At 43.0% G+C, this 144,179-nt stretch overlaps 2 protein-coding genes across 9 annotated transcripts in view; one reads left to right on the top strand and one right to left on the bottom strand.

The window, feature by feature from the left end:
• Positions 1–12,704: 12,704 nt before the first annotated feature.
• RBPJ (recombination signal binding protein for immunoglobulin kappa J region) lies at positions 12,705–104,462 on the top strand. Of its 8 annotated transcripts, XM_083630587.1 has the most exons (13): positions 12,705–13,028; positions 14,511–14,682; positions 51,528–51,678; positions 83,134–83,172; positions 85,931–86,026; positions 88,854–89,019; positions 90,146–90,320; positions 93,261–93,398; positions 93,505–93,617; positions 94,673–94,813; positions 96,289–96,444; positions 96,905–97,008; positions 98,674–104,462. In XM_083630587.1, exons 3-13 carry the CDS (start codon positions 51,674–51,676, stop codon positions 98,987–98,989), a joined length of 1,449 nt encoding a protein of 482 aa, XP_083486713.1. In that variant the 5' UTR covers positions 12,705–13,028; positions 14,511–14,682; positions 51,528–51,673; the 3' UTR covers positions 98,990–104,462. The 8 variants fall into 8 exon arrangements, 7 of the variants coding, with proteins under 7 accessions (XP_083486713.1, XP_083486716.1, XP_083486717.1 ...); XM_083630590.1 differs by lacking the exon at positions 51,528–51,678; XR_014551987.1 differs by lacking the exons at positions 12,705–13,028; positions 14,511–14,682; positions 51,528–51,678 and adding an exon at positions 63,972–64,088 and having other exon boundaries at positions 98,674–102,056; positions 102,180–104,462.
• Positions 104,463–131,374: 26,912 nt separating this feature from the next.
• The window catches only part of CCKAR (cholecystokinin A receptor), a 25,156-nt gene continuing 12,351 nt past the window's right edge, over positions 131,375–144,179 (bottom strand). Inside the window, exons 3-5 of the mRNA XM_083630656.1 lie at positions 141,076–141,337; positions 136,805–136,932; positions 131,375–132,018 (exon numbers count right to left, since the gene is read on the bottom strand). Coding sequence (XP_083486782.1) covers positions 131,492–132,018; positions 136,805–136,932; positions 141,076–141,337 — 917 coding nt within the window. The 3' untranslated portion in view covers positions 131,375–131,491. The remainder of the gene's footprint in view (positions 132,019–136,804; positions 136,933–141,075; positions 141,338–144,179) is intronic.

Raw genomic sequence — 144,179 nt, forward strand, 5'->3', positions numbered from 1 at the left:
ATCGCCAAACCTTTCAGGGGAACATTTTGAACCGATTGGCACCATTTCTGAGTGAATTGTAGAAGGTCAGATTTTTGCGGAAATTGTGACCCCGGGGTTTAGGGATTGTTTCAAAAAAATCTTTTTCCGCAGGTCCAGTTGTGGAGGGCTGTTTCCTTGTACTATGGTAAAAGGCCTTCTGTTTCGACTGCCAAACCTTTCAGGGTAGCATTTGCAAACGATTGGCACCATTTTTGAGTGAATTGTAGAACGTCATACTTTTTCTGAAATTTTGACCCCGGGGCTTAGGGATTTTTTTAAAAAAATCTTTTTCCGCAGGTCAAGTTGTGGAGGGCTGATTTCTTCTCCTGTGATAAAAAGCCTTCTGTTTCGACCCCAAACCTTTCAGGAGAGAATCTGCAACCGATTGGCACCATTTTTGAGTGAATTGTGGAACGTCATACTTTTTCTGAAATTGTGACCCCGGGGCTTAGGGATATTTTCAAAAAAATATTTTTTCCGCAGGTCAAGTTGTGGAGGGATGATTTCTTCTCCTGTGATAAAAAGCCTTCTGTTTCCAACGCCAAACCTTTCACGGGAACATTTTCAACCGATTGGCACCATTTTTGAGTGAATTGTAGAACGTCAGATTTTTGCGGAAATTGTGACCCCGGGGCTTAGTGATTTTTTCAAAAAGTCTTTTTCCGCAGGTCCAGTTGTGGAGGGCTGTTTCCTTGTACTATGGTAAAAGGCCTTCTGTTTCGACTGCCAAACCTTTCAGGGTAGCATTTGCAACAGATTGTCACCATTTTTGAGTGAATTGTAGAAATTGAGATTTTAGCGGAAATTGTGACCCCGGGGCTTAGGGATTTCTTCAATAAAATCTTTTCCGCAGGTCAAGTTGTGGAGGCCTGATTTCTTCTCCTGTGATAAAAAGCCTTCTGTTTCGACCGCCACACCTTTCAGGGGAACATTTGCTACTGTTCGGCACCATTTTAGAGTGAATTCGAGAAATTGAAATTTTTGCTGAAATTGTGACCCCGGGGCTTAGGGATTTTTTCAAAAAAAATCTTTTTCCGCAGATCAAGTTGTGGAGGGCTAATTTCTTCTCCTATGATAATAAGCCTTCTGTTTCCACTGCCAAACATTTCAGGGGAACATTTGCGACCGATTGGCATCATTTTTGAGTGAATTGTAGAACGTCAGATTTTTGCGGAAATTGTGACCCCGGGGCTTAGGGATTTTTTCAAAAAATCTTGTTCCGCAGGTCAAGTTGTGGAGGGCTGATTTCTTGTCCTGTGATAAAAAGCCTTCTGTTTTGACCGCCAAACCTTTCAGGAAAGCATTTGCAACCGATTGGCACCATTTTTGAGTAAATTGTAGAAATTGAGATTTTTGCGGAAATTGTGACCCCGGGGCTTAGGGATTTTTTCAGAACAATATTTTTCCGCAGGGGCCCTTTCTCAGAGTTTGGCATTCCAGGCAGAAGTGCAAGCCCTATCCTGGCTATCATGCAGGGAATGTCTCACTCTGAGAAAGGACCCTTGTGGTCCTTCTTCCAATTAAGGCATGGAGGAAGAGATGAAGGGGACACTGGGTTTTGTATTATTATTTACAATTCTCCCCATAGATTCATTCCACACTATCAGTGCCGGATTAACGTATAAGCTAAACAAGCTATAGCTTAGGGTCCCCTCTCTTGGGGGCTCCAAAAAAAATTAAAGGGGAAAAAAACTGGGTGTACATTTCCTAAATATAAGATAAAATTAAATAAAATAAAACCTACATACAACAACAGTGTTTTGTGTTGTGTAGGCTCCTATGATGTAAGTAATGGTCCCCGCCTGCTAGCCTGCTCCCTAAAATATCACTGGTTTGCTCATTTCTATATCAATTACTTTGATAAAATACATATTTTGTTATGTGCAAATGGCTTTTGATACCCATTACAGTGGTACCTCGGGTTAAGAACTTAATTCATTCTGGAAGTCCGTTCTTAACCTGAAACTGTTCTTAACCTGAAGCACCACTTTAGCTAATGGGGTCTCCCGCTGCCACCGCACGATTTCTGTTCTCATCCTGAAGCAAAGTTCTTAACCCGAGGTACTATTTCTGGGTTAGCGGAGTCTGTAACCGGAAGCGTCTGTAACCTGAAGCGTCTGTAACCTGAGGTACCACTGTAGGTCCATAAATTACCATATAGCATACATTCAACACAAGAAAACAGCGACAATTTGTTGTGGACAAAGGACAGCTGGACATATAAAGGGCCCCATTACCTTCAGTAGCTTAGAGCCTCATCAGACTTAAATCTGGCCCTACGCACTCTGCACAATTTCATTCACATCTGTCCCCCACACCTTTTTTTTGGAAAACCCCCAAAGTTGTATCCTTTCCTAATAGGAGAGGTTGTTCCAGTCCTGCAATTATTTGGTCGCCCTTAAGGAAGGTGGTTGGGTTCGGACATAACACCAAACCTTAGCTGAGATGAGCCATGGTTTGTAAGCCAATGACAAATCATGGCTTCGCATCGTGATTTGCTAGCAGAAAACAAACCAGGGTTAACGTGCTGGGTTAGATTTTCACAGATTAGCAGGAAGGTTACCAATGTGGTGCCCGCAGGTGGAAACCTTGAGGAATTCCCTTGTGCCACAGACACCTTCATCCCACTTGTTGTCCCCTTCATCATGAGATGAGTGTGTCTTTCCTTCCCCCTCTTGGAAAATACATAGAGCTGGAGCTGGAGGTCAATGCTGAAAACGTTGGTTCAGTTACAAGGATCTGCCCTACGACTGCCCCAGTGAAGCAGCTTTTCTGCAGTCCCCTTCTTCCCCTTTAGCAAACCTTTCACTACTTTGTCACCAAATGGTTTCCTGTTTCTGATGTACTTAAATAATGCTTTACCCTTGCTCTTAAATGATTTGAGCAATATGTTCCTCAAAATCCATTTCTCCCCTCCCTTACTGTCGGCTTGCATTTCTTTTGTGCAAAGTTCTTCTCTCATGCTCTAGTTATCTCCCGCTTGGACTACTGCAATGCACTCTACGTGGGGCTACCTTTGAAGGTGACCCCGAAACTACAACTAATCCAGAATTCTGCAGCTAGACTGATGACTGTTGGCGGCGGTTGGAGGATGGATGGCGGCTAACAGATTGAGATTGAATCCTGACAAGACAGAAGTACTGTTTTGGGGGGAGAGGAGGCGGGCAGGTGTGGAGGATTCCCTGGTCCTGAATGGGGTAACTGTGCCCCTGAAGGACCAGGTGCGCAGCCTGGAAGTCATTTTGGACTCACAGCTGTCCATGGAGGCACAGGTCAAATCCGTGTCCAGGGCAGCTGTTTACCAGCTCCATCTGGTACGCAGGCTGAGACCCTATCTGCCTGCGGACTGCCTCGCCAGAGTGGTGCATGCTCTGGTTATCTCTCGCTTGGACTACTGCAATGCACTCTATGTGGGGCTACCTTTGAAGGTGACCCAGAAACTACAACTAATCCAGAATGCGGCAGCTAGACTGGTGACTGGGAGTGGCCGCTGAAACCACATAACATCCTGAAAGACTTACAGTACGTTTGGCTCCCAGTACGTTTCCGAGCACAATTCAAAGTGTTGGTGCTGACTTTTAAAGCCCTAAATAGCCTCAACCCAGTATACCTGAAGGAGTGTCTCCACCCCCATCGTTCAGCCTGGACACTGAGGTCCAGCTCTGAGGGCCTTCTGGGGGTTCCCTCCCTGCAAGAAGTGAGGTTACAGGGAACCAGACAGTGGGCCTTCTCTGTAGTGGCGCCTGCCCTGTGGAACGCCCTCCGATCAGATGTCAAGGAAATAAGCAACTTCCTGACTTTTAGAAGACATCTGAAGGCAGCCCTGTCTAGGGAAGTTTTTAATGGTTGATTTTTTAATACTTTGTTGGAAGCTGCCCAGAGTGGCTGGGGAAACCCAGCCAGATAGGCGGGTATAAATTAATTAATATTAATTAATTATAATTATTATTCTGTATTTGAGGAAGACCTCAATACCCACATTAATATTTCAGAATCCTGGTGTCAGGGACTGACAGGATGCTGGCAAGTAGGAGAAGGGGAGCTGAAGTCTGACTCGATAGAGGGGTTCAGTGATTCGTGGGGAACTGTACCAGCCAGGAAGCAATAGTCAGAGGCAGAAGAAGCTTCAGAGCTGGAGGGTGGAGCACAGGATGGATCGGAAGGAGAGGAGGAAGTGGCAGGTTAGGCAAGCGAAGGGCTTGCACCACTGCAAGCACCACTGCATCGGTGTCTCCCAGTACCAGGAGGGGATTGAAAAGGGATGAGCAGAGGACGTTTCCACGCAGGCACAGTCTCAGGTTGTATGCATGCAGCCTGTCAGGGGAAGGTACATAAACTGGTGAAGGGGGAATGTTGCTGCAACTGCTCTGTAGAGCGTAGACCTGGGAATAGCCACCTGGATGCTAGATCGGTGTGCATAGGCATCCACACCTGTGACTGTGTTATCTTTGACAATAAAGGTATAAGGTAAATGGTAAAGGACCCCTGGACGGTTAAGTCCAGTCAAAGGTGACTATGGGGTTGCGTCACTCATCTTGCTTTCAGGCTGAGGGAGCCGGTGTTTGTCCACAGACAGCTTTCCGGGTCATGTGGCCAGCATGACTAAACTGCTTCTGGCGCAACGGAACACCGTGACGGAAACCAGAGCGCATGGAAACGCCGTTTGCCTTCCCACCACAGAGGTACCTATTTATCTACTTGCACTGGCGTGGTTTTGAACTGCTAGGTTGGCAGGAGCTGGGACAGAGCAACGGGAGCTCACCGCGTTGCAGGGATTCGAACCGCTGACTTTCCAATCGGCAAGCCCAAGAGGCTCAGTGGTTTAGACTACAGTGCCACCCGCGTCCCTTTGACAATAAAGAGTTTACTATCTGCCATGTGCATTCCTTTGACTGGGAAATGCCCTTGAAGTCAGACAAAAGCCCCGGGATGCCTGCCTCACACCTGCAAAGAGGTAGCTATCCATGTTGGCTGAGACTGCATTCGTTGGTATTTACATGAGTGTAAATGATACAATGGACTTTCTGAACCAGTCGGTTCCTGGTAAAATATTGACGGATCATTTAAGGGTAAAGGTAAAGGACCCCTGACAGTTAAGTCCAGACGTGAACGACTTTGGGGTTGCAGTGCTCATCTCACTTTACTGGCCGAGGGAGCCGACGTTTGTCCACAGACAGTTTTTCCGGGTCATGTGGCCAGCATGACTAAGCCGCTTCTGGCGAAACCAGAGCAGCGCATGGAAACTCCGTTTACCTTTCCCACCAGAGCGGTACCTATTTATATACTTGCACTTGATGTGCTTTCGAACTACTAAGTTGGCAGGAGCTGGAACCGAGCAACGAGACCTCACCCCATTGCGGGGATTTGAACCGCCAACCTTTCTATCGGCAAGCCCTAGGCTCAGTGGTTTAGACCACAGCGCCACCCGCGCCCCTCATTTAAGGGTAATTGTAGTTAATTATGATTTAACTGTGAATTGCTTTGGCAACTAGAAACCATCTCTGCCTTCAACAGAGGGAGATTTTGCTTCCCAGACACTCTTCCTAGGTTGTGATCCTTACATTTGGGGTTTAAAAAGAGTAGACATCCTTTTAAAAAATAAAATAAAATACATTCTTGTTTTTTTTTCTAGAGACAAAGGGACTCACAAGTTTACTTGCAAGGTGGCATGATATGTTGGCATTTCCTGTGACTCTGCTAACTTTCAGGTTATTCATTCCAATTTAAAACTTTTCAGTAAGAAATGAGTCACGCTTTAGATGTGAAACACAGATATGAAAACGTCTGAATTTAAATGGCAAATGCATGTGCAGTTGCTTACATTGCTGTGTGTGTGTGTAAACTGCCAGGTCTCCCTGGAATAAGTCCTGGTGACCAATCGTGCAGTCCTATGCACGACTCCTTGAAAGTAAGTCCTAATGAGTTCAGTGAGACTTACTCCCAGATAAGCGTAGACTAAACAGATTCATCCTATGCATGTTTTTTTTTAGAGGTAACCTTAAATGTGGTCAGTGGAGTCTGCTTCTGCATTAGACTGCAGTCTGATACTTGGGAGTAAGTCTCACCAAGCTCAGTAGGAGCCATGCATATGATGGCTTGTGTTGTGCACCAGGAAGTCAATGGCTACCAGTCATGATGGCTATACAGTGGTACCTCAGGTTAAGTACTTAATTCGTTCCGGAGGTCCGTACTTAACCTGAAACTGTACTTAACCTGAGAAACCACTTTAGCTAATGGGGCCTCCTGCTGCCGCCGCAAAGCCGGAGCACGATTTCTGTTCTTATCCTGAAGCAAAGTTCTTAACCTGAAGCACTATTTCTGGGTTAGCAGAGTCTGTAACCTGAAGCGTATGTAACCTGAAGCGTATGTAACCCGAGGTACCACTGTACGTTAATTCAATTAATTGCTTGCTACATGTTCTAAGGTGTATTTACTTTCTCCCATAATTAGCATTTAAAGCCTTTTCCTGTCTCACAGGCCCTCAAAGCAAGTTGTTGTACAATAAAATCATGAAAGCACGAAGACAAAAAACACAAGCAGTAGCTCATTCCACAGTAAAACGAGCAGTTATCAGGAAGCATTGCTGAATAAAAAAACACCCAGACCTCCTAGAGATTGCAGTAGAGCTGGTCTCATGAATTTCAGAGGAGAATAAATTCAACAGTGCAGACAAGCACTGTAGGCAGTAGCATGGCGATTTTGAGAGACACCATTAGCATCCAATAGAGACCCACGCACTCTTGTTGACTAGTTTGCAGATTTGACAGTAACTGGTGTGTAAGCAGAAAACGGGAGGTTAGTGAACTTCTATACCATATCTTTCCAAACTGTGTTGTGACACATTAGTGTCGGCTGCAGTGGTGTGTCGCGTGAATGCTCCCAGCGCTCCTCCCGGGGCTGGAAAGGGGTTAGTTTATCATTTCTGGGAAATGATATATAATGAATTGAAAAGGGTGTTTAAAATAACGTTTGTAAAAACAAAAAAACCCAGAAGCTTTTCTTTGGGGAATTATAGGGACAGAACTACCTAAACTGTATAGAAGATTATTCATGTATGCTACTACAGCAGAAAGAAGCAGAAGTCCCAGCAAAGGAAGAATGGATACAAAAACTGATGGAATATGCAGAAATGGTGAAACTTACCGGAAGATTAAGAAATCAAGATAAAAAACTTTTAAAATAAAAGAATGGAAATGGTTTATTGAATATTTACAGATAAATTGTAAACAGATAAGAACATTGGCAGGATTACTGTAATAACCTGTAGTTTTATAAAAGTATATATTTAAAGTAGATGAATAAATAAGCAAATTAAGTTAATTAGGATATGCAGAATATATTTTTAAAAAAGGAACCACAGAAAGAGGGGAAGGAAGTCAAGTTTTGAAATGTTAAAATGATTGTAAAATTAGTGAAGTGTATAAACCTGAAAAGCATATGTTTGTGTGTGTGTGTGTGTGTGTGTGTGTGTGTGTGTGTGGATGGAAAGGGGTTAGTTTAACCTCTGGTTTGCTGGTAAAACTGAATTACTGTGTCGCGAAATGATGCACATCTTAAAAAAAGTGTGTCACCAACATGAATAGTTTGGAAAGCTCTGTTCTGTGCTGTAGTCTTAGAGGACCAGAGTGTGTGGAGGAAGAAGTCTTCGTTCTCCAGACAGTGGGTTGGGACTGCGAGCTTTCAGCTTCACAATGAATCATTTGGCATTATCTGTAATGTCACTTCAGTAATTTGGAGCGGTAGTGGAGCCTGTGAGCTCAGCCATGGCATTACTCTGCCCCCTGCCAACATGGTGTTGGCACCAGCAGCATCTCCCCAGCATCTCCCATTTGTTGGCTAGCTTGTTTGTATGTTGTAAGTGTGCTTGCATGTGCGTATGTTTTACACTGACAGCTTTTTGAGGGGTGGTTCCCTGGTTCTTGTTTTTGTCTGCTTTCGATTGTGCCCAGGTGTTGTGCCTCTTCTGGGGTGTGTTTTCTGAGTGTCTCCAGTTATCTTCTGTGAAATGGGTGTTTTGTGGTACCCACAACAGCTCCTTAGATTTCCAAACATGCCTCAGGGACCCATCGCATGGCATATAAATGTGTGTTGTTTCATACAGACAAAAGTAACATTAACTTGTGGAACTGGTTTGCAGGCCCTGATCTAACTTAAGGAAGTAAAAAGGTAAAGGTAAAGGGACCCCTGACCATTAGGTCCAGTCATGACCGACTCTGGGGTTGCGGTGCTCATCTCGCTTTACTGGCCAAGGGAGCCAGCGTACAGCTACCGGGTCATGTGGCCAGCATGACGAAGCCGCTTCTGGCAAACCAGAGCAGTGCACGGAAACGCCGTTTGCCTTCCTGCCGGAGCAGTACCTATTTATCTATTTGCACTTTGATGTGCTTTCGAACTGCTAAGTTGGCAGGAGCAGGGACCAAGCAACGGGAGCTCACCCTGTCGCGGGGATTCGAACCGCCGACCTTCCGTTCAACAAGTCCTAGGCTCTGTGGTTTAACCCACAGCGCCACCTGCATTCCAAGGGAGTACGAAGAAGAAGAAGAAGAAGAAGAAGAAGAAGAAGAAGAAGAAGAAGAAGAAGAAGAAGAAAAGTAGTAGTAGTAGTAGTAGTAGTAGTAGTAGTAGTAGTAGTAGTAGTTTGGATCTGATATCCTGCTTTATCACTACCCTAAGGAGTCTCAAAGCGGCTAACAATCTCCAGTGAGTTGGGTGAGGCTGAGAGACTTCAAAGAAGTGTGACTAGCCCAAGGTCACCCAGCAGCTGCATGTGGAGAAGGGAAGCAAACCTGGTTCACCAGATTACGAGTCCACTGCTCTTAACCACTACACCACACAGAGACATCACTTTTAAATTAAGATCTTAGAACAACCAGTTAAGTCCTGAACAAAGTCCTTTTTTTACTGGAGCGTTACCTTGGCAAAAGGGGATGAACACTGCGAGATTTGTGGTGATAAATACCATCTGTAAAATTGTTCCCAGTTTTCCTTGGAAAGCCATTTTCAGTAACAAGGGTTACAGAGTTTACACTGAAGCCCTTGTTAGGGAGCAACTGTTTTATTAGTTTCCAGATGATGGAGTACTATCACAACTCATACAATGATTTTGTCCTTTTCACTAAAACACATCACAGGACTTTGCTCAGGGGTCCCATGACAATTCTGTGATTGTCCCACCTCCTAACTATTGTGTACCGATTGGCATTGCATTTAAATCAAGGAATAAGCAGTATTGAGAGCATGATAAAGTCAACGGGTAGCATTTTTCATTTCAAAGTTATGTTCCAAATGGAAATACCAGAACTATAGCACATGATCCAAATATCCTTACCAGCTGTGGAAAATCTGAACCCACCCTTTTATCCAATGACAGTTCACATTTTTTTCTGCCTTTATTGGAATTCCACCCAACTGCATTTTGGAGAAGGCTCAACCGAAATCCAAACTGTGTTTCAAGGATCAAATACTCTCCCATTAGTATCAACAGCCTAAAATATTTCCTATTTCCAGGGGGCCAAACCACGCCACCCCTCTTTAGGAAGCTAAGTAAATAAGAATTTAGACAAACAGATTCCAAGTCATGCGCAACAGAATTAATTGGTGGAATAAATTTGTTTAGAGTGATGCATTATTATTTTTGGAATAACAACTAATAGATTAATAGCCTTTACATCCAATTGCACATTTAAAGGGGCCTATGCAGTGCTCACTGGAGAATATACCCATTTGGAAATAATTTGCATTTCTATTTCTTCCTCTGATGACTAAAAGTATTATAAATGACAGGAAGGAATAGCCTATTTTTATGAGTTGATTTTAGTCTTCCTTCCAGCTTGGCTCGTGTTCATACATCATGACTAATAAGGGAGGCTGCTTACTTGGAAAGCCAGAGGGAAAATCCCATATAAAACAGGTACACAGCTTGGAAGTCTGTCGTTTTGAAAGAAGAGTTCATGGCAGCCCCGTAAGGATTTCTTACAACCCACCCTTCCTTCAGGGAGTTCAGGACAGCATAGCACAGGAGTGTTCCTTGTTGTATCTTCCCATCAACCTATTGAGGTACATTAAGCTGAGAGATAATGAACTTTCTAACCCGGTATTATAGGTAGACTCACATCTTCCTGGATCCAGTCCAATTCAGCATTCACTATACCACACAAGCTTATTTAGATAGCTAAGTGTTTACTGATGTATGGAAGTGAGAGCTGGACCATAAAGAAGGCTGATCGCCAAAGAATTGATGCTTTTGAATTATGGTGCTGGAGGAGACTCTTGAGAGTCCCATGGACTGCAAGAAGATCAAACCTATACATTCTGAAGGAAATCAGCCCTGAGTGCTCACTGGAAGGACAGATCGTGAAGCTGAGGCTCCAGTACTTTGGCCCCCTCATGAGAAGAGAAGACTCCCTGGAAAAGACCCTGATGTTGGGAAAGATGGAGGGCACAAGGAGAAGGGGACGACAGAGGACAAGATGGTTGGACAGTGTTGTCAAAGCTACCAGCATGACCAAACTGCATGACCAAACTGCAGGAGGCAGTGGAAGACAGGAGTGCCTGGCGTGCTCTGGTTCATGGAGTCACGAAGAGTCGGACACGACTAAACGACTAAACAACAACAACAAAGTGTTTACTTTTCAGCTACATTCCCACTAATTTGAATGCAATGGGAGAATTCATGTGCACATCCCTCATGCATTGATGGAGTGGTTTTGCATCCCTCTGCTGTTGATAACACACACACAACCCACCAGCTGCATGCAAAGCAGCCCTGTGTGTGTGCTGGCCTACTGTCAGGGACTGGACCGAGGAAGAATGGGGTGGCGGCTTCCCCCTCCTCCTGAACCCTCCCGAAAACAGGAGGGCAGTTGAAATATACTTGGAATCGTGTAGTGGTTTCATGCTCTTTATTGCAGCTCGTAAACAGTGGATGATGTTCCCCCTAAACCTCAGGCTTTATATACATTATTTACACAATGGGTCCCGTCTGATTGGCTGATTCTACTTCCCTCCTGGAGCCTGATTGGGCTGCTACTGCAGGCCAGTCATTTGTTGCAATCTAGGATCCTCCCGGCCTAATAGGCTGATTAACTTCCTCCTGGGGCCTGATTGGGCTGCTCCTGCAAGCCAATCAGGTTGTTGCATTCTAGGATCCTACCTGCCTATTGTTCTAGGATCCAAACTTAGTACATAACAGATTTAGAACAATGGTTTGCAGAAGGCCATAGCTCAGTGTTATGTACTGAGTTGAATAGGATCCAAAATGCAGCAGTCTGGTTGGTCCTAGAACAATAGGATTCAGAATGCAGCAGTCTGATTGGTCCTAGAACTGAGGATCCAGAATGCAGCAGTCTGATTGGTCTACAGGAGCCACCCAATCCAGCTACAAGTGGAAGTGAATCCGCAACCTGATTGGCCTACAGGAGAATTCCGGAATTAGCCAATCACATGGGGCCCATTGTGTAAATAATGTATATAAAGCAGACATTCTGGGGGAACTTCCATTCCTCCTCACCGCTATGAGCTGAATAAAGAGCATGAAATCCACTCTCGACTCTGAGTATATTTTACTCAGAGACTGCAGAGGGCAGAAGCTGGGAAATATTGGGAGAGGAACAGCAGGAAGAAGCAGCACCAGGGGAGAGACAGCTGACAGACTCAGTGTCTTTGGGTGGCATGCCAGACCCGGTCCCGACAAGCATTGAGAGTAGGAGAACAGAAAGCTCAGAGGCAGAAATCACAGTTCAGCTGGCGTAGGGATGACTTATGATAGGAGAGACGGAGGGGGTGGGACTTTACTTGGAGCAATGCCATTATTTGAGACGTGGCATCATCTGTCTCTCTCTGTAAATATTGAATAAGATACTATGGTAAGAACTTCTTGTTTTCCCATTTCTGACTGCCAGCCATGAGGGAGAGGGATCGGATTCTCTGAAGCCTGACACCTACACACTGTGCACATGGGGGAATTCTCACAGGTCCAGAGTATCCCTAGGGTGGAGGTGCTCTTTGGGCATTGGCCAGTACGTGCATGTGGTGTGGAGCCACTGAGGAGCCAGTGTGGTGTAGTGGTAAAGAGCAGTGGACTCGTAATCTGGTGAACCGGGTTCGATTCCCCGCTCCTCCACATGCAGCTGCTGGGTGACCTTGGGCTAGTCACACTTCTCTGAAGTCTCTCAGCCCCACTCACCTCACAGAGTGTTTGTTGTGGGGGAGGAAAGGGAAAGGAGAATGTTAGCTGCTTTGAGACTCCTATCTTACCTCAGAGGGTTATTGCGAGGATAATTTGGACAGGGAAAGCGCACCATATATACCACTTTGAGTTCTTTGGAGGAAAGGTGGGGTTTCAAGTGAAAACAAAGCACCAAGTAAAAACCCCTGAAAGTACAAATGTGTTTTTTGAAAGCTGCCTAGAGGTGGTAAGTCAGCCAGGTAGAAAGAGAAGGTGTAGCCCACACACTAAAATGAAAAGGCAAAAACTTTCAAACCACTGGAACTGATAATACACAATGACTAAATGAAGAACAGCCAGCCACCCAACAACCTGGGAAGGCAGGTGAATTTTCATGAGGTGTTGGAAACTGCATCACAATAGGGGCCAACCTTATTCCCTTTGATTCCCATAGGGATGTGAGGCAGGGAGTGGGAAGCCAAGATCCAGCTGCTCTGGACCTCCTGGTGAGGGTAAAATTAAGGGGCAGGCCAGGTGCTTGGAAGCTGGATGAAGATACCAAGTGTTGACATGGGCCTGAGATGGAGAGAGAGAGCCCACAGTCCATTGGGTGAGGCCTTGGCCAAGATCTGACTTCACAATGGGCTGTGGAATGTTTTGTTTCCCAGGAAACCAGGTGAGTTGTTTGAAAAGATCCTGAGATCAGTTAACAGCTCCTTCAGCTGTCTCCCTTCAGATCGGTTGACACTGAAGACAACTGTCTCCTTCTGACAACTATCTTTGGCTCAGTTGAAAGCCCAGAGAATGGTCTTCTGCTTCCCCTGCTGCCACAGAAGATAAGGTAAGAGGGGAGACATTCTGAAGCCTTGTTCTTCCCTCCACCCCTTGGGCAGTTTTTAAAGATGCTCCTTGGTTGTTTGACCTTCATAAATCCCATGTTCTAGCTAATTTTGTGATTATTTCATTTTTTTCTCCATCCCAATGTCAGGATAATTACCATCTCCTCCCGCCACCTCAAAATCCCAAGAAAACCTCAATAACTCCATCCCTAAGAAAGCTCAACAATTTTGGGGTAAAATCATTAAAAAAGCTCAACAACTTCAATCCTAAAAAAAAAGGTTAACAACTTTGGTGGGTCCCTTGGTCAGCCCTCGTGACCCTTCACTTCATCAAATCTGGCCCTCTTTGAAAAACGTTTGGACACCACTGTGCTAGAGAGATTGAGACTCTTAAGTTCCTTTTATGCTTTTATCCAATTTTTGTTTTTGTTTTAGGTTACTTTTTCCAGATTTTTTTTTTTTACGTTTCCGTTTAATGTTTGTTAAACAAGGGGCAATATTTCCTTTTCAAGGGGGATTCAGCATCATCAGTTTGTGTTGTAGTTTATCTGGGTCTGAGGTAACTTCTGTTTCTGCTTGTCTTTCATATTGTTTAGGGATGTTTTTAATGTTTGATGTTTTATTGTGTTTTTAATATTCTGTTGGGAGCCACCCCGAGTAGCTGGGAAAACCCAGCCAGATGGGCGGGGGATAAGTAATAATAATAATAATAATAATAATAATAATAATAATGCCGCATCTGTGCTAAACATTTAAAGTTCTGGGATACCATTTTGAATAATGGGGATGGGGCTCTCTCGGGGTGAACCCCCACCCTCCAGCTCTCACCCCCCCCATCCCGAGGTGTGGGGGGCATCATTCAAAGCCACCATAGCCTCATACTACTTCTAGTATTGGAGGCAGCCTAGCTTACCTCAGAGGGTTATTGCGAGGATAATATGGACAGAGAAAGCACACCATGTATACCACCTTGAGTTCCTTGAAGGAAAGGTGGGAGTTTTCAAGTGAAAATAAAGCACCAAACTCCCTGAGAGTACAATATTTTTTTATATTTTTTTTAAAGCTGCCTAGAGGTGGCAAGTAACCAGGCGGAGAGAGAAGGTGTAGCCCACACACTAAAATGAAAAGGCAAGAATTTTTAAACCACAGGAACCAGTAATACACAATGACTTAATGAGGAACAGCCAGCCAGCCAACACCCTGGGAAGGCAGGTGAGTTTTCACAGTCATGGTCCATCTTATTTCCGTCGATTCCCATAGGGATGCGAGGCAGGGAGTGGGATACTGTAAGGGAAGCCCAGATCCAGATGCCCTGGCCCTCCTAGTGAGGAGTAAATAAAGGGGGCAGGCAGGTTTGGAAGCTGGGTGTAGATACCAAGTGTTGACATGGGCCTGGGATGGAGAGAGAGAGCCCACAGTCCATTGGGTGAGGCCTTGGCCAAGATCTGACTTCACAATGGGCTGCAGAATGTTTTGTTTCCCAGGAAACCAGGTGAGTTGTTTGAAAGGATCCTGAGATCAGTTAACAGCTCCTTCAGCTGTCTCCCTTCAGATCGGTTGACACCGCAGAACCTGTCTCCTTCTGACAACTATCTTTGGCTCAGTTGAAAGCCCAGAGAATGGTCTTCTGCTTTCCCTGCTGCCACAGAAGATAAGGTAAGAGGGGAAGAGGGGAGACATTCTGAAGCCTTGTTCGTCCCTCCATCCCTTGGGCAGTTTTTAAAGATGCTCCTTGGTTATTTGACCTTCATAAATCCCATGCTCCTAGGGAGTGTTCTAGCTAATTTTCTGATTATTTCGTTTGTCTCCATCCAAATGTCAGGAGAATTACCATCTCCCCCCACCTCAAAAAAATCAGTATATTGCTCCCCCCCCCCGCCCCTATTTCACTACCCACATCGGAAATTCTGGGATCTCATTTTTCACTCAGCGAAACAATTGCAATCTATAAAACACTGTTAACAGAGCAACAACTAAAAAATAAGCCAAACATCGCAACTGAAGCAAAAGTCATATTACATGATTAACAAATCAATACAGAATATATAATCAACAAGCGATATTAACAACATTAACAGAATAGCAGCCAAAAATAAATTAAGCATCTTCATAAAGGTGGCTTTCCTCACTGAGGGGTGCTGAGAAGAGTCACATCAGCTTCCCTCAGAGGGCAGTGCGAGGGTAAAGGCAGCTCAACATACCGTATTTTTTGCTCTATAAGACTCACTTTTTCCCTCCTAAAAAGTAAGGGGAAATGTGTGTGCGTCTTATGGAGCGAATGCAGGCTGCGCAGCTATCACAGAAGCTAGAACAGCAAGAGGGATTGCTGCTTTCACTGCCCAGCGGATGATCCCTCTTGCTGTTCTGGCTTTAAAAAGGCTCCTTCGCGGGTCGGGGGGCGCAAATGGTGCCCGCCGAGTCACCAGGTCCACAGGCTTCAGCGCCTGTGGTTTCTGAGGGTCCCCGCGTCGCCGCCGCGGCAGGACCCGTCCCCTACTGAGCCAATTCCCTCCGGAACTCGGAGGGAATCCGCCATTAGGCGATGGCGCTAACCCGGAAGTCCCCAGAACATTTTTTTTTTCTTTTCTTGTTTTCCTCCTCCAAAAACTAGATGCGTCTTGTGGTCTGATGCGTCTTATAGAGTGAAAAATACGTAACTCTCTCATATTTCCAAGCCTAGTAAATGTGGCAAAGCAATGCTATGTTCTCCTTCTTAGGTGCAGACACCTATTTAAGAGCCAGTGCAAAGGCTCATGCAGACAATAAATATTCAAATTTACTCTTGGCTTGTGCTTTTCTCTCTGCATTTTTAAAATTACTTATTCAAGGAGTTATATCTTGATTTTCAAGGCAAAAGTCTTCACCAAGTGGCTTGGACTCTAGCACAAATAAAACCAGTCAATGGACTCTCGTGACCAGCAGTGTGATTTTATTCCCTCAGTTCTGTTTTCCTGCAAGCGTAAACAAGCTGCAGCATTCTGGATGTCATTCAATTTCACGGTCATTTTTCTTGGAATTCCCTCTCAGCTTTTACGTGAGTCATATGTCTGACATATTATGCCCGCATTTAGTGCATCAGACATGTTGTTTTCTTTAAAAGGGAATTCAAATTAAGAGAATCAAAGTTTATTAGCATCCTATATACAGCGGGTGGCGCTGTGGGTTAAACCACAGAGCCTAGGACTTGCCGATCAGAAGGTTGGCGGTTCGAATCCCCACCACGGGGTGAGCTCCCGTTGCTCGGTCCCTGCTCCTGCCAATGTGCAAGTAGATAAATAGGTACTGCTCCGGCGGGAAGGTAAATGGCATTTCCGTGCGCTGCTCTGGTTCGCCAGAAGTGGCTTAGTCATGCTGGCCACATGACCCGAAAGCTGTACACCGGCTCCCTCAGCCAGTAAAGCGAGATGAGCGCCGCAACCCCAGAGTCGGCCATGACTGGACCTAATGGTCAGGGGTCCCTTTACCTTTACCTATATCCTTTTAAATGTGTTTGTGGAAGGGGACATTATTGTTTTGTTTTGTCTTGTTTTTATGTATTTTGTGTTTTTATCTTACATTTTTATGCTGTGCAGTATGCAAATTTAATAAATAGTAATAAAGGTAATAATAATATTAGCGTTTTTCACATCAATCTGCCCCCAAAGGTGGGAAATTGCAGAGCTAGCCTCCTTGCTAGGAGAGAGCCCTGGAGATGTGTGGTTCAGATAAGCAGCTCATTTGCAAATACAGAATTTGAACAAATGGAAAACAAGTACTCATGCCATCGGTACCAGGTCTCAGGCTGCATCAGCTCAAGTATTCCAGCATCCCAGAAGTTGCTTTTGATAGCAAGAAATCTCTTTGCACTAGCATTATTTTCCCCATAGCCTCCAAAACCAGACGGTTTATTTCTTCTGCCAGTATTCAAAATGCAAAAATTGTAAGATGTATAAGACTGAATCGGATAAGTTCTGGAGATGCAAAGAGGTGGAGGGAACATTTTTTCATATGTGGTAGACATGTAAAAGGGTAAAATGGAAAACAAGCAAGGTCCCAACCAAAGAAGAACAGCAACTTAGGTTGACAGAATATGCACAACTTGCCAGCTTAACATATAGAATAAGAGAACAAGAAGAATGTATGTTTAGAGAAGATTAGAAAATGTTTATTGAATATATGGGAAATATCTGTGTACAGCTGAAAATGCTGGCAGCATTAAGATAAATTCAACAGTGTAAACAAGTTTTGATGGATGTAATAATGGAATACTGAATGCTATAGTTTTTGTAACATATGCAGGGATTTATCATATGTAAAATGAACCATGGAAAGAGAAGGGAAGTCATTGATATCTTAAGGATGTAAAATAAAAAAAATCCTTCCAGTAGCACCTTAGAGACCAACTAAGTTCGTTATTGATATGAGCTTTTGTCTGCATGCACACTTCTTCAGATAAGGATGTAAAATGAGTATTTTAAATTGTAAAACAGAAAATTTAATAAAAAATCATGTATCTGTGTGTGTGTGTGTGTGTGTGTGTGTGTGTGTGTGTGTGTATCTGTGGCATTTGCCCTCCTATGTGTGTGACATCATACTGGGTTCATAGGGAAAGGGTTAACTAATTGTAAAATGACTAACCAATGGGAACCCAAGGGGCAGAGTTAACTGTGTATAAGGTTTAAGCACAGGCAGAATTTGTTAAGAAGAGTTAGAGTGGTTGAGAAGACAGTCTGGAGTTAGATGAGAGAGGGAAGATAAGTCTGTGGGTTGGGCTAGTCTGGTGTGAGAGAGTGAGAGAATTTGTTAAGAGGAGTCAGTCAAACAGTTGGGATAATCAGTCAGAAGGTATTAGGAAGGTATAGGCCGGTAAAGAAACTAAAGTTAAAATACTGACAGGAATATTATCTGAGAAACCATAAGCTTGCCAATGTTTGTAAAATAAACTTGTTTTTTTGGTTCACTATTAACAGCTGACTGGACTCAGTGTTTTACCAGAGAGTAACTGGTTGGTGGCAGTGGGGAAGCAACCACAGTGGTGGCACAATCGTTCATGGATCACTACCTTGTCATGGCAAAGGGGCTTGGATAACTCAGAAGCTCTGAGCTATGTCGTGCAGGGCCACCCAAGACAGACAGATCATAGTGGAGAGTTTTGACTAAACATGGTCTTCTTCTTCTTCTTCTTTTATAAGCAGGTGCATGGCGCTTTCCCCCTTACCGCTGATCAACTGCAGCTAATGTGAGTCTTAAGCCTGACTCTTCAGCATTAAAAAGCAGACACAGTCCTGAACCTGGGTGTCTTCTTTTTAATGCAGACACACAGACACACAAAACCCCCTTTGCCACTTTGTAGATGATACAGGATGAGGACTGAGGAAGTGGAAGGGCTAAGCAATTCCTTTGCAGCCTCTTTTGCATGCATTCACTGGAGAAGATCTCAAATGCAGAAAGACATGAGAGAGGCAAAGTAGGTCTTGTATATCCTTGTTTATCTTGTCTATCCTGTGGCGCTGTGGTCTAAACCACTGAGCCTCTTGGGCTTGCCGATCAGAAGGTTGGTGGTTCGAATCCCCGTGTCAGAGTGAGCTTCTGTTGCTCTGTCCCAGCTTCTCCCAACCTTGCAGTTCGAAAGCACGCCAGTGCAAGTAGATAAATAGGTACCACTGCAGCGGGAAGGTAAACGGCATTTCCATGCGCTCTGGTTTCCATCACAGTGTCCCGTTGTGCCAGAAGCAGTTTAGTCATGCCTGCCATATGACCCAGAAAGGTGTCTGTGGACAAACACTGGCTCCCTTGGCCTGAAAGCGAGATGAGCGCCGCAACCCCATAGTCGCCTTTGACTGGACTTAACCGTCCAGGGGTCCTTTACCTTTACCTATATCCTAGAGGGCTAGGAGAACCTGAAAACTCAGACTTGACAACCCTATGATGCCAGCACTTAACTTCAAATGTTGACATGAAAGCCTAGAAGAAATGAACTTTGAGAGAGCCATGAGAACTACCGAATAAGGCAGTTAGAAAAGTCTATTTCCAGAGACCTTAGCATGCTGTATGGCAGAATAGACGATGTTACTGGAAGCAAGATCTGCCAAGCAACGAGGAGATGACATTGCAGAGCACCTGAGTCAAATGTCTTCTTCAGTATTCACACGAGAATGACATGGCTAACATGACACTGCTATGTTCCCTTTGGATAAAACTGCAAAGGTTTGTCATGGAACGAGCCACAGTTAGGCAATTACCAGGTTAGTTTCTCTGTTTACATTTAGGCAAACAAATAAGGATGATGAACTCAGGGTCTGAGTAGATTCATATGGAGAGAGGCAATCTTTGAGATATTGTGGTCCTGAGCAATAGAATCGGTTGGGAACCATTTTATTTTTGAAACAGAATAAGTCTGAAGCCAGAACGAAATGCCGGGAATCCTTTTCAAAAATAAAAAATAAAATCAACTGACCTTGACATTCATAACAAGGAATTCTTCCACTGTAAAGCTCTGTAAAATATATCACATGTGGCCTATGCTTGCATAACTGTGGCTTGCAAGTGCATTGTGATGAAATATTTGGCTGCATTTATTTCAACAAAGGCTTTTCCCCATTTGTTGAGTGATTGCATATTAGTCAGAATCACTGCTAATGCCAATCTACAAAAGAAGACGACTGTGGTTTGTCATCGTAACGCTCTCAGTCTTTAAAGATTTTCACACCACAATCCCCTAAACATGTTTCTATACAGCACCAGGTGTGTGTAATTGGAATTACAGTGGTACCGCGGTTGTTGAACGTCTCGGAAGCCACATGTTTCGAAAACCGAAAATCCTGAAGTAAATGCTTCCGTTTTTGAACATGCCTGGGAAGTGGAACGGCTTTCGCTGAGTCCCCCCCCCCCCCATTTTCTCCATTGAATTTGCAGGCTGCCCTTTGCGGCTTGGTTTTTGAACGTTTCGGAAGTCGAAAGATCTTCCGCAACGGATTGCGTTCGACAACCGAGGTACCACTGTATTAGGCCACACCAAGTTATGTCCACCTGAAAATAAGTTGTCCCGCTGCACCCCAATGTTATTGCTTTGCCTGAGAATCAGATTATTTTTAAACCAAAAAATCCCAAAAAATATATAAAATTTAATGTTCTAGGGCAGGGGTCAGCAAACTTTTTCAGCAGGGGGCTAGTCCACTGTCCCCCAGACCTTGTGAGCGGCCAGACTATATATATTGGGGGAGGGGTTATGAACGAATCCCTATGCCCCACAAATAACCCAGAGATGCATTTTAAATAAAAGGACATGTTCTACTTATGATTTAGAAGGCGATTGGGCTGGATCCGGCCCCCGGGCCTTAGTTTGCCTACCCATGTTCTAGGGTGACATTAAACCAAAGATCTGGCTTTGCATAGAAAACTTTATAAAAGGAAACTAGAAAGATAAAAGGAAGTGACAAGGAAAATAGTAGTGACCCCACTGCTGACAGTGCCAAGGCATCCCTACATCCAGGAGCTCAAATCCCAGTACAGGAGAGCAAGAGAGCCAATACAGCACTGCACCTGCGTAACTCAGTGGGCAGGATGCCTGGAGAAAGCTCACAAAGTCATCCTGTTCAAGACCCACCCAGGGAGGGAAAGTTTATTTTGCTAGGCAACCAGACGACTGGAGACTATCTAGGTATGGATCTTGAAAGACCCGATTCCCTGCTTCTCTGTCTGGCTTATATTCACCTGCCTTGGGAAGGCGAGATCCTGACAGACCTCAACCACAAAGGAGGCTTTTGCGACACCTAATGATCTGCTTCTCAACACAACACAATGCAGTTCAATCCTCATATAGCAGCAATTTATGGGGTACGACATTGGTCCAGATGCATTTAGTGGTGTTCATGTTCCAGTTGTAGTTAGGTTTCTGAAGTACTGCTGCTGCTTCTCACTGTTAAGTGAATCCACCTGTTCTCCATTGTTGGAGTTACCTTCTTCACTGAGCTTCTACCCCCCCATGTTTATTTATTTGTTTTTTCAGATCAAAACCTTATAGTCACATATCGAACATACTGACTTGGCCCCAGACACACTGATCAGATGTTTGGAAGCTGTGGCTGGATGGTTACATGGGAGCCGGTTGAAGTTAAATCCTTCGAAGACAGAGGTCCTTTGGCTGGGTCAGGACGATATGGGATTGGGGGGGCAACTCCCAAATCCCATCTCTTGCGGGGGCGCAATTAGTGCCAGCACCGTCCGTTAAGTGTTTGGGTGTAATATTCAACACCTCCCTTTCCATGGAGGCGCAGATTGCAGCTATAACAAAGGCAGCATTTTTTCATCTCTGGCAAGCTAAGCAGTTGGCTCCTTACCTCTCTCGCCCTGACCTAGCCACTGTGATCCACGCGACGGTCACCTCCAGACTGGATTGTAACTTCCTCTACGTGGGGCTGCCCTTGAGACTGACCTAGAAACTCCAGCGGGTGAAGAATGCCGCAGTGAGACTCCTTATGGGGTCCTTGCTGCGGGATCACATTCACCCAGTGCTATACCAGCTGCACTGGCTCCCGGTGGAGTACAGGATCAGGTTTAAGGTGCTGGTTTTAACCTTTAAAACCCTATACGGCATAGGACCCTCGTACCTATGGGACCGCCTCTCCTGGTATGTCCCACAGAGGACCTTACGGTCTTCAGACAAAAACAACTTGGAGGTCCCGGGCCACAGAGAGGTTAGGCTGGCCTCAACCAGAGCCAGAGCTTTTTCGGCTGTGGCTCCAATGTGGTGGAACGCTCTGTCACAAGAGACTAGGGCCCTGCGGGACTTGACATCTTTCCGCAGGGCCTACAAGACAGAGCTGTTCCACCAGGCCTTTGGCCAGGGCACAGCCTTTGGCAATCTTCACAGAACCCTAGCCCAATGGTTGCCACTAATCTGATTTGAACTGATTTTATAATGAACTGATTTTAGAATGTTGTATCATTTTACTCTTGTTAGCAGCTCTGAGCTCGGCTTCGGCTGGGAAGGGTGGGATATACATCAAATGTTATTATTATTATTATTATTATACAACATAGAAACAAGATTCCAAAGAATCTCTAGGACTTCCTTCCTCCCCTTTGTGTGTCCTATGGTTAGTCCTTTTCTCCTGCATCTTGTATGATCATCCACATCTTTTACATCTCCCTTGTGTCCAGAATTCACTACAAGGGATATCCCAATCCTACTAATGATTTTAACTGTTTACAATGGTTTTTAAGATAGGTTATAAATGTTCCCCATTCCTTATTAAAATTTTGGTCTTCCTGATTTCTGATTCTTCCGGTCATTTGAGCCATTTCGGCATAATCCGTCATTCAGCATAATCCGCCAACTTGATCTGCCAACTTGATCTGCCAATAAAAGGATGGGGACAAGAGGCGTGGCTGTCCTGTCATAACTCTGCTTCACATCTTGATGGGTTTTTATTTTTATTTTGCAGCCAAGCAGTATATAAATTGTATGAAACTGACTAACCAAATAAATGTCCTCGAGTGCTGGGAATTACTGGGAATGACCGCTCCCCGCTTAAAACGGGGGGCGCCCTTTGCATGGACGCGTGCAGCCCCTAGATCTGGAGCGGCTCCAACAGCATAGGCTTGGCTTTGCCTTCCCTCAGGTGGGATACCTGGAGGTCTCCGCCTACCTCAGTCAGTTGTCCAATCCCACCTGGGGGAAGCGTTGCCAAGGAGACCAGGCCAGGTAGGGGAGGGATTACCTGCCCACACAATAGAGGGAGGATCTTACCTGGGAATCCTGGAATCGGTGGCTTTGGTTAGCAGAGACATTGGAGTGCATCACATATGTGGGAATAGAAGTAGCTGCAAATTACTCCAGCAAAAGCAAGGGAAGGAACAGCAGCGAGTTATGGGAAAATTCGCTGGGGAAATGCTGCTTTGACATCTATTGTGAGGTAATCCCCTCCCCCCAAATATATAGGCATTTAGCAGTACAGTACAAATTATGCAAGAATATGTGTATAGCCAGGGGAAAAGAATGATATTTCACACACACCCCTTCCATCTTTGCACTTTGTTTATTAAATGTGACTAATTTTTTGGCGCTTTTCTGTGCAAGATCTGTTAGGACACGATAAAATGGGTGTGATCATAGCAGTTAAAAGGTCTTGTTTCTTCCCCTGAGAATTATGTGCTGTTATTTTACTTCAAAAAATCCATGCTAGTCAAAGTTACGTTGGATAGCAAACCCTAACTGCATGCTAATACGTTGCAAGTCTTCCACACAGGTTAATAAAAATAATCAAAACAATCAAAACAATAATACTAATGTATACATAATAATAAACAATGCACACGTAACAAATGCCCCTAAGCAATACTCCAGCACACAAGTACAAAAATTAACCTATAACATTTAACAATTTAAAACAGCCCCACCCTCCAAACAAAACAGCACCCACCCAAGTTGAAAACCCCATCCCCGTTAATTTGTTTTACACCCAATGAAATGTGGATGTCTTTAAGGTTGAGTGTTCAGCAGAGGAGATTCTGAGAAGCAAATTAGTTTTCCCCAACCAGCACTGTGGGTTAAACCACAGAGCCTAGGACTTGCTGATCAGAAGGTCAGCGGTTCAAATCCCCGCAACGGGGTGAGCTCCCGTTGCTCAGTCCCTGCTCCTGCCAACTTAGCAGTTCGAAAGCACATCAAAGTGCAAGTAGATAAATAGGTACCACTCTAGCGGGAAGGTAAACGGTGTTTCCGTGCACTGCTCTGGATCGCCAGAAGCGGCTTAGTCATGCTGGCCACATGACCCGGAAGCTGTACGCCAGCTCCCTTGGCCAATAAAGCAAGATGTACTATGTACAGAACACCACACCAGAAGAAAAAGAGATAGAGAAAAGTGAAACCCAGGCTCCTTCTGGCCTCTTATTATAATCAGCATGACCTTGACAGAAAGATATAACAGTCAGTTTAAGCCAGCTGTACTCAGCTTCTCTGAAGGAATAACCCAAACATCACGAACCTTCTGCTTGTTTCTTTCACACAGAGAAGCTTCCAGAACCCTCTTTAACTAATTAGAATAGGAAAGATCTCTACACATCAGATCAATACTTTCAATACTAAGAAATGCAAACTGACACTCACAGCCCGGCTCAAAGCGGGAGAAAGAATTAGGAGCCAAACTATGCCCTCTGCTCAATGCCATGGCTAAGAATTCATGCGGAGGTACAAAGTGGGACCAAGTGCATAGCTCATCTCCCAGGCAGCGAGTAGAAACTGGGCATGAATTCATCATGTGAAAGCCTGGGCTGGATGAATCCCTAGCCGGAATTAAGATTACCAGAAGAAATTTCAACAACCTCAGATATGCAGATGACACAACCTTGATGGCAGAAAGTGAGGAGGAATTAAAGAACCTTTTAATGAGGGTGAAAGAGGAGAGCGCAAAATATGGTCTGAAGCTCAACATCAAAAAAACGAAGATCATGCCACTGGTCCCATCACCTCCTGGCAAATAGAAGGGGAAGAAATGGAGGCAGTGAGAGATTTTACTTTCTTGGGCTCCATGATCACTGCAGATGGTGACAACAGCCACGAAATTAAAAGATGCCTGCTTCTTGGGAGAAAAGCAATGACAAACCTAGACAGCATCTTAAAAAGCAGAGACATCACCTTGCCAACAAAGGTCCGTATAGTTAAAGCTATGGTTTTCCCAGTAGAGATGTATGGAAGTGAGAGCTGGACCATAAAGAAGGCTGATCACCGAAGAACTGATGCTTTTGAATTATGGTGCTGGAGGAGACACTTGAGAGTCCCAAGGACTGCAAGAAGATCAAACCTATCCATTCTGAAGGAAATCAGCCCTGAGTGCTCACTGGAAGGACAGATCCTGAAGCTGAGGCTCCAGTACTTTGGCCCCCTCATGAGAAGAGAAGACTCCCTGGAAAAGACCCTGATGTTGGGAAAGATGGAGGGCACAAGGAGACGGGGACGACAGCGGACGAGATGGTTGGATAGTGTTCTCGAAGCTACCAACATGAGTTTGACGAAACTGTGGGAGGCAGTGGAAGACAGGAGTGTCTGGCGTGCTCTGGTCCATGGGGTCACGAAGAGTCGGACACGACTAAATGACTAAACAACAACAACAACAATTTTTCTAATGGTCATGGATTCGCTGCCACTGGGAAGCTCCCTGACTTGGATCACGCCAAGGTATTTGTCCTGGGAAAGATGCGTCAGGAGAGACCTAGGCAACCTAGCTTAGCCAAGCCTTGAGAACCCTTTGAGTCCCTACTCCTCAAAAGTCCAGGCAGGAACCAAACTGTCATCGCTGCACACAATGATTTATGCAGAAATGCTGGGGTAAATTGCCCCTGGCAAACAGTCTCCTTCTTGTTTTCAGCTCTTCAGGATGGTGAAAGAATGTTTGGTTCTGATTTCCATTTTTTATAGTATTTTTCTCCTTCACAGAACAGCTATGTAATGCAATGGCTGGATTTTCCTTTTCCCCTCTGTGGTTTCTTTGGATTTCAAAGTTCTTAAAGATTCAAATGTTCTTACTTACTGGATGTTTGGGGTATTGCGGTTGTCAGTTTCCAAAGCCACACCATCTATTTATTACCTCATCCAAGAACTTACTAACCCTGGGGCACAACGAAAACATGTGTAACTAATTACCTGGAGAACATCCACAGCTCAAATAAACAAATATAATTTTTTGAAAATTGCTTTAAAAACTTTCATTCTGGTGCCTGATGTTCTCTACAGAATTCTCTGCAGAGAATTCTCTGCTAGATAAAAATAGATTATTCAGCTCAGGGGTGAAAATTCACAGATCCTTTCATCTCATTATTATTAAGGTACCCTAATTCCACAAGCTTTTTTTTTAAAGCACTTTGAAGGCATTAAAAATATATTTGTAACTGAAGTCTCCAGTCTAGCAAAAGATGCCTAAAATTTCAGAAATCTAACATCATGGATCCTCCTAATTATCTTGTGCAAACGCCAAGGCTGTGAGCACATTACCAATTTATTCTGGCTCCAGTGCACTGCCACTGCTGGCGTCTGAAGCCATATAGGCACAATCCACAATCCCTATCTAGCCTGTACTTTCTTGAGAAATGCTGCTGTTCAATGTTGTTGTTGTTTAGTCGTTTAGTCGTGTCCGACTCTTCGTGACCCCATGGACCAGAGCACGCCAGGCACTCCTGTCTTCCAATGCCTCCCGCAGTTTGGTCAGACTCATGTATGTAGCTTCGAGAACACTGTCCAACCATCTTGTCCTCTGTCGTCCCCTTCTCCTTGTGCCCTCCATCTTTCCCAACATCAGGGTCTTTTCCAGGGAGTCTTCTTTACTCATGAGGTGGCCAAAGTATTGGAGCCTCAGCTTCAGGATCTGTCCTTCCAGTGAGCACTCAGGGCTGATTTCCTTAAGAATGGAGAGGTTTGATCTTCTTGCAGTCCATGGGACTCTCAAGAGTCTTCTCCAGCACCATAATTCAAAAGCATCAATTCTTCGGCGATCAGCCTTCTTTATGGTCCAGCTCTCACTTCCATACATCACTACTGGGAAAACCATAGTATTTCCCCTCAAACTGGCTTCCATCCGATTTGAGCTACATTCAGTTTGTATTCCAGCTGAGTGTGCACATTCCAGACAGCCATTGTGCATATGCAAATGATAACTCATGTACTGACGACAGTGAGAGTTTGGGGTGAGTGGGTGCAGGTATGGGCATAAGAAATGACTTGCATATGACTTGGTTGTAAACAAAGCAAAACAAAACCCGCAAAGCGCTTTAAAAACCAAACCATACCCTCCAGCATTTCTCTGATGAAACTGTCAGTTGCATTTCTTAGTACAGAAAGTAATGATCTGATGTGATCTTTCCTATTCTAATTAATTCAGGAGGGTTCAGGAAGCTTCTCTGTGTGAAAGAAACAAGCAGAAGGTTCATGATGTTTGGGTTATACCTTTAGAGAAGCTGAGTACAGCTGGATTAAACTGACCCTGTTATCTCTTTCTGTCAAGGTCACACTGTACATAATATGCTTAGTGTTAAGGTTTAGACTTCTTGTAAGTTATTGTAAGTTTAAGTTACGTCTGCTGCAACTGGTTTTCTTATGGACAGTGCCATTCCTGAATGTATTGGATTTGTGACCATGATGCTCATTTGCCTTCAGTAGCAATAAAGCTGTGCTGGATGAAATGCAATTGCCACTGGTCTGTTTTTTGGGAATCCTGCAACGTGTTTAAGTTTTTACTCTGCTAACTATACACTGGAATCTACTCTGGATCACTACTGAGTAGAATTCTATGAAAGAAAACAGGGACGTCCTATTAAATAATAATAATAGCCTGCCCATCTGATGGGGTTGCCCCAGGCATTCTGGGTAGCTTCCAACATATTAAAAAACATAATAAAACATTAAACATTAAACAACTTCCCTATACAGGGCTGCCTTTCGATGTCTTCTAAAAGATAGGCGACACGGGTGGCACTGTGGGTTAAACCACAGAGCCTAGGACTTGCCGATCAGAAGGTTGGCGGTTCGAATCCCCACGACAGGGTGAGCTCCTGTTGCTCGGTCCCTGCTCCTGCCAACCTAGCAGTTCAAAAGCACGTCAAAGTGCAAGTAGATAAATAGGTACCGCTCTGGCAGGAAGGTAAACGGCATTTCCATGCGCTGCTCTGGTTCGCCAGAAGTGGCTTAGTCATGCTGGCCACATGACCCGGAAGCTGTACGCCAGCTCCCTCGGCCAATAAAGCGAGATGAGCACCGCAACCCCAGAGTCGGCCACGACTGGACCTAATGGTCAGGGGTCCCTTTACCTTTACCTTTAAAACTATATACTCATCTCCTTGGCTCAGGGGTCACATAACTCCATTCCGTCCAACATTTCTCTGATGAAAATAGGGACGGCCTAAGGAAAAGTGGGGCATTCCAGGATCAAATCAGAAACTGGGATGGCTTCTGTAAATCCAGGACTGTCCCTGGTAAATAGAGATACTTGGAGGCTCTGTAACACTAACATCATCATTGGCACACCCTCGTTCAGCCACCTTGCTCCTCATTTTTCATGGAAACGCATTCTGTTTTATGTATAACAGTGAATATTTCTTACTGAGCAGGTAACACACATCAGGTGAAGCCATCCTCAGCCTCTCCCTGGTGTGCACAGCAATGCAACAATATGACTTGAAATGCAGGGGAGGGGGTCACGACGACGACAGCTTTGCTCCATTTTAAGCTGCTAACGTGTGCATAGCCAAAGGGAGCCTGACTCAGAATTGGCCTGCATGTTCCTACCTAGTGATTTTCCCTGCAAGCATTCCCACCACAGCATTTGACTTATGAGGATAACTTAGCTCCAGGAAATCTATGGTTTTCTGTTGACATGAAGTTTTGCCCTAAGGAATGGTCACAATATTTGGATTTCTATGCTAATTAGTTACCATAGCGTACTGTCCTTCACTATGGTGTAGAGAGTCGAAGCCAAGCACAGCGTTCCACACGGAAAGCCAATTGCTTTCAAAAATATCCTTTCTCTCAGCCTGTGCCAGGCCTCAAAGTACTCCAGAGGTTAACATCACAGATCAAGGAAAATAAACACTCTGTGACAAACACAACAACTGTACTTTCCCTAAAATGTTATGTTTCGGATTCTTCTGTGTACCAAAATGCTTTTCAGTTCGTTTCCCTTGAATGCCTTATTTCTTGATGTTTTTCAGGTTTGTCACACACAACCCCACTTTCAATACTGTTTGTACCTGCAGTATTAACGTTATCAGATCAACAAGTAAATTCTTGAGACAGCAATGGTGGACGAGTGGTGGATTAATTCTGCTTTAGTTCATCGCAAAATGCTTCCCAAAGCTACCACATTATTGCTGCCCAGCACAACAAAAGTGGAACCAAAATAAATCAGAATATTTGTGGTATTGAAAAATTATGGAATTTCAGCAGAATGTTATGGGATATGCACTGACTGGAAGTGAAGCAGGAGGAAAATAGTACAGTACTGAAAGCAGATCTGGGTTCAGGCTTTACTAAGCCATGAAGCACAGAGGGTGACCTTGGGCTATTTGCTATCTGTCATCCAAATCTGGGTTGTTTTGAGGACAAAACCTACAAATGGTGCCCTGAGCATTTGTGGAGGATGTAAGCAACATAAAGTAGCTTCTTGGATCCCATCTTATTCACCTTAAGAAACTTAAAAGTAGCGTTAAATTTGAACATATTAAACTCATTTCCTACACTTCGCTGCCATAAACTTAAGAAGCTCTGGAATGTTTCCATTTTGCTTCTAATTCTCCTTCCCCTCAATGATTTTTTGACTGTCTTATATAACTGGAAATGTTTAGCATAATTGAGCTTTCCCAGATGTTAGCCAAACTTGCATTCCAGGCACAGTTCTTGTTTCTCAAAAGTCACCCTAGCCATAAATTACCAGTCAATTCTCTTTTTACTCCCTGGAGAACATCCTTTCAGTTGCCCTACCAAAGTTGCAACTGGATCTTCCATTGATATCATATCTGAATTCTTACCGATTTACTTAACATGGAGGGGGGGAAGCAACATGCATGTGCCGTATTTGGCATAGCACTGTGCTAAAAGGAGTCTAGGGGGCCAGTGTAATGTTTTGGGTGGGAAATGGATTATCCACACCACTGGTCGCTGTTTTTAGGAGGGCGATTGTGCTTTTTCCTATCCACACCAAAGGTGGGATGCACTTAGAATCAGAAAGGTTTTGTGCCTGTACAGTGGACGCTCGGGTTGCGAACATGATCCGTGCGGGAGGCATGTTTGCAACCCGCAGCGCCGCACCTGTGCAGGTCATGATTCTGCATTTCTGCACAAAGCGCGATTTAGCGCTTCTGCGCATGCTCACGTGCCGAAACCCGGAAGTAACCCATTCCCGTACTTCTGGGTTCAGTGTGGTGCACAACCCGAAAATGCACAACCTGAAGCGTCTGTAACCTGAGCTATGACTGTAGTCACATCCCTTCCATTCCTTTGAAGGTGACCCGGAAACTACAACTAATCCAGAATGCGGCAGCTAGACTGGTGACTGGGAGTGGTCGCCGAGACCACATAACACCGGTCTTGAAAGACCTACATTGGTTCTCAGTACGTTTCCAAGCACAATTCAAAGTGTTGGTGCTGACCTTTAAAGCCCTAAATGGCCTCAGTCCAGTATATCTGAAGGAGCGTCTCCACCCCCATTGTTCTACCCGGACACTGAGGTTCAGCGCTGAGAGCCTCACTGCGAGAAGCCAAGCTACAGGGAACCAGGCAGAGGGCATTCTCGGTAGTGGCACCCACCCTGTGGAACGCCCTCCCACCAGATGTCAAAGAGAACAACAACTGCCAAACTTTTAGAAGACATCTGAAGGCAGCCCTGTTTAGGGAAGCTTTTAATGTTTGATGTATTACTGTATTTTAATATTTGGTTGGAAGCCGCCCAGAGTGGCTGGGGAAACCCAGCCAGATGGGCGGGGTATAAATAATAAATTATTATTATTATTCCATTCCCTCCTTCCACCAATTAATAAATATGGGAGTTATTTACCTCCCTCTCAGCTAGCCCAGGATGTCCATGCAGATGTCCTTTGGCTAGCCATGAGAAGGAGGCACCGCTGTCACCCAAGCACTGAAGGCCCAGCCTGGGCACAGCTTGCCTCCCTGTGACTCCAGCCTCGATGAGGGCTATACCACTGTCCTTTCCTCCCTGCCATGATGTGTAACTTAGGTTGTTGGGTTTTTTTAACCAACAGCCTTGAGCTCCTTAGCCTGGCAACCCCAAAGTCTCTCCAAAAGGCAAAATAAGGGAGAGCAAGCATGAATAAATATAGGACTGCTGCTGAAAACTGATTAGCCTGCATTGAATTCTCCTCTCTCACCCCTGTAAAACTTACTTTTGTCCCAGGCATCTCATTCATATATATGTGTGAGTGTCCAAGCACTAGGTTAAATTCTGGAAGTTACTTTGGAAACTATTTCCGCCCCCCTTCGCTGCAGAGCTCCAAGGAAAAGAGGCACATACTGACATAACTTTTTAGCACTGTGACCAACATATTTCTCCAAGCAAATGCAGCCAGAACCACTTGCCAAAACCAATATTGACCCAGTCCTTCATCCAATCAACAAACGCTATTATTTATAAGACTGGGTTTTTCTTGGTTGAAGTTCAAAGCAAAGCTCCAAGGATTTTCAAAACTATAATAATGAGAGGATTTAGCTTTCCAGAAAAAACCATGCCTCGCTTTTGGTTGCAACGGGAACACTAGGTCACTGCAAGTAAACATTCAGATAACCTTTTCAGTTCTATACATTCGTTTTCCTCCACAGTTGTAACAAGTCCTGAAATTGTATGGGTCTGAATTAAGGCGCTGTTGTGGTCCTGAAACTTAGTATGCTTCTTCACATGGGATGGTAGTCTTAATCAGAATAGACCCACTGAAGTTAATAGATACGAGTAATTTATATTCATTTATTTCAATAGGTCTACTTTGAGCAGGACTCAGCAGAATGTAACCCCGTTATGTCTGCATTGCTTTTCACATTTCCTGCATCTGTAATTCAGTGCAGGATCGAAGGAAAAAATAAGTTTGATTCTTGCACTTTTCTAAATAATATAAACTGAAGCACATCTGTGTTTTGAAACTCACACTTCTGCAGTGAAGTTCTCCAGCCAAAGATGGGTAGAAAGTGTACCTAAAACTGTGTTGATTAGTAAATATCATACATTAAGCAAACTTGCATTGAAATGTGTATCCAGTACAAAACTAAAATGCTCAGAAATGTTGTGTTAGAGGTTTTTTTTAATGTAATATAGTGAACTGTTTTCCCAGTAGTGATGTATGGAAGTGAGAGCTGGACCATAAAGATCTCCAAAGAATTGATGCTTTTGAATTATGGTGCTGGAGGAGACTCTTGAGAGTCCCATGGATTGCAAGAAGATCAAACCTATCCATTCTGAAGGAAATCAGCCCTGAGTGCTCACTGGAAGGACAGATCGTGAAGCTGAGGCTCCAATACTTTGGCTACCTCATGAGAAGAGAAGACTCCCTGGAAAAGACCCTGATGTTGGGAAAGATGGAGGGCACAAGGAGAAGGGGACAACAGAGGATGAGATGGCTGGACAATGTTCTTGAAGCTACCGGCATGAGTTTGACCAAACTGCGGGAGGCAGAGGAAGACAGGAGTGCCTGGCGTGCTCTGGTCCATGGGGTCACGAAGAGTCGGACACGACTAAACGACTAAACAACACCAAACAAGAGCAACAACAATAGTGAACTGTGTAATGTTTCTGAATTGAAGATGGGGGGATGAGGACAGAAACTGAGAGAAATAGAAATAGCCAGATTTTTCCATCCCTGAATGGAAGGCAATCCTTTCCTTTGTCATAGTGTTCAGCTGATATTTTGAATGGTCGTTTTTATGATAAATCAGAAGTACTTTTCTCTCCACACATCTGATAGCTGAGCCATTCTATCCAAATGAAAATTAGGTCTGCTTGTTACTCTGGCACCCAGTGACGATTTCACTTTCAGATGTGACTTTGGAGAAGGCTACTGCGTCTTTCTCTGCCCAAGTCTCTGTTCTGAGCATGTGTCTGTCCTGATTTAGAAGGCAGCAAGCTCACAGCGGTGACTCATGCAGTGATGCCACACGCAGCCTCCTCCTCTGAGAGCAGGTAATTCTGCTGCGTGATCCAATTATCCCGCGATGCAGAGATAATTGGAAACAGACAAGGCCACAGCAGCAAATGCAGCTGAGAGGCAATGGGCACACCTTCTCCCGGTTACCGAATTAGCTGTCATCTATAAGTGGTGCTTGCAACAGGGTGGAGTGCTCAGTTTCAGAGTTCTAGCCAGACAGACATCCCCTTTTCCAGGATACACCATTCCATTTCTCCACTCCAGGTTTCTGCTGTCATTACCCTGTTCTCTCCAACAAACAACCAGCATTCTGTGGTCACAGAGCATCTCTTGGGCTGGTTTTTGTGGTGGTAGCTACTGGGTCCCTGAAATATACTCAGAGTTGCTTTCTGTTTCAGCTCATCATGGGACGCGGGTGGCGCTGTGGTCTAAACCACAGAGCCTCGGGCTTGCCAATCAGAAGGTCGGCATTTTGAATCCCCGTGACGGGGTGAGCTCCTGTTGCTTGGTCGCTGCTCCTGCCAACCTAGCAGTTCGAAAGCACGTCCAAGTGCAAGTAGATAAATAGGTACCACTCCGGCGGGAAGGTATACATAGTTTCCATGCGCTGCTCTGGTTCCCCAGAAGTGGCTTAGTCATGCTGGGTGTGATGTACTGAAGTTCTCACCCTGGGCCAGCAGGGGGATACTGTTTTCACTCAGGTCCACATATGCAAATACAGGATTGAAAGTGACGTTCAGTGATTGGATAGTTACAGAAAGTGGTTACTGTTGCGTTGTAGTGGAGTTCTATATGAGCAGGCTGGCTGAACCCTTCAGTTCAGTTCAGTTCTGGCTGTGAATAAACAAGAGCTGTTTGAAGAATCGCTCTGTCGTCTGATATGTTCACCCACAACTTAACACTGGCCACATGACCTGGAAGCTGTCTGCGGACAAACGCCAGCTCCCTCGGCCTATAGAGCGAGATGAGCGTGCAACCCCAGAGTCGTCTGCGACTGGACCTAGCGGTCAGGGGTCCCTTTACCTTTACCTATTTCAGCTCATAGGAACAGTGATTTAATCCCCCCCCCCCAACCTCTGGGTCCCGCACAATGGGTCCTGCGTGATTGGTTGATTCTGCTCCTCTCCTGGAGCCTGACTGGGCTGCTCCTGCAGGCCAACTGGATGCAGCATTCTAGTACGTACCCTACCTGCCTATTGTTCTAGTGATAGGCTGATTCACTTTCTATTGTGGCCTGATTGGGTGGCTCCTGCAAGCCAATCAAATTGCTGCCTTCTAGGATCCTACTGCTCTAAGACCCAATCTCAGTACATAGCAGTCCCCATTAGCATTTCTCCCCTCTAAATATTTGTTTTACAGCTGCAAACAATGGGATTGCCCAAGACCCACCCTTGCCTCCTCCCTCTTCCATACTGATGGTGCTGTTTTGGTGGCATAAGGATGCACATTTGGAGAATGAACCAGCTATAAGCATATATCATGGGTAGGCAAACTAAGGCCCGGGGGTCAGATCTGGCCCAATCGCCTTCTAAATCCGGCCCGCAGACGGTCCAGGAATCAGCGTGTTTTTACATGAGTAGAATGTGTGCTTTTATTTAAAATGCATCTCTGGGTTATTTGTGGGGCAGAGGAATTCGTTCGTTCCCCCCCCCCCCAAATATAGTCCAGCCCCCCACAAGGTCTGAGGGACAGTGGACCGGCCCCCTTCTGAAAAAGTTTGCTGACCCCTGGCATATAGGATGGAAATTGCCTCCCTCTTCTACCAAACAATAACCCTGGCAGAACTAATTTTTCAAGAGCAATCCTCCGTTTTGATTTGGTTAGTCACAAATTCTCTCTCTCTCTCTCTCTCTCTCTCTCTCTCTCTCTCTCTCTCTCTGGCATCTGGAAGCAGCTAAATGGTAGGAAGCTATTCCTGAAGTGAAACCAGGTCATCTATTTATTTACCAATTTTTGAAATACATTTTATTTTATTAGCAAACAAAAATAAAAGATAAAGAGCATAAAGAAATACGGTTGCAGCAGGTTGAAAGCAGCATACGTGAAGACAGATCCCCCATAAGAACTAAAGGCAGCTTGAAAGACAGCCCCTCCTTTCGCTATAAAAGGATTTGCAGGTTACTGTATTCCCCCTTCCAAAAAAAACCCCTGCTTAACTATAAGTAAGAATAAGACAAAGGAAATTGTCGGCTGTAGGAATCGGTGGCTTTTTCAAACTTCTTTCAGCTCTCCAATAAATAAGTGTCAAGACATCTAGGTTTATTACTAAAGTGTCCATCTCTGTTAATAATAATAATAATAATAATAATAATAATAATAATAATAATAATAATATAATAGTAGTAGTAGCAAACAAGATAGCACGGCTGTCTCCTTTGTTACAGTAGTTTATCAAGCTGTCAATGTACTGCTAGAACCAGAATGGTAGTACAGCTTTGGTTAAAGTTACTCCCATTACTCCATTAAAAAATATAATCCCCACAAGCTTCTACTAAGGTAGAACTACATTGCTTCAATGAACACGTGATCCCAGACCTAAACTCATGTTTGCTGAAGGGAGTAGGAGGCATTTGTCGGGAAGAGCCAGTCGTCTCGGAGCTCCCACGTCACATTTACGTTGCAAGCGAAACCTGTGTTTGTGCTGTATGTTTGCTTCCACCTTTTCACTGCCCTTTCTTAACCATGAAAGCCTTTGGGCAGTTGAAGCAGTGAGCAAACGGGGGGGAAGTCAAAGGCTTTCGTGGGCTGGGTATCAAAGCACAGCATTTCTCAAGAAAAAACAGGAGAGATGCAGGAAAGCTATGGATTGTGGATAATGGCATAAGCACAATTCTTCCCAAACAACCAGTGGAAGTGCACTGGATGCAAAATATATGAGTGTGCATACACAGCCAGCTTGCATAAGTGTGAAAATAATTGACTGTGGGGTTATTTGTAGGGAGGTTTTTTTGCCCACACAGCATACTAGCAGTTCTCCTATGTGTCACACTAATGTGCTCCAAAACTCAGCTTGCGAATGGTTGATCTGTCCCAGGGGTGTCCATTGTGAGTGACTAGCAGTGGCAGAGGTAAAGTGGCAAAGGTTTAGGGACGCGGGTGGTGCTGTGGTCTAAACCACTGAGCCTCTTGGGCTTGCAGATCAGAAGGTCGGCAGTTTGAATCCCCGCAACAGGATGAGCTCCCATTGCTCGGTCCCAGCTCCTGCCAACCTAGCAGTTTGAAAGCACGCCAGTGCAAGTAGATAAATAGGTACCACTGCAGCGGGAAGGTAAGCGGCGTTTCTATGCTGTTATGTACTGAGCTTGGATCCTAGAACAATAGGCAAGTAGGATCCTGGAATGCAACAACCTGATTGGCCTGCAGGAGCAGCCCAATCAGGCTGCGGAAGGGAAGCAGAATCAGGCAATCAGACGGGACCAATTGTGTAAATAATGTATATATAGCCTGAGGTTTCGGGGGAAATTAATTCACTGTTTTGTGAGCTGCAATAAAGAGCATGAAATCACTGTTTCTGAGAATATTTCACATGCACTTTGTTTTCCGTCATGGTTTTCCATTGCGCCAGAAGTGGTTTAGTCCTGCTGGCCACACGACCCGGAAAGCTGTCTGTGGACAAACGCCGTCTCCCTTGGCCTGAAAGCGAAATGAGCACCGCAACCCCATAGTCGCCTTTGACTGGACTTAACCAACCAGGGATCACTTACCTTTTTTTACCTTTTACTAGCAGTGGCTCTCCAAGATCTTGGGCAGAGGATCTTTCTCCACCCCTGGTTTATGCAACACTTTTAACTCTAGAGACCATAGCTGTCAACTTACAGATTTTTTAAAAAAGGGACCATCAGCCTCGAAAATAAGGGATCAGCAGCCAAAATAAGGGATGTTCTGGGCACAGGTATGTTCAGCTTCTGAGCCCCTCCGAGCCAAAGGCAGAAAGCCCAGCCAGCAGCCAAACGAAGCCTCAAGCGGTGGTTCCCACAGCGCAGCAACCCAGCAAAGGGGATGCAGCAAGGAAAACCACTGTCGCCTCTCTGCTGGGAAGCGCTGAGCAAAGGCGAGTCCCCAGGCAACGCAGCCGATTTGATCGGCACAAGGCATGCAAGCTCCACCCCCCAGTCGTTCTTAGACTCCTTATTGGGTGAGCAACGCAGCCAAGCAACACAGTTGGAGCCTCCCTCCTCCCTGGCCGTAGGCAGGGAGGGAGAGGAACTGCTTCCTTTGAAACCCGGGAAATTTAAGGGACATCATCAATAAGGGACAGCAGTGGGACACGGCGCTGGGATAAGGGAGTTTCCCGCCAAATAAAGGACGGTTGACGGCTATGCTAGAGGCGCAGGTAGGGAATGAACCTGTGACCTTCAACATGCAAATTTGGTGCTTTACCACTGAACAATGGCCCCCTCCCTGACTATCAGTCCTTCTTCTTTGGGAAACTTCTTCAGACAATGCTCAGCCGTACCCATCTGTTGTTGATCTATTTCGTTCTGTTCCCTACAGATGTATTTTTCAGAACTAGCTGTAGGTGACATGGAAACTAACAAACTTAGTGTCCATTCTTGCCGAGGGCTGCATTTATTTATTTTTTTAATATCGTAGCTGACATTTAAACAATATGCGCTATGCTGACATTTGGCTGATTCTTCCACGCTGCTCAGACATTCTTGGCCAAAGCATTACTTTTGTGCTTGTTCTTGCATTCTTCAATTCCCAAACATTCTAGGCAAAATTCTTTTCCGGTAAATCAATCTAATGGTTGCTGGCATTAATTTTCCCATTTCTTATCTAGTTTTTAGATGTGTCAGCATTCTTAGCACAATATAACTCGAGAAAGAGGGTTTTTTTGCGGGGGGTGGGGGGGGAGGTTGGACAAACCCCTATGGACCAGTGCAACAATGTAATTTAGATCCCTGGTCTTAATCCTAATAGCAATTTGTTATATGAAACACATGCCCATTGCAGACAGCACTGGAATGCCTTCCAGGGTTCACACGCCCTTTTAGTGGGTTACAACTCTGGCGGCTACCTATCTCTACATGCAAACTGAGTGAGACCAACATTACTGTATATCAGGAAGATCAGTAATGGTGGACAATAGGTTGGATCTAGCCTAAGTGTGTTGTACTTTGTATTCATAGAAGTCAATGAGACTATATGCTATTGCATATAATATTCTATAGATTGCCTGACTGCATTGGACATCATTGCCTGTCCCATCTTGATTTAATCCATAGCCAAGGTCTTCTCGTGTTTTACAGTCTGCCTGAAATGCTACATCAGTTAGACAATCTCATTTTTAAAAATCAGGATTACACCTTTAGTCAAACAATTTGTGTGCCTCCTGATGGAGACTTAATATTGCAAATGGGTTATTTGAATACTGGAAGCTAGTAGTTGGCAAGAAGTTTTCTTTTTTAAAAAATCACTGGGTTTTCTGCAGAGATGGGTTAATCTGGATTAAATGGCGGTGGGAAATACTGGCTGGCATTTTGATGCCCATGATGGTGTGTGGATGCTGGGGAAAAACTTGCATGTATGAGCAGCAACAAATCACAATAAATAAGCATTTGGAAGCCCCTTAGTTTAAATGTTCTTAATTTTCTGAAACAGATGTTTGATGCATCAGCAAAATGTCTTCTTTTTCTGTTTCCCACCTATTATGTAGAATGTTGAAGTCTTAATCTGTTTTTTTAATCACTGATTTTAATTTGTTTAATGTTGTAAATAGCTTTGTGGGTTTTTCTTTTTGAGGGTTTTTCTTTTTTTTAGCAATCACAAAGTGTATACATTTTATAGACAAGCCTTCCGCGATACTATAACCTGAATTTGCTTAGCTTTAAATTTGTTAGAATGATATTGATTTTTATCACAAAATTTCACCAGTTGCCATCATTTTCACTGAGTTCAGTGGGAGACCCAGATCTTCTCCCGCTGCCTGCAGTTTCTGGTATAGAGAGTTCCTAAAAGAGTAAGAGTATATGTATTTGTAAGGTAAAGGTAAAGGTACCCCTGCCCGTACGGGCCAGTCGTGTCCGACTCTAGAGTTGCGCGCTCATCTCGCTCAAGAGGCCGTGAGCCGGCGCCGTCCGAATACACTTCCGGGTCACGTGGCCAGCGTGACGAAGCTGCAGCTGGTGAGCCAGCGCTAGCGCAGCACACGGAAACACCGTTTACCTTCCTGCTATAAAGCGGTACCTATTTATCTACTTGCACTTTAAGGGTGCTTTCGAACTGCTCGGTGGGCAGGAGCTGGGACCGAACGACGGGAGCTCACCACGCTGCGGGGATTTGAACCGCCAACCTTACGATCAGCAAGTCCTAGGCACTGAGGGTTTACCCACAGTGCCACCCGCATCCCAATATGTATATGTACGTTTTTACAAAACTCTGTTCCAAAGCAAGGATGAGAAACCTGTGGCTCTCCAGATGGTTTTGGACTACAAATCCATTAGCATTAGCCATTCTAGCTAATGGAGTCAAACAAAAACATTTGACACTTGGTTCGACTGGGAGGCAAGAGAAGACATTGATTCTTAAGCCTCTCTTGCATAGAGCAGCTGAACAGACAGAACAGAACAGAACTCACAGCTGTCCATGGAGGCACAGGTCAAATCTGTGTCCAGGGCAGCTGTTTACCAGCTCCATCTGGTACGTAGGCTGAGACCCTATCTGCCTGCGGACTGTCTCGCCAGAGTGGTGCATGCTCTGGTTATCTCCCGCTTGGACTACTGCAATGCACTCTACGTGGGGCTACCTTTGAAGGTGACTCGGAAACTACAACTAATCCAGAATGCGGCAGCTAGACTGGTGACTGGGGGCGGCCGCCGAGACCATATAACACCGGTCTTGAAAGACCTACATTGGCTCCCAGTACGTTTCCGAGCACAATTCAAAGTGTTGGTGCTGACCTTTAAAGCCCTAAACGGCCTCGGTCCAGTATACCTGAAGGAGCGTCTCCACCCCCATCATTCTGCCCGGACGCTGAGGTCCAGTGCCGAGGGCCTTCTGGCGGTTCCCTCATTGCGAGAAGCAAAGCTACAGGGAACCAGGCAGAGGGCCTTCTCGGTAGTGGCGCCCGCCCTGTGGAACGCCCTTCCAGCAGATGTCAAAGCGATAAACAACTACCTGACATTCAGAAGACATCTTAAGGCAGCCCTGTTCAGGGAAGTTTTTAACGTGTGATATTTTATTGTATTTTTGGTTTTTATGGAAGCCGCCCAGAGTGGCTGGGGAGGCCCAGCCAGATGGGCGGGGTATAAACAATAAATTATTATTATTATTATTATTATTATTATTATTATGGGTCATCAAGGCTGGAACATGTTGTATACAGGATTTCTTTCAGAAAGCAAGAAATAAAAGAGGGGAGTACTTCACATCATGGTTCCCTATCCTGAGATGGATCTAGCTGTTGTGTTGAGTACTTCAGAGAAGCTTCTAGTTTGTTCCTTGACCGAGTTAAGTTTCTTCAAATTCATTCGTTCTAATTCATACGGGGTGCCAACTTGAATACGATACTGGGGTGGGGGTAGGTAAGCCTCGCTCCCCATAATCGCTGACAAAATGAGACACATGCACGCTAATTGAATGGCAGTGCCCTTCAACTTGGAGAGCAGCTCCCTCAAATATTTTATAAGGGGGGCAAAGGGACCTTGGCCCCTAGGAGTTGGCTCCTATGGTATAGGATTGCTATCTTACTTAGGCTCTATACAGTGGTACCTCAGGTTAAGTACTTAATTCGTTCCGGAGGTCCGTACTTAACCTGAAACTGTTCTTAACCTGAAGCACCACTTTAGCTAATGGGGCCTCCTGCTGCCTCCACGCCACTAGAACACGATTTCTGTTCTCATCCTGAAGCAAAGTTCTTAACCTGAAGCACTATTTCTGGGTTAGCGGAGTCTGTAACCTGAAGCGTATGTAACCTGAGGTACCACTGTATTTGTTGTCTTATATAAGCTTGTGAGAGAGGTACAAATACATAATCTCCAGAATGATATTAGTCCCGCTGGGATACAGATAATCCGGGTGTGTACTGCTTTGTATAATTATAGTCTGGCTAGATGAAGGATTGCATCCTGAGCCATTTTTTCAGCTTGAGCCAGTCAAGGTGGGTGGGGCTCTTTCTTCCCATATGATATTCGACTTTCGTAAATTTGTTTGTCCACCTTCTCCTCCTGACCTGTTTGCTGACTTAGGCAGCGAAGTTCCACGTTGGGGTTTATAAGCCGGGTTTGGTTTGCCTGCGACGTTCCATCGATGACAGGTTCTCCTCAAAGCCTCTTCTTCCCACTTGGAGCAACCGAGCAGAAAATCGCTCCAGGGTGACATCATGACAGCCTTTTCCTTCTTTTCGCACCTATTTGATCTTTGACAGGTAGCTGCTGCGCATTCCATGCTGCTAACTCACATCAAGTTGCCTAGCGACTGATCAGCCCTCACCTCAAACTTAGATGCTCACATGAACTGCAGCCAGTTTTGTAGCCCTGAGAGAGCCATTTGCCCTGTGCCACCATCTCCCCATGAATGACCACCGATAAATCCATGCATTGTAACCATCAGCACAGCTATCACGTGGATGCAACCGAATGGTTGATCTTACAGTGGTACCTCGGGTTACATACGCTTCAGATTACAGACTCCGCTAACCCAGAAATAGTACCTTGCGTTAAGAACTTTGCTTCAGGATGAGAACACAAATCGTGCTCCGGCGATGCAGCAGCAGTGGGAGGCCCCATTAGCTAAAGTGGTGCTTCAGGTTAAGAACAGTTTCAGGTTAAGAACGGACCTCCGGAACGAATTAAGTACTTAACCCGAGGTACCACTGTACTGACATCCAACACCCTTTTAGAATGTGGCTTGGGGGGGGGGCGTTATTGGGTTACTGCTTTTGGTTTGCTTTTATATGTTGCGGTCTTGTTGTGAACCGCCCTAACATCTGGGTACAGGGTGGTGTATAAGTTGAATTATTAATAATAATAATAATAATAATAATAATAATAATAATAATACAGTGGTACATCTGGTTACATACTTAGTTCATTCCGGAGCTCCATTCTTAACCTGAAACTGTTCTTAACCTGAGGTACCAGGCTAGCTAATGGGGCCTCCCGCTGCTGCCACGCTGCCAGAGCCCGATTTCTGTTCTCATCCTGAAGCAAAGTTCTTAACCCAAGGTACTATTTCTGGGTTAGCGGAGTCTGTAACCTGAAGCATATGTAACCTGAAGTATATGTAACCCAAGGTACCACTGTAATAATAATAATAATAATAATAATAATAATAATAATAATACCTGGGAAGCAGCAGGAAGGGGCAGGGCATACATTTTGATAATTGTACAAGATCTCATCCATCCACAAGTCACATTTCCATGACCATTCTCACCGTCTGTGGGAATCTCACTAACTAGCAAAAAAATTAAAACCCAATGAGAGACCTTCTATTAGCCACTGGAGATTATTTAATCAGGAAGAAACTAGCAGATGAACATGAGAAGAATCCAGTTGAATCAGACCGACGTTCCACCTAATCTAGCATGAGGATCCCACACTAGCCTTGACTATTGCCATTAGCTTTTTTGCTCCGGCATTTGTAAAATCTATTTTTGTGTCCCATGCTTGTAAAAACAATGAGAGCTATTCAAAGCTGCTTTGGCAAGGCTTGGTTCAACTTGGAAGTAATAAATACGCTGGGTTGTATCCAAAGCTGCATGAGTGGAGTTCTGTTTTCCCAGTGGGACTTACATTTCCTCTTCCTCCACCATATGTCCTCAGTCTGCTCTGGAGGGGTCCTCAACCCTCCAAAGCTGATTTTGATGGTGCTGGAGGGATCAGGAAAGGAAGAGGAAGTTCCATGATACACATGGAAGTGGGATATCTACAGTCAAATCTAACAATGCATATTCTTGTCAATTAGTAAATCTAGGGGCTAACGACCATAGAGCTATAAATTTTTAGATAGGCGGATATAGACCATAAGAATGCAATCGGTGGAGAGAGAATTCTGTTTGATGTCATTCCCCCTGCTTCCAGTGCACGTGATAAAGGAAAAGCCAGTCCTTTGAGTTAAGTTGTGGGTGAACATATGAGACGACACAGCGATTCTTCAAACCGCTCTTGTTTATTCACAGGCCAGGACAGAACTGAACTGAAGGGTTCAGTCAGCATGCTTATATAGAGCTCCAGTACAACGTTACTGTAACAACTTTCTAAAACTATCCAATCACTGAACACCACTTTCGATCCCTTATTTGCATAACTATCTACAGTATCCCCCTGCTGGCTCAGGGTGAGAACTTCAGTACATAACACTTTGGTTAATCTGGGCCATTTAGGACTTTAGAGGTGGAAACCAGTGGCACGCGGTCAGTGGACTGGAGGGACTAAGCTAGTCCTCTAAACGTTCCTCTGGCTCTTGCTTGCATGGACAGGCAGAGTCCCCCAAACCCTGGGCGGCCCCTGTGTGGAATAACGACTCAAGACAATGTGCTATGGGGTTAAAATTGGCCACCACTTTCTTATGTTTCAGATGTGGGTAGACCTTGGCTCAGGCATTGGGTGCTTATCCTTCCTAGTCTCCCGCCGGGGATCTGGGGAACATCAGGGTTATCCGGTGTATGTGGAGGATGGGCTGCCTCTGGAGAACATATGTTCAAGCAGAGTCGCAGGGGAGAGCAATGACAACCTCTAGGTGTACGGCCAAAGCCTCCCCTCAAACAACGCCTTTAATGGGGAACCCTGGTATTGCCGCCACAATGGAGGGGGGCATGGGTCACTGCTGCAGGTCCACCCCCATTTAGGGAACACAGACTAAAGGATTCCGCCCAAGGCCTGATACCGCCAAAGTTGTAACGTTTTGCTACGGAAAAGGCAAACCTGCCAATGCAGGAGAATTCCTTTCCGGCCCTTCAACAGCGACCTTGACGTAGCAGCGCCCGCATACCTGTGAAGAAAAGGTTAACCTGCAAAAGAAGCCTTCACTGAGGGTGGGTAGGGTGGGAGAAGCTCTGGAGCCAACTGACAATTCCCAGGTAAGATCCTCCCCCTATTGTGTGGGCAGGTAGTCCCTTCCCCTACCTGGCCTGATCACCTTGGCAACGCCTCCCCAGGCGGGATTGGGCAACTGGCTGAGGTAGGCGGAGACCTCCAGGTATCCCACCTGGGGAAGGTGAAGCGAAGCCTGTGCTAATGGTGCCGCATAGGGTCCAAGGGGCTGCAGGCGACCACACAAAGGGTGTCCCCCATTTAATGTGGGGAGTAAAGGTAAAGGGACCCCTGATCATTAGGTCCAGTTGTGACTGACTTGGGTTGTGGCACTCATCTCGCTTTATTGGCCGAGGGAGTCAGCGTACAACTTCTGGGTCATATGGCCAGCATGACTAAGCCGCTTCTGGTGAACCAGAGCAGTGCACGGAAACGCCGTTTACCTTCCCGCCGGAGCGGTACCTATTTATCTACTTGCACTTTGATGTGCTTTTGAACTGCTAGGTTGGCAGGAGCAGGGACTGGGCAACAGGAGCTCACCCTGTCACGGGGATTCGAACCGCCGACCTTCTGATCAGCAAGTCCTAGGCTCTGTGGTTTAACCCACAGCGCCACCCGCGTCCAATGTGGGGAGTAGTCATTCCTAAAGTCCGGGAAGCTTCTGCCCAGCTGGCAGAAGGAGGTACTATGCTCATACCGTATCTTCTTCTTCTCTTCTTTGGCAAGACATCATGCAGGCGATGTGGCACTCCCCCCCATTGCCCTCTCATGCTGGCACCTCTGACCCTAACTGTTTTCCTGCAAAAAAATTCACCGCATGCCACTGGTTAAACCAAACCTCTGACCTACAAGTTGAGACCCGCTGCATGCTGACAGCTTCTAGGAGACACAGGTGAGAGCTGCTGAGTGCAGGATGGGTACCAAACCCGGACAATCTACCTCAGAGGGAGCACTTTGTGACTCCCGCTAGAAGTGCTATCCCTCCTTTAACATCCCATACACCCCAGTGGGTGTATTCACTTTTTTATTTATTCACTTTTTATTTATTTTATTTTTATTTATTTTTTATTTTATTTATTCACTTTTTTGCACCAGTGGTTTATTACATTTTTTAAAAAATTATGTATAACAACAGCAATAAATAATAATAGAAACCGGGGATGGTAATTTTCAAAAATACATTATTTTGTAACATCTGTGCTCTCTAGGATAAAGATTCAACTGACTTTCCTTACTTTATCTGAGCAGAGAAAAGCGCATTTTGCTGTTTTCAGCTCAATATTATTATTTTTCTGTAGGCTGACTCATATTCTCCAGTCTTTTGCCCTTAGGGAAGATACAAGGAAATGATGTAATGCCTCAGACATGGGCCTTATTCTGCCTGTATTTTTAGTTACCCTGTATAAGTTGCATTATAACAGACGGCAAGCTTCTCTTTGATAACCGAGCGGGTGGAGTGGGACTGAGCACCATTCAGATGGAACTGTGCACTATATGGATGCCCAGATATCCTGGGATTTTCTTGGCGTGCCTTTTTAAAGCATGCAATAGTTTCTACAGTTAGTTACTACAGCTGCGTGGTAAATATTAATTTCCTTACGTAGAGGTAGAAATGGGTTTTAAAGGTCAATTTATGGAAAGATGTCAACTCCAGGAAATTCAAAGAGGAAAGTTTCCCCTCTCCCCTTGCACCTCCAAGAAACCTTTTTGGAGTTTAGGGGCTCTTCTGAGCCGTGGGGTAAGAGTTGGGGCTGAATTGTCCCAAATTAAGTAGGATTACCCAGCTTGAGAAATTCTTCCCTTCCTCTTCACCCTATCCCACATGGTTCAGAACATGGGTAGGCAAACTAAGGCCCGGGGGCCGGATCCGGCCCAATCACTTTCTAAATCTGGCCTGCGGACAGTCCGGGAATCAATGTGTTTTTACATGAGTAGAATGTGTCCTTTTATTTGAAATGCATCTCTGGGTTATTTGTGGGCCCTGCCTGGTGTTTTTACATGAGTAGAATGTGTGCTTTTATTTAAAATGCATCTCTGGCTTATTTGTGTGGCAGAGGAATTTGTTCATTTTATATATTTTTTCAAAATATAGTCCGGCTGCCCACAAGGTATGAGGGACAGTGGACCGGCCCCCTGCTGAAAACGTTTGCTGACCCCTGGCTCAGAAGGATCTCCCAAACCTTTGGAGAGACTTTTCCTAGGGTTAAGATGTCTGCAAAGGAGGGGAAATGTTTGTTTAGTTGCCTTTTTTTTATTTGGATGTAGACTAGATTAGAATAATCCAAAACATCCAGAGCTCATTTTGAACAGAAAGGCTTGAGGTGATATCAAAGTGCCTGTAGATTTTTGGTCGAAAATGTATACAGTGGTACCTCGGATTACATACACTTCAGGTTACATACGCTTCAGGTTACAGACTCTGCTAACCCAGAAATAGTGCTTCAGGTTAAGAACTTCAGGATGAGAACAGAAATCGTGTTCCGGCGGCAGCGGGAGGCCCCATTAACTAAAGTGGTGCTTCAGGTTAAGAACAGTTTCAGGTTAAGAATGGATCTCCGGAACGAATTAAGTACTTAACCCGAGGTACCACTGTAGATTGCTTTTGGAATGGCATACAAAGGATGAACAGGTTAAATCTGTAATGATACACTGTGCGAGAGATTTGGGGCTTAATATCCAACTTTCAGATTGGGAAAGGTTATGGAAAACTGATTTGAAAATCTCAGCGTGCTGTACGTTGAAAGAAAACTATATGAAAATGATGTACCAATGGTACTTGACTCCCAGTAAGTTAGCAAAAATGTGTATGACAGGTACAAATATCTGCTGGAAATGTAAAGAAAAAGAAGGCACCTTTTATCATATGTGGTGGTCTTGTAAGGTAATAAAAGCATTCTGGGAAATTATATATAATGAGCTGAAAAAGATGCTCAATTTTTATTTAAAACACACCAGAGGCTTTTCTATTCTAGGTGCTGATATTCCAAGGGAGCAAATTAAACTGTTGGACTATGCCGAGATGGCAAAACTGACTGGAAAGCTCAGGGACCAAGAAGACCAAAATTTTAACAAAGAATGGGGAAATTTTATAATTTACCTTGGAGACCACTGTAAACAGATGAAAACATTAGCAGGACTGCAATAACACTCATAATGTAGCAAGTACTATGGGGATAATGGAGTTATATAAAACTGAAAAAGATGCAGTAGAAAAGGTTTAATAATAGGACCCACAGAGGGGAAGGTGGGAAGTCCAGAGATTCGGATGCTTATGGTTGTATTGTTATAATTTTATACTTGTAAAATCAAATTTTTTTAAAAATTAAGTGCTCATAGATTTTTACCCTGCATAGCCTGATGCTCTGAATGGAAATTAAGAAATTGGATAGTTCCTTTTGAACAGGAGCAGGGAAGGAGGATAGGCTTGCAGACGGACTGTCTCTGGGGACTGGTAATAGGATAAAGGGCCTTTCACCTCTAGGTCACTGATCTTAATGTGGCCAGAATGCACAACGGCTGAAAGTCATTACCGTCTGTTGAGTAGCCTCTGAGGTAGGATTCTTTGTTCTCTCAGAGTCCTTCCAAGTGGCCAGGTGGCCGTGACAGAGAAAATCATTACAGTCGATCGGTAATATAATTTATGCAATTCGCAGCAGCCTCAGCAAGAGCAACAAATGAACTTGAAAACTGGGCAGATGCTCTTTACTAAGGCAACACATACTGGGTAGATACAAGGAAACACAGTATTAGGGGTACAAATACCTGCTGGGAATGTATTTTGTATTTTCTTTTGTTGTAAATATGTATGTTTTCTAATTTGTACTTAATAAAAATTAATTTTTAAAAAAGAGAGAAAGAAGGTACCTTTTACCACATGTGGTGGACATGTAAGGCAATAAAAGCATTTTGGGAAATGATATACGTGTAATGAATTTTTAAAAATATTTAAAATAACATTTATAAAAATAAACCAGAAGCGTTTTTATTAGGAATTGTAGGTACTGTTATCCCAAAGGAGTAGAAAAGACTTTTTATGATTTGAAAGAGTGTTTGGTCCAGGAATTTGTGTCCTTTTGGGATCTAACAAAGGAAGTGGTGGAATCTACAATTGTAAAGGCCTATAGATTTGGACCTAGAGGTAAAAAGGACTCAAAAATTTTAAATGATTGCATGGTAGTCTTCCAAACAAAGGATCAAAGAGATAAAATTCTGGGATTGCATTACAAGAAGAATTTTGAAGTACAACAACACTCAATTGCTTTGTTTATAAAGGTAAAGGTAAAGGGACCCCTGACTATTAGGTCCAGTTGTGACCGACTCTGGGGTTGTGGTGCTCATCTCGCTTTATTGGCCTAGGGAGCCAATAAAGCTTCTGGGTCATGTGGCCAGCATGACTAAGCCGCTTCTGGCAAACCAGAGCAGCGCACGGAAACGCTGTTTACCTTTACCTATTTATCTACTTGCACTTAGACGTGCTTTCGAACTGCTAGGTTGGCAGGAGCAGGGACCGAGCAACAGGAGCTCACCCCGTCACAGGGATTCGAACTGCCCACCTAATCGGCAAGCCCTAGGCTCTGTTACAAGTGCTTTGAGAAGAAAAATCTTCTTTTCTCGATGGGAATTTCCACAAGCCTTTCATTTAAATACCAGCAAAGGAAATATCGAATCAGGTCAATTGAAGAAAAGAGAAGATTCTTGGAAAAGAAAGCTAGGGATTTTGGATTTGACACAGGAGCAGGAATTGGTTCAGGGGGTGCAGTTTCGGGAACAGTATCAGAACTTGGGGCAGGAACTGGACCTTCAGATTTGGACTGAGTGGCAAACTAAGCTGTTGGACTATGCCAAAATGGCAAAACTGACCAGAAGGCTCAGGAACCAAGAAGACCAAAACTTCAAGAAAGAATGGGGAAAAAATTATAATTTATTAAGGAGACCACTGTAAGCAGATGAAAACATGAGCAGTAATGTTTGTAACTTGTAATGTAGCAATTATCATGGACAATATGGAGAAATATAAAACATGGATTATGAAATAATATGCAGTTGAAAAGGTTAACAAAAGGACCCATGGAGGTGATGGTGAGAATTCCGGAGATTCTGTTGTTGTTGTTTAGTCGTTTAGTCATGTCCGACTCTTTGTGACCCCATGGACCAGAGCATGCCAGGCACTCTTGTCTTCCACTGCCTCCCACAGTTTGGTCAAACTCATGTTGGTAGCTTCAAGAACACTGCCCAACCATCTTGTCCTCTGTCGTCCCCTTCTCCTTGTGCCCTCCATCTTTCCCAACATCAGGGTCTTTTCCAGGGAGTCTTCTCTTCTCATGAGGTGGCCAAAGTATTGGAGCCTCAGCTTCACGATCTGTCCTTCCAGTGAGCACTCAGGGCTAATTTCCTTCAGAATGGATAGGTTTGATCTTCTTGCAGTCCATGGGACTCTCAAGAGTCTCCTCCAGCACCATAATTCAAAAGCATCAATTCTTTGGCGATCAGCCTTCTTTATGGTCCAGCTCTCACTTCCATACACCACTACTGGAAAAGCCATAGCTTTAACTATACGGACCTTTGTTGGCAAGGTGATGTCTCTGCTTTTTAAGATGCTGTCTAGGTTTGTCATTGCTTTTCTCCCAAGAAGCAGGCGTCTTTTAATTTCGTGGCTGCTCTCACCATCTGCAGTGATCATGGAGCCCAAGAAAGTGAAATCTCTCACTGCCTCCATTTCTTCCCCTTCTATTTGCCAGGAGGTGATGGGACCAGTGGCCATGATCTTCGTTTTTTTGATGTTGAGCTTCAAACCATATTTTGCGCTCTCCTCTTTCACCCTCCTTAAAAGGTTCTTTAATTCCTCCTCACTTTCTGCCATCAATGTTGTATCATCTGCATATCTGAGGTTGTTGAAATTTCTTCCGGCAATCTTAATTCCAGCTAGGGATTCATCCAGCCCAGCCTGTTTCTTTGTCCATGGAGTTTTCTTGGCAGGGATACTAGAGTGGCTTGCCGGTACCTCCTCCAGGTGGATCACGTTTAGTCAAAACTCTCCATTATGACCTGTCCATCTTGGGTGCCCTGCTCGGCATAGTTCATAGCTTCTCTGAGTTATTCAAGCCCTTTCGCCACGGCAAGGCAGTGATCCATGATGGGGCCGGAGATTCTAGAAGTCTTTAAATGTGGATATGTATTTTGTATTGTTATAACTCTACACTTGTAAAATCACATAAAAATCATTACACACACAAAAAAGGAAACACAGTATTAGGTGCATGGTAGCTACAAGAGAATTTGAACAGCAATGTATAGAGAACCCAGTAGGGCCTCATGAAACAAGAGCCATTCGAATATTTGCAGTTTCAGTTATGTCTGTCTGGGTTAACTTCATATGCTGAAATTGGGGGTTGCATTACCAGTGGCATCTAATCTGGGTGTCAGCAGAACCAGCCTTTTTTCTTTTCTTTTTGCAGAGCCAGCCTTATCATTAGGGTAAGACATCTCTCACGACAGCCCTATATATATATATGGCTGCGACCACCAATTTCTAGCTGAGGACCATTTCCCCCTTCTCTGTCCCTACCTTGACACTTTGTTCCTCTCTCCATCCCATTAGAGCCTGAAATGTTCAGGCCACAATTACCTCCCCTGCTTCAAGCACCTCCTTTGTGATGCATATTAACTTGGGGTTATGTTTCCTTTGTTGGAGACGTGCGGCTTGTGTCCCAGGAGCAGGTTTGCTTTATTGTTCTTGCAGATCTGTACTGCTGGGTGCAGCTCAGCGGAAGCCATCAAATTTGTGCCTGACTGATGCTGACCTGGACAACTGCTCAGACCCCCAGCAGATGGTGGTACAGGGTCTCCATCGAGCTGGAACTAATAGCCTGCGCTGTTTCTCTTTTTGTTTCTGAAAAGAAGCCGGGCTGTGAGTTGCCCTCCTTTCTGTGACAACAGCTGTATACATGGCAAAAGCTGGCAAAATGCTAACTGTCACTTCAGGGACGTCTTCGCTGCCGTTAAGAATAACTCCTGGACAGTCAAAATCTCGTCCGAGCAAATTTGATGCGGATGCTTGCGGTTCTTCACACTGTGAGCTGGGACGGGATAGGAGGCTGGGAGTCGCTTCCCAACTCAGGTCCAAACCGACGGGTGTTAAAAGGAGAAAGAAATGAAAACCACCACACGCATTCCCCTTTCCTGCATAATATTTCTTCACAGCTTTAGAAGACCGCAATAAACCGTTTCAGCATTAGCTGTGCCCTTTCTCTTTGGGAAGTTATTTGAAAAGCCTGAGGGCACTGAATCCATTACTGTCCTGCCAAAAAGCAAAACGAAGGATTCTCTTGAAAAGCAATACATATCTCACTTCAGTTGTTGCTGTTTCCCCACCTTACTTGCCGGCAGGACTCAAGGCGCCTTACAATTAAAATAGAAACAACTAAAAACATATATTTAAAAAGCAATAATCAAAAAAACGATTAAACATCAGTGGAATTAAAATATATACACATAACCCTCAGTAGGCTTTAAGGAATAGTTGACTCACATTTAAAGCACATTTAAAGGACTGTAATTTGTTGAGAATGCTGGAAATGGTAGCTCTATGTGGTAGAAACTTTCCATATTTTTTATTTTTGGGGGGGGCGGGGGGAAGTCATGTGCTTTAAATGTGTTTTGAATATGCTTTAAATTTATACAGTAGATCTGCTAACCAGTGCTGAGATTAGCATTCCAGACTATCTCCTCTAACTCTGTCCTCTGCCTTGGCCTTAGATTTGCCTTACATTTCCGCAAGATTCTCATCACGAATAATGATCTGTTGTTTTGTAGCACTATAACATGTAATAATTACAATTATTAAATTCCATAAAAAGCTGCACCTCTGTGAATTCCAGATTCTTTCTAGACAGCTGGTGTGTTTGTGTTTGACAGAAGGATTTGGGGACCACAAGAGAAGGGCATTTGAATGGGAAGTGCGTTGGCAGCAGCAAAGGCTCCATAATTACTGCAAATGGGTGTGCAGAGTGTGACAGATTTGACAACACCCTTGGCTACAGGAAAATTTATTCAGCACCATAATGAGGTAACTAGTAATCTTTTTTAAACTTCTCCCCCTCAACGCAGTGCTTCTCAGACTATCTGGCTAGCGAAGCTGTCTTCCCTCCTGCAGTGTGACCAATACCACATTTGGTCCCTGAAGCCTTCCGCCCAACCTGGGCTGTGGTGGTGGGGTCACCGAGGACTGGAGGACCCATTCTGCAGACCACCACTTTGAGCAGTGATGCACTAGTGAGATTCTCCAACTGCAGTGGTTGCCATAGTTCTCAAGAGACAATGGAGTGAAATCAAACTGCTGTGTTGTTGTTGTTGTTGTTGTTTAGTCGTTTAGTCGTGTCTGACTCTTCGTGACCCCATGGACCGGAGCATGCCAGGCACTACTGAAAGCTATGGTTTTCCCAGTAGTGATGTATGGAAGTGAGAGCTGGACCATAAAGAAGGCTGATCGCCAAAGAATTGATGCTTTTGAATTATGGTGCTGGAGGAGACTCTTGAGAGTCCGATGGACTGAAAGAAGATCAAACCTATCCATTCTTAAGGAAATCAGCCCTGAGTGCTCACTGGAAGGACTGATTGTGAAGCTGAGGCTCCAATACTTTGGCCACCTCATGAGAAGAGAAGACTCCCTGGAAAAGACCCTGATGTTGGGAAACATGGAGGGCACAAGGAGAAGGGGACGGCAGAGGACGAGATGGTTGGACAGTGTTCTCGAAGCTACGAACATGAGTTTGAGCAAACTGTGGGAGGCAGTGGAAAGCACCGAAGTGCTGGGCAGTTTGTTTGTTTTTTAAAAAAATATATTTATTGAGATTTTACAAAAACATAAGTTTACAAAATAGAAAAAAGTCATATAGAAAGAAAAAGAGAAAAAAAAGAACATACAAAATTACATAAAAAAGAAAAAAAGAATAAAAATACAAAATACAAAAAACAAATAGATAAAAAAGAATTAAAAACAAATCCGTTTTTTGTAACTTTAAACTCATTAGCTTGTTTCCTTGGCCTCCTCACACCTCCCCTTTTTGTATTCCCACTTAAATAATCAAATCAGCAAATCCTTACCCTCTTTCGTTTATCTTAACTCTATATCTTAACATATTATAACTCTATATTTTCATCCATTATCAATTCATTTTTGCATATTCTTATTAACTTTGCTGCTAATGCCACTTATTTTCAATCCAACATCATTTTAACATTCATTAATTTTACAGTGTTTCTGCAGATAGTCTTTAAATTTCTTCCAGTCTTCTTCCACCAACTCTTCTCCCAGGTCTCGGATTCTGCCAGTCATTTCCGCCAATTCCATATAGTCCATCACCTTCATCTGCCACTCTTCCAGGGTGGGTAACTCTTGTGTCTTCCAATACTTTGCAATAAGTATTCTTGCTGCTGTTGTTGCATACATAAAGAAAGTTCTATCCTTCTTTGGCACCAATTGGCCGACTATGCCCAGGAGAAAGGCCTCTGGTTTCTTCAGGAAGGTATATTTAAATACCTTTTTCATTTCATTATAGATCATCTCCCAGAAAGCCTTAATCTTTGGGCACGTCCACCAAAGGTGAAAGAATGTACCTTCATTTTCTTTACATTTCCAACATTTATTATCGGGCAAATGATATATTTTTGCAAGCTTGACTGGTGTCATGTACCACCTGTATATCATTTTCATAATATTCTCTCTTAAGGCATTACATGCCGTAAATTTCATACTGGTGGTCCACAACTGTTCCCAGTCAGCAAACATAATGTTGTGACCAATATCTTGTGCCCATTTGATCATAACAGATTTAACCGTTTCATCCTGCGTATTCCATTTTAACAGCAAGTTATACATTCTTGAAAGTATCTTAGTTTTGGGATCTAACAGTTCTGTTTCCAATTTTTATTTTTCCACCTGGAAGCCAATTTTTTTATCCAAATTATAGGCCTCTCTTATTTGATAATAATGAAGCCAGTCTCGCACTTTATCTTTTAATTTCTCAAAACTCTGCAATTTCAATTTGTCTCCTTCTTGTTCCAATATTTCCCAATATTTCGGCCATTTGGCCTCCATATTGAGCTTTTTCTGAGCCTTCGCTTCCATTGGTGACAACCACCTTGGGGTTTTATTTTCCAGTAAATCTTTGTATCTTACCCAGACAGCGAACAATGCTTTCCTGACAATATGGTTTTTAAATGCTTTATGTGCTTTAACCTTCTCTTACCACAAATATGCATGCCATCCAAAAACGTTGTTAAAACCTTCTAGGTCCAAAATGTCTGTGTTCTCAAGAAGCAGCCAATCTTTCAACCAGCAGAATGCTGCTGATTCATAATAAAGTTTAAGGTCTAGCAGGGCAAATCCACCTCTTTCCTTTGCGTCAGTTAATATTTTAAATTTTATTCTAGGCTTCTTGCCCTGCCAGACAAATCTGGAAATGTCTCTCTGCCACTTCTTGAAACAGTCCATCTTGTCCAAAATTTGCAATGATTGAAACAGAAATAACATTTTTGGCAATACATTCATCTTTATAGCTGCAATTCGACCCAACAAGGAAAGCTTCAAATTTGACCATATTTCCAAATCTTTTTTCACTTCTAGCCAACATTTCTCATAGTTATCTTTAAATAAATTTAAATTCTTAGCAGTCATATTAACCCCAAATATTTTACTTTCTTAACTAATGTTAAACCTGTCTCCTTCTGAAACCTCTCTTTCTCAATTGGTGTAAAAATTTTCTCGAGCACTTTAGTTTTTGACTTGTTCAGCTTAAATCCTGCCACATGACCAAATTCTTGAATCAATTCTAATACTCTTTTCGTACTAGATTCTGGCTCCTGTAACGTCAAAACTAGGTCATCTGCAAAAGCTTTCAATTTGTATTGTTTGGCTCCGACCTGAATACCTTTAATCAGACGGTCCCTTCTAATCATATTCAGCAAAACCTCCAGAACCGAAATAAAAAGCAATGGGGAAATTGGGCAGCCTTGTCGTGTCCCTTTCTCTATCTTAAATTCCTCTGTCATCACATTATTGACTATTAACTTAGCCTTTTGTTCTGAGTAAATTGCACTTATACCATTTTCAAACCCTTGGCCCACCCCCATTCCCTGAAGATTTTTCTTCATAAAATTCCAAGAAATATTATCAAAAGATTTTTCTGCATCTATAAAAATTAAAACTGCTTTGGTATTGATGTTCACTTGCAGCTTCTCCAAAATGTTAATTATATTCCTCGTATTGTCAGACAAATGTCTACCTGGGAGAAAGCCGGCTTGATCTTTATGATCTTTAATCTATTAGCCAAGATATCAGCAAAAATTTTGTAATCCACATTAAGCAGGGATATGGGGCGGTAGTTCTTGAGTTGTGTCTTTTCAGACTCAGTTTTCGGTATAAGTGTAATGTAAGCTTCCTTCCACGACTCTGGCGCCTTTTTCCCCTCCAAAATTTCATTACAGACCTCCTTTAGTGGCTGAATTAACCAGTCTTTCAAAGATCTATAGTATTTGGAGGTTAGACCATCCGGCCCTGGAGATTTACCCAACTGCATGTTCTGAATGGCACCTTCTACCTCCTGTTCTGTAATTTTGTGATTCAACATTATCTTATTTTCTTGAGAGATTTTTTGTAATCCATTTGTTCTTAAAAATTGGTCTAAATCAGTCTCTTTCTGTGGCCCTTGTGTATATAGTTGTATAAAATATCTCTGGAAGCACTTTCTAATCTCCAATGGATTCTGTATGTTCTTTCCTTCCACATCCAGATTTGTGATAGTGTTTAATTTTTGTCTTTTTTTCATCTGCCAGGCTAGCAGTTTCCCGCATTTATTAGCCGATTCAAATGTCTTTTGTCTCATTTGCTTAATTTTCCATTCTACTTCCTGATTCATCATTTTCATATATTGTACTTGATATAGCTTTATTTCTCTCAGAATCTCTTGCGACTTTGGTTTCGCTCTTAATTTCTTCTCTCCTTCTTTTATTTTTTCCAAGATTTTATCTTTTTTCTCATTTTGGATTCTCTTCTTTATTGCGTTCTGTTGAATCAGAAACCCTCTCATGACCGCTTTGCTTGCGTCCCAGATTACTCTTTTTTCAACCGTGGTATTCAAATTTATCTCAAAATAATCTCTCAAGATTTTTTGGGCCTTCTTGGTAACCTCTTGATCTCTAAATAAGGTGTCATTCATCCTCCATCTGAAGGAACCGATTGGTGTTAGTTTCATCTCCATCTTCACCGCATTATGGTCGGAGCAAGTTTTTGGGCAAATTTCCACTTTTCGAATCTTAGGTGCCAGTCCTCTAGTTATCCATATTTGGTCAATTCTTGTCCATGTCATTTTGGCTTCAGAGAAGAATGTTCCCTCTCTTCCAAGGGGGTTCTTAGTTCTCCAAATGTCAATCAAGTCCATATTGTCAGTCAGTTCAAAAAAGATTTTTGGTAGTCTCCCATCTTTAGTTACAACCTGTCTCTGCGACTTGTCCGTATTTGTAGATACCACTCCATTCATATCTCCCATAATAATGTTGTAGTCCATATAGTCAAGCAATGTCTCATGCAATTTCTTGAAGAATTCAGATTTCCCCTCATTTGGTGCATACACTCCTACAATCAGAAATTTTTCTCCTTGTGATTGAATCTCAATTGCCACAAATCTTCCTTGTTCATCTTTAAAAACAAATTTTGGTGATAGGCTCTCTTTGGCATAAATAACAAGTCCTCTCTTTTTAACCTTGTCCGATGAAATAAACTCTTGACCCAATCTTTTATTAATCAGTACTTTCCTGTGAAGCCTTATCACATGAGTTTCCTGTAAACAAATTAAGTCCAATTTTTCCTTTTTCAATAAATGAAAGACTTTCTTCCTCTTCTCCGGGGAATTAAATCCATGAATGTTCCAACTTAATAATTGCAGAGACATGGTGTGGTTATTCTATTCTCCTCCCACTGCTCCCAAAAGTTCTTCTTGTTCTGACGGTGGTATTGCTTTTTTTAGTTTGTCCAGTCCCAAAGGTGGTGGTACTATGTCTAGTGCTCCTGATCTTAAAGCTCTTAGCTCTTCTAGTACTTCTTTTTGCAGGTCTTCTTCGTGGTCTCTCAAAAATTTTCCCTTATCTTCCACTGATCTTATTTTGAACTTTTTCCCTTTAAAGGTAAAAGATAGTCCCTGGGAGAATTCCCACCTAAAAACAATTCTGTTTCTTCTCAGTAGGGCCACCAGATCTCCATAGTTGGTTCTAAGATCCAATAGATGTTTCGGTATATCCTTAAAAATCTCCACTCTCGAATTGTTGATCTCCAAAGTCTTCTGGAAGTGCGCACTCAGTATTTTATCTCTCTCTTCTTTCGTTCGGAGGGTAACCAAACAGTCTCTCACCCTGTTTTTTCTCCCTCCTCTTCCAAGTCTGAATGCACTTACTATCTTAAAGTCTTTCTCCACCTCCAAATTCCAAAATTTTCCAAATTCCTGCGTAAGGTAGTCACTTAGGTTATCTTTTTCAGATTCCGGTACTGCCCTAATCCTCAGATTGGTCTGTTTCTCCCTCAGTTCAATCATAGACAGAAGTGACTGATGGTCCCCAATCTGTTTGCGCATAGGTTTTATTTCTTCCTCTACAGCCACTGCTTTTTCTTTTGCTTCCTCAGCTATTTTTCGATTAGACGCAGATTCTTCCAGCAATTTTTCAATAGATTCTGTATTGGAATTCACCTTCTGTCCCAGATTATTAATGCTGGCAGTATTCCTGTCTATTTTAGTTGATTGTTCCGTGACTTGTTTGCTTAGGGCTTCCAATTTTTCATAAATTTTATTTAACACAGAAGTAAAATCCCCTTCTGAAGCCATTCCTTTTGGCCCAGCTTGTGCAAAGTCTTCCCCCTGTGTCACAGGAGGGCCGGGAACAGATGATCTATGTTGCTGGGAAACAGTGCTGGGCTGCTGCACTCTAGCCTTGCCCGATCTTGTTGTCCTATCAGTCATCACACTTTTGTCTATGAATCAAGGTCGATCCCACGGTCAAGTCTTACCGTGGAAAATCCCCAAAGTCAAGAATGGAAAAATCCCCCAGCTGGATGTGCAGTTTCAATGTTCCTCTAGGGGGACACTGTAGCAGTCATTAAAGTTACAATAAAGAATCTTTTCCAATTTTCCTAAATCCCCCTCAGGAAAACAAGCAACAGTTTCAAGTCCAGAGAAGACCTTCAACAAGTATCTCCTTTGCAGAGTTGGCCATTAAAAAGTTACATTGTCTATAAATAGTGCGGCTCTCAGTGCAACAATTCTAGTGGACCTGGCAGTCCGTTCCCAGGAGTTAGATAATTATCTCTATTTTTTCCAGAAGTAAAAAAGTCACTTTTCCCTCTCCCCCCCCCACTAGCCTGGGGGGGGAGTTCTTTTACTTTGATGTTCGGATTTGGAGCTTTTATAACACCGCTCTCTAGGTCTTTAGCTTAAAGAGTCTTTGCTTTGAACTGTGTACAGAAAGTGGAAAGGCGGACTTCCTGTTTACACCTTCCCGCTTCAGTGCCGAATTAATCCTTTTTTTTCTCCTTTAAGTCCCAATTCTTAAACTTCACCTACTCACGGGTAGTTGTTTTAGCAGCCGAATTGTCCCAGGAAAAAGATCAGTGCTCTCCGGCAACAGCTTTGCGGCTTCACCCCACGGAAAAAGCGATCGACTCACCGCACCGCGCCAAGCTCCTGTTGTGCTCCGGAGCCCCTTACGGAGTCCCTTCACTAGTCCGGGGGGCGCTACAGGTGCCCGCCGAGTCCCACGGTCACAGGCTTCTCCTGCCTGTGATTTTCACAAGGGTCTCCGCTTCGCCGTAGCGGACAGACCCGATTTCCGCGGAGCTTCTCCCTCCGAGCTAGAAGGAGACCGCCATTGCCGTTGGCGCCGCCTCCGGAAGCCAAGCCTGGGCAGTTTGTATGGAGGTCATGGACTACCCAGAATACAAGAACCCCTTATTGGCCTCGCTGATGGGGTCCAAAGGAAAGCAGAGCAAGATGTTTGGCACCAGCTTGGCTGCAGGAGTTGCTGGAAGGAGGAGTATAAGGCACCATCCAACTGTCTTAGGGTCTCCATTCTGGATTTGTGTAGTGTTTACTCCTTAACATTTTCTTCTCCACACAGTAGCAGAGGTTTAGGAGCAGACTTTTCCTTCTAGATGAGTGACCTTTCCAGGTTGATAAGTTCCACCTGCCCCTTGCTTCCCTCTACAGCACATGCAGAAACCACCTTCTAGACCATTGGACAAACTCTTGGTCTTGTCCACTCATGTCTTTGCATGCAGGGGAAGTCCCCAATTCACTAAAAGTTTAGACCCATCGAAAACATTCTTTTATATGTGGGGGACTTGTAAAGGGGTAAAAGAGTATTGGGAAATGATCCATAATGAATTTAAAAAATAGTTTAAAAGTACCTTCTCAAAAAGGGACGCGGGTGGCGCTGTGGGTTAAACCACAGAGCCTAGGACTTGCCGATCAGAAGGCTGGCGGTTCGAATCCCCGTGACGGGGTGAGCTCCTGTTGCTCAGTCCCTGCTCCTGCCAACCTAGCAGTTTGAAAGCACATCAAAGTGCAAGTACAGTGGTACCTCAGGTTACATACTCTTCAGGTTACATACGCTTCAGGTTACAGACTCCGCTAACCCAGAAATAGTGCTTCAGGTTAAGAACTTTGCTTCAGGATGAGAACAGAAACTGTGCTCCGGCGGCGCGGCGGCAGCAGGAGGCCCCATTAGCTAAAGTAGTGCTTCAGGTTAAGAACAGTTTCAGGTTAAGATCGGACCTCCGGAACAAATTAAGTACTTAACCAGAGGTACCACTGTAGATAAATAGGTACCACTCCGGCGGGAAGGTAAACGGCGTTTCCGTGCACTGCTCTGGTTTGCCAGAAGCGGCTTAGTCATGCTGGCCACATGACCCAGAAGCTGTACGCCGGCTCCCTCGGCCAATAAAGCGAGGTGAGCGCCGCAACCCCAGAGTTGGCCACGACTGCACCTAATGGTCAGGGGTCCCTTTACCTTTACCTTCCCAAAAAACTCAGAGTCCTTTTTGGGGAGAATTCATGCTGAAATACCCAGGTGTCCAAAAAGTTTATTTATGTATGCTACTCCTGCGGTCCGTGTTTCGTTAGCCCAAATATGGAGAACGAGTGAGGTCCTAACCAAAGAAGAATGGCAACTCAAGTTGACAGAATATGCACAACTTGCACACTTAACATATAGAATAAGAGAACAAGAAGAACATATGTTTAAATAAGATTGGGAAACATTAGGCAGCATTAAGATAAATTCAACAGTGTGAATAAGTTTTGGTGGATGTAGTAATGGAATACTGAATGGTATAGTTTTTTGTAAAATATGCAGGGATTTATGATATGTAAAATGAACCATGGAAAGAGAAGGGAAGTCACTGATATCTTAAGGATGTAAAATGAGTATTTTAAAAGGACCCCTGGACGGTTCAGTCCAGTCAAAGGCAACTATGGATTGCGGTGCTCATCTTGCTTTCAGGCCAAGGGAGCTGGCGTTTGTCCACAGAAAGCTTTCCGGGTCATGTGGCCAGAATAACTAAACCGCGTCTGGCACAACGGAAACACAGCAACAGAAACCAGAGCGCACAGAAAAGACGTTTACCTTCCCGCTACAGCGGTACCTATTTGCACTGGTGTGCTTTCGAACTGCTAGGTTGGCAGGAGCTGGGGCAAAGCAACAGGAGCTCACCCTGTTGCGGGGATTCAAATCGCCGACCTTCCATCGGCAAGCACAAGAGGCTCGGTGGTTTGCTACAGCACTACCTGCGTTCCTTACCTTTAAGCAAGTAACCAGGTTGCATACCTGCTCTGAGAGTGACTGAAAAATCCAATCACACCCAGCATAACAATAAGGCAGAATTACTACCTGCTTTTCCCATTGAGTCTCATTCAAAGAGTGAAGAGAAATGAATCCTGCATATATGCAGCAGGAACTTTCCTTGGCAGACAAAGACTTGGGGCTTGCATCAGATTTATTTTTTGTGCCCTGCAGTTTGAGAAATTCTTCCAGGGCAAATGCTTTTTTCAATTACAAGTAAATATTCAAATGAATAAATGCTAGCAGTGTGTGTGTGTGTGTGTGTGTGTTGGGGTGTGTGTGTAATGCTTGAAATGTATTAAAGGCTGACCTATTTTTTTTCATCCTGTTTTCCTCCCAGTTGGATTTAAGACACATAAATTAAAGGCCCCTTAAAATTATCACCTAGAGACAGTTTATGGCAAAAATCCAGAAGCCATTCATAGCTGAACTGAAGCAGCATGAGCCCAGAGGGAGGGATACGTATTTTCAAAAAGAGAACTTAAAAGGATTATGGATTGTTTCATGAACTTTAAATAGAGGATTTGCAAAAGTCCACTGAATGCAGGAAATGTTCCTTGAATGGAATCAACTTCAGTAATGCAGATACGACAAAGAGCAAGGAAAACTTCATTTTATATATTTACACCTCACCCTTAAATTAAAATAGAGGGAAAATCGAGGTTGGTTAGCTTGCCATAAATAGAATTGGTTTTAGCACAATTCACATATATAGGAGAAATACAAGTTTTTTCACAGACATTACACAAATTAGCGCGTCTTTTTTTTAAACACAAGTGTATTGATAGTGGACTTGAATGCAAAAACCCCATATTTTTTAATGTATTTAAACACAAACCCACACACCTTTCACTTTCTCCTCGATTAATAGTATTAAAAGTTATTTTCTGCTCCTCTTAAGCTTGGGGAAATTTCTCCCCAGAGGCTCACCTGGTGTCTTCATTATATATCTGTAGGTGCCAGGCTAAAACGTTTCCCTTCAACCAGACGTTCGCCTGATGAACATTTATGGCTTTTTAAATGTGTTTGTGGAGCTTATTGGTTTGTTTTTGTTTTACGATGTGTCCTGTGTTCTCATTTTGTATTTTTCTGTTGTGAACAGCCCCAGGGTTTTCAAATGACGGGCGGCAAACAAATCTAAAAATAATAGTAATAGCAAAATAAAGTGAAAGTCAAGTCCTTCCGCCTTAAGTGGAAATGGTAATTATATTGAGGGTCCAATGGAATGAATATCATGACAACTAGTAAATTCTTATCTGCTGCAGCCTTCATCTGCCTTACCAGCCATTGTAATATACCATTTGTTATCTTCCACCTATCTTGCAATTGAGGACTTCTGGGATCATTCTTTGTCTAGCTCCTCCCCTTTGACCTTACCGCCTTGGGTGACCCTACTGGGAGACTCCCAAGGGCTTCGCTCACAAGGGTCATAGGAACGTGCAAGCCCACTCACCACAACAAGGTGACGATCCAGCGAGTTGAGTTTGGGGTGGGTTTTTGGAAGAAGCAATGGTTCTTCTACATCTACTTTGTTGAACTGGTCATGTTGTGTGGATGCCTGAGCATCGTCTTCCGAACTTAAAAATGGAAAGCGTAATGCTGGTGGTCAACAAAAGAGGTTTAAAGACTCTCTCAAGGCAAATCTAAAAAAATGTAGTATAAACACTGACAATTGGGAAGCACTGGCTGTTTGTGCTCCAATTGGAGAACAGCCTTTACCTAGGTGTCATGGACTTTGAAGATGCTTGAACTCAGGATGAAAGGGAGAAACTTGATAGGAGGAAGGTACATTTAGCAAACCCTCACCAAGATCAACACCAAGCCGGAAACCTATTTCCCCACTGTGGAAGGACGTGTGGATCCAGAATTGGCCTCCACAGTCACTTACGGACTCGCTGTTAAGTTTGTGTTCATGGAAGACAATCTTACTCGGCTAGGAGTGATTGCCAAAGAAGAAGATATTGAGGATCGCTGCCCACGCCCAACTGAGCTCACTCTCCCTATTGCAACCAACGAGGCTGACTTAGAGGCAATTCATCAGTGACCCAAATGATGCACAACGCATGCAGGCTTACCCAAATGTAATTAAAAACCAGTTAATCCAATTTTTAAAAATGCACCGGGGTAGTCTGTGGTAACCTGAGGGGAGGGATGCAAAATGCACGTTTAAGAAACACACACAAAGGAGCCTTTTGTTTATTTAAGCTCCTTCACATTCGTTGTTGGCTTCCTTCTCTCTCCCTAAAACACCTCACGCCGCTGCCTCCATGCCCGCAATTCGGAGTCCACTCCTTCCCGCCACCCTTCATGCTGTCTGAAATGGTCCCATCCGATATAGACATGGAAGCATGGGAACGACTGTGGAACATGGATATAAAATTTACAGCATGTTATGGTCTAAGAGAAAATTATATGAAAACGATACATTGATGGTATCTAACACTGAGTAAATTGGCAAAAATGTATAAATCTAAATCAAACAAGTGTTGGAAATGTAAAGGGAAAGAAGGTTCTTTTTATCATATGTGGTGGTCTTTTGGTAAGATTAAAGCTTACTGGGAAATGATATATAATGAAATGAAAAGGATGTTTAAAATAATGTTTGTAAAAAAACAACAACCCCAGAAGCTTTTCTTTTGGAAATTATAGGGACAGAACTACCAAAATTGTATAAAAACTTATTCATGTATGTGACTACAGCGTCAAGAATGCTACTTGCCGCAAAATGGAAAGAAGCAGAAGTCCCAGCAAAGAATGGATACAAAAACTTATGGAATATGCAGAAATGGCAAACTTGCCAGAAGAAGAATAAATCAAGATATATTTTTTTTATAAAGGAATGGAAATGGTTTATGGAATATTTACAGATAAATTGTAAACAGGTAAGAACATTTGCAGGATTGTTGTAATAACATGCAGTTTCATAAGAGTATGTATTTAAAGAAGATGAATAAATGAGCAAATTAAGTTAATTTGGAATATGCAGAAGGTATTAAAAATAAATTTAAGGAACAGCAGAAAGAAGGGGAAGGAGGTCAAGTTTTGAAATGTCAAAATGATTGTAAAATCAGTGAAATCCTATAAACCTAAAAAGTATATATAATATATATTTTTAATGAATGAATGAAATGGTCTCGCCCGCGGCCCTACGCGAATGGTTCGGTCCGTTCTCTCCCACGCCGAAGCCTCTGCGCTCGCTCGGTCAGGCGTAAAGGGAATCCCCCTCCTGCCCCTCCCTCTTCCTATGACCGCCCTTCTCGCGATATCCTTTCTCCGCTTCCCTCGAAGAGGTCTCGCGAGTCTTCGGGCCGAGTTCCCACGCCTGTTGTGTCTGACTTCTGAGACGGGAGAGCGACACAGACCCCCGTCAGTGTGTGTGTGCGTAAGTGACGTGAGTGGGTGGGCGGGGATTTCTGCACGCCCCGCCCCCTTTTCGCTCCTTCGCTCTTGCGATAAGCTTGTCCTCTCCCCCGCGCGCGCGTGCGCGCTGCTGATTTCCGCGGGTAGGCGCGCGCGACGGCTACCTCGGCTCCCTTCTCGCGAGAGTAGGAGTTTCAGCGAGAGTTTGTGGAAGATGGCGCCTGTTGTGACAGGGTGAGTGCGGGGGGGGGTGGCTCTCTCGACATAGTTCCTCAGGGGCCCGTTTCCTTCCCGTCCCTCAGCCGGCCTGCCCGGCTCTCGCCCTTCCGCCACCCGTTCCTCGAGCTCCGGATTCGGGTGGGGTCTCCTTTCTCCTCACGACCGCTGCCGCTTCTCCGGTTGCGGGGGAACCGGAACGGTGCTGGTGGTCGGTCGGTGGTGGTGGTGGTGGTGGGGAGGCCGAGTCGCCTGGGTCCTCGACGGGCCGGGGGTCCGGGTGGCGGGAAAGTCCCGCCTCGAGCCTCGTCGCTGTGGGGGAAGCGCTTCTCGACGCGCGGAGCTCGTTGCTGTGGGGAGAAGCGGGGGGCTTCTGTGGGGAGAAGAGGCAAAACACCCCCCACATGGAAACTGCCTGGTCCTCCGTCTCTCCGGCTCAGTGGTGTTAACACCCCCCCAAAAAAGGAGAGGGCTTTCCACTTCAGGGGCTCTGAGGAACTTGGCACGTCTGCGCGGCTCTTGACTGCTTTTACTTTGGGGGTGCATCTTACCATCTGCCTTATGCAAGGAGGAATTCCATCGTGTTGCCTTGACACTTGCGTGGTGCCCGTGTTGGTGGTGCCTGGAATGAGGCGCAGCCCCCCCCCAAAAAAGTGAGAGCTGTCACTTCAAGCCCCCCCTCCAATGCCCTGCATGGTTAAGCTGTCCTCTTGTGTGTTGTGTTGCATTGCATAACTAACTTCCCCAGCTTCCTTGCAGTGCAGTGCAGGTTGTTGCGTGAAGTTGGTTGGATTGAAAGCAAAGGCTTCCGTATCTTTGCTTTGTGGTGTGCGGTTAATGGGAACGTCCCCCTAGGTGAGTTGAGCTTTGGGTCTTAGTGACATACTGTGCATGTTCCGGTTTTCCTTGAATGGGCCCTAACTCTTACTCTCAGGGTTGTGTTTTTGAGCCCTACAGTGGGCCAAAGGTTCCTTCTTTGCAGGGGGTTGGACTCTGTGATTCTGTCTCAGAAGCTGATGATGCCTTTTTGTGTTGCTTCATGAGGCCCTCCAGTCTTCATTAAAGGTTGCTGCTGCATATCACACGTGTGCTTGACTTAAGTTGTGGGTTGTCTTCTGGCAACAGCATCAGTCCATTGGGGCTTAGAGTTAGCCTTCAAGCTAGCCGGTGTCATTTAGGTCACATGATTTCATTGAAAGCAAATGATGCTTTTTGGTGATTGGGTAGGAATTTGTTGTATAGAGATTTCTGGTGTTCAGACATTACAGAAACAATCTCCTGTTCCAAACTCCGAATGTGTCTGCAGTCTTACGCTATAATTTGCGAAGTGAAAGTATACCACCTCTATTAATTATGGAATTTACTTCAAAGTGTCTTTAAGATTAGTGTGCTGATAGCTTGATTGAAAATATCAGAAAAGTCCTTCAATAAAGTCACTTTCTAATACGCTTTAGTATCACAGTATGCAACTAATATGTTGCTCCCTTCCCCTCCAAAGAAAGCAGGAATTGTTTCTTACAAATTTCAAATTATTTAAGGTTTTAGAGTCGGGGTGTCAAGATGAAAGTAGGCTTGGACTATTTGATTCAGCTATTCTGTGGTTTATAGATTCTTTTTATTCTGGTCATGTATTCAGAGTATGCTTTTTTACTGTTGAGTATAAATTGCTCCTAACATTCTGAACTGAAAAGTAGTTCCTTCTAGCTTTAGATTGTTACAAATTCAAATTGCTTGTAAGTGAAGGCAAGGTAAATGTGTTCCTCAGGATCTAGTTCTCTGCTTGAATAAGTATCGAGTATTGCACTGAACAGTTAATTATTATGATGTTAATATTCCTAGGTCTATTTCTGACACAAAGTTAACATCAAAAATCTTGTGGAATATGTTCTTCTGTCAGTATATTGAAACGTCATAAAAAGTAGTACCTTGCTAATTGAGAGCTACTGTTTTGTGCAGACAGAATTTGACTTCTATCCCACCCTGTTCTTCACACTTTGGGCCTCTTCTGGCTGGATCTTAGTTGCTGCTTTATCACTGTAAAAATAACTTACATATTATTGGGCACTTTGTCATACATAATTTATTATTTTATGTAACACTTCCATTGTGTAGATGCTATGCTGAGACCATTATTAGAGACATAGGTATCATTTTCTTAAGCAGCAGTGCAGCATATTTGGAGAAAATTTGATTGATGGGAGGCTTTGAAATTTACTTTGAAACCTAAGGAGACATTCCATCCGGTGAAAAATAATGCATGGCAGATACACACTTAAGAGGGACGATGGACACCAGCAGGAATATTGGGGGGGGGGTCATTGCCATGCTTTTATAAGATGAACAGCATGCATTCATATCCAAGGATTTAATTTGGTGATACCACATTTTTATAGGGACGTGGGTGGCACTGTGATCTAAACCACAGAGCCTAGGGCTTGCTGATCAGAAGGTTGCTGGTTCGAATGCCTGCAACGGGGTGAGCTCCCGTTGCTTGGTCCCTGCTCCTGCTAACCTAGCAGTTCGAAAGCATGTCAAAGTACAAGTAGATAAATAGGTACTGCTCCGGTGGGAAGGTAAATGGCGTTTCCGTGCGCTGCTCTGGTTCACCAGAAGTGGCTTAGTTATGCTGGCTACGTGACCCAGAAGCTGTACACCAGCTCCCTCGGCCAGTAAAGCAAGATGAGCACCGCAACCCCAGAGTCGTCCATGACTGGACCTAGCGGTCAGGGGTCCTTTTACCTTTCCCTTTTTCTAATCAGTGTTTGTTTGAATACTGTACCCTCTGTAAACTTGTGGAAACAACAATGAAGAACTTGGACAGGTTGCAGAGAGAAGAGGGACATTTGGAAGCTTAGAAAACTGCTTTGCAATGTGAGGTTCCTGCGGCAAAATATTCCTAGGGCAGCCGTTCAACTGTACCCTATAAAGCAAGGGTGGGCTGAAGGTAGATCAAGATCTACTGGTAGATCTTTGACTGATTGTCAGGGTTTTGTACTTTCAGTTGTTTAACAGTACCAGCAAAAATTAGTTTCTTTGCTAAATTAAGACTGCTGAAATAAATAAAAGTAACCGGGAATGTATTTTTGCAGGAAAGGGTTAAAATATCAGTGTTGTTTTGGACTGAAAACCAATTCCTAGGTTTCGAATGTGCTCAGAAGCATTCCCTTATTTTAAAAAAACAACAACCTTATGTCTCTCTTGCACCTAGCTCTCTTGAGTAGATCTTGTGGCGCTAACAGAGAACAAAGTAGACCCAACAAACCTCAAGTCTGTCCACTCCTGCTCTAAAGTATTTGAAGACATGGTATATTTGAGGATGGACTCTTCTGTATTCCTTTTCTAGTGGCCCACCAGTCATTTATCAGCAACGAAACGGCTTCCTCAGTGGAAGGGGATTTGGAAGCAAAGAAATAATATGAGAGTGCAAGTATTACTTCTCCTTGCCTCTATCTGTCATCAGGCAAGTTGACTACCTGCCCCAAATAAAAGTACAACTTGTGCATATATACAGGTAGAGGGGGTGACAGCACACAGAGATGAAGGGCACTGGACTCTGTCAACGTGCTTGAAGAGTTAACACCTGAAAGAGTAACCAGATTTCTAAATGTCCCAAGTGACGGAAGTTTGATACTGGTAAGCTTGTAAGAGACTGCTTAGAACAAAAAATTATAGCTGTAAACTTGTGATGTGTTGCTTGTAAAAGTTGCCTCTCTGATCAGAATACTGTATTAAATTGGTTTACTTCCCCCCAAATAAATCTTGACTTGGTTCAGTTTTTTTAAAAAAGGCATTGGTTTCTTCTTATTTATTTAACCAATTTATAGGCCACTTGATCCTTTACACATCTATATGAAACTCATACAAAAATGTCTCATAGTTTTTTAGAGACTGCCAAGTTTGTAGAGTAGATAGTGCTTTGTAGCCTTTTAAGTATTGTCCCACATTTGTAAAAAAGTCTTACATGGCAAATATGAATTCCTTTTGTGTGAAGAGGTAAGAAGGCTTCTATAATCTGGATCAGTAGTTCTGTGTTTTCTCAGGCTGTTGATACATCACAGATTACTTATACTGCCATGTGGAGGCAAGCAGGTAGGCTTGTAATTCTTGTGGGGTTGTTTGCGAGCCTTTATCAGGGCATATAATGGTTTGTGTCCAGTGTATCTAAGAAATGTCCTCCTTCTTTATGTTCTGTCTTACACACCAAGATTTATCAAGAGTATTTACTGACTGAATTAATTTTGTGCTGTGCAATCAGGGTGTTTATAAAGAGTTTAATTGCTTGACTCATAACTAGGAATCTCTTCTTCCTAGACATTTATTGGAGCCTAAACTGAGGATTTTTCAGAAATACTAAGTAAGTCTTCATCATTATTGTGTCTGCTATTTAATAGTTGAGGTTAGGTAGCACAGAGCTTATTTGCATGTATTTACTTTCTGTTATAAAACCCCATTACAAGTTGAATTGACTGTGAATTAAGTTTGGCTACCCACTGAGATTTGTAGTTGGTCATGCTAAAAATGTGAATAAACAAATAAGCACCTCTGTTTTTTATTCAAAGGGAATGGTTAGGAAATTGGCTGTACAGTACTACAAGTGTTGAGTACTTGGTATCTTACTGTGTTTAGGCACTGTACAGCTATTGAATATATTCCTGAATAACAGTAAAACAAATGAATGAAATAAGATGATGTGCTAAAAAGAGTGGATTTGATAACAGCAGTAGTTGTGGGATCCACAGTATAAACTTACTACCAAACTTATTAACTTTTCTGTCTTCAAATGTAGATAATTTTTATCATTGAAAAATATGACAGTATTACCTGTTTGTTTCTGCATTTGGAACAAAACTTTGTGAACAAAAATATATTTACACAATCCTTTGAAATTCTGACCTTAAATCTTCTCTCCAGTAGCATAAGTCATGAGCCATTGCTTTCACAGTTAATTTGGTATAGGCTTCCCTCCCCACTTCCTATTAAACAGTACAGAATGGGGAGGAATTAGCAAAAGTGGGGGAATGGGTTTGTGGCTGATCTAGTGTGGCTTTAGAAAAATAACCGAACTATTGTCAAATGAAGTAGATTCAGTTCCCCACTGAAGCTGGGTAACTTTTATATGCATCTTATAGGTTATCATCAGTGTTAGAAACTGAGATATGAAAGCTAGCAGCTAAATGGCACCTTCAACCTAGGTTATGGGCGCAACAATGGAATGTCTAGGCACACTTCTTTTACAAGAATACAAAGCTGAAAATGAATGAACAGCTAAAATCTTAATATTCATTTTTCACATGCTCTAGTCCTCATCTGAAGTCTGCAAAAAAAGAAAGCCATGCTTCCCCTGTCCACCTCCCTAATATTCTTAAGAGGGTCTCTCCTATAGTCTGCAGAGAGTGACTGGAAGTGGGGAGGCAGAAAAAGATCCTCCTTTCCTTCCACTCTGCAGTTTTAATCTGAAATCTTCGGCACAGTACTGCGCCCGAAGCTCAGAAACTGCTCACGCTAATGAAATTCCTTGTCGCAAAATGTGCCTAGAATGCTGGTTATCATGATATTCATTTTAGAAAGCTCTTTATGAACTTTTATATTTATTAAATGCTGTAAAAACTAGGAAGCATTATAAGGAAAGCTTTCCTGAGGGAATAGAGAACAGAACAGACTGTTAGATTACCTGATTAAAGAGAGGGGTATGAATGGAGCAGGCAAGAGTGTATATGTATGCTTTTCATTAGCATCTGAGAAGCAAGGTGGCAGCTGTTGGAACAAAGTTTTTGAACTGAAGTGATATACATTCTTGTGTATTGTTGCACATCATCTCGGGCACTTAAAAGTGGATTGGTAATTCATAAACACAATTAACATCACCTTGCCTGTTCTGCTGCTTCTAGTTATTGTTGTCATTGGTGATTTAGATTGGCAGGTGTTGTCATAATGAACTATTATTTCTTTTGTCTTGTTCTTTGGATTGGTAATCTTAGTTGGTGACTAGAGACTAGGTTTTGTAACCTGCTATGGAAAGGTCTTCAGTGTTTGACTTAAATAGCTTCTGGAATGCTCAGGCAGGTTACACCACATAAAACCGGCAGGAAACATGCTCTCTCTAATTTACTGTTCAGAATTTGTACTAATAAATGTATTCACCATTGTGAAGCAATCCTTAAAAAAATTACTCTTCTGTATTGCCTTGTGCCATGTTGAAGTAGTGATCACTCTAAGACACTGGGGCAAGAAGTATGCTTATAAGTATAAAGTGCACAAGCTATTTAGAGCTTTTTAATTTAAAACCATCACTTTAAAACGTGCCTGTTGTGTGTCTTTGAAGAAGTGTGTTAGCTAATTAGGATTCTGAAACATTCCATTATATGTACAACATTAATATTACTTTATGTTGCAGGAGTGGAAATATGTGCAAGAGCTAAGAAACCTTAGGATTTTGGTCATAATTGGATGGTAGAACCAGGATGTCAACTCTGAATTACTGATTATCACATTGCTCTGTTTTTAAATGCAAGCTGTAGAAATTAGAGGGTTCCAGGTGTGTACCTGGGATGGTACACACCAATCCATTAAAATAACATTTTAGTACAAGAAAATCATAAAACCAAAAATATTAATAGAACAAGGGTCAGAATATCGGGAGGTTACTAAAAATATAATAATTCAGCAGCAGCCTAGCTCTTTGAGTAATCATTTCTATAAGCCTAAGAATACTAATGCATCACAATATGATGCCTAAAATCAGCTAGCATAAGGGACAATCTTATCCCCATGGAGAAGGAATTCCATACCTTTTGTGCCACAACAGATAAGCCCTGCTCTTCATAACTACACTGCAGAAAATAGGTGTAAATAGAACTATTGGGTAGGGTCTCTTCCAGATCTTATGCCATTGGTTGGTAGGTACTAGGGGAGCTGTATAGAATTTTATAGACAAATGTTAGTACCTTAAATTTGACTCAGTAGCAAATAGGCAGACAGTTCAGGTATCAAATAGGCAGTCAGCAGCCTCTTCTGCACCACCTGCAGCTTCTGGACAGACTTCAAGGAAAGTCTCACAAAGAGCACATTGCAGTAGTTTAAATGAGAGGTTACCAGAGTATGTATTAACATAGCTGAGCTATCGAAGTCCAGGAGCAACTGTAGCTGGGGAACAAGTCAGAGCTGGACATATACAGTCCTTGCCATCTGGGCTTCAAGGACATATGCAGTCCTTGACGATATCTGGGCTTCGAGTGATAGCAGTGTTTTGCCAAGAGCTATTTACCTGCTCCTTCACGGTGAGTACAACTCAGTCCAGAAAGGGCACTCTACCCAACTCCAGATGCAGGTGGTGCTGTGGTCTAAACCACTGAGCCTCTTGGGATTGCTGATCAGAAAGTCAGCGGTTCGAATCCCCGCAAGGGGGTGCTCCCGTTGCTCTGTCCCAGCTCCCACCAACCCAGCAGTTCAAAAGCACGCCAGTGCAAGTAGATAAATAGGTACCTCTGCGGTGGGAAGGTAAACAGCATTTTTGTGTGCTCTGGTTTCCGTCATGGTGTTCCGTTGCGCCAGAAGCAATTTAGTCCTGCTGGCCACATGACCTGGAAAGCTGTCTGTGGACAAACACCTGGTCCCTCAGCCTGAAAGCGAGATGAGCGCCCCAACCCCATAGTCACATTTGACTGGACTTAACCATCCAGGGGTCCTTTACCTTTATGTTTTTACTGATGACAGTACTTCAGATCCTGGGATGACAAACTTTAAAAAGCATTGGGGACAAAATAGTACCCTATGGAACCCCACAGCACAAGTGCTGGGGAGCTGAGCTGCTACAGTCTGGTACTGGTCCTGCAGATAAGAAGAGTAGAGCCCTGTATTGTGGTGCCTCTAGCTCCTAATCCACAGAACTCATGCCAGTCAATATTATGGTTGGTTCTTTCAAAAGCTGATGAGAAGTCAAGGAGAACTAGCACGGTCTCACTCTCCTGATAAAAAGGTCACCAATCGGGGTGACCGAGGCCATTTCCATGCTGAACCTAGGCCTGAAGCCAGAATGAAATGGGTCTAGATAATCTGCTTCATCCAGACACACCTGGGACTGACTAATCACTACCTTCTCAATCATCTTGCTCCCATAAGGGACATTTTTGACTGTGTGGTAGTTACCTAATATCACTATATCCATGTAGGACCTCCTGAGAAGGAGCCTCACCATCTCCAGAGCAATTGGCTGCACCCTCTTCATCATAGAGAATCAATCACTCCTTAGACCCACTCTCAAGTTGTTCCTGGGTGGCTTTTATTTGCCATAATGACTTAATTTTTTTCAAATTGCTACTGTCTTCATGTCTTAAGAGGCCTTGGAGTGACTAACAAAAAATTTATTTATTTTTAAATACTATTCTGAAAGTGCTAGGAAAATATTTATAATCATTTCTGTAGTGGGATCTTGAAGAATAAGTTAAACAGGCTTAGGTTAAAATAATTTTTGGAGCTTGCTTTTGCTGATATTCTGTCTTCCTTTGGTGTCTAAGCTCCCCCATCTGGCAACACATTGCACTTTTCTTGGCTTTCTGCATCTGACAGTGGTTGGTAGCAAATTCCTTTCTATAATATTACATTACTGCACCACCACGACCACAGGAAACCTGTTAGGTTTCCAAGCACTTTTAAGAGCTTAGTGAAATATTTGGATTCGGGTGAGAGGATGAGCTGCTCCAATGCTGGATTAGTCATGCGGCAAGGTTAAATGACCTGCTTCAGGTGGTACTGGGGAGGTCGCAGGTAGATGAAGTCAGGAGTTAGTGTCTGTCTGTCTGGTTTAGAATTTTTTGTTTAAAGTATTGGTCCTAGAATGGGGCCTGTGCCTGGATAGCTCAGTTGGTTAAAGAGTGGTACTGATACTGTAATGCCAAGGTTGCAGGTTTTATCCCTGTATGGGACAGCTGTATGTTACTACACTGCCGGGGGTTGGACTACATGGTCCTGAGGATCCCTTCCAACTCTATGATTGTATGATTCTTCGATTTCCAATTAATTTCAGCCAGCAACATGTGTTAAGACATCCCTGGACAGCTGGCGTTTTGTTTTTAGACAGGAATCCCCTTCCTGTCTGTCTGGGTTGACATTAACCCCTCATTCAGATAGAGACATGTGCTGTCTTGTTCCAGCTGTACTTAGTGACTGCATGTTGCTATGCAATTCCTGGGTTTCCAGTCAGCTGGGTACAGCAACAAGGTGTAGGAAGCAGGTGATTAACAGCTGATCAGAATGGTGTACTGCGCCCAGGGAGGCAAGGGTAGGGTTTAGCACAAGTGCCACCCCAATTCTCTGCTCCATAGAAAATGGTGAATTTTGTGGAAACATTTCAGCTGCTGTGGATCCTTTTTCTTTAGCTTAAAAAAACTTTGCAGCTACAAGTTGCTACAAGTGGAGCTCCTCTCAGTAGCTGGCAGGTGGCGGCTGCTAGTTTCCTTCTTCAGAAAGTCCTGGATGCATTAGCCACTTGCTTATTTGTGAAAGCTTGTCCCCCCCCCCACCCCCGAAATTCCTAGAATGATACTGCATTCAGGAAAGTTGCGGGAAGTGTGTTGACAGGTGGGGGTGGGGGAAGCTAAAGAGAAGAGCTCTGATATTGCCACTGTTTTACACAATATTTTGAATGAATTTAGAATTACTGAGCATGGCATGTCATTATTGGTCCATTTACCTTTATGTGCTGAAGGCTGTTACCTACAGCAAAAGTTGAATATGGGAAAATAAATAAGTATTGTCATTTTAAACATTTCTGGAATTTAAAAATATTTATCTGGGTGAACAACATGGATTAGAAATTCATGAAATTATTATCGGATATATTGGTTTGCTTATACAAGTACTACCACTTCAGACCAATTTTAATTATTTCATTCAAACATTCATTTACTTTTTTGGGTCATGACTTGAGTGTAGATGAATTATTTGATTAACTTGGGTGCTTTGTCTTGAAAAAATGTAATTGTTTCTGGTTGGAGCAGTGTGCGCTCTCTGCCTTGGGCTGAATTGTAGCATGAATGAGGTGGCAAAGCTTTTGGAGTTCACTGGAACTCCTACTGCCACTTTAAAAAAAATTGAAGTAGTTATTAGAGTGATTCACTGGGTGTTTTGTCTAGGATTAAACTCCTTTTTCATCTGCTGAATTTTGTTACTGTTTTACCAAGATATGGGTGAGTGAGCTGAATGGAGTTGCTCTCTCTCAGTTCTGGTCTTCTGGGTGCTTGTTTCAGAATCAGCATAGATTAGAGGGTTGGGGAGAAGCAGTTGCTGTCTTCTACAAGAATTCTGCCTCTCCAGTCTTCCTGTTGGCTTTGAGTGCCAGTTTCGAGTGTTCGTATATTATGTTACATACTCAGGAAGCATTAGGATCCTAATGTATCATCCACTCCACTGCTCACCAGTCTCTTTAGCTGAGCTGGGAGTCATAGTCTCAGATTTGGGGTTGAGGACTGCTGGGATGATTGCCCTGGGGGACCTCAACACCCATGCTGAGTGCCTTGTCTGTGGTGGCTGAAAAATTCATGAGTCCCGTGACAGTTGTGGGGCTGTTATAACATGTCATCAGCCTAACACATCCTGGACAGAAGGATGGTGGTCTGAAGGTAGATTTTATATTGACTCCCTTGTTATGGCTGGACCACATTCTGTGAAGGTTTAGCTTGTTGCTTTATCCCTTCCATGGTTGGAGGAACCTATTAGAATAGTCAATCCCAGAGACTAATGGATTCTGAGGGATTTTCAGCTAGTGTGGCTGGTATTTTTGTCAGAGTCCTGATTACTTTCTGGAATATAGATGGAGGACTTGGGCAGTTAGCATAATCACTCCCAAGTGCCCTTTTGCCACGAGCAGAGCCCATTAAGCTCCTTAGTATACACCTGAGCTGAGGGCAGGGAAGCAGTTTGGGAGACAGCAAGAATGCAGATGGAGAAGGACTAATAAGTTCAATCAAACAAAAACAAGAGCACATTATCTGTCTATCTGCCTATTCTGTGTCATGAAAGAGGTGAAGAAGCAGTTTTTGTCCACCACTAGTGAAGCACTTCCAAGTGTTTTGGGGCCCTTTGCAACCTGGACATCCCTTGGAGGCACACTGCATCATGTTTGCTAGGCACTTTGAGGACATTCATCACATCATTGATGCCAATATTATTGCAGATCAATCAACTCAGTTATCTAGGCCAACTAGTTCAGTTTTATTGGGTGACTTTTGATTTTGTAAGACATACAGATGTGAATGTGGTCCAGGGTATAGTAGGCAAAAGACAATTGTGGTAAGACAGTGAGATTGGAGCTAGGCTATTCCTGCCACCTCTGCCAGTGGTAAAATAATGTAAACAACAAAGTTGCTGCAGCTGTTAAAGGTTTAAAAAAAAACCCACCTCTCTCATTGGCAGTTACTTTGCTGTATATCTCTTAAAACCTGGGGGAATGCTTCTCCATTTCACCACTAGTGAATGGGACTTCAAAATTTGGGGGGCATTTGGGCTCAAGCGTACACTGCATATTACTAAAACCTTAAGTAATACACCTTTTTGAGACAGGGAAGCATGTGTAAGACTTTTTTATTTTGAATTTTTAGTTACCATTTGTTAAGACAAAAAGACAATTGCTAATCTTTCCATTCCCTTTTGCAGTAATTTAAAAACTATTCTGCATTTGATTAACCTTTTCCCATGTTGCCATGCCTGCTGCAGAATATTTAAGTTTTGTAGAAGATCACAGGTGCACGATCAATTCCACTGGGGCACTTTAGACGTTACCACCACATGTTGTGAACTCTTTGGCAAATTTCTAAATGCCAGGCAGAGGAATAAGTGACTTCTCTAAAGCACGAGTAAATGCCTTTGAATATGTAGCATTAGAAATAAATTGGACCATGGGAGAAAAAATAAACACACCATCGTACATAAAGATGAAAAGCACACTACTATTGCATTGATGTTCTCCAGGAAAACAGCAGCCATTTACGTAAATGGAGCCTTGGACTTTTCAACTTGTTTGTAGTAAGAGTAAAAGTTTGCTGGGGCATGGCGGTTGTTGTCCTTTTGTCTTTACATAGTGCCGTGATGTGACATTTTGCCTGTCCATGAACTTCTAAAATGACTGAGGTGACATGGTCATAGAAAGGTTAGTGCAGTTTAATAGAAATGGTAGTGGATGATAGACATGGGCATGTAGTCCAATTTTTTAAATTTTTTGTGGTTTAAATGAGACAGAGAGCTTTCTCTCTCAGTATGTGTAGTATTTGATTAATATCACACAACAGTGGACTCTTGACTTTCACTTGAAACCACAAAGAAATGATGAAAAGACATCTTTACAAGTCATGCACAAAAATGCCTTTTGAAATAAAGGCCTTACTGTTGATCATCACTCTTGTTTTCTCATATTAACAATGTTCAAACTATATTCATTCTATGGTTATTTGATTTACACATGGAAAATGAAATAAGGGGTGGAAAATTAAAATTCAAAAATGAAATTTTTAAAGTTCTTGGCATCCTTCTGTCTCGAGGCAATGGAGTGCGCCTCCAGGGGTGAAGTCAAATTGCTGCGTTAGCAGCACTGAAGTGACCTCCACGGGGTGCAAGCCTGGGCAGTATGTATGGAGGTCCTGGCCTCACTGATGTGGTCCAAAGAAAAGCAGATCAATATGTTTGGCACCAACCTGGCTCTGTAGTTGCCAGAAATAGGGCTACAAGATGCCATCCAGCCATCTTGGAGACTGTTCTCCAGATTAGTGTAGGGTTTACAATTATTATTATTATTATTATTATTATTATTATTATTATCCTTTTCTTTTCTCGGAAGATATCCTGCAAGGCAGCGGAAGTTTAGGATCAGAGTTTTCCATCTCCTAGATGGGCTGCCTTCCCAGTCTGGCAAGCCCCACCTGCCCCTCACTTCCCTCATTCAAAAAATGCCTTCTTGACCATTGGACCCACTGTTCGGTCTTGTCTGCTCAGTTCACCAGAGTCTGTCTTTACATGCAAGGAAAGATCCTATCTGAGGGTTTGAGACCCATTGGTTACCCTCACCTGGTTTAGCTGGCCAGTTGGAGCCGTTTCCTGGGGTATAGTTACTCTTGCATACTGAGAGCTTCTAGGAGCCACAGGTGATGATGACGATGATGATGATAATAATAATTTTAAAAAATTATACCCTGCCCATCTGGCTGGGTTTCTCCAGCCACTCTGGGTGGCTTCCAACAAAATATTAAAATACAGTAGTCGGTCAAACATTAAAAGCTTCCCTAAACAGGGCTGCCTTCAGCTGTCTTCTAAAAGTCTGGAATACTGTAGTTGTTTTTCTCTTTGACATCTGGTGGGAGGGCATTCCACAGGATGGGTGCCACTACCGAGAAGGCCCTCTGCCTGGTTCCCTGTAACTTGGCTTCTCACAGCAAGAGAACCACCAGAAGGCCCTTGGCACTGGACCTCAGTGTCCGGGCAGAACGATGGGGGTGGAGACGCTCCTTCAGGTGAGAGCTGAGTGCAGAGTGGGGACCAAAAGTATACAAACTACCCACTTTTCCCCTTACTGATTTTAAGTATCAGTTGAGTAAAGCAGGTGGAGGGACACAATGTTATTTGATTAGATATGCCTTGCTATCGTTTTCCCAAGGCGTTTAAGTAGAATGCATTAGGTTCACAATCCCCTTTCCCATTTTATCCTACATCATTTCTATGAGGTATTGAGGAATAAGTTGCTCAAGGCCACCAGTGAACTTCATGGCTGAACAGAGATTTGAATCCAGATATTCCCACATTAAAAACATTAAAAATTGTCCACTATATTGCAGTGGTTACACAGAAAAGAGTAATCTTATGATAAAGTCAGCTATCCTGGAATATTGAAAATAAGGATGCAGCTTAGAGAAAGATTTCTGAAATACTTTGTCTTGATTTATTTTGTTTCTAATCTTCAAATTTGTCCAGCTTTTCTATTTAAGCTTTCTTCTTTTTTTTTAAAAAAAAAAACTGTTTATGGAAATTAATTTCTACTGATTAGTTGCATTGTATCAACAATTTCCAGAAGATTTCCTAATAACCAGGGTAGATGTTATATTTTTCTAGTCCTGGAATTGTTCTTGTAAATTTTGTCTCAGATATACATGTTCGACCCACAAAACTGAACGTAACTGTCTAGGTATGCAACTGTTCAATAAACGTGTTGTTTATTGAAATAGCAGTGGTGTTGTTTGTTGTTTATTCAATAAACGTGTTGTTTATTGAAATAGCAGTGGTGGATGATCAGGTTAGCTTATCCGTATTGTTCAAGTCAGATTTATGTAGATAAAATATAAAATATATGTATGGGTGGGATATGAAACCTCTCAAGAGGTCAACAGATTTTGGGGAAGCTTCAAGCTGGGGAAGAAGGGATAGTTCCCAACTGGAACTGAACAGGGGAATGAAAATATTCCTGAAATTTCCCTGAGATGCAGAAACTATGTCTGTTTTAAGTTTTTAAAATACTGTGAAAAATGGGGTCCAGGTTGTTCTTGCTTGCCTACTGCATGTCAAGCATGACGTAAGACTTTGGTTATATGCACCTCGCCTGTAATAATATATTTTGTCATTGGTATATATTTGCAAATGCTTGTGTCACATGTGATGTTATACGTGTAGGAGGCATTTACATGATATCTGAACTCATTACCACACTTGATATGCTCTCTATATGAAACGTGGCATGTTAATGAGCATAATACAGTTACCATTTAAGTATGGTTGTGTGAATCAGTCCTATGCATCTTTGCAGTGCCCTGTTTGAAGTGACTTGCGGTGGAATATGCAAACAATATCAATCAATAATTTCTGGAATCTTTTTACTAAGAATCTTTCCAATGCAGTCATTATTTTGCCGTCTAGGTTTTGCAGCTTTCCATTCAGAGGGTGTAATTTCCTGGTGTTGGCTTTTAATATCCAAAAAACAAAGGCACTGGTGTTCATCAAAATACAACTCTTCATTCATTTATTTTTCACAAAGCAGCTAAAGGAGGAGGCAAAGGCAGAGGGTGAAGAAAGAGCTATGAGTGGAGAGGGCCCCTTTCTCCATCCTTTGGACCCCCTGGGAATCTCAGCAAACTTTCTGCACCTAGAACTGGGTGCAGCTGAATAGGACACAGTTGTGGGCAGCCTAAGGAACTGCCATCCACCTTGGGCCTGCCTGTAAAAAAGCAAGTCTAGAGTAAGAGACTAGGGTGATGTCTGCTGTTTCCAGGAACTCTTCTCATTGTGAGACTTTTGTGGGTGATCTGAAAGTTTGTTTAGACCCTTGGTAAAAACTGGGAGGATGGTTGTATCAGAAGGGAAATGAATTGATACTGATTTTTATATATTGGCAACTTTTTATTAGTGTAACTATTTAAATATGTAACTGTATTCTTATAATATTTTGTTTGAATTGTCTGTTGTTGCTTCTTTTTTGTACACTGTTTAGAGATGACAGAGATACTTTCCAGATTACTTGTGTATTACCTTCAAGCGACCAAGTTGGAAAGCTTTGGTGAACTGGAAATTTATTTATTTATTTAGGTCATCTGTTTGTCACAATGAGTAGGTGAGGTAGCCAAAATATTTGGACTGATTTTTAAGTCAGTCAGTCAGAACTGTTTGCAAGAAATTATCAAAAATACAAGCGTTATAGAAGTACGTTTTAACACAGGTGGTCTCTAGCACACAGGACTGCAAGTTGTAGAAGTTCTGTCAATATGTTGAGCTGGTGTATGTCTGCATATTGTATGCATATATAGATTATTTCACCACAGATAATTTTTGGAGTTTCGTGGTATTTAAGTACATAGGAATCCTAGGATACGAGTAACAGATTAATTGGTAGGATACATATTATTTATATAAAGATAATTGAATTTACACTTTATTTTCCCAATTTTTACTTGGTTAAGAAAATGTCAGGAAATTGATCAGTTCATTATGCATGAAAATGGAGGAGTCATTAAAATTGCTAATTTAAGAGAGTTCTAGTTTTAATTTATGTAGTTGATTAGAACTGCATTGGGACGCGGGTGGCGCTGTGGGTAAAACCTCAGCGCCTAGGACTTGTCGATCGTCAGGTCGGCGGTTCGAATCCCCGCGGCGGGGTGCGCTCCCGTCGTTCGGTCCCAGTGCCTGCCAACCTAGCAGTTCGAAAGCACCCCCGGGTGCAAGTAGATAAATAGGGACTGCTTACTAGTGGGAAGGTAAACGGCGTTTCTGTGTGCTGCGCTGGCTCGCCAGATGCAGCTTGTCACGCTGGCCACGTGACCCGGAAGTGTCTTCGGACAGCGCTGGCCCCCGGCCTCTTAAGCGAGATGGGCGCACAACCCCAGAGTCGGACACGATTGGCCCGTACGGGCAGGGGTACCTTTACCTTTACCTTTTAGAACTGCATTATTTGTCTTGGTTGTCAAAAATCTGAATTATGAACTGATTTATTAGAATTAACAATGTCTATATAAATCTCAGAGACAAATAGGTGATTGAAATATGACCCAAAAGGTAGAAATAACTGTCTAAGAGGATCATCAAGGGAAAACTTTCAACAGAGTACAATTTTATTATTATTAAATTAAAAGCTTCCAAGGCCAGAGCCCCTTAGGAGATGTTGAAGAGAGAGAAAAGGTGTGGAAGAATAGTTATGTGTGAGAGAAAGGAGGCAGCAAATGAAATTGGATGAAAGGGAGAGAATTAGAAAATAAAACTTCATCTGAGCAAATTTAAGACTAGGAAACAAACTATTAAAAGCTGAACACAATCTTCAGCCTCAAAGGTAGACTGCTTGAGTGAAAGGAGAGAGAAAGCTGACTGAAGAATGAAAAATATGCTACTATAGAAGCATTAATGAAAGGAAGAGAAAATACATTTTGATCCAGGATATATCTTAAAATTAACAAGAATCCCATAAGACGAACACCACCTTTTAAAGGATATTTAAAATTTGGATCAGACTATAGTTGTAGAATGCACTTAATATTTAAATGTTGGGATTCAGTTTAAGCAATAATAAGTCATAAGGTATAATATATTATATTAAGGTATAATGTATTATATATTATTTAAGCTATAATAAGTCATAAGCTTCCTTAACTGTGAACCTTTATGAGTAAGAAATCAACATATCTATCCAGATCTACACCAGAACTCTTTCTGAACACTCGCTCTCTGAAAATTCAGTGAGATTGAGAATTAAATGTTCAAGGCATAGGGTTGTATTAAGTCTTATGTAGAATAGACAGATTGAAATTAATGAACTTAAGTCATGTCCATTAACTTCAGTGGGTCTGCTCTGAGTAGGACTAGTGTTTAATATTCCCCATAATCTTCTTTTTGTTAAGTTACAGGCTTTTCTTAAGAAAGATTGGATTATAGCTGACATAGAGGAATTAGTTCACGGATATTAAGACTGACAGAGCCCAGGCTGCAGCAGCAGTCACTGAATAAGGACGAATAAACACCCTAATGACAGGGAAAGTTGAAGATTTAACAGAGGCTATAATTGGCTGCATTCAGACAATCAAATCTTATATTTGAAGCCAAGATACAAACAGGTTGCAACACCACACACCTGTTTACCATCGTCCTTCACTCAAGCTAGCAAATAAGCCAGGAACCTCTGTTAGCCAAAGCTTGGTTAACTTGGTTAATAGTTACAGTAGTTACAAACAGTGTTCAAAAGGTGACAGGTGCATTTTGCACCTGGCTTTCAGACACTTGTGACCAAAATAAGATGCCCGGGTGCCAGGATGGTGCCTGAAGTCTCCACCATTTGAAGGTGCATGCCTGGGGATCCTTGAATCTTAACTGTTTTCACACACTAGCAACACATCCTGTAGAATCCTGTTATGTTTTATCTGTACAATCAGAATGAATTTCAGAAACCCAAACCTTGTATTGAGAAATTTGATATTTGAGCCATCTCATCCAAAAATGGCAAATAAACAATCCGTTTTGGTGACTGTAACCCTATTTTAAGGAGCAATTTTGTACCTAGCGTAAATGTCTTTAGTTTCTAGCACTGGTTATAAATAAAAAGAGCCAGGGCCTCCATGTCTGGCAGCCATTAACCACATTTTCCTGGTTTGGACGTAGTGGAAAGCTATGGGTCAGGGCTTTCTGAGTTACTTGCCTGCTCATGTGAAGGAAGGAACAAAGTGACAGTTCCATACATTTGCTTGCTTGCTTACGGAGTGAAGCAAATATTCTCCTTTTTATTTCTCGTGCTCTTTACTTTTCTGATATGGATTTGTTAATGCAAAGGAATTTCTGTAAATTATATTTATTCTATGTATTGAAAACAGGTTTTCCCAATAATTTTTCGTATAAATTTGGTCTTGGGGTTTGTTTGTTCTGTTGCCATAGTGTGATAATAGTCATGCATCTGGAGGTGGTTCTACACACAGGGGGGAAACCCCCGCTATAAATAAGTCAGAAATTAAATCGTTATAACAAAAGAAAAGAAAAGAAAAACCCTATGTAAAAACACTATAGAAAGGTTTGTGCTCTCTGGTGTCATCTGGTTTTGCATGTTTATAATGCATTCAAATCACTTTTTTTTACTAATGTAGCTGAGTCCTGGGTTTTCTTCTACTGCAGTTACTATTTTTTGAACTGCTAAGTGATGTTAACAGGCATAAAATTTTGATTTCTTTTATTCATCGAGAAAGCACAATTTAAAAAAAATCATTAACAATGTGAATTTTCATATGTCTTAAAAAAAAAAACTTATGCTGCATAGCACATCCATGCTATAATGAATGGCTTAATTGGAAAAAGTTAGATCTGCCATTTTTAATAGGGCTTTAAAGTTTGGAGAGACCCAGGAAAGCGTAAAGAACTGCATATTTTAAACACTTCTTTAGCAGGATTGTGCTGCTCTGTTAGGCTTGCGGGTCGAGTTAAAAGTTCATATACTCTGTTAGGTGGACAGATTGAAACTGCAGTCTGTACATGTATACCTTGGAGGAAGATATACTCAACACAGTGAGCCATACCTCTGAGTAAGAAATGTTACAAATGACTGTTTTGTGTGTTTTTCTGCTTACAGGAAATTTGGTGAGCGACCTCAACCTAAACGGCTCACCAGGTAAGACATAATTATTTGTGTTGCTAGATCCTAGTTTATGCAATTAGTGTCTTAGTTCCTTCAGACTTTGGGCAGGCAATTGCATGGTTCACTGTTGTTAATTCATGGGTTTTTTGAACTATGTATGAAGATCTAGTTGTCATAAAAACAGGTTGTAGCTTAGCCTTTTCCCAATATGCTAAATTTGTTTGTGCAAGTATGTTCCCCCCCCCCCCCGGAGAAATTACATTTGACCATGTAACTCTATTCCTAGCTGTCATTTGAAATGATATACCGGTACTCTAAGAACAGTTTTACTATTGCATCTGTTATTGGAATGAACTAGACCTAAATACACAGTGGATTCCTTTCTTGTCCCACCTTGAAAATACAAATTTTATGGCAATGTGTTGTAAAAAGAATGGTGAAGTCAAGTCAATCCAACTATGGAATAATTCTTCACCTCTGCATTTTTATTAGGTCAGTTTTCAACCTAAGGGTACCACATTTATTAATTTTCAATATTTATAGACATCTTTTTCAGCCTTCAAAGTGAGTGTGGTATTAAACAGCACAATAAGATGCAGTCATACAATTTTTTATATTTATTTATCTATTTATTTATCAGATTTATATACCACCCTTCATCATAAGATCCCGAGGCAGTTTACAGCCCATAAAGTACTAAAATTATGAAATGTTTGCAACAACAACAAAATGTCTTGCAGCCCTTCTGTTTAAATGCAGGTTTTTCCAAAGTCAGTAGGCCAGCGCAGTAAAAGCACTCCTTTTTTGGGGGAGTTCTGAATTCAGTGACGGCATGTTAATCTGGGCTGGATCACCTGACTACAACTGGATTACACAAACGCATGCACCTACACACCGTGGATTGCCTTTTTGACCTTTTTAAATAATGGAAATTCTAAACACACAACAATCCAGGCATTTAGTTATTTATGCAGACCTTCTCCTCATCTAAAACAGCTTCCAGAGTGGCCTAGGTACCCCTCATTATACTTAGGTTAGACCACTCACTGATAAAGGGCTAAAGAGCTTGAACTGGATGAGTATTTCTTACCATTGGACAATATATACTTTCTTGATGCCTTTTACTGTTGTTGAAATATTCAGCTACCCCTTTTTAAAAGTTTAACTTTCACAGTTTTATTAGTACATTTTGTGTCTGGTCTTTCCAGTGTTAAATCATACCCTGTTCCTTGGCAAAACACTAGATTTTGAATCCTTTTTTCCTGTTGCTTTAGTTTGTATTATCCAAAAAGTCCTCCTGCAGACAAATGTTCTATTTTATCTGTATGTTAGCATTATTTGCAATGCGGGTTCTCTCCTAGTAGCCAAGGACAAAGCTAAAGTTTACAGTTTGTGACAATGGGGTGGCATTCAATATTGTGAATGGAAGCAGCCTTTTGTTCTGTGAACAGAAGCTGTTCCCACTCCCTGGAGCACCAATGTGGAATGCTAGTCATAATTTTCAGAAAGACAGTGGAACATGTGTGTTATTGCTTCTTCCCCTCTCTTGGTAGCCTACTAGGGAAGCCTTTGAAAAGTAATCATTTCCATAGGTTCTGCCCTATGATAACTGCATATTGTTCAAAATGAAATGGGAAAGTACTTGTAATCTTAAGCAGCAAATCCCCTAACTATAGGCAGATGTCAGCATCCTAACACGTTTGTCTTAGCTGCTTTTGTTTCATGTGCATTTAGAAAAATTTCTAGCAAATATAGAATTAGAGATACATCCAGGAATGTATTTTGGAATGAGTTCCTGCTTGCTCTGTAGTTAAGCCATTAAAAGGCATGTAATTCCAACCAGAGTATACTTTGAGGCTGAACAACTTAGCCATTTAACATTTTTCTTCTATTTTAAATAAAGGTTTAAAAATACAGTCGTACCTCCAGTTACGTATCCCTCCGGTTACGTAAACTTCGGGATACGTAATTCGGGAAGTATATTTCTGGGATTTTGCTGCATGCGCAGAAACACTCTACCGCTGTGTGTGTGTGCGCAGAAGCGATCTCTCCGGTTGCGAAAACGTCAGGATCCAGCCGGACCTCTGGAATGGATCCCGTCCGCAACCGGAAGTATCACTGTATTACACTCTTGAAAAGGCTGTTTATCCTTTCCGAGTAGAGCTAGATTTTGTAGATAGGCTACTGCTTGTGAAGACAAAACAAATGGAAGTGCCTCAACTGTGTTAGGCTCTTGATCCATCTATCTTAGTAGTGTTTACTCCCAAAAGCCACCACTGTCCGAAGGCAGGTTGATGTCTTTTCCAGCTCTGCTAGAAAGTAAGGGCCAGATCCCAAGTCCTTCTTTAAATCATGTATTCCACTAATTATAAACCTTATGGTGGATAACTCTTGGACTTTCACTTCACTACTGTTGCCTGAGGACAGGGAGGTGCTTTCTGCAGGAGGACGGACTCAGAAACTAGGTTAAGCCACCTACACGCCCCTTGGCAACTCTGTAAGCCCCGCCAGTGAGCTACTTGAGGTTATAAAGGTATGTGCTTGCAGATATCTTGTACTCCACGCACTTGGGCTGCTTATTTTGCCGGAATATTTTTAAATATCAAAACTTAAAACCAACATGGTGCCCTCCTTAAGTTTTTGGACTCCCACCTCCCATCAGCCCTGGCCAGCATAGCCACTGGTCAGGGACAATGACAGCTGCAACGCCTGGAGACTACCTTTGCCATACAGCTTGTTTTTTTAATGAAGAGTATTTCTATTAATTTTATTGTGCCTTTTTAATTCTCAGGGAAGCAATGAGAAACTATTTAAAGGAGCGTGGTGATCAAACAGTCCTAATCCTTCATGCAAAGGTTGCACAGAAATCGTATGGAAATGAAAAGAGGTTAGTGTTGTGCTGTGTGCTCTCTATTGTGCCATTTTGAGACATTATGGGAAATGTCATACATAAAACAATCTTTGGCTGATCTAGAAGAACTTCAGGCATCCACAGTATCTTTTCTCCAGATTTCAGTAGTGCCATCTCAAAAGCTCTATAATACAGTGTAAGCTTGGTTCCAGGTTGTTATACTTGTACAGTGTAAGTTTGTGTCCTTGGTTCTTCGAAACCCTGAAATTTGCTTTGGGTGGAGCTCCACCTAGTGTACACATAAAGGCTGGCTTGGTGTTTAGACGTTCTTCAACTGGCCAAATGAGGAATGCTAATGAAACCTGTATTAGTTTTTTTTACAAAAATGTTTTCAGTATACTGAAGTGAAAAATTGGAGTGGAGATTATTCTGGGGATACTTTTAGTATCAGTTGATATTTTAGATAGAATCTTAACTTCTCTGGAATTTTTTTTCCGGTTTTCCCCTTGTTCCTATAGCTTTAAAAGTCAGCAGTTAGGCTCAAAAACAGCCTAACAAAACAGAATAAAAGCAGGTGTTTTTTGTGATTTTGGGGGTGATTTTTTAAAATCATTATTGGAGGTGTTACAACTCTATGCTGTGATCCCAATCTCCCCACCCTCCACCCTGGCATCAATTAAACAGCTTGCATTATCCCCAATGGAAGCTGTTTTTTTTTTTTTAAAGCATAAATTTGCTGCACAGGGAGACAAGGAGAGGAGAGAAAGAGAGAGAAGGTGATAAAGTGAAAAGGGGAAGAGAGAGACTGGAATGGAATGAATGAATCATAGAATCATAAGAATTGGAAAGGACATCAAATCTCATATTTTTCCTGCCAGTGCTAGAAAAGCACTACCACAGCATCCTGATAGGTGGTCATCCAGACTCTGCTTAAAACCCTCCAGTGAAAGAGAGTCTGCCACCTTCCAAGGTAATATAGTTTTGGTGGGAGTGGGGATGTTAGAGAGAGGGAGGAGTGATCCACTTTTGACATTGGCCCCGTCCCCTATGGACCTGCTGCCCCTGACTGATTTTCTCCAAGAAAATGCAGTTCTGGGGATGGCAAAGACTCCCCACTCCTGTCTTACATTTGTCTTTCTTCAGTGGGAAAATTAAGTACATGTTTGATGTCTCTAATAGAAATCAGTCAGGCTTAGAAGCATGCAATAAGCAGTAGTGCAGATACCTTTTATATTGTTATGGAGCCAAGGCTGTGTTGCTCTGTAATTCCACAGTCGCCTCCTATTGATTCTGAAAACAGAGTATCCAGGAATTTCAGTTTTCGTTTGAAAAATAGTGTGTTTCTTCATCCTAAAACTGTAGCGATTGCTCTTTGAAAAAGTATTACCACCATTATTTAAAGCATTTAGAGCTCTTCAGCCAAAAGTGTCCCCAGAGTGGCTTATTTCCAGTCAATTAACATAAGACTATATACAGTCAATAAAAAAAACCAAAACCCTTCCCTCAGGCTTACAATAATAATAAAAAAGACACACAAGGGAAAACAGACAGGGAGAAAGTGGCCGGGGCGGGGGGGGGGGTCAAACTCAGAACATTGATTCTTGAATAGTTATTCTTATAATGATAGCTGGCACAGTATATTGGAAAATGTGAGAAATGCCTCGTAAATCCTTGCAAAGTAGGAAATGAGTTTTAGTGTCCTGCATAGTTAGTTCCTTATGGCTAAGCAGGAGCAAAATAAAACTATGTATAGTGAGGGACGCGGGTGGCGCTGTGGGTAAAACCTCAGCGCCTAGGACTTGCCGATCGTCAGGTCGGCGGTTCGAATCCCCGCGGCGGGGTGCGCTCCCGTTGCTCGGTCCCAGCGCCTGCCAACCTAGCAGTTCGAAAGCACACCAGTGCAAGTAGATAAATAGGGACCGCTTACTAGCGGGAAGGTAAACGGCGTTTCCGTGTGCTGCGCTGGCTCACCAGATGCAGCTTGTCATGCAGGCCACGTGACCCGGAAGTGTCTTCGGACAGCGCTGCCCCCCGGCCTCTTAAGCAAGATGGGCGCGCAACCCCAGAGTCGGACACGACTGGCCCGTATGGGCAGGGGTACCTTTACCTTTACCTTTTATAGTTAGTAAATCTCTGCAAGCCATATCATTTATGTAGGTCACAGAACCCAGTTTCTCTCTCTTTCTATAATTTTTATTAAATTTTCTGTTTTAAAATTTAAAATACTCATTTTGCATCCTTAAGATATGACTTCCCTTTTTCTCTTTCCATGGTTCATTTTACATATCATAAATCCCTACATATTTTACAAAAACTATACCATTCAGTATTCCATTATTCCATCCATCAAAACCTACTTACACTGTTGAATTTATCTTAATGCTGCCAGCGTTTTCAGCTGTCCACAATTATTTCCCATATATTCAATAAACGCTTTCCGATCTTCTCTAAACGTATGTTCTTCTTGTTCTGTTATTCTATATGTTAAGTCTGCGAGTTGTGCATATTCTGTCAACTTAAGTTGCCATTCTTCTTTGGTTGGGACCTTGCTCATTTTCCATTTTTGGGCTAACAAAACACGGGCCACGATAAATAACCCTTTTAAACACCTGGGAATTTCAGTCTGAATTATCCCCAGCAGAAAGGACTCTGTTGTTGTTTTTTGGAAGGTACTTTTAATCATTTTTTTCAATTCATTATGGATCCTTTTCCAATACTCTTTTACACTTTTACAAGTGCACCGCAGAATCCAGTTTCTCTTGCTTCAGATTTTGTTCAGAATTGTATTTATTTTGTACAGAATACACACAGCTTTAACCAAATGCATTGAGCTTGAACCCAACCCTCTGTTTTTCATCTTCAGGTTCTTTTGCCCACCTCCCTGTGTCTATCTTATGGGTAGTGGGTGGAAGAAAAAAAAAGAACAGATGGAACGGGATGGCTGCTCTGAACAAGAGTCTCAACCATGCGCCTTTATTGGGATAGGTAATAGTGACCAAGAAATGCAGCAGTTAAATCTGGAAGGAAAGGTAGGATGAGTACAAATCTGTATTTTATATGCTAGCTCTCTGATGTATTGAAGGCCTTCTGAGTCATTTTTCAGTATGTGTTTTATGGCAATAAACCGGCTTAAGAAGATAAAACATAGAACGTGGCGCTCCTTCTTGGGAGTAAGTCATTGATTGGGTCACTCTTTTCGTTCTCAGGAAAACGAGTAGATACTGACTGTGTACAAGAATTCATCCTGTGTGTAAACTGGTTGTAAGGATTGCCTGGAGTAGGGGGCACTAGCCTGTTTGGATCACGGGCGGATTTCACAATTTGAACGTTTACAGACCTGATCTGATTAAAATTAAGATTCCACATACGAGCGTTTCTAATGCTATTAGTGCAAACAAAAATGCAGCCAAGCATGCTATACTTGGGTCCATAAAAACGGGATGTCTCATAATTCAGTAGCCACGCATCTGTGGTGCTCGCTAAGGAAGTATACAGCTCCCTGAAGTGTTTGAAAAGCCTCGTATGCTTTTTGAAGCAGCATGTGTAGACCTTACGAAGATAGTTCATAACAATGTTGGTATATTTACAGCAACCTGGGATGTTGGGGAAATTGCTTACATCCCTAGATGTCAAAGGGGATTAATTGAAGTCTCTTGTAGTATCATAGTCCTAGCTTTTCTCTATGAAGGAGCATTTCACTCCCTGACCAACCAGAGAGAAGAAAAGGATAAACAGAGTTCTGTGCCTATAGGTAGTTAGTTGCCTGTTTCTTAGGGTTTGTTAATTGATTGCATTATAGGGAGATGCCTCAGTCCAGTATGAGTCTCGTCCATGCTTTCCTTTAATCATGGGTACCACAGCCCATTTCTCTTACTGTTACTGCCCTGTTACTGCCACCTATATGTCCCATATGCTTCAAACAATCCCATAGAACATGATTGATCATTTCCTCCATTCCACAAACCTCGTGACGTTTGGGTCAGTCCTCCCAGTCTTCTACAAGCCACTCAGAAGAGCACAAAGCCCGGTCAGAACTCTGAACAGATCAGCTAGCAAATTGCCTTAGCACGTAATGCTTTGAAGTCATAATTTGCTGCTTAACCTGCTGTTGCTACTTAAAACTTCTAATGAATTGATTCCTGTTCTTATCCACAGAACTATTGCACAGCTAAAACCTTGTACATATCTGACTCCGACAAGCGAAAGCACTTCATGTTATCGGTCAAAATGTTCTATGGCAATAGCGATGATATTGGTGTGTTCCTCAGTAAACGAATCAAAGTAATTTCCAAACCATCTAAAAAGAAACAGTCACTGAAGAATGCGGATTGTAAGTATTGATTTTGCAAGCTGCTTTGTACAGCACAATGCCACCTTTATTTGTATGTCATAATTTTCAAACGAGAAAATGCCTTTAATCGTCCATTGGGTGTGTATGTAGGAACAGCAATGCTGCCATATGATAACTTGATCTAGCAATTTAGAAGGGCATGAACCTTTCTAACAGATACATCATAGAATTATAGAGTTGGAAAGGACCTTGAGGACCCCCTGCAATACAGGAATATGCAGCTGTCCCATATGAGAATCAAACTTGAAACCTTGGCATTATCAATACTATGGTCTAACCAATTGAACTATAAATAAGGTTAAAAAAAGTGGTTTAGAGCACAGTGACACTCGTGTCCCAACTGAGCTATACACCTCAATGACACCCTTTAACTTCTGAAAAGGTGAATTCTTCAACTTGCCACTACAGTATTCTGGAACATGCAGTGCATTGTTTGCTGGGCAGAACCCAATTCAGACTATAGGGAGGGTCAAATGTGAGAATGTTGGCCCACATAATATACTCCCTATGTATACAAAACTACATGGATAAGTTGGTAAGCTAGCTTCCACCCCACAAATACTCAAAGTACTTTATCTGTTTCCAAAAAAAATTGGTTTACAGTCTTTGAAATTTTATAATAGAATGAACTTTTAAAAAAGCAAATTAAGAGACTCAGGACTTTCAAAGGGTGATATCCAGTGCTGTGTGAGTGAATGTCTGCTTGCATAACAGGTTTTCTTTTTTTGTCATTCCCATACCCCCGGTAGCCTTCCACACGCCCAGCCTTTGAGCAGATCACCTTGCCCTCAAGCAGATTGGCGAGGGGGTGTGTGGGGGGGGGGGAAATCCATTGGACCAGTGGTGTCCATTCTACCGGTGGATGCCTGGATCTATCTATTGGCATCCATCTTTCTCTACGGTCAGTGGAGTGCACTTCCGGGAATGAAGCCAAACCGCTGGAGAATCACGGCTACTGCTGTAGCTGCAGAAGCCAGCTACCGTATTTTTCGCTCTATAGGACGCACTTTTTCCCCTCCAAAAAAGAAGGGGAAATGTGTGTGCGTCCTATGGAGCGAATGCAGGCTCCCTGCCTTCAGTGATAGCAACGCGAAGCCTCCGAAGCCTGCGCTCCGGAGGCTTCGCGTTGCTTTCACTGAAACCAGGAGAGTCTGGTCTTTGAGGCTGATGGTGGGGGAAAGCAGCGCTTCCCCCCACTGCCAGCCCCAGAGGATCGGGGGGCAGTGGGAAGGCGCGCGACGCCTTCACACTACTCTCCGACCTGGTTTGGAGGCTGGCGGTGGGGGAAAGCAGCGCTTCCCCCCACCGCCAGCCCCAGAGGATCGGGGGGCAGCGGGAAGGCGTGCGACGCCTTCGTGCTACTCTCCGACCTGGTTTGGAGGCTGGCGATGGGGGAAAGCAGGTGGGAATTCCCCCACCTCATAGAAAAGCCTGCGGGAGCCGCACAGCCTTTAAAGAGCGCACCGCTCTTGGGGGCTTTTCCCCAAGGAGGGAGAAGGGACTGACTGGCCGAGTCAGTCCCTTCTCCCTCCTGTGGGCTTTTGTGGGAGATGGGGGAATTCCCCCACCTCCAGCAATAGCAGGGAGAAGGTTTGGGAGAAGTGCACAGGCTGCGTGCAGCCTGTCCTCTGCTCCCAGAGCCGGGGGGGGGATCACATTTTTCCCCTTGATTTCCCCCTCTGGAAACTAGGTGCGCCCTATGGTCAGGTGCACCCTATAGAGCGAAAAATACGGTAATTGCAATTGCTGCCTCCTGTGTTGCTTTTCCTGCATTAGCAGCACCAAAGTGACCTCTGGGGCACAAGCCTGGGCAGTGTGTATGGAAATCCTGGGCTGCCCAGATGACAATACCCCCCTCTTTGGCACCAGCTTGTCCGCAGGAGTTGCCAGAAGGAGGCATACAAAACGCCACCCAACTATCTTAGGGACTCCATTCTGGATTTGTGTAGCGTTTACTCCTAAGCCTTTTCTTCTCCTCAAGATGTCCTGTAAGGCAGCAGGCAATTTTACCTGTAGCATTACAGAATTACCGGGTGAAATAGTCCCTGTAGGAAACCCTCTTAAGAGGTGTGCCAAGTGTGACACTTCATTTCAGCCAGGGAGATGGATAGGGCATCGCTGTCTCATAGCTAATATTCCCTGCCTTCCCTGCTACTCCTATAAAATGCAAAGCTGGAACTCGTAACGTTTGCAAATGATCAGATCTTTATCCTATATCATAAACTGCAGCCCAAGTGGGAAGTGCAGAAGTGTCAGTCACTTCCCTTCTGCTTCCCGCTAAACGTAGTAACTTCTAAGCTAGTGCTCAGATGTGTTAGAATGGTGGTGTGGTGCAGAATATTGGCCATGTTAACCTCTATTTTGGTTGGTTTCCAGACACTCTGAGAAAATGGCTAGGCAAAGCTGCACACAAAGAAGCCGCTTGATTTTACAATTTTGGTATTTGGAGGAGGAGGAGAAGGAGGAGGGGAAACAGTGCCAAGATTTGGAATAAGGCCTACAGAGGATGGTTGAAAGGGATACCTGCATATTAATTTCAAACACTGGAATTAGAAGGAAATACTTTGTTTTTGCTGCTTTGGAGAAAAACAGTCGGTTGCAATTGGCTTGTGAATCTGTTACTATGGCCACATTTAAGGAATTTTAATTTTATATATATTTAAAATAAAGCATAGATTCCAAATTTCTGAAGTAGGTTGTGATTCAGGATTGTGCTTTCTTATATATACACATTCTCTGGATTTTAGCTTTGCAACCGAAAACATTAAAGTACTTTTGGAAGGAATATGTAGCAATAGATTATTAGAGTTGCTGCCTAGATTAATTTTGCATGCATGGTCTTTTCATGCAAATCTTTATTGCTTAACAGTCTAAAGACTGACATATTTAAATATCTGGCTTGTTGGTTTGTTTTTGCAGTGTGCATTGCGTCGGGGACAAAAGTGGCACTATTCAATAGACTTCGGTCACAAACAGTTAGCACGAGATACTTGCACGTGGAGGGAGGAAATTTCCATGCCAGCTCGCAACAGTGGGGAGCATTTTACATTCACCTCTGTAAGTAAAGCTTGCGATTGAAAACCCATACTTGTCTGTGCTGTATGATTGCTTTTGGAATCTATTGATCTCCTTGCATACTAAAATCTTTTCTTTTCCTCTGCAGTGGATGATGATGAATCGGAAGGTGAAGAATTCACAGTTCGAGATGGCTACATTCATTATGGGCAGACGGTTAAACTTGTTTGTTCCGTCACTGGCATGGCACTCCCAAGACTGGTATATTTGTTTTTAAATTTTAGATCTAGTATTATATTTATATCCCACCTTACTTCCAAAGAGAGGTACACGGTTCTCCCTCTCTCCATTTTATCCTCTCAACAAAGCCCCAAGAGGTAGTTTAGGCTAAGACGGTGGCTGGTCACCCAGGGAGCTTCATGGTTGTGTAGGTATATGAATCCTGGTCTCGGATCCTGGGCCAACACACTAACCACTACGCCACACTGGATCTTTACTCCTTTGATAACTTTAAAATATATAGATATATACTTGTTAAAGAATAGAGACCTGAGAATACAGTTTTTAACTGATAATCAGTCTTTAAAAAGCTACCAGGCTGGTTATACATAGCTGTTAATGGTTGTAAACTATTCTATGTTTTGATATACTGTATTTTTTGCTCTATAGGACACACTTTTTCCCCTCCGAAAATTAAGGGGAAATGTGTGTGCGTCCTATGGAGTGAATGCAGGCTCCTTGGCTTCAGCGATAGCAACGCGAAGCCTCCGGAGGCTTCGCGTTGCTTTCGCTGAAGCCAGAGAGGGAGAGCTGCGCAGTGCCCCTTCAGCGAAGCGGAAGGAGAAATGGAAGGGGCTCCGTTTCTCCTGCTGCTTCGCTGAAGGGGCACTGAGCAGAGAGGGGGAGAATTTTTTTTTCTTGTTCTCCCCCTCTAAAACAAGCTGCGTCCTATGGTCGGGTGCGTCCTATAGAGCGAAAAATATGGTACATTTGGTTCTGTGCAAGGTATACCAATGTAGAACAGTATAAGGCACTGTTTCAAAGTCCAAATCCTTATTGTCAATTTACTACAGTATGCTTAGTGCCTCCTGTAGTTTGCTAGGTTTGATGAACTATAGAAGCTTCATATGAACACGGATGATGTGTTTAACTGGCTCCTGATACTTGATGAATCCCTCCCACGGTTAGAATCCCTCAAGCACTCTTTTGATACCAAATATATTCACATACGAGTTCACTGCTGCCGCTTTTCAGTGCCCAGAAACATGTTACATTTTGATTCCAAGTGAGTCTTATGTGCACTTTTTTACCTACAGATAATTCGCAAAGTGGACAAACAGACGGCATTGCTAGATGCAGACGATCCAGTGTCACAGCTCCATAAGTGTGCGTTCTACCTTAAAGATACCGAACGAATGTACTTGTGCCTTTCCCAGGAGCGAATCATCCAATTTCAAGTGAGTTACTTGACAAACGGGTAATATTACACGTCAACATAATCTCACACTGCACCAGTGCCAATCCAAAGGGAACAGCGTACACAAAGTTCCAGCTCCTGGTCTGGAGCTGTTGAAAGTAGCGGGGTGGCAGGGCTCAGCAATTCCTGGATCAGATTCGCTGCTAGCGGGAAAGATTGTACGTAGCACTGCACACCTTTGTTGCAGATCAGACCTTTCCTTTGAGGTTTAGCTGAGGTTTCAGAAGCTTGCCTCATCCTGCAAAGTATTTTAGAACTAGCTGTGGAGTTGCAGATTGATGCATAGCGTGGCAGATGTTAGGAGCTCAGAGTGTGGTGGAGAGCTGCCTTGAAATGGATGCAACTACCGTATTTTTCGCTCTATAAGACGCACCAGACCATAAGACTCACCTAGTTTTTGGAGGAGGAAAATATTCTGAATCCCAGAAGCCAGAACAGCAAGCGATCCCTCTTGCTGTTCTGGCTTCTGGGATAGCTGCGCAGCCTGCATTCACTCCATAAGACGCATACACATTTCCCCTTACTTTTTTGGAGGGGAAAAGTGTGTCTGATAGAGCGAAAAATACTGCCCTGAAGAGGCTTCGCGCTGGGCACTTGAAGGGGGCGGGGAGAGGCAAAGGGCTGGGGAAAACTTTTCAGAAAGAAGCAAGGACCAAAGAGAATATGGATTTCTGCAGTGGGATAACTGTGGCTCTCCAAATGTTGCTGGACGACAACAGCCATCACCCCTGACCACTGGGCCATACTGGTTGCAGTGGACGGAGTCCAATAATATCTAGATGGCCAGAGACTTGCTATCTGCAGCATCTGTGTATCTGGCCTAATAAGGTCCAGCTCCGAGAGCCTTCTGGCAGTTCCCTCCCTGCGAGAAGTGAGGTTACAGGGAACCAGGCAGGGGGCCTTCTTGGTAGTGGCACCCGCCCTGTGGAATGCCCTCCCATCAAGGAAATAAACAATTATTTTATATAAAAAAATAAAAAAAGGAAATAAACAATTATCTTCAGGACTTTTAGAAGACATCTGAAGGCAACTCTGTTTAGGGAAATTTTTTGTTTGATGTTTTATTGGAGTTTTTTAATATTCTGTTGGGAGCCGCCCAGAATGGCTGGGGAAACCCAGCCAGATGGGCAGGGTATAAAGAATAAACTATTATTAGTGTTGTAAACATGGCATTCATTATACTGAACTTAGGCTTCAGTACAGTTCAGTGCTAAGCAGCCTAATTTAAACAATTGGGAACTACAGTAGAGGGGGCTTCCCTGGGGATCCTAGCCTGCAAATTTTGCAAATGAACACAACTAGTTTGTGGATTATGCTTTTCAAAGGGGGGGGGGAGCCCCTCGCCTCAGACAAAGATGGCTTGATGTGTTACAGTTGATTCATTCTCCGTTTTTGTTTTTGTTTTAACATGAAGCATTCTTGGACACCTGATTACTTCTCTGTTTTTTTTTTAAGGCCACTCCATGTCCAAAAGAACCAAATAAAGAGATGATTAATGATGGAGCTTCATGGACAATCATTAGCACAGATAAAGCAGAGTACACCTTTTATGAGGGAATGGGACCTGTCCACGCTCCAGTAACACCTGTGCCTGTTGTAGAAAGTCTCCAGGTGAGTTGATGTCCCTGCACTCGTCTTGGGATTTAGTTCACATAGGTGCCACCTGACTTTAGCTTGCTAAGTTCAAGAGTTGACCTGCGAGCAGTAGAACGGGAGTAGCTTGCAAAGTATAACAACAGTAGTTAGGGGCTGCATAACGTCTTTTGCAAGTTCAAGACACCCCTTGGCTTGGGCTGTGGTGCTACACTAAAAGCAGCACTAGCAGAAAAGAAAGGTGGTTAGCACAATTTGGCTGCCACCACTGGATATCGCCCGTAACCATTTTGCTTCTTGCTTCTTTATTGCATTACTCTAACGAGTCTAATTGGTACTTCGGCTAACTTCCTCCTTGGTCTCAAAAACGTTGCCTTTTATTGCACATAGCTGCATTTTGTGCATTTCTCGAGTGATTTGTGCACTTCTCACAAGTATCTGATAAGTTTATATCTCATTTCCCCACCCCACCCCCTAGTTGAATGGAGGAGGGGATGTAGCAATGTTGGAACTTACTGGACAGAACTTCACTCCAAATTTACGCGTCTGGTTTGGAGATGTGGAAGCGGAAACAATGTACAGGTGCGGTATCACACTTACTATATTTCTTTTCACACATCAAGTTCAGAATGTGTGTTTCTTTGTGGACTCTAAAGATAAGTCTGTCATCTGTGAGAGTTAATTAACCACTTAGCCTTTAATAATATATCAATTTTAAATTAACCTGCATATTACCAAAACTTCAATATAGGTGCCTGCTTTTGAAGTAAATTACAATTTAGGAGGCCATCTTTGCAACATTCTTTTCCATTTCCCATTACAATAGCAAACAGGGAACCAAAAATGCTTTTATCTTTCATCATGCCACTTAAAATTTTGCCCAAAGCATCATTTATCTGTTTGAAATACTTTTATACCGCCTTTTCTGACAAAGTCCTTTCAAGGCCCTTAAAAAAGACAAGTTAGCTTCATATTCATAGCAAGAATGGTGGTGTTCCCGATAATTTACAGTACAATCCATTGGTCCTCAGTGATCATCCTTTTCCATGCATACTGGTAATCTGTACAGCCATGCCAACCCACCAAAGTTTTCCCAGCAAATACACCTTCCCCAAACCGAATTAATTAATTAATTAATTCAGTTTGGGGAAAGGTGTATCAGTTAAACAAACTGATACTTTCTGGACTCATAGGGCTTTGGTGAATAACTTTTGTTTGGAGAAGCAACTGGCAACTATGTTGGAAACAACTGCTGGAATTTTTATTTTAAGGGGTTTTTTTTTGGGGGGGGGGTGTTTGACTCCGGTCCCTTGCTCCACAGTACAAGCAAAGCCAGAACAAATTAAGGGGAAAACTTTTTTTCCTGCAATTTCTCTTACAGAGAATGAAATAAAAAAAGATCTGTTAGCTATGTATAATGTATGTATGTATGGTGATTGCAGAATCAAATTTTTCCTGTTGGAGAATTTAGATTGCCTGGGTTCAGAATTTTTTTTTTTTTTTTACTTCGTATGGAGTATCCACAACTTTGCACATTCTTTCTTGGCAATAAAAGTGTTGGTCAGCTAATGCGCTCTCTCTCTCTCTCTTAATATTTATTTATAAATTTTAAAAGTGGCTGAGGAAACCCAGCCAAATGTGCAGGGTATAAATAATAAAATAACAATAATTATTACAAATTTAATACAAAATACGCACTTCCCTATTAATATTTAGTTACCATTTGACTTGCCCTCAATGGTTTCCCCATAATTTCTGATGCTGCTGCATATTTTGATTTTTCTATGCCCTATCCTTTCTGCTTATTTTCAGGCGTGTAGTTCCTGCTGTTTTTCATTCAAATCCCACTTGCAATTTCCACAAGTATACAATCACTCTTTAAATACAGTGGTACCTTGGGTTAAGTACTTAATTTGTTCCGAAGGTCCGTTCTTAACCTGAAACTGTTCTTTACCTGAAGCACCACTTTAGCTAATGGGGCCTGCTGCTGCCGCCGTGCCACTGGAGCACGATTTCTGTTCTCATCCTGAAGCAAAGTTCTTAACCCGAGGTACTATTTCTGGGTTAGCAGAGTCTGTAACCTGAAGCTTATGTAACCTGAAGCATATGTAACCTGAGGTACCACTGTATTCTACGAAAGGTTTCCAATCCTCCTTAAAGGCTGCCTCTCCTCGATCCCTAATTTCCATAGCTGAATTTGCCAGTTCTGCATATTCCGACAGCTAACGTCTCTTCCCTCTTCCCCAGGTGTGCAGAGAGCATGCTGTGTGTCGTTCCTGACATTTCCGCATTCCGGGAAGGCTGGAGGTGGGTCCGCCAGCCGGTCCAAGTCCCAGTCACATTGGTGCGCAATGATGGCATAATCTACTCTACCAGCCTTACATTTACCTACACGCCAGAGCCAGGACCCCGACCCCACTGTAGTGCCGCTGGAGCAATCCTCAGAGCCAACTCCAGTCTCCTGGCATCCAACGAAACAAACACAAACAGCGAGGGAAGCTACACAAACGTCAGCACAAATCCAACCAACGTCACATCATCCACGGCAACAGTAGTTTCCTAACCACTGCTCTTTTATGTGGAACTTCTTAAAAAAAAACTAAAAAAAACTTAAGTGCTTCGAACAATGAAACTGAACAACTTTTGTGGTTTCCCGGTGGGGTGGAAAAACCTCTTCACTGCTCTTTGAACTTCTTTCACCTACAAGTGCTGATCTCAGTAGAAGCCACAACTAAAAAATCGCGGGGAGGAAAGGCCCATTTCTATTCATACTCAAAATCTATTTTTAGTTGTCTCTTTTAAAAATGGGCTCGAAACTAAAAAAAATAAAATAAAAGTGGCTGGGATACAAGTTGAACTCGAAAACATGGACATAACATAGTTTTTATGGACCAAGGAAACGCTTTAGTATAAAAGGTACATTTTCACCATACCTTTTTGTATCACAACATATAGTATGCTTTTGTTACCAAATAGTTTATATATTATTTTTTTTCCTCTGAGCGTTTGCTCTGAAGTATACTCAGGTTCCAAGCCTGACCATTCTTGTATAATCACCATACTCTTCCAGTTTTTAAAAAAATATATATATTTTTGGTCTGTGGCTGGAACTTGCATTTTTTTAAACTGAAGTCTTGTGACTTTTTATGAACTGATTTTTTTTTTATTTTCACCAAGTAGAACCTTGTAAAGGCCAGCATATTTTTTTTAAGATGATATGAAGTTTGTGCAAAAGCTTTAAAAAAATGCCTCTGCCTTGCCTGCAATACATGCAATGTATGTTAACTTTAGAGCTCCTCTTTCCGCCATTGTGGACAGCTCTTTCTATGTGTTCCTTTGTTATGTATTTATAGTGTTGATTCATGAGGTTTTTTACATTACAAATGTGGCCTCGTGCAGTTTTTCTTAACTGCTCATGCTACTGGCATCTGTTGGTCTTTCGGAGGGTTCTTCCTTTCACGGTCAATACATGCATTCAGGTTGGCTTTTTTATTTTTTGCTAATCTTGTACATAATTTGCTATTAAGTGTAAGTTAAATGTGTGCGTGATTCTTTTTTTTTTTTAAGTGAACTGTTCCCAATAACTTCATTTGGCAGCCTCTTTTTCTGTCTCGTTGGCATATGGCAACATTCCCCCCCCCCCTTGAAGCATTAGCCACAAACAGGATTGGTTGGCGCATCACTTCCCTGTGAGTTGGGAGCCATCACAAACCAGCATGGCTATATCCTCAGACGTTAGGCCAACCTAATGAGCTTATTCTTTTGTATGATATTACTTTCTTCGAGTGTGACGTCATTGTACAGTTAAATGATAGTACTTAGAAATGGCTAATTGCAAAAGCACTGATATGGACTACACTTCTTCCTTCCTTTTCTCCGTTGCCAATAATCTACTGCAAGGTTCATATCTTTCCCCGGTTGCACGTTAATGGAGGGCCAATTGACACTACTGCTTCCTTTTCCAAAGCTTCTTGTGGAACGCTCCATAGGGACTTTGTGACGCGGGCCAGGATCTTAAATGCCTGTTCATGTGTTGAAAGCAACAGGAGATGGAGTCCCACAGGGATCCTTGTCTTTGCTGAGATAGGCTAACGTGGCTACCACTCTGGAAAGTGTGCATGCGCAGTATTTCTGCACCCTCATAGGGAGACAGCGGGTATCCCTTGCCGTCTGCATCAAACATGCCACATCAGAGCCTGTCCTAACCTTTAGGAGCAGCTTTTGAGAAGACCAAAAGTTGCTCAGGAAGGAGGGGACGAAAAGCCCCAGGCTTATATGGCCACAGGGTTTCCCCCTGCCATCATATGCCTGGGAATCCTTGCGATTGAGGTATATTGGATGAAGGTTTGTTGGGCTGAGGTGGCGAAGAAGACCCAATACATAGTAGACCCGGTCACAAGCCTTTCTGCCCACGGCTTGGATTTCCAAGCCCCACAAGTGGGAGCGGAGAAGTGGTTGATCTTGAGTTGCACTAGTTGGATATTAGTGGTACTTAAATTTGGAAGTTGTCGTGTCTTATCTCTCTACCCCACCCACACTTTGACGGGTTGTGTTGAAGCGATTTCTCTCTTGATTTGTCGCACGCACAGAAGTACCGTTACACTTCCTAGGATATAGTCCTGGCGTGCATTTCTCATCCTCCCTCATACTGCATTCTTCCATAACCACAAGGGAAGTGTTTGGCTACACAAGTAAGCAATGTTAGTGACTTCCACATAGTCCTCAAGTTTAATCAGCACTGTTACTTATATTTTGAGTAGATTTTTTCCCACATCAAGGCTGTAGCTTCTAAACCCATCCAGTTAAATGGGTGCCACTGTCTTGAAGTGCGCTGTGTTGTCTTTTCATACTGTGTAACTTGCCCCCAACAACATTGTCGCGAGCCGCTGGTTCTTAATACTTAGCCAGTTACTGCCTCTCCTCATCTCTCTCTCTCTCTCTCTCTCTCTCTCTTTAGTGACCAAGGGCAGGATTCACTGTGGCCTTATCTCTGGCTGTTTACTGGCATTTACTTGCAAGCCTGTATACGTTGTCTGTTCTTAATTTTCTCCCGGTTGTAACGTAGTGCAAATTGCTTCATGGTGTGTGCTGAAGACTTTTCGCTAAATGTGTTTGGGATCAACACATGCTAGTGTTTGAGGTTTTCAGAAAAATCAAAATTAATAATTGCATACACAGTTGATAACTGTTACAAGCTTATCAGCTTTCACAGTACCCCGGGTGTCGTCATTTTTGCATATAGCTGCATCTCATCCTTTTAAATCTCTTTGCCCTGCGTTGCCCAAATGGCATATATCCAATATTTGTATCTCTTAAGGAATTGAACTGAAGGAATTATATCTACTTTTTGCCTTTCTCTCTACACTACAGGATAGTGAGAGAGTGTTTTTTGGAGGGAGAGAAAATTCACTTTTAAGCAGTACCTTGTAACCTTAGGACACTTGGCTTTTGTAACCTTTTTTTTTTCTGGACTAGCTGTCCTATTATCTTCAGGTAGGAAAATTGGTATATTGGAAATAGTCTTTCAGACTAAAATTAGAAATAAGCTTTCATTGCTCTGAGTAAGTTTTATTTTCTGAATCTCTTTAGCTGATGGATGGATCCTTATTTTTTCATAAATGGGTTTGGCTGTTCAACTTCCATAACGTAGTGAGCTAAATTTGCCTGCTAATGTGCAGTACTTGGGGGGGGGGGTGTGGAATGAAACTGCGGTCTACAAAATGCTTTCGGAATAAGGTCACTGGCCTAAACAGGGCTACCTCAGAATAACCAGTCAAAATGATCATAGCTGGCATAAGAGTGTTATGCTATAGTCTTTGAACCCTGTTAAGGGCCATGTTATACAAGCAGAATATAATTTTCCTGAGACTGCGCTACTATAGGTGGAAGGGACTGTTTTGGCTTTTAAATACCTTAAGTCCCTATAAAACCAGCTTATGGAGGGGAGAGAGTTCAGCCTTTTCCCATGCTCATACTAAATTTCTGCATTCAAGGAGTTCTCCACCCTCTGTGGCAGCATTCAGACATGCAGTCCTTCCCTCTTGTAGTGGAACATCGCAGAAATATGACTTGGTTTTCTAACCTGGTCCTTATTCTTGCATCTTTGGGGAGGATAAGTAACATTTCTGAGTTGATTCAGACCACTTTTTAAATTGCTTTAAATTGCTTTCCGAACAATGTGAGAGAGCAAGCAGTATGCTCTGTTTTGTATGGAAAAAGCAGCTCAGTGCTGAGTGCTGCTGTTACATGTTAGGTCACCGTTAAACCTTCCGGAACATATTTTCTACAGGTCAGTCTCGAGGGGTTGTACAAGTCGTCTGCAAATCTCTCAATACATCTCTTAAGTAGAATGTGTTTGATTGCACCTCCGACACTAGTGCAACCCGTTTCAGACCAAATAGCTTCATAGCGGCTTCCATTCTGAAACAAAACACTTGGCATTTATCATATAATCATGGCATTTATTTTTTTCTTTAGAAAACCAGTTTATGTGAGTGTAGAGCGTCTGTACTTTTCCTGTGCCAGGTGTTTTAACTTGTTTTCAAACACTGTAAATGTGGGGTTGGGTGGCAGCTTGGCGTTAGAAGCAAAATTTGGGTTTCCCTAAACGCTTTTGGGACTGAAGTTTTTCTCTGTGGAAACTGCAGTACTGAGCAGCTGTTCCAACATCGTGAATGTGTGCCCCCCCCCAATATTCTGTTCTGTTTTGTGGAGCTTTATATGATACTCTTCTTACGTTGTATTGTGCTTTTGGAATTAGAGCATCACCACAAACAGGACATTCAGCATCCTGGAAGGAGAGAGATTTGGTCACAGCTCATGTCTACTTGGAAATCTGTTTATACACGTGTGCATTTAGAAGTGAGTTGGGAGTTTCTTCTCGCTGTGAATGAAATTGGCATTTTGTGCAACCTTCCTCAGTCAAAGCCCCTTAGATAACCCTCTCCCAGCTTCCTATTTACATGCACTGCAGCCAAACACTCCATGTGTCAAACTCCTCCATCCACTGGCTGAAGGCATCGGTGCATTCCGCACAATGCCCTTCATGTTCTTTCAACGTTATGTGTGGAATGTCAGAACTTCTCTGGTGCTTGTTTGTGGCTCTCTGCTAAGAAGCCATTTGTTCTGGCAGCAATCTCTTGACGTTGGCTGCTGTTAAGAGTTTTTGTACGGCTGAGGACCAGATACATCAGTAGACAGGAAGAGCACAGTTTTCCCTAGACGGGGAATGCAGTCTTAAAGTAAACAGTTTGGGCTGCAAGCACGCATTGGTAGTAAAGCCCCTGTTGATAATATTTCTGAGTAAAATTGCATATGATTGAGGGAATGGGGAATTCACGAGACGAAACATTGGTTGCAGGCCTCTTGTGGTGATGTTTATCTGTATGTGTGTATGTATGTGTCCATTCAGTCCTCAAAAGGGTTTTATTTTGCAAACCGTGCACCTGTAAAACTTGGTAGCAATAAGATAGAAGGCTGATCAAGTCTTTGCTATACCTTTTGTAGGAAAACAAATCCGCTCAGATTTTATAATTCATCAGTTAAACTTAAAGCCTGCAAATAATCAGCAGTTTCCAGGAATAAATAAAAGTGAAATGTATGCCACATCAAGTGTGTTGTCACATGTACAGAGTGTGTAATTAGCTCGTTCAATATTTGATTTTAAAACGTTTCACTCAACTGTGTCAAGATTAAATTTAATGTTCTGTTACTCTTCCTGTGACTAATTAATCAAAAAAAAAATGTATGACACTGAGATGATTGCAAACTTGTTAAAATTTGGGTGCGCTTCTGCGCACAAGGGATTGGTTGACGGTGAAGTCATCTGTGTAACCAGAAGAGCAGAACATACCCATGCAAGAAGTCAACTCTGTGAGGAACTGCACTCTGGACTCCACTCAAACTGGATATGGAATCTCTTTTCATACAGCTTGTAAAAATTGCAGAAGTTAGACAAGACTGTTTTTTTATTCAAATACTGTAAATATGAACTAGTTCACTTTTTGATATTATTTATTAAATAAGGAAAAAACAAACTGTTTAATTTCATTTAAATCAATAACTAATTAAGTTGGCTTTAGATAGTTGAAACATAGAAAACTTGGGTTTAATTCTGGTTTGGGTTTACATGGCAACTTTAAAAAACAACAACTGCATTTGAAATTCTCGTTCGGATATAATGCAGAAAGGGAAATTAACTCCTTGAAATGTAATTTATAAAATGAATTCAGCAATACCTTGAGTTACAAATGCTTCAGGTTACAAAATCCCCTAACCTGGAAGAGTTACCTGGAGTTGAGAACTTTGCCCCAAGATGAGAACGGAAAGCGTGTGCCGGTGGCACAGCGGCAGCAAGGGGTCCCATTAGCAAAAGCACACCTCTAGTTAAGAACAGTTTCAGGTTAAGAACGGACCTCCGGAACAAATTAAGTTCATTAACTAGAGGTACCACTGTACAATGATTAACCTGAAGGAACTAATCTTTTCTGAACATGTGGCTGGGATGCAAACAGCTGTGTCTCTGCATACTGTGCGGCATTTTAAAACCCCAGAAACTGTTCTCAAGAGCTTGGCTTTTTGTTTTTTTGTTTTTTGAGGGGGTCCATATTTGTAACTAAGGCAGCATGAAGATCTGGAATTAGAAAAGGAACTGTGGGACATCTGGTGTTTTATACAGAATTACTTGGGTACATAATACAGAAATCTGTCGGTCCTGACCTTTTTACATGCAATTAATACTGCATCCCACTTTGCTCCTGTCAGACTTGATTGCTTGAAGATGGAATTGAGCCATCAGCACCTGACACACACGTTTTTTTCTAGGCATGCTTGCATAGTAGGAGTAAAATGCACACTTTTAGCTCATAGAGTTTAAAGCAGGGGTCAGCAAACGTTTTCAGCAGGGTCCACTGTCCCTCAGGCCTTGGGGGGGCGGACTATATTTTGAAAAGAAAAATAATGAACAAATTCCTATGCCCCACAAATAATCCCCCAGAGATGCATTTTAAATAAAAGGACACATTCATATAAAAACACGCTGATTCCCGGACCGTCCGTGGGCCGGATTTAGAAGGTGATTGGGCCGGATCCGGCACCTGGGCCTTAGTTTGCCTACCCATGTTTTAAAGAGTATTTATTTATTTGGTGTTTCAAATTAGAATTTTACAATCACACATCCAACATGAAAACAAGCTTCCATAGAATCTCCTGGACTTCCCTCCTCCCCTTTATGTTAGTCATTTCCTCCTGCATCTTTTATACTAATCCAAATCTTTTACATCTCCATTACTGTATATCCGAAATTCACCATTAAACTGCAAGTGTTATTCCAATCCTAATACCGATTTGAACTGTTCACAATGGTTTTCAAGGTAAATTATAAAAATCCCCCCATTCCTTATTAAAATTTAATAAGAAGAATTCAAATTCTTTAAGTCATTTTTGCCATTTTGGCATAATCAGTTTAATTAGCCATTCTTCTCCGGTTGGGATTTTGTCTTCTTTACGTCTCTGGCCAATAACACCCACGCAGCTTTTGTCACACTTATAAATAGTCTTTTTTGCTCCACTGTGAAAAGCTTTGGGTTTTATTTTTTAGAAACAGTTATTTTAAGCATTTTTAAAATGTTTAAATAGAGTTTATGATTCAAATTCCGTCTGCAAATGACAACTATCTTGCACATTAGCTGCTGCTGCTCAGAGGAACATTGGCCATTGCTAATACTTTGGTCTTTTCTTGCTAGAACCATCAATGGTCAGGCAGTGGGGTTTCTCTTCTGGTTTAAACATTTCAAAGTGTGTGGGGATTCCATGTGTTCAAAGCCAAATTTGTAATAGCCAACAGAGTACATAGGCACCAGCAGCCTGTGATTGTAATCATGGATTCTTGCTACACTATGGTTACACTTAAGTTTTCTTGGTTACATACATGTTTTAAACAGTATCTTAAGGCACTATGTTCATATTCCTAAGGAGGGTCAGAGAAGTCTGTGAATGTGATGTTAAAATAACACATATTTATAGAGTACTTTAAAGTGATCAAAGCAGTTCGTACGTATTTTTCACCTAGTAATCCTATTAATGCAGGGACCAGGTGGCGCTGTGGGTTAAAGCACAGAGCCTAGGGCTTGCCGATCAGAAGGTCGGCGGTTCGAATCCCCGCAACGGGGTGAGCTCGCATTGTTTGGTCCCAGCTCCTGCCAACCTAGCAGTTTGAAAGCACGTCAAAGTGCAAGTAGAAAAATAGGTACCGCTCCAGCGGGAAGGTAAACGGCATTTCCGTGCGCTGCTCTGGTTCGCCAGAAGCGGCTTAGTCATGCTGGCCACATGACCCAGAAGCTGTACGCCGGCTCCCTCGGCCAATAAAGCGAGATGAACGCCGCAACCCCAGAGTCGGCCATGACTGGACCTAATGGTCAGGGGTCCCTTTACCTTTACTAATCCTACTAATAACCTTTAAATATAGGCCGGTATTATTTCAAGAGTGGCTTGTTTCATCCTGTTTGCTGCTTACGTGCCTGGAGCAAACTCTGGAAGAATTCCTAGCCCGAAATGCTCCCTTTACTACACCAGCTCTAATACGGTAAGCCATTTTCATGCTAAACAATAATGCACCTGACATTTTATGGAAAGTGGAGGCGGGGAGGCGTAATTTATCCTGTCCGGCTGCATAAATCATCCTGGCTTTTATCCTTTTAAAATTCTGTGAAACTGAAGTGTAGCCTTTCTCAAATATTAGCTATCTTAATATACTATTTCCCCGTTGCGCTTAACAAAAATCGAGGTTTTGCGCAAAGTGCACGAAAGTACTCTGGGGTCATTGTTACTGCTTTTATTTTCATTTCATAATTTATTCCCTTCCCTGCTACGCGGGAGAAACTCGATTTTGGTCGTGAATGGCAGGCTTCCATTATTGTTAATGAATAAAATGGTGATAATGGGCTTATTGCGAGGTAACCACACGATATTACTGGCTTTATTAGCTGAGAAGAGCTAGATGATTACATGCCTTGTGTTGCAAGCAATGGCTTTGCAGTTGCTTTTAACACCCTTTCCTCTCCATTCACCCAGCCACCCTGTCAAAAAGTATGTCACCTGATACGTGGCCGTTTAAAAATAAATCCTAAGCCTTCACTGCATTATTTTTGTCCATACCTCCAAGAATTTTGTAGCTATGCATGTGGTTCTCCCAAATCACTTTATACTCACAACATTTCTGTGTAGTAGGTGAGGCTGAGACAGTGACTAACCCATATAGTCTATATACAGTGGTACCTCGGGTTACATACGCTTCAGGTTACATACGCTTCAGGTTACACACTCCGCTCACCTAGAAATAGTGCTTCAGGTTAAGAACTTTGCTTCAGGATAAGAACAGAAATCGGGCTCCGGAGGTGCTGCGGCAGCAGGAGGCTCCTTTAGCTAAAGTGGTGCTTCAGGTTAAGAACAGTTTCAGGTTAAGAACGGACCTCCGGAAAGAATTAAGTACTTAACCTGAGGTACCACTGTACAATGTAAGCTAGACGCAGGTGGTGCTGTGGTCTAAGCCACTGATCCTCTTGGGCTTGCCGATCGGAAGGTTGGCGGTTCGAATCCTCACGACAGAGTGAGCTCCTATTGCTCTGTCCCAGCTCCTGCCAACCTAGCAGTTCAAAAGCACACCAGTGCAAGTAGATAAATAGGTACCACTGCAGTGGGAAGATAAACGGCGTTTCCGTGCGCCCTGGTTTCCCTCCCGGTGTCCCATTGCACCAGAAGCGGTTTAGTCATGCTGGCCACATGACCTGGAAAGCTGTCTGTGGACAAACGCCAGCTCCCTTGGCCTGAAAGCGAATTGAGTGCCGCAACCCCATAGTCTCCTTTGACTTAACTGTCCGGGGGTCCTTTACCTTTTTTTAAGCTAGACCACATCTGTCTGAAAAAGTGAAATAAGAAAAGTGCCGTTGGTGAACACAATACTAAAGTGCCGTGTGGCAGGGGAGCTACTCATTTTGGAGGCGAAAAGTGATCTCTTAAATCTGCCTAGCTTAGCACAGTGGTACCTCGGGTTACAGACGCTTCAGGTTACAGACTCCGCTAACCCAGAAATAGTACCTCGGGTTAAGAACTTTGCTTCAGGATGAGAACAGAAATCATGCAGCAGCAGCGCAGGGGCAGCAGGAGGCCCCATTAGCTAAAGTGATTTCTTTCCGCAGGGCCTGTAAGACAGAGTTGTTCCGCCTGGCCTTTGGCTTGGAGCCAATTTGATTCCCTCCCTCCCTCTCTTTCTTTTTCTTTTCTTTCTCCTCCTGCGATGAGGCTACATTTTAATATTTTAATGTTCCATTATTTTAATGTTGTATTTTATTTTTGTTTTTAAGTTGTAATCATTCATCTTGTTTTTATTATTGCTTGTAAGCCGCTCTGAGCCCGGCCTTGGCTGGGGGGGGGCAGGGTATAAATAAAAAATTATTATTATTATTATTATTATTATTATTATTATTATTATTATTAAGTGGTGCTTCAGGTAAAGAACAGTTTCAGGTTAAGAACAGACCTCCAGAACGAATTAAGTTCTTAACCAGAGGTACCACTGTATTGTCTCCTCTGCCTGTAGCAGATCTCGTAGCTTCTGGCAAGGATATTTTCCATCCCAAGCTTGTGCTGTACAAGCATGCTGCCTGCTTCTCCCCCAGACCTCTGAATGGGCAACCTTTATCTTGGTTTTGGTGGTGGTCCCTTGAATATGCTTCCCCTGTTTTATTTATGCAACCACCCCGTCTGTTTTGCAGTTGCAAGTTCGTGTTTTAAACCGGGTGCTTCCACACAAGGGGTTTAGTCTGGAATCGCCGCTCTTTTTCTTTTTTTTTAATTATTAAGTTTTCCACAATTATAACAAATATCACCTAACTAACAAACAAAAACAGAAACAAAATACAACAAAGTACATCAAAGAAGAAAACAACACACAAATAAACAATAAAAACAAACTTAGTTCTTTAAAGATCCAACCTTATAAACATATTATTGACTTCTCCTAGTCCCTTCCTTCTGAGTTTCCTTGTATCTGGATGTAACAGCTTTCCAATATCATTATTAAGCAAAAATATTTCCAATTGTCCTCTAACTTATTCACTTTTCTTACTGTTGTAAATCCCATTTATTAAATTAAATCCTAATTTGATCCTAAGCCAATTTGGTACTTTCAAGTAATTTCTAATTATTTATATTACAATATTTATTCAAATAGTCCTTAAATTTCTTCCAATCTTCTGGTATTCCTCTTCTTTCTGGTCGCGGATTCTTCCAGTCAGGTCAGCTGGCTCAGAGAAGTCCATCATCTTCATCTGCCAATCTTCCACTGTTGGTATTTCTTGTGTTTTCCATTTCTTGGCTATTAACATTCGAGCAGCCGTTGTGGCATACAAAAATAATCTAACATCTTTCTTGGGCATTTCCAATCCTGTTAATTCAAGAAGAAAGGCCTCTGGTTTCTTGATAAATATATATTTCAACATTTTTTTCAATTCATTGGAATCGCCGCTGTTCGTCATCGTCCTCTGATCTTTGTGCTACATTCCTTTTGAGAGTTCACAGAAACAAGGAGTTGTTTTGGAAGAAAACGGAACGGTGACACAATCTGCTGCTGGCGTTGATGACAATTTTAGGTGCTTTTTTTAAAGTAACTTTTTATTGGATTTTATAAACAAGGATCGTAGGAATAATAAACGTTATAAATAAATAAAAACCAAGTCTTCTAAAGTCATTTGTATATCGCAAAAATAGCATCATAAATTTGCAATAATATCTACAACATTTGATTCATTATTAGTGGTCGGTGTACAAGTTCTTGGTTTAAATAAAAGAAGTGGAGCGGATTAAATAAAAACAGCAAGTGGAAACAGGATAGAACTGCTCGGCTCTGTTTTGTTTTAGGTGCTTTTTGTTTCATGGCTCACAACTACGTTGTACCTCTTCGCAGGGAACGAATGGGGAAACACACGTGGCCAAACCCATCCATCTACCCAGACCCACACCCGCACATTTGGGGGTAGAAAGTTGGTTGCAATCCTGTGTTCAGCTTACAGTCAAACTGCAGTGACGGGATAGCACCAAAAGCCAGCTGTAGTATCAACAACAACAACATTTATTATTTATACCCCGCCCATCTGGCTGGGTTTCCCCAGCCACTCTGGGCGGCTCCCAACATTAATAATAATAATAATAATAATAATAATAATAATAATAATAATAATAATAATATCAAACATTAAAACCTTCCCTAAGCAGGGCTGCCTTCAGATGTCTTCTAAAAGTCGGGTAGTTGTTTATTTCCTTGATATCTGATGGGAGGGCATTCCATGGGGCGGGCGCCATTACTGAGAAGGCCCTCTGCCTGGTTCCCTGTAACCTCACTTCTTGCAGGGAGGGAACCGCCAGAAGGCCCTCAGAGCTGGACCTCAGTGTCTGGGTAGAATGATGGGGGTGGAGACGCTCCTTCAGGTATACTGGGCCAAGGCTGTTTAGGAGTTTAAAGGTCAGTACCAACACTTTGAATTGTGCTCAGCAACGTACTGGGAGTAAATGTAGGTCTTTCAGGACCAGTGTTATATGGTCTTGGCAGCTGCTCTCAGTCACCAGTTTGGCTGCCACATTCTGGATTAGTTGCAGTTTCTGGGTCACCTTCAAAGGTAGCCCCACATGGAGTGCATTGCAGTAGTCCAAGCGAGAGATAACCAGAGCATGCACCACTCTGGCGAGACAGCCCACAGGCAGGTAGGGTCTCAGCCTGCGTACCAGATGGAGCTGGTAGACAACCGACCTGGACACAGAATTGACCTGCATCTCCATGGACAGCTGTGAGTCCAAATTGTTTCCCAGGCTGCGCACCTGGTCCTTTTTATTTATTTATTTATTTACGGCTATTAGCCCATAAAATATGTACAAACATAAAAACACAGGGACATAAAAACAGATATATCCGAAAACAGAATGTGAACACCACGATGCAAGGGTGGGTCATTGAGCAGAGCCAAGTGACGGCTTGGGGCCAGGAGAGCTCCAAGGGATGGATCACAGAAAAGGAAAACTAAAGACGAACTCCGACATGCACTCTCAACGTAACAGTCCAATTAGTTTTGATGTTGTTGTTGTTTTTTGGTGGTTTTTGAGTGTGAGATAACCGCATTCAGAAATCTCGCCACCTGCAGAGTTACAGAAGGATCTGTATCCTGCAAAAGCAGTGTGGCGTGTGACTCAACAGGCCTGCCAACCAAGCGCAGTAAAGCAGGACCCAGGAATTTAGCCCTGGCTATGCTATATAGGGGACAGTTGAACATTATATGTGAAAGAGATTCAACAGTTTCCCCGTCACACACGCATAGCGGAGACACCAAACCATTGGAAAATCTGTGGTTCAGCAGGTTTGATGGAAAGACATTGAACCTTGCACGAATAAATGCACGTCGGTGTGGTACTGATGAAAGAGATGACATGTATGATGGAAGGCCAAGTGGTGGGGTTATTCCGTGATACCTGGGGGAGCAGACACCCCCACCCCTGGCGAGGTTGTGTTGATTTTCAATGTCCGCTAATCTTTGCTCAATAAGGCTTTTGGCTGAGCGTAAGTTCATCTTTAAGGAGTCCGCTGGGGAAATTCCGATGCTCAGAAGTTTGGCATGGATTTTTCCTACCCACGGATTGACAAAGACGTCCCGCCAGAGGCACTGAAAAAGGTAATGGTCGGGAAGCCTATGCCAGCTGGACAGCCAATAGCCAAAGACTCGCTTCCAGATGACAGTCTCCAATGATGCAATCCTTAACTCCAGACGTATGGCTGCATTGCTCACACACATGGGGAGTTTCAGAAGGCGACGGAGAAACTGATTCTGCAATGTCCCCAGTGATGTTAAATTGGACCCTGGGGCCCAGAGCGGGGCAGCATAACAGAGGGTGGAAACCACTTTTGCGTGGTATACCTTCAATGCAGAAGGGATGTGAGAGGCTCCGTCGGCCGCAAGAAATTGGAGTAGAGTATAAAGTATTGTTTTCCCTTTGTTTAGTAAATACTGTATCTGTGGCTTCCAGCTTAGGTTGTAATGAAAAAAGACTCCCAGGTATTTAAATTTGAAAACCTGTTCTAATTGGACTCCATCTAACTTCCAGCTGTAAGTTTTCCGAGACCTGGAAAAGACCAGGACTTTAGATTTCCCATGATTAATTGTCAGATGGTTAAGTTTGCAATAAGCCGCAAAAATCTTTAGAGCTCTGCATAAAGCAACTCTAGAGTAGGAAAGGATCGCTGCATCGTCGGCATATAGGAGCAAAGGGCAGCGAAAATCAGCTAGGCGGGGGGCATAAATGTTGGCTTGAGACTCATTCAGAAAGAGCTTCATATCGCTAATAAACAAGTTGAAGAGGAGTGGGGCCAAAGTGCAGCCTTGGCGCACACCTCTATTTATTGGGACCTCGTTGGATAGGTTTCCCGCCGGTGTGAGTCTCACTCTAGCCGACGACCCATGGTGTAATTGGGTTATAAGCCATAACAGCCTTCTATCTATGCCCCATCTCTCTAATTTCTTCCATAGGCAATTTCTTGGGATACTGTCGAAGGCAGCCTTTAGGTCTATAAAAGCGACACATAGGCGCCCCCGACTCGGGGCAGAATATTTTCTGGCAAGATGATACATTATTACCATATGGTCAGAGGTCGAGTAATTGTTCCTAAAACCCGCTTGCTCATGGCCAATCAAATTTGAGTCGTTTGCCCAATGGGACAGCTTGGACAGCAAAAATTTTGCATAAATTTTCCCGATGATAGACAAAAGGCTGATGTTCCGATAGTTCTCTGGGTCAGCAGGGGGACCCTTTTTATGGACTGGCACGATCACGGCCTCCTTCCATGACCTAGGGATAAGCCCCGTAGAATTAATTGCATCAAAGACTTTGGCCAGAATTTCAGCCCACCACCTCGGTTGCGCAACAATAGCCTCAGCAGGGACTAGATCCGGCCCGGGGGCTTTGCCCGTTTTCAGATCTAATATCAAGTCCATTATCAGGTCTGGGTCAGTGGAGGGCCACAAAGGTAGATGGTCGGCTCGGAGTTCCGTGGATGAGTTGGATTCCTCTGCCAAGGAGAAATATTTACTCAAGAATTGTTCCCATGTGGGCGCAGGGATAATCGTCAGTGGGTACTTCCTTGCTCTTTTGTTTATCAGAGCCCAAAATTCCTGTGGTCTGCGGGATCTCGAGGCCGCAATCAAGGCTCGCCAACGTTTTTGATACCACTCGCGTTTGGCCAGCTTTAAAGTCTGTTTGTATGCTCTTTTGGCTTGTAAATAGGAAGATGGTAGAGCCTGAGCATTAGAGTTTTTGTATTCATTATAGATGGAACGAAGAAGGGATCTTGCTTGTTTGCAAGAGGTGTTAAACCAAGGGGCCCCAGCACTGCAATGCGCCACTTTCGCCTTTTGAGGAGGTGATGTAAAAAAAGTGGTAAGGTTTGTTATAAGAAGGTTAAAAAGTTTCAAAACCGAATTGGAATCTTGTAAGTCAGTAGTTATTTGAGGTAAGTAGGCGTTGATTTCCCTATGGAAGAAAACCTGGTATTTTTGGGCCACAGCCTCCGACCATTTGATCCCTCTTATTTTGATCGATGATGAGGTTTCCAGAAGGACTGAGTGTTTATTGTCATTCTGGCACCGGAACAATGACAGAGTGGTCACTATTGGGAGGTGATCACTGAAATGTTGGTTTTCAACTTGAAAGGAAAGTACATTAACGGCCAGATTTGCGGAGATCAAGAGGTAATCGATAACACTGTTAGATGTTAGTCCCAGGTGAGTGAACTCCCCCGGTATATCGGGGGGGAAGGAGCCGTTCAAAAATACTAGATTCAGGCGAATGGCCATTTGGTAAAGGGTCACTCCTGCTTTGTTTACTCTGTTGTCCTTTGAAGTTCTAATTCTGGCATGTTCCAAGTCAAAATTGTCCAAACATGGGGAAGTCCACCATTTGGACTTGGTTAGTAAGTCCCAATTTGTGGCAATACGAGCATTAAAGTCTCCCCCAATTAAGGAGTACGAGTTAGGGCATTTAGTATGACATGACAGTAGGTGATTTTCAAATGATTCCCATCTCCAATCAAGATCAGGCGCTGAGCCTTCGGGGGGGAGATAAACATTAGTAATTAGTAATGAGGACTTCCCTTCTGTGATCAGTCCAGATAGAGCAAAAGGCGGGGAAGCCCGTACCAGAGTGAATTTGGCGCGAAGTTGGAGTGAAATCCCAATCAAAAGGCCCCCTTTGGGGCGACCACCTTTCAAAGAAGGGGAGGCCGGAAGTGTTAGAAGATCAAAGCCGTCTATGGTAATCTCTTCCTCATCCCATGTTTCTTGGAATAGAATGATTTTAAATGAATTTATGTACTTCCTGAATTCGGGGTCTGATTTTTTGGTTCTCCAACCAGCAATGTTGCACCTGGTCCTTCAGGGGCACAGTTGCCCCATTCAGGACCAGGGAGTCTTCCACACCTGCCCACCCCCTGTCCCTCCAAAACAGAGAAGCATGCACTCTTAGTTGGTGAAATGGGTGCTTATACTGCTCTATCCCATGGGCACTACTTTCAAGATGGTTTCATCGTTGGAAGAGCAATGATGTTCTTAGTTGTTGTTCTCAGACTCTGGAATGAACTCAACAAGGGGACCTATCAATTCCTTGTCAGTTTCTGGAAAAGACCATCTTCATTGTGTGAAAACTTCAAGTGTCTGTTTAGCTGCCCAAATAAGTCACCGTGGGGCGGTCTTGTAGAAAGGTTAAAGCTTACTGGGAAATGATATATAATGAAATGAAAAGGATGTTTAAAATAACCTTTGTTAAAAAAAAAAAAACTCCGGAAGCTTTTCTTTTGGGAATTACAGGGACAGAACTACCTAAACTGTATAGAGACTTATTCATGTATGCTACCACAGCGGCAAGAAAGCTACTTGCCCCCAAATGGAAAGAAGCAGAAGTCCCAGCAAAGGAAGAATGGATACAAAAACTTATGGAATATGCAGAAGTGGCAAAACTTACCGGAATAATAAGAAATCAAGATAACATTTTTATATATATATCAAAGAATGCAAATGGTTTATTGAATATTTACAGATAAATTATAAACAGATAAGAATATTGGCAGAGTTATTATAATAACCTGCAATTTTATAAGAGTATATATTTAAAGAAGATGAATAAATGAGCAAATTAATTTGGACATGCAGAAGATATTAAAAACAAATTTAAGGAACCGCAGAAAGAGGGAGAAGGAATTCAAGTTTTGGATTGTCAAAATGGTTGTAAAATGTTTAAAATTAGTAAAATGTAGAAACTTGAAAAGTATGTATGTATGTATGTATGTATGTATGTATGTATAAATGAATAAATAAATTGAATAAATAAATGCAAATAAGTCACAGTGGAGCACCCAGCCTGCCATTTTTCATACAGTAGCTGATGTGAGTAATCTGAAATATTAATAATATATATGAAAATTGTGTGTGTGTTTTAATATAGCTTGTCATATAATCAAAATAGTACCATTTTTTCTTTTAAATTGGTATAGGACCAGTGCTGCTGTTGTTGCTGTCGGAGCTTTTTTTCAGCCGGAACTTGCCGGAACCTCAGGTGGGCGCCATTGCCATTCTGACTGAACAAGAGAGGCGTTCATGGTGAGTCCTGGCACCTCTTTTTCTACAAAAACAGCACTGGTTGTTGTTGTGATATATTTCTTTATACCCTGGATTATTATTTTTCCTGACAGGGAATCACTGTTGGAAGGTATGTTAGAATTAAGTAAATGGTTATATTCCTAACCGGTGACTTAAAAAAGAACAGGATGGAGATGATAATTAGTGTGAAAGATGGAATGATAGCTCCTCTGAGGAAATCATGCTCTAGAAATGTAATAAATAATAATGTATGAGTTTGAGCCTAATAATAATAATAATAAATTTTATTTATACCCTGCCCTCCCCAGCCAAGACCGGGCTCAGGGCGGCTAACACCAAATATAAAAACAATTGATTGAAATACAGCTTTAAAACAGCTTAATGGGGGGTGATCCAGGGTAAAGTTGGAAACATCCAGAAGCTTTGATCTGTTTGCAAGGCATGGTAAAGCGCTTGGAGAGAAAGAGTAGAAATGGGTTTCACCATGTGACTTGAAAACAAGGGTTACCACAGAGAAGATGAAGAAAGGCATCGTCTCGACCAACCTGCTACCTCCTTCAAAGTATTCGCCGCTATCAAAGATAAAAGGTGCACACAGGTGTGGAGAATCTCACAGCTACTGGAGGGGCTTTGAAAAAGTACCGAAATGCATATGCTGTTGTGCCAGATGCCAAGGTCGAACAAAAGCAAACAGGGCAGATTTTTGGCTCGAAATCAGATGCTGGAAGGAAGCCGACAGAAGCCTTTGGCCAAAGAAGCTGTGGAAATGCAACATTTTATCCATGGTGTGTATTAATACCGCTTTTCCTTTATGGCAAGAGCTTAGACAAAACTAATGCAAGCATGTGGAGTATGGGTTCTGGTTATTATTATTATTATTATTATTATTATTATTATTATTACAGTGATACCTCGGGTCACATACGATTCAGGTTACAGATGCTTCAGGTTACAGACTCTGCTAACCCAGAAATATTACCTCAGGTTAAGAACTTTGCTTCAGGATGAGAACAGAAATCGTGCAGCAGCGGCGCAGCGGCAGTGGGAGGCCCCATTAGCTAAAGTGGTGCTTCAGGTTAAGAACAGTTTCAGCTTAGGAACAGACCTCCAGAACAAATTAAGTTCTTAACCCGAGGTACCGCTGTATTATTAATTGAATTTATATACTGCCCTACACCCGAAGGTCTCAGTGCGGTTCACAGAACAAAATCAAAATATAAAACTACAATATGTACAGTGGAACCTTGATTGTCGAACGCCTTGGTACTCGAATATTTCGGCTCCCAAATGCTGAAAAAGTAAGTGTTCCAGTTTTTGAATTGTGCTTTTCAGAAGCTGAACATCCGATACGGTTGTTGACTATTGTTTCCAGGGCACCTGCGCCAATTGGAAGCCACGCCTTGGTTTTTGAACATTTCGGAAGTCAAATGGATTACGTTTGAGAACCAAGGTACCACTGTATGATCAAAATAAAAACAAAAACCCAATAACACCCTTCCCTCCCAAAAGAACCACATTTTAAAAGGGCATAGGATGTAAATCAAATCAACCAAAAGTCTGGTTAAAAAGGAACACTGGGGGGTCGCATAACTAGTTAGCATGCCAGAGTCTCGTTCGTTATCGGAATTAACCAGACAAGTCGCTCCACCAGCTAAGAACGGCCACCAGCTAAGAACGGAATCAAGAAAGCTCTGTCAATCTGTCGATCCTTTCTGTGCCCCGGCTGGGTGAGCTTTCCAGTGTTATTCCAAGAGCAGAGTTAATTTGCCACTACCATTAGGCTAAAACTGTATTGGTTAGGAAAAATGGTGAGATTGCAATGCAGTCCTGACAGCTGCATGCATGTGAAATGATTATCGATAGGATCTGGAGGGTGTTAGTACCAGGTGAAATGAAACTCTGTAGTAAATGTCAATAAAACTGCTAGGCACCTTGTTCAATTACCTTGTTGAACTTGCAGGGTATATCAGTGTTATAAAGTTATCACCTATATATATCAGTTCAACTATTGCAACTTCCCCCAACTTTATCCTGGGAACTGGTAGCTCAGTGAATGTTCCGGGGCTTCTTTTAAAACTCTAGCTGCTCCCACGAAACGGGTGGGGTGTCTTTGAGGAAAGTGACCCCCTGTTCAGGGGCACATTCAATTACACAGTTAGGGACTTGTTTATTTCAGGTAAACCTGATTTACGGAACCCACATCCTTTAAAATATAGCAAGGTGGTGTCTTTGAATTGTGCTTTCTGCCCCCAATGTGTTTTGGAAGCAGAAGGAAATTGTTGACGAAGTAAATGAACTCTGGAGACAAAAGATCGAGGAAAAAAGCTCATCCCAGCAGGAATTTGCTTTACCAACAAGTCAGCCTCATTCAGCGGTTATCTTTGCTAGACCAGAAAAAAAACCCCTCTTCTGTTCTGTTTTTCTGCTGGAAGCCCAGTGTGCAGCAGCAAACAATCAAATGTGAAACATAACAAGCGTCATCTCAGAGGCGTTTTTGTCCGATTTCCAAACCTTTTGCGGGATTGCACAAGCTAAGAATGGAATTAGCAAATCATTGTCTTGGGAATACAAGCTCTTGCATGGATTCCATCCTGCTGCTAAGGCATGACTGATGCCCGCACCATTTTTCATTCAGCTTTTAAAAGAACGATACTGAGCTGCAAATTTTCTTGGTTAGAATCAGCAAATGAGTTTCTTTTATTTGGGATGGAGGATTATCTGTCTCCCGGAGCAGGCAGTTTTCTTTTCTTTTTTTCTGAAAAATTTATTTATAATCAAAGCATAAAGAATTCTCCAAATTCTCAGACTTCCTTCCCTCCATCGACAGCCCTTTTTCACTGCATATCATAACGTTCTCTATTTGTCCATAAAACTCTAATTATCTCCATAGTTCATTTCACATTGCGAGTGTTATTGTATTCCTGCCAATGTGCTTATCTGCTTACAGTCTTCTCCCAAGTAAGTTACAAATTTTCCCCAGCCCTTTTTGAAGATTTCCTCATCCTGGTTCCTGATTTCCCCAGTCAATTTGGCCATCTCAGCATCGTCGGTCAATTTTATTGTCCACTCTCTTGTAGGAATCTTGTCTTCCTTCCATCTCTAGCTAACGTTGTCGCGTACATGAAAAGTCTTTTCTGTCCCCTTGGTATCTCTGCACCTATAAAGGTAAAGGGATCCCTGACCATTAGGTCCAGTCATGGCCGACTCTGGGTTGCGGCGCTCATCTCGCTTTATTGGCTGAGGGAGCCGGCGTACAGCTTCCGGGTCATGTGGCCAGCATGACTAAGCCACTTCTGGTGAACCAGAGCAGCGCATGGAAACGCCGTTTACCTTCCCACCGGAGCGGTACCTATTTATGTACTTGCACTTGGACGTGCTTTCGAACTGCTAGGTGGGCAGGAGCAGGGACCGAGCAACGGGAGCTCACCCCGTCGTGGGGATTCGAACCGCTGACCTTCTGATCGACAAGTCCTAGGCTCTGTGGTTTAACCCAGCGCACCACCCGCATCCCTCTCTGCACCTATAATTCCTAATAAAAAGGCTTCTGTTTTTTTAACAAAAGTTATTTTGAACATTTTAAAAAAAACTCATTGTAAATCATTTCCTAGTAAGCATTTTTCCTGGAGCAGGCAGTTCTCAGTGGTGCCATCACAAGTATAATCATCAGGCCATCTCGGGGCTGGCCCAACCATAAGGCAGGTGCTTGCCTCAGGCGGCAGGATCCATGAGCAGCAGATCCCAATGTCAGTCTTTATCTCTCCCTTGTTCCTGATGTACATCTCCACTCAACCTTTCTTCCCTCATAGTCTGGGCAGTCTCTTGCTATACTGCAGGGCAGCACTGCAAGTAAAATCTCTTACACAAACAAGACTACCTCCTCTTTCATGCAATGTGTCTTTTCATGTTTTGCAGGGCCCGTGGACACATTTGCAAACTGAGATAAGCTGTGGTAGGCACAATGCATGCACCACAACCACACATGCATGCTTATAATGATACGGATGATACCCAGCTCTACCTCTCTTTTATATCAGAACCAGTGAGGGCGGTGAAGGCCCTGTGTGAGTGTCTGGAAGCGGTTGGAGGATGGATGGCGGCTAACAGACTGAGGTTGAATCCTGACAAGACAGAAGTACTGTTTCTGGGGGACAGGAGGCGGGCGGGTGTGGAGGATTCCCTGGTCCTGAATGGGGTAACTGTGCCCCTGAAGGACCAGGTGCGCAGCCTGGGAGTCATTTTGGACTCACAGCTGTCCATGGAGGCACAGGTCAAATCTGTGTCCAGGGCAGCTGTTTACCAGCTCCATCTGGTACGTAGGCTGAGACCCTATCTGCCTGCGGACTGTCTCGCCAGGGTGGTGCATGCTCTGGTTATCTCCCGCTTGGACTACTGCAATGCACTCTACGTGGGGCTACCTTTGAAGGTGACTCGGAAACTACAACTAATCCAGAATGCGGCAGCTAGACTGGTGACTGGGAGCGGCCGCCGAGACCATATAACACCGGTCTTGAAAGACCTACATTGGCTCCCAGTACGTTTCCGAGCACAATTCAAAGTGTTGGTGCTGACCTTTAAAGCCCTAAACGGCCTCGGTCCAGTATACCTGAAGGAGCGTCTCCACCCCCATCATTCTGCCCGGACGCTGAGGTCCAGCGCCGAGGGCTTTCTGGCGGTTCCCTCATTGCGAGAAGCAAAGCTACAGGGAACCAGGCAGAGGGCCTTCTCAGTAGTGGCGCCCGCCCTGTGGAACGCCCTTCCAGCAGATGTCAAAGCGATAAACAACTACCTGACATTCAGGTAGTATCTGAAGAAGTGTGCATGCACACGAAAGCTCATACCAAGAACTAACTTAGTTGGTCTTTAAGGTGCTACTGGAAGGAAAAAAAAAATTTTTGTTTTGTTTTGACATTCAGAAGACATCTTAAGGCAGCCCTGTTCAGGGAAGTTTTTAACGTGTGATATTTTACTGTATTTTTGGTTTTTATGGAAGCCGCCCAGAGTGGCTGGGGAGGCCCAGCCAGATGGGCGGGGTATAAATAATAAATTATTATTATTATTATTATATATAAACACTCACTTTCCTCCTCTGCTAGCAATAAGGCTTGGGGTGTGTGTGGAAATATTAACTTCCCTCCAATTTGGGGAAGGGGTTGATTTTCTGGTAAACACAGCTGGGAAGGCAAGAGTTAACTTTCCCTCCCCAGCTGCAGTCTCCAGGATAGGTTAAAAAGAAGAAGAGTAAAGGACCCCTGGAGGGTGAAATCCAGTCAAAGGCGACTATGGGGTTGCAGCGCTCATCTCGCTTTCAGGCTGAGGGAGCCAGTATTTGTCCACAGACAGCTTTCGGCATCATGTGGCCAGCAGGACTGAACCGCTTCAGGCGCAAGGGAACATCGTGATGGAAACCAGAGCCAGTGCCAGATTTATGTATCAGGTGAACAAGCTATAACTTAGGGCCCCACTCTCTTGGTGGCCCCCCAAAAAATTAAAGGGAAAATAACTGGATGTACATTTCCAAAATATAAGATAAAAAATAAAAATAAAACCTGCTTACAGTTAGAGCTTAATAATTATTTCACTAGTAATATACTTCTTCTTAATTGTATTTCAGTTCAACGATTACTTTGATAAAATACATATTTTGTTATGTGCAAATGGCTTTAGATACCCATTAGGTCCATAAATCACCATATAGCATATACTCAGCAGAAAAAAAACAGCAACAATTTGTTGTTGACAAAGGACAGCTAGACATATAAAGGGTCCCATTACCTTCAGGAGCTTAGGGCCTCATCAAACCTAAATCCGGCCCTGACCAGAGTGCACAGAAACGCTGTTTACCTTCCCGCTGCTGGGGTACCTATTTATCTACTTGCGTTGGCGTGCTTTCGAACTGCCAGGTTGGCAGGAGCTGGGACAGAGCTTGGAAAAAGTTTCCTATTGGATGCAATAGGTTTTTATCTTCCAAGTCTCACATTAAAGGGACAGATTATCCCCAAGACAGAGATGGATGCAGTGTATAAATTTAATAAATTTAATAAATCTATCCTCATCATTATCATCCTTGGCAGGAGCAGGTGAATTCAGTTTTCAGGATAATTACGTGGTGTTTGTCAGCTCAACCCTCTGCAGCTTCCCTTTCTCATCCTTCTGCAGTAACTTCCTCTTCTCCTTTTTTAATATTTAAAAAGCATGTTTGTTGCTGATACAGCTTAAGGTGAACATGAACTTCTCTTTTGTCTGTGAAATGGAAGCTTGTTTTGTTTTCCTTCCCTCCATTCTGCTGCTACAGACCCCAGTTGTACTAGCAGAACAATATTTTTCCTAGTATGTCTAGCATTGAATCTGGTGTTTTTCATGTGTGCCCCTCCTACAACAAATATCATGGCAAATACACAGTATCACATCGACCACACGAGTGCACAGGCGACTATACTGATTATTATGTTCCATGTTGTTGTTGTTTAGTCGTTTAGTTGTGTCCGACTCTTCGTGACCCCATGGACCAGAGCACGCCAGGCACTCCTGTCTTACACTGCCTCCCGCAGTTTGGTCAGACACATGCTGGTAGCTTCGAGAACACTGTCCAACCATCTCGTCCTCTGTCGTCCCCTTCTCCTTCTGCCCTCCATCTTCCCCAACATCAGGGTCTTTTCCAGGGAGTCTTCTCTTCTCATGAGGTGGCCAAAGTATTGGAGCCTCAGCTTCACGACCTGTCCTTCCAGTGAGCACTCAGGGCTGATTTCCTTCAGAATGGATAGGTTTGATCTTCTTGCAGTCCATGGGACTCTCAAGAGTCTCCTCCAGCACCATAATTCAAAAGCATCAATTCTTCGGCGATCAGCCTTCTTTATCTTCCATAGGTCTTCACAAATGACCATATATTTTGCTGCTAAAATTATGCAGGTCTCAAAATATCTATGAACGTTAACAGATTTTAGGAAAACAAAGTGCTTGAAAATGGCTCCCATCATGATGCTGTCTGGTGTGTGCACACATCTATGTTGTTGCTTGCCACCTTTGGTTAAGCAGGTTTTGCAGGTTTTTAAACAATACAGAAACCTGGAAAATCTGTTTACTTGAGGGCAAGTGTGACGAACAAACTGCTTCCATCAAAAAGCCTTGTTTTTAAGGTGATACCAATATTCTGCCTGTGGTAATATTACTTTTTCATTTTCATTTTTAAAAATTTCTATACCTTTCATCCGAAGATGACAGGGCGGTTTACAATATCAAACCACAAAAATACACAGCATAATAATAAATGAAAGAATAACACGCACACACCCAGTAGATTTTCATTGCTTCATCCACACACATAACTTATTCCCTGATGTTTGCCTGTGCCAAACCAGTCGATAGTTCACTAATATGGGATAAGAAAGTGTATGTAGCAATTCTCTCCTCCATGCAAACTTGACTGGGTTTTATTTGTTACAGAATGTGAAGAAAACCTGGCAACATAACTTTACACTGGAAGCTCTTCCAGGAAAGAAAGTATCTTTGACTTATATTATTATATAAAGTGTTCTGTACGTACACTAATGATGCTGTATAAATCATCATTAGTTAAATTTCTGCTTATGTTAAAAACATAAATTCACCACCCTCTGCACTATGAGATCACCTGCATTATTGCAGGGCAAAACCCTCCATTATGTTGAGCTGAATAGTCAGAATAACCCTTTTGCAATGTGGTGCAAAGCTGGATATTTAAAAACGTTCTCCTACTTTGAGTTCATTGCTGTGTTTGCAAATTAAGGAATGAAATGCTCTCTCGGCATTGAAGCAAATGTTGATGGCTTCAACAGCAGTGTGTCAGGTAGCAACAAATCATAGCATGTGAATATGAAAGGTTTCCAAATTTTCCCTCCATTGCTACGCTAAGCAGGAAGAACTATACACACGTACTTTGCGTAGGTGTACTCTAGGCATTTCAGACCCCTGTCATGTGGGGTGCCATTAAAATCTTCCCTAAACAGGGCTACCTTCAGATGTCTTCTAAAAGTCAGATAGTTGTTCATTTCCTTGAAATCTGATGGGAGGGTGTTCCACAGGGTAGATGCCACTACCACGAAGGCCCTCTGCATGGTTCCCTGTAACCTCACTTCTCACAGTGAGGGAACCACCAGAAGGCCCTCGGAGCTGGACCTCAGTGTCCGGGCTGAATGATGGAGGTGGAGACGCTCCTTCACATATACTGGACCGAGGCCATTTAGGGCTTTAAAGGTCAGCACCAACTGGACTGAGGACATTTAGGGCTTTAAAGGTCAGCACCAACACTTTGAATTGTGCTCAGAAACGTACTGGGAGCCACTGTAGGTCTTTCAGGACCATTGTTATATGGTCCTGGCAACCACTCCCAGTCACCAGTCTAGCTGCCGCATTCTGGATTAGTTGTAGTTTCTGGGTCACCTTCAAAGGTAGACCCACGTAGAGCGCATTGCAGTAGTCCAAGCGGGAGATAACCAGAGCATGCACTGCTCTGGCAAGACTGTCTGTGACCAGGTAGGGTCTCAGCCTGCGGACCAGATGGAGCTGGTAGACAGCCGCCCAGGACACAGAATTGACCTGCGCCTCCATGGACAGCTATGACTCCAAAATGACTCCCAGGCTGCGCACCTGGTTCTTCAGGGACACAGTTGCCCCATTCAGGACCAGGGAGTCTCCCTCACTTGCCCACTCACTGTCCTCCAGAAACAGTACTTCTGTCTTGTCCGGATCCAGCCTCAATCCGTTAGCTGCCATCCATCCTCCAAACGCCTCCAGGCACTGCATTTAGGCAACGCTTTGCAGACATATTGAAAAATTCTTAAGCATCTTACCAACACTTCTTTTTTAAAGAGATGCATTTGTAGTCATAATAGCGTGAAAGTCAGTGTGTTAAAATTACTATGTGGATGTTCAGAACGAGCTTTCACAAAAGAAAATTTATACTGAGTATAAATCATGTAATGCCCGTTTTTGTCTCTTGTTCTGGAGAGTGAAGAATTTGGCCTGTAGCTAACCAGCACATCCAAACAGTATAATCAAGACAGATTAAAATAAGCACTTAGGAAAACACAAAGAGAAGTTACATGATTCGGGAGGAAAATTACTTACACAGATATACAAACATCAATCATCTACGCAGTAAAATAGAACAGAAAACATTTTTATAGCCTGTATGTATATTCAGGGCATTCCAAACCTCTCATAGAAATGGCTTATGACTTCTATTGCATTTTGCCTTTTCATGTAGTTGAAGTTCTGTGTACTCCAAACTATTTTTTTAAAATTAAATTCTAAATGTAGTCAACTTTGTACCAAAATGCTGGATTTTGGGGCTTATATATAAAAATTAATGACACTGGCATCTTGCATTTTTGCGTGATCTTCCATTCTGAGTTCTGTTCCTGGGATTTCTGCCGGGCGGCAGGCAAGGAACTCAGCAGGGCACCAGAACCCTTCAGTTACTTTAAAGCTCTTATTCATCCAATTTCCTACTACCTTCCATCCCACTGCTAAGATCTCAGCAGACATTGCCCATAAATTAGAGTTGCCATATTTTGAAGAACAAAAAAGAGGACACATTTGCTGACATCTCCTTTTAACTATGGATCGCTGTGACAACCCATGAAAAAGAGGGCATGTCCTGGAAAAAGAGGACATATGGCAATCCTACCATGAAACAATTTCAAGTGTACCTTTGCATCTAAATGAAGCCTGGGCTACATGTGGTATCCAGGAAGTTATGCTGCACAGAAATCACCCTGAAAGTAATGGACAAATCTATAGGAAATCAAGTATCACACAAATGAAATTGGTGGGGTGCAGAGGCACACAGGATTGGCATGCCTGGATGGAATTATTCTATCCTGAATATTTCCTTTATGGAAGGGATTGGCAGGCTTACCTTCCTGTTGTCCCAAGTTTGCATGATTGCCCTTCCTAACCTCGGGGATAAGAACCCTGTTAGCCAATCTTAATAAGGAATTGGTCCTTGTACATCATAGCTTAGTCGTTAGAGCATGAGACTCTCTCCAATTATTTTTATTAATTTTCCAAATTATTACAAATCCAACCAAATTACTTTAATTTAATACAATTTCTTAAAATCAGGTTTCCTGCTCTTGTTGCAAACATGTGTTGATCATTTCCTCCCATAGCTGCATCATTTCTTATGTAGTGTTCAGTTGTCATCTGTCAATCTTTGTTACATCATTCTTGCAAACAGAGCCTCCTTACAAGTAGGGCCTCTGTTACATCTTATAAGTATAAAATCCATTACACATGTGTAGTCCTTCACTTGAGACTGACCCAGAAACTCCAGCAGGTGCAGAATGCTGCAGCGAGACTCCTTACAGGGTCCTCGCCGCTGGATCACATTCACCCGGTGCTATACCAGCTGCATTGGCTCCCAGTGGAGTACAGGATCAGGTTTAAGGGGCTGGTTTTAACCTTTAAAGCCCTATACGGCCTAGGACCCTCGTACCTACGGGACCGCCTCTCCTGTTATGTCCCACGGAGGACCTTACGGTCTGCAAACAAAAACATATTGGAGGTCCCGGGCCACAGGGAGGTTAGCCTGGCCTCAACCAGAGCCAGGGCTTTTTTGGCTGTGGCTCCGATCTGGTGGAACGCTCTGTCACAAGAGACTAGGGCCCTGAGGGACTTGACATCTTTCCGCAGGGCCTGCAAGACAGAGCTGTTCCACCAGGCCTTTGGCTGAGGCACAGCCTGACCCCCTCCTTTGGTGAACCTCATAGAACTCTAGCCCAATGGTTGCCATTAATTTTAGAATGAATTGATGTTAGAATGCTGTGTTACGTTTATTGTTGTTAGCCACTCTGAGCCTGGCTTTGGCTGGGGAGGGCGGGATATAAATAAAATTTTACTATTACTATTATTTATTATAAGCATTGTTGTTTCAGACCTGGTGTGCTGGGAGAATTAATTCCTGTCTTCCATTGTTCAGTTGTTTGCAGTGTTTATCTGTTTATCGAGCGTATGGGCTGCAGCCATAAATAACTCACAGAGTACATGTCCAGTCTCTGCCATTAAAATTCTGCTCTGGAGTTCTTCCTTGGCACACAGTTAAAAACAAAATCTTTTCTCAAGTTCGGCTTCTTACCAGATCTATTCGGCAGCCGTTCATTCTTCTTGCTCTGCATTGCTCCATCACACGCCTGGTCCGATCCAAAAATAATTTTAAATAAAATCCATTTAACCTTGGTCGGGTCGGGGGAGGGCATAATAAAGAAGAAGAGGAGGAGTTTGGACTTGATACCCTGCCTTTCACTCCCTTTAAGGAGTCTCCAAGCAGCTAACATTCTCCTTTCCCTTCCTCCCCCACAACAAACACTCTGTGAGGTGAGTGGGGCTGAGAGACTTCAGAGAAGTGTGACTAGCCCAAGGTCACCCAGCAGCTGCATGTGGAGGAGCGGAGACGCGAACCCGGTTCCCCAGATTACGAGTCCACCACTCTTAACCACTACACCACACTGGCTGTTAAATTCCTTGTTGAGCATAAATCAAAAGCTGGACAGTTCAGTTGGTAGAGCATCAGACTCTTAATCCCAGGGTTGTGAGTTTGAGCCCTACATTGGGTGAAAGATTCCTGCATTGCAAGGGGTTGGACTAGATGCCCCTTGGGTCCCTTCCAACTCTATGATTCTATTATGTACATCACCTCTACACTTGCATACATTTGCTCGCACAGTTCTTATTCCTCAGACCACAAAGCATTGGTATGTATATTTGGGGTGTGTGTTACATGATCCTATGGCTTGCGGGGGTTGAAGAAATGAATGTCAGCATCAAAGATACCTGAGTTCTGGTGAGTTCTGACTGAAAAAAGCCCTGAGTGTAAGCTACTCTGTCCGTTTCAGCCCAACGCCTTACCTGCAAGAGGAGTAAAACACTCAGAGCCTGATTGGCAGTATACAGAATGAACTATACTCCTACCTGGACAGTTATCTTTCCACAAGGGCTGACATTGATGCCAAAATCCAGCATCGCCTGAGCTCTGTGAGTGCGGCTTTCTCCTGATTGAAGTGCAGTGTGTTTGAGTACCAGGACATTCTCAGGGAAACCAAAATGCTTCTTTACAAAGCTATTGTACTACCAACCTTACTGTATGCTTGTGAAACATGGACCACTTATAAACACCATCTCCAACTCCTAGAAAGATTCCATCAACAGTATCTCCGAAAATTTTTACACATCACTTGGAAAGACACTTGGAAAGAATTAATACCAGTGTACTGAACGAAGCAAAGATCACCTGTGTTGAAGCAATGATTCTTCAACATCAACTTCGTTGGACTGGTCATGTTGTGTGGATGCCTGATGATCGTCTTCCAAAGCAACTACTCTGTTCCGAACTTAAAAATGGAAAGCGTAATGCTGGTGGTCAACAAAAGAGGTTTAAAGACTGTCTCAAGGCAAATCTAAAAAAATGTAGTATAAACACTGTCAACTGGAAAACACTGGCCTACGAGCGCTCCAGTTGGAGAACAGCCTTTACCAAAGGTGTCATGGGCTTTGAAGACACTCAAATTCAGGACAAAGGGGAGAAATGTGCTAAGAGGAAGGCATTCTTGGCAAATCCACACTGTGATCAACTCCCGCCCAGAAACCCATGTCCCCACTGTGGAAGGACATGCGGATCCAGAATTGGCCTCCACAATCACTTATGGACTCACTGATAAGACTGTGCTCATGGTAGACAATCTTACTCGGCTATGAGTTATCGCTGAAGAAGAAGGCACCGCATAGAGCTCTGCTGTTCCAGCCACAGCTCCTTTCAGGAGCAATGAACTGAATTTTGCTTTGGAACTTTAATTAGCAGGATGTTTATTTAAGAACAAAGTAGGAAACAGCATGGAGCTGTCCTCTTTGCTGCTATTTTTTTGAATCAAACAAGAATTGGAGTATCACTGATGGCTAATTCCAGCTACCATACCTTGGATTCCTCTACTAATTTTTATGGGCAGCCCACAGTTGCATTCCAGGGATATTTAAAGAAAAAAGAAAAAAAAAGATTATCAGTGTGACCAGGAAATGACCTATCTAAACAGTGAGTTAGTTCTTAGTACCATTTTTATATTTTACTTTATTTATTTATAACATTTGTATACCATTTAATATAACAAAAATCTCTAAGCAGTCTACATAAGAACAGTGAAAACACAACGTTCAATCATTTTGCCCTAAAAACTAGATTAAAATTAGATAAAAGCAAAACACCACTGTATCATCACAAGTAAAACTGAGCAATGTACAAAGCAAAAAACATGAAGAGTTGGAGTCCAGGAAAGGTAAGCTTATACATGATTTAAAGAGGTGTTTGAAGGTTATTTTTCTCTCTGCCTCACAAATCACCTGAGGGATGGCATGGCTGCTATCGCCGAAAAGGCCTCCACCCACCTCTGGTGACAATCCTCTGGTTGTGGAAGGTCCAACAGGGTATCTTTGGAAGAGCTTCAAAATCAGGGGGGTTTTTTTTAAGCAGGGTTCTCCAATCACAATATTTTGGGGAAGCAACGTTGCAGGAACATAATGCCTTGTTCTTAGCTGTCCTCTGCTCCTCGCTAGATCTGCTAGAGGTACTTGCTTGGAAAAAATGCTGGACATTTAAGTCCTTCTCCCTCTGTGCCATTGTTGAATGAGCTTTGTGCTTAGCTTATGTGATTTGCAACCTTTGGTGCCAATTGGGCAGAAATCTGAAGCCCTCACCACCCCCATTCATCATAACTCTCTCTCTCCTGGGGTAGAGAACTTCTGGCCCATCTGTTTGGCCCACCAGACCATTTCTCACCCCAGTCCATGCCACCTGCCTCACATCTGATGCCACACCTGATGCCAGGTGTGAGGCAAGTAGAGACTTGGCTGGGTCAAAGTGCTCATTGTTGGATTCGCCTAGCTATAACACTCTGAAATGATACAAGTCAGAGGAACTTTACAGTGTATGCCATTTTAATAGTGAAACAATTCCTCACAAAACCTTAACTCTGCTTTGGTCCTCTCCCCAATTCAGATTGAAGGGGCCTAGTACAAAAAAACCTGGACCTAGTAATTTGGCAGGGTTTATTCACTCAGGAGTTGCTACTTTGCCTGCAAATTTCATCCAGTATATCTGAAGGAGCGTCTCCACCCCCATCGTTCTGCCCGGACACTGAGGTCCAGCGTCGAGGGCCTTCTGGCGGTTCCTTCACTGCGAGAAGCCAAGTTATAGGGAACCAGGCAGAGGGCCTTCTCGATGGTGGCACCCGCCCTGTGGAACGCCCTCCCACCAGATGTCAAAGAGAAGAACAACTACCAGATTTTTAGAAGACATCTGAAGGCAGCCCTCTTTAGGGAAACTTTTAATGTTTAACAGACTACTGTATTTTAGTGCTTTGTTGGAAGCCGCCCAGAGTGGCTGGGTATAAATATTCTATTCTATTCTATTCTCAAAAGAAAAAATGGCTACCATCCCTCCCCCCATTTCCCTATAATCTAAATGGGGAATAACCGTAGCTTTATTTTTCTAAATTGGGATTCGATCCAAACCAAGTTGTTTTCTGAAGTAATGAATTGGTGTTTGAACCAAATCTTGAGGTCAGGGCAACCCTCTAATAGCTGCAGTTCAAAACATTGACATAGCAAGGGATTGCTGATTGCTGATTGCTTTGTTTTATGGTAATTCCCACTAATTAGGAACATAATAAGCACTCTGCTAGATCAGATCAAGGCTTCATTTAGTTGGTTTGGGATTCTTCCAGATCTGATGCGTACCTCTAGCTATTGTGTGAAATTGTCACAGATAAAATAACGGTGATTCTTTGTGGAAGTGCCTGGAGTACAAATGTGCTGTCAAAGCCTATTGGCAAAGTCTGTTGCTTTTGGGGATGGGTGACATTTGCCACCCTTTATTTTTTTCCTTTTGTGGGTGGATGTTTCGCCGCACAGCACCCGTTTTCCATCTCTGAAATGGAATCTCTTCTTGTGCTTGGTGGGGGCAAATAGGTGGTTTAGTGTTTGGCCTCAAACCCAACCTCTGTCTTGTCCTCTGTTACTTGGGAATTTTATCAATCATTTCTGACAAGGCAGGTCCCCACTGACAGCCATCTTTTTTGGCCTGAGAGTTGTTTTATGGTGGTGCCCATGACAGTTTCTCAGCCTCTCCAATGTGCCCCATGGGCTATCATCACCGACCTTTTCTACCTGAGGTAACTTCTATCTATTTTTGAGACCCAAAGCCGAAAAGTGTTGCCGACTGATGGGAGACCTTTCTCAAATTATTTTTCTCCTATACTTTACTGAAGCATGTTCGTACAAAGGCATGGCAGATGGTTTAAACACAAGTCAAGACCACAGAAGGAGATAAAATGACCGATTCCCCGCCTTGGGCATGTTCAGGGAGGAGCAGATGCATTCATGTGGGTGTAAGAATACCTGGAAAGCGTTGCTCCTGTGGTTCTGCCTTCCTCCTCCTCCGCCATCTCTGCTCTGGCCACTGGAAGCTTTTGCTTGGCGCAGCAGGTAAACGTTGCCAGAAAACCCATGCGGAAGCGTTTGTTCATGAAGCAGTAGATAATGGGATTCACACAAGCGGAGGTGTAAGAGAGCAAGTGTATGAAGGAGATGGGGGCTCCCGTGAGAAGCTGTTGCGCCGACATACTGTCGAACGCACGCCAAGCGTTGACGCTGAACACCGGCGTCCAGCAAACGAAAAACAAGATCACTATCACTATCAGCATTCGGATGACCAGCTTCTTGGCCATCAAGTTAGCGGTGGAGCAATTGCTTCGAGGCCGGTCAATTTTGGAGATGCTCCTATTGGATGGAAACTGTTGAAGGGGCATCTTTTTCTTCTTCTTGCTTTTCTGCAGATAGCACCCATCGCTATCTTCAAATTTGCTGCTGGTGCTGGTTTTCCTTTCTGTACGGGAAGAGCAAATGCTATCACGTTATCAAGAGCACACAACGTGCGAGGGCACAAAACCCGCCGCACGGCTGGCAAAAGATACACTTCAAAATGAGCAAATAAATATCTTTGAAGGCCAGTGTGTGAGATCAGGTGTGCGTGAGTGTAGGGGGGGATGTTTTTCAACTTCTGAAAGCCAATGCACACACTTTGGGCCACTGAAGTTAGAGGCGTGCTTCAGTCTTTGCATCCAGAAAGGGTTGTGTAAGAGTGAGAATTGCCCACCTTCGTATGACAGGCCCCAGCCTTCTGGTGTACTGTCTAAGCCATATCTGGACTGAGGTAATTTCCTCTGTGACTTGATATGGACCAGTGCTATATGGATGGTGCTATATTTATTTATACTCCACTTTTTCCCCTGACAGGGACTCAGGGTGATTCAGAAACAGTGTGGCAGTTGGAACATGTGAGGACGGGGTGTGTGTGGTGCACAGGAACTTAATATACAGGGGGCAACCATTTTGCACACGTCCAATTGACACGTGACCATTGAAATGTTTGGACTCAGAAGAGGGCAGAAAAGGGGATGGAATGGGAGTGGAATAGGGGGCAGAATGATGGCAGGGTGGGGCAGGGTGTAACAGGCTTATGCACACTTTGTTGGCGCCAGGAACAGAGCCCCCACATATAATGGTCACCACCTGTATACCTTTTCTCCTTCCTGGTAATTATTACCTATTGATCATATCTTAAACAACCTGAAGGAGCATCTCCACCCCCATCGTTCAGCCTGGACACTGAGGTCCAGCTCCGAGGGCCTTCTGGCAGTTCCCTCACTGCAAGAAGTGAGTTTACAGGGAACCAGGCAGAGGGCCTTCTTGATAATGGTGCCCGCCCCATGGAATGCCCTCCCATCAGATGTCAAGGAAATAAACAACTATCCAACTTTTAGAAGACATCTGTATTCTAAAGTCAACCTTGTATCAGAAAAAATTTAATGTCCAATGTTTTACAATTTTTAATGGGCTGTAAGCCGCCCAGGAGGGACGCGGGTGGCGCTGTGGGTAAAACCTCAGCGCCTAGGACTTGCCGATCGTATGGTCGGTGGTTCGAATCCCCGCAGCGGGGTGAGCTCCCGTCGTTCGGTCCCAGCTCCTGCCCACCTAGCAGTTTATTTTGATCTCAGGGTGTTGCCTGGTAGTCTCATGGTATTTTGGTGCAATTAATGGCATAATAGCAGTTGATCATTCGCTGAAAGTGCCTTTTTTTGTACAAAATGTTCTGTTAACAGAGGCCTCCATTTCCATCAGGATTAATTGCATAATAACACCATCTAGCCTCGGAAAAAAACACACTCAATGATTATAGTAAACTACTAGGCCCATTGACCAGCTGCCACCGTTGGACCCGATGTCAGTGCAATTTTGAGCTACCTAGACTCATTTAGCTTACTAGTAAATATTTCTTTCTTCAAAAGGCCTGTTTTGTAATAGACCACGTTAAAAACAAGGCACTTTCCCCTCTGCTCAATTGAAAATATTTTTTTTCCAGAGCCTCTGGGATTCTGGTGAGATTAGTTAGTCAGGAGACAATTTCACCTGAAGCTGGAGAGATGTGGTTCTTGTAAAGCTTTGATGTCACAAGTTATCGAATAGCTCTGTACCCGCCAACCAAAAAAACCCCCAGATTTGTGGTTGTAGCCAGGGGGTGCTCTTTCTATTTAATCCTTGCTATTGATCGTTAATGTCTGATTAGAGTGGAACTGAGTCCCAACACGGCACTTTTTATTTTTTATTTTTTTAGTAGACGCAGTGGCAAATACTCATTTTAGTTTTCGAAACTGGAAACGTCAATCTCTTGGAGATACACAGAGTCAACTGAGTGATCTCAATCTCTTTGGGTGGGACCAGATGCTATGAACAACAACAACGACATAATACAGTGGTACCTCGGGTTAAGAACTTAATTCGTTCCGGAGGTCTGCTCTTAACCTGAAACTGTTCTTAACCTGAAGCACCACTTTAGCTAATGGGGCCTCCTGCTGCCGCTGGAGCACGATTTCTGTTCTTATCCTGAAGCAAAGTTCTTAACCTGAAGCACTATCTCTGGGTTAGCGGAGTGTGTAACCTGAAGCGTATGTAACCTGAAGCGTATGTAACCCGAGGTACCATTGTAATAATAAATACAGGTGTCAGCCCTGTATTTCAATAGTTGTAGCCAGGATTGATGTTAGGGGGCAGGCTTTATGTCAGTGCAGGGCAGAACCTCAGCTAGTTACATATTTTTGCTTATTTTTATTGATTTTTATTGACTGGGGGCAACTGTCCCCCTCTGCCCCCCCGGCTACGCCCATGTGTGTGTATTTCTCTTATTTATTAAATTAACATGTGGGCGCTATTGATTCTGAAGGCGGGGAAATCAGTAGACAGGCAGAATTTCTTAACCCTCCCCCACCTGCTGATTCCCCCCCCCCCCCGTATGAGCTCTGCGGACCTTTCTAAGTGACTTCCCCCATCGCCCTCCAGATGTTTTGGGACTACAACTCCCATCATCCCCAACTACTGGTCCTATTAGCTAGGGATGATGTGAGTTGTAGTCCCAAAACATCTGGAGGGCCAAGTTTGCCTATGCCTGAACTAGAGGGATCCTAAAACTGGAAGGAGCCTTGGCTGAGGCGGAAATACGCTGAAGAGGACAGAAGGGCATGGGAGAGTTTAGGCACCTCCCCAGAATTAGATCCTTTACTGTAAGTGCCCCCCCAGGTGCATCCTCATTATTCCTGAGGTAAACTAGGATAACTCTGGTCTCTGTTATTAGGATGTTTTGAAACATAATACCTTACAACAATTACTTATAATTGTTGCTTCTGGTTTTCCAGATGGGAATACTATTTGTAAATAGATTGTAGATTTATTGTAAAGAGGCAGGAAAGGTTTCTTGCCGAGAGATCCCTGCCTGAAGTATGGAAAGCTGCTGTCAATCAATGTCAACAATATCAGGCTTTCAGAATGCATAGTTAAACTAAATTATCAAATCATCAATTCTAGCACGCAAGGGGGGGGAACAAAATAATATAATTTGGCATCTGAACAATTAGTGTTATTAATTGTATTATAATTTGGAATTGTGATAATGAGGCTTTTATTGGGTTATTGTAATTGAAAACTAATAAAAATTATTACACAAACAATACTAGGCTAGATGGAGCAAGGGGTAACTTGGTACAAGGCAGTTTTCTATGTAACTTTTTAATGGTTAGTTCTATATTGCTTGTCTTGGAATACAGTGGTACCTCGGGTTACATACGCTTCAGGTTACATACGCTTCAGGTTACAGATTCTACTAACCCAGAAATAGTACCTTGGGTTAAGAACTTTGCTTCAGGATAAGAACAGAAATCGTGCTCCAGTGACGCGGCAGCAGCGGGAGGCCCCATTAGCTAAAGTGGTGCTTCAGGTTAAGAACAGTTTCAGGTTAAGAATGGACCTCCGGAACGAATTAAGTACTTAACCCGAGGTACCACTGTACCGTTGTATCTATTCTTGTTAAAAGTGAATGAAAATACCAGAGGGGAGGGAACGCAATTGCACACATACACAAATACACACATTCACACACACACAGAGACGGAATAATTAATGCTTTAAAAAAAATCCTGGCTATGACTCAGAGACATTTGCAAGACTGCTCTGTTGCAGATTATTTTTACCAGGAAAAAAATGTCTGCTCATGACATTTTCACATCTGAGTGAAAGAAGGAGAATGGGGTTCTCAGTAGAAATTTCCCGATTCGAATCTGATCTTGTAAATTCTAAAAGAAAAACTCTTTCCAAAACTTACCGACTCCTCCTTGACTGGACAGTCAAGGAGGAGGAGGTAACAGTGGCAATGGTGAGGTGGTCCCAGGATTTTGGCCATTCAGTAACCATGGCCCAATGGGAAAATTTATGGAATATCAATTGGAAATTCACAAACTGTTACACGATTAGAGAGAACTTTCAAAAAATGCAACATCGATGGTATCTAACACAATGGAAACTTTCAAAAATGTATAAAAATGTGTCAAGTAATTGTTGGAGATGCGGAGACTCAGAACATTCTACCATATGTGGTGGACATGTAGGAAAATACAGGTATTCTGGGAGAGTATACATGCAGAACTGCAAAAAATGTTAAAGATCTCTTTCAATAAAAAACCAGAGGCCTACCTCCTGGGAATAACAGATTTGGATATTCCACAAAAGAGGAAGGGTATCTTTTTATATGCGACGGCGGCAGCAAGAGTTTTGATCGCAGCAAAATGGAAGAGTAATGAAATCCCCTCTATACAAGATTGGATCCAAAAGCTGACAGAATATGCCGAATTAGATGGTTTATCAGAAAAAATAAAGAATAAATCAAAACAGGAATTTGTTTCTAAATGGGAGGTTTTCAAAGAATATCTGAAAAATAAATATAGTAGTTTAAATTCTGTTGCAGCATTCAAGGAACTTCAGTAATAGTTGCTAGGTAGATAGAAGAAATTAGATTTATTGAGAATAAGTTTAATTATGAAAAAAATGTGTATTGACAATAAGTAATATGAATTTGAAATATGGAATAGACGGGAAGTTGGGTCTTTAGTGTTAAGACCAATAGATGTTTTATTGTTTGCCAAGAAAATTATGTGTCTGTGGTTATTTTTGTAATTTGTGTGTAATTTGGTATTTGTGTTTTTTTGTGTGTGTTTTTTCTTGTTGTATAAATAAATATTTAAAAAAAAGAAAGAAAGAAGGAGAATGGGACTGGTCATGAAGATTACCTCGTGAATACTTCCTCTGACTGACATCAAATTTGATCCCTTGGTAGAGCTCCAAGGAGATTAAGCCATACGCAATGATCATTATGATCCCTGGGATAAGGAAAAGGATGAGGAGCTGGAAGATGTACCTGCAGAAACAGGAAGAGAGGCTTAGACCAGCAGAGAAAAAGTTAAAATATTCTTAGCATCTTCTTTCTCATCTCTGGAATGGGCTAAAGCTGATTCTGGGTGCACTGCCTCCTCTTGTTTTAAAACCGAGTGTAATTATTATAGCTCACAGTTGAATAGGATGTAATGTTAGTAGTATGACTTGTCAGAGTTCACAAAAGATATCCCACAGTATTTGTTCTGAAACATGGAAAGGTTTACGGGGGGTTTCCACCCCTTTTAGTTGCTCAGCTCACTTTGCAGATCAGTAATTCCTAATAATATTGTTAAGTTGTGGGTGAACATATCAGACGACACAGTGGTTCTTCAAACAGCTCTTGTTTATTCACAGGCCAGAACAGAACTGAACTGAAGGGTTCAGCCAGCCTGCTTATATAGAGCTCCACTACAACGCAAGAGTAACAACTTTCTGTAACTATCCAATCACTGAACGTCACTTTCGATCCCTTATTTGCATATGTGGACCTGAACTATCAACAGTATCCCCCTGCTGGCTCAGGGTGAGAACTTCAGTACATAACAAATATAATAATAATTTTTTACTTATACCCCGCACAACTGGCTGGGTTTCCCCAGCCACTCTGGGTGGCTCCCAACATAATATTAAAAATACGATAAAACATCAAACATTGAAAACCTCCCCAGACTCAGTGACGCGGGAGACAAGTGATAGTTTTGTAAAAAAAAGTAGAATGGTCCTACATTCACTCCCTCTCCCCCTCAGACAGTTTGCATCTTGGTTGTGGCACTGAAAATGTAACTTGTCAGATGCCCTGAGTACTAATTTATGTTTGAAAATAGGTGTAGGCTAATCGCTGTTCATGCATGGCAATTTGGGTAGAAACGGCTGCGGGGCCTGGCTTCAGACAAGGTGGGACAACATTTAAGGAAGCAAAGCCTACTCAAACTGAAGGAATGGGTTTCCCAAACCCAAAACTGACTATGCAGGCAGTTTGAAACGGGCACCAAAATCCCTATTTTTCCTTAGCTAAAATCCATTAACTTGAGCTCTGAGTCAATGTATAAACAAAAACCCGGCTGTATAAACAAGTGCTCAGAGCCCTCACCTTTATCAGTTTGTGACGGCAAGGATGACCTTGGCTGTTTCCGTGGAGTAGGGATGACATGTCTAGGTCTTATCTTACTGTCCTGAAGTACAGGAAGGAATACCCTTTTATGGTTAAGAATACCGGAGCAGGAACATATGTGATGTCAACCTGCGTGTATAGGCTGACGTGGTTGGATTCCTGGGGAAGGAGGGAGAGGGTGCCTGGAGGATATATATACTGCATGAAATTTCTCATTTCTTTGGACTTGCTGTGGACACACCACGCAGGTGCCTTTCTGCTGTTGCGGAGAGCAGAAATAAAGAACTCTTTCTCTGAACCAACCCTCGGTGTCATTTGACTTCCTTCCTCCTGTTCGGGAGCAACGCAGACCCAATCGGTGAACTCCAATAAGGCTACAAAATAAGTTCTGGATCCCACTCCAAGGTTCTATGATCCTAGGAAGTCCAGGTACATAGGGGTTGACATATGTAGGCTTCCCTACATGAGACATCTCTGAAACTTCGTGGATGTTTGGGGTAAGGGATAAAGGGCGTAGAAGTAGAGCCCACAGCCCCTTTCTACTCATATTGCCCCTTTTAAGTGAGTTGAAAAAAGACGTGCTCCACTCCTTGAATGCTCAAGCCACAATGTTATTCCTTGAAAGAGAACTACCTGAAAATGATTTACAGATTGTATCTAACTCCAAGTAGACTTGCTAAGATATATAATACTGAATCAGATAAGTGTTAGAAGATGCCATGAGACTGAGGGGACGTTCTTTCATACGTGGTGGACCTGTAACAGGGTATTGGGAAATAATCCAAAATGAATTGGGGGGGGGGGAGTTTAAAAGTACTTTTAAACCCAGAGTCTTTTTTGTTGGGGATAATTCAGATGAAATTCCCAGATGTCAAAAAAGGTTATTTATGTATGCTACTCCTGCGGCCTGTGTTTTGTTAGCCCAAAAATGGAAAACAAGCGAGGTCGCAACCAAAGAAGAACGGCAGCTCAAGTTGACAGAATATGCACAACTCACAGACTTAACATATAGAGTAAGAGAACAAGAAGAACATGCGTTCTTCTTGGAAGAAGATTGGAAAATGTTTATTGAATATATGGAGGAAAATTGTGTTTATATGAAAATGTGGGCAGCATGAAGATAAATTCAACAGTTTGAATTAGTTTTGATGGATGTAATGATGGAATATTGACTGGTTTAGTTTATATACAGTAAAATATGCAGGGATTTATGTTTTGCAAAATGAACCATGGACAGAGAAGAAGGGAAGTCATTGATATTTTAAGGTTGTTTGAATTAATGTAAAACAGAAAATCTAATAAAAAATGTAAAACAGATACTCTAATCAAAAATTATGGTGGTGGGGGGGGGGAGAGAATGCTCAAGCCACAATGAATTGGTTTGCCTTTGAGTTGTCACTATTCTCTGTCTTTCCTGAAACAAATGGGCACAGCTGCCTCTGTGGAATTTATTATCACTCTGATTGTCTGAATTCTGCAAATCCCAAAGTGAACAGAGAAGGGCTGTAGCAGCAATTACACATGACTGGCTTGTTTTTCAGCACCGCGTCTCATAATCAGGACACCATTTGGAGAGGCTGTGTGATGAAACTCCTGCCCGCTCCAGGCCTTTGAGACGTGCTCTGAATTTTGCATCGCTCCATAGGAACTTGAGGCGGCGCCCCTGTTAATAGGTGCAAAACAACTATGGGCATGAGATCCACACCCCCAATTAACTCCTTTAAGAGGTAATGTGGAAGGGGATCGCCATGCAATTTATCATCTACCTCCATCCTCACCCACAGCCCTTGCACAGCCACTTATCTGCCACAGAAGGTCTGTGCACATCTCCTATACATACTGCTGGGGGCCTGCTCCTTCACAGAGCTGCGCATGGAGGCAACCTGCGGCCAGACCATTAGTCTGCCCACTTGGTCCTGGGGAGGAGAAGATCAGTTAGGAGGGATGTAATGGCTGGTGTGTTGCAGTGTGCATGCGGCAGCCCAGTGGGAAGAGGCAGGGAGGGAGAAGAGCTCTGTTGACCCCTGTATGGATTCTCTCCTACATGTGCAACTTTTGAGACCTGGGTTGGATGGTGTTTATAGTAAACTGCCTAGAATCCATTGGAGAAAGGTTTGAAAATATTTGAGCTAATAAAATGCCCCAGATAGTGGAATTAATTTAACATGGCCAATGGTTGGTGGAAGTTGGTTGCTGGCCTCCATCTGTCTCACAAGACAATGGAGTGTGCCTCTGGGGGGAAGCAAACCACTGGAGCTCGTAACTGCTGCCTCCCATGTTGTTTCTGCTGAATTAGCAGCACTGAAGTGACCTCTCCAGTGTGGTGTAGTGGTTAAGAGCGGTGGACTCGTAATCTGGTAAACCGGGTTCGCTTCCCTGCTCCTTCACATGCAGCTGCTGGGTGACCTTGGGCTAGTCACATTTCTCTGAAGTCTCTCAGCCTCACTCACCTCACAGAGTGTTTGTTGTGGGGGAGGAAAGGAAAAGGAGATTGTTAGCCGCTTGTGAGACTCCTTAGGGTAGTGATAAAGCGGGATATCAAATCCAAACTCTTCTTCTCTCTGGAGAGCGAGCCTGGGCAGTGCATAGGGAGGTCCTGGGCTGCCCAGATGGCAAGACCCCTCCCACTAGGCCTTGCTGGTGAAATATAGAAAGCAGAGCAATACACTTGCCACCAACTTGGCTGTTGGAGTTGCCGGAAGGAGGCGTACAAGATGCTATCTTGGGGACTCCACTCTGGATTTGTGTAGGGTTTAATCCTGAGCCTTTTCTTCTCCTGAAGATGTCCCTCAAGGCAGCGGGCAAACTGGCCGATGCAATCACCATGTTTATAATAGGATGCACTTATTTTGCCCCGCTGACAGGCTGAAGGACTGGCTGTCCATAATTTGGCATATTAAATTGTACCAAAAATAATGCCATCTAATACCATCTCCCAAGAAATGCCATATCTATATCTATCTATCTATCTATCTATCTATCTATCTATCGATATATATTTAAATCTGTTCTTACCAAGATTGCTCTACTGCTGGGCTTGGCCAGTGCAGGCGACACATGTTCGCTGTGCTGTTGTCGATTCTTTCAAACGGTCTCAGCTTGCTGTAAATCGGATACGGCGTCATGATGGCAAAGGACAGGCCCCAGGTTGCAGCGATCACCTTCAAAGCGTGAGATTTTGTCTGCCAAACCCGAGACTGCAATGGCTTGCAAATGGCGCCATATCTCTCCAGGGATATTGCAACCAGGCTGAAGGTCGAAACGCTGACTGAGACACCTAAGCGCATGAGGAAGGGGGAGGAAAAGGAGAGTAGAGAGAGTAAATGGTTGTCTCTTGTTTCTTTTGGCAAGCGGTGGGAATCAGACCGGTAATAACCAGAAGCATAGCAATAACCTATCTGCCAGCAGCCAGCAGGACCATTCAATCTTCAGGCCTCTATGGCTGGACTCAGCGGTTCCTAAGAGACCTGGCTTCTGTGGATGATGTTCCATTTGGATCAATAAAAGCCAACCTGCCCTATTATGGGGCATTTCAGATATATGAGGATTTTTAAAAACAAATAAAAAAATATTGATTGATCAGTTATTTGAAATATTGCTACCGTCTGCTACCTGTAATCATTTACAAGTTATACTGAAACAACGTGTTGGGGCATTTCCCAGCCAATTGAGTTTTCATTTCTTTCTGCAACAGAGTTCTTTTTACAGAAATTTTTCCTGCATCTTTTATTTCCTTACAGCAGCAGTAGCAGCATTCCAGCTATCTCTTAGTGAAATTCCCATTACAGGAATAAAGAGTTTTTATTATTAACAAAACTTTACACCTGGTCATTAATAAAGAAAAACAACAAAGAAACATAATCATTTTCTCTTTTTAGCCATCCGGCCAGAGACCTAATGTTTATTCATTCACATACTCATTTAAACTGACCCCAACTTAGTTGATCGCATGCCCTGATTAGGACACCTGTTGCTGGGGAAGTTTTCCGTTGCCTAGCAACTTGCTCAAGGCCATTTACAAGTTTCTTCTAGAATATTCCAACGTCTTCTGTTTACAAAAGAGGTCTAAAACAATTGTGTGCGGTGTTTAGAAAACGGATAGAGAGATGTTTTTCACCATCTCTCTTAATACCGGAGGTCACCCAGTGAAATTCAAGGCAGACAAAAGAAATCAGACAAAAGAGAACATTCTTTCACAAAATGCATCTCCTCTAAACTTTTCAAATAATACCACCTCAGAGGATTAACTGTGGCCAACATTACAGAGCACAAAAGCAGATAGATTACTGTTTGCCTTGATTAGAAAACTCCATACAGACCCAATAATTAAATGCGGAACTGAAGGCCACTTCTTTCTGTTTAACAACTCGGTTCCATAATTACAAAACGCTACTTATCTTCCCATATGAGTTTGGCCTTACAAAGCAAATACACCAATTTTTTTCCTGTGAAAAGTAAACACGCAATTCTACGCTGACGATACTGTTCTGCTGCCCTCTAATAGTTTTCCAACGGCTGCGGAGAAGTTATGGGACGGTACTGCATATCAGAGAACTTCTAAATGTCAACTTTGCTGAAACTAAACTGGGGAACTGCTCCATTTACAATGAGAAGTTGCCATTTGATGAGCAGGTTACTGAACAAGTTGTGCGGCAAGCGAATTGTGGTCCCCCACCCCCCCTTTCTAGATAGAGGATAAATAATGCTCAAGACCCAGCTGTGGGTGAAAACAGAGAAGTTTATATTGCCTATATGCTGAAGATCATGGCCATTGGGCCCATCACCTCCTGGCAAATAGAAGGGGAAGAAATGGAGGCAGTGAGAGATTTTACTTTCTTGGGCTCCATGATCACTGCAGATGGTGAGAGCAGCCACGAAATTAAAAGACGCCTGCTTCTTGGGAGAAAAGCAATGACAAACCTAGACAGCATCTTAAAAAGCAGAGACATCATCTTGCCAACAAAGGTCCGTATAGTTAAAGTTCTGGTTTTCCCAGTAGTGATGTATGGAAGTGAGAGCTGGACCGTAAAGAAGGCTGATCGCCGAAGAATTGATGCTTTTGAACTATGGTGCTGGAGGAGACTCTTGAGAGTCCCATGGACTGCAAGAAGATCAAACCTATCCATTCTTAATGAAATTAGCCCTGAGTGCTCACTGGAAGGACAAATCCTGAAGCTGAGACTCTAATACTTTGGCCCCCTCATGAGAAGAGAAGACTCCCTGGAAAAGACCCTGATGTTGGGAAAGATGGAGGGCACAAGGAGAAGGGGACGATAGAGGACGAGATGGTTGGATAGTGTTCTCCAAGCTACCAGCATGAGTTTGACCAAACTGCGGAAGGCAGTGGAAGACAGAGGTGCCTAGCGTGCTCTGGTCCATGGGGTCACGAAGAGTTGGACACGACTAAACGACTAAGCAACAACAACAAATGCTGAAGTAAGCAGGGTTGGCATGGTATTGGGTCAGGAGCCATAAACACATAAGACTTTTGATCTGAAGCCTGATACAGCAACCTGTCATGCCTGCCACAGAATCCCAGTGTATAAATACTCTGTGTGGTGAACACTGAGATTGGCATCCTTCCAGTAACCTGAGGTCAGAGGCGTCTGTCTCAGCACATCCTGAGCTGGGATGCCTCCTCAGCACCTCTTAGGAGGGTCCCCTTTATTTTTATTTTTTTCAAAAAAATTTAATCATTTTATAACACAAATAAAAAGCTCAGACTGAAAAGACAAACAACACGAAAAAATTCTTGTCATATCCTTATTTTTCTGAACATTGCTGGCTTCCCCAAGTCCCACCTATCTGATTTTCATTTTACTTCATCTTTAGCAGTTTACATATATCATAATTTCTAACCATCTTTTTTTTTAATCATACTTAAAATAACTGCACATTTTATCACTTACAAATAATACTATTTTAAAATACCCTATCTTCTACTTCTAAGCCTACAGCCTATATCTACTTCCAAAGCTATTCTAAGGTTTAAATATTAACATATTTTTTCAAATATTCCTTAAACTTCTTCCAGTCTTCTTCCACCGTCTCCTCTCTCTGGTCTCAGAGTCTCTCGGTCAGTTTGGCAAGTTCCATATAGTTCATCATCTTCATCTGCC

The sequence above is a fragment of the Podarcis filfolensis genome, assembly GCF_964270895.1.
Source record: "Podarcis filfolensis genome assembly, chromosome: 9".
NCBI classification, from domain to species: domain Eukaryota; kingdom Metazoa; phylum Chordata; class Lepidosauria; order Squamata; family Lacertidae; genus Podarcis; species Podarcis filfolensis.

Bases quoted from the DNA above. Each gene is read 5' to 3' on its own strand.
- RBPJ (XM_083630586.1), top strand. From the start codon at position 64,069: ATGGCGCCTGTTGTGACAGG. The intron at 83,173-85,930 runs GTAAGACATAAT...TTTAATTCTCAG, and splicing joins CAACCTAAACGGCTCACCAG to GGAAGCAATGAGAAACTATT. The intron at 90,321-93,260 runs GTAAGTATTGAT...TTGTTTTTGCAG, and splicing joins GTCACTGAAGAATGCGGATT to TGTGCATTGCGTCGGGGACA.